Raw genomic sequence first — 144,179 nt, 5'->3', positions numbered from 1 at the left:
CCTATATAAGAGAGTTTCAGATTAGTAAAATCCGAACCTAGAGAACCCAACAGACCTTTCCAGAATCCTTCAAAGTCTGAACTTTTCTCCCCTTCCTAAAGAGCTGTGGCATCTCCACTGCCAATCCCAAATGTACACCACTGATACCTTCACATAAGAGGGATCTTACTCCTTATTAAGGAGCTTACTTAGCTAAGTAAGCCCCTCAGCTACTGAGATTTGCACCAGTGAAGACCAGAATATTGACTCTGGCTGATGACTTTCTGGATCCCAGATCACAGTTTGTGACTCACAACACACAGTTTGCGACCCCTGGTACTCTGCACTGACTTGAGCTCTCTTTGCAAATTCAAATACCATGTATTCCAAATAGGTCAAAAACATGAACAATCATGCCATCTCAGGAAGGAAAAGTTATATGCACTGTGTTTGCCAGATGCAAATGGAACCATTATTCTTGATCACAGCCACTGCCTCGTGAGTTAGGTCCAGCCTAGAATGTAGCAGGATACAAAGGCAGCCCTAGTTCTGTGGCTGAGAAAAGTTTTACCAGTTCTTCTCACTCATTTGAACATTTGGTTTCATGTAACTAAATGTGCCAACAGAAAAAAAAAATAGTCCTTTGTTGGATTGACAGTTAAGCCCTGACTTAAAACCATAACCTCAAGTATGTTCAAAGCTGAAAATCCAATCTGTCTGACATTTTGTCCTTTAACACATGCTGTCATAATCTCAAATTAAAGGCTGCCCTTATATTGTACCAAGCTAAATCACACACATTTTGGCAACTTTGGCACGTAAAGGAAGCACAGTGCTACATAAAAATGGTGTCAGACTAAATTTTCAGCCTTCTTTGTTGGTGTTTTGGACTTTTCTCAGACCTTCAAGGTTACATACATTTCATGGTCTAATTTCTGTTATTCCCTAAGGCACTGGTGCATATTTACACACTAACAATAATAATTCCTTTGAAACATAATAATTTATAATAGGCATATTATGATCCTTTCAGATTTATTGTGATCTAATCACTAGGCACGTATTTAGGAAATATAAAATCCCTTCAAGACTTTTACCTTGAGACAGGCTAAGAATGCACAATGCGCAAACACACACACATTCCTAACAGTTCCCAGTTTAGTAAGACGAGCTGTTCTCCAAAGCCACATATACAAAAAAGTTAACTGAACATTAGCCACCTTTCAAATCTTAATTGCACAGCTTGCTTAAAAGAGAAGAGTCTGCAGAAATGTTTTTGTAAAACAAACACATGTTCAATCTGCAGACAGAAAGAAATGGAAAAAGTCGACTTTGGCTGGACTGTCCCTTTGATATGATTTTATGATTAGAGATTTAAGTCATAATCTAAATACAACTAAAATAAAGGTGTTTTCTCTCCATTGATGGCCAAGCTTCAGGAGTTTTACCTCAAATAAAAAAGACTGCCTTATCACCTTATCATGTATCAAACCCACTTTTCAGTAGTTTGACTGTTTTTACTATGAGTTCAGTGAACTCTCAAGCAGCCCCAACCCCTGTCCAGTGGAGCTGTATCAGCAGAACAAAGTCCTGGCACACCATACCATTTTTGCACACAAGAGACTTTCTATAGTAGTGCTGGTCCAACCTGAATGTTCCCTGTTCCTGCTAAGTGATAAATGATGATAAATAAGTAACTACAGTAGGGCAAGTAGGTAATGAGAGTTGGAAAATCTGGTGAAATTACAATATGCAGTGTGATACGGATGATGGCTTTATTCAGTCATTTCATATCAGGGATACAAACCTGATTCTTCAGTGGATGAACTTGAGCTGTGACTAGTGTGAGGCAGAGATGCTTTGTGACTGCAACAAGTGTGCTTATTACTGCTAATAAAATATGTGCTCCCAACATTTCCTTAGTGAAAGAATCTCTTCCACCAACATCTTATAATTAAGCAATACTCATATTGTGTCACTACTTTTTTTTTAAATTCCACTTGCAAATATCTGCCAGAATGTCTGGCAGACACGTTATTTTTTGAACATAAATTCCTAATTGTAATGACTACAAGCTAAAGCATGAAAGCATGAACACTTAAGATTATGATGCCCGCAGATAAGTAAAATAAATCCAAGTATTTGCAATTTTAAAACGAGTTCAGTAAGCTCTTCCTTATCATCTTAACTCAAATAATTCTTTAAAGCTATTCTTTGAAAACATATCTAGGCAGTCGATTATTTTTGTTTGATACTCACCAGAAAAAAAAATCAAAACAATCTGACAGGCTACGAAGTAGGCATTTCTTACGAAACCAGACAATACTTTTGCTGGTATTCCCCTTATGTAGTGAAGGCTAAACCAGAGGGATGGGCAAAGGTGGTTCTTTAACCAAAAAACATACCCAGTGTTTTGATTTTCCAGGTGTTTATACTTTTTTTCCTCTTTAATCCATACTCTCTAGCACAAAAGAAAAAAATGAAGTAAATTCCTTCTTGAAAGCATCCCACCAGTCTCACCATCCAATACTTCCTCATGAATTGCGCTGACCTTGGTGGGTTCATCCCTGACGTGCCATACTCAGCAAGGAGAATTAAGCATCTTGGAGAGGGACTTGATAGGTTTTGGTGCTATTCAAAATTCTCTGGTGCTTTTTAGGGCTATACTAAGTGTTGGAGGGTCAGAGGGCTGTGAAGAAAACGGGAAGAAGCAAAGGCAGAAAACAAGCCACTGGATTAGGTGGAGGGGAAATTGGAGATAGAAGGGCTGCTGTACAACTCTCAGCCATGGCTCCAACTCCAGTTACCTAGATTTCAGATGTAGACATGGTCATGGGTACTTCAGCTGTGCGTGTCCATTTTGAGCTATTTCTTAGTGTTTAAATAAATAAACTGTGTGTCAGGTGAAGGCTCTTTCTATAGTGGTATCAGGTGGTCAGCCTAAAGCAAAAAACTTTACTCCTCTTACAATGAGGAGTGAGATTTTTTTCCTTACTGTATAGTTTTGGGTGGAGTTTTTTTTTCCAGTGGGCAGTAACAGGGACCTCAATAAACTCTAGTCAAAGTCCCTGGTAACTTAGATGGACTTTGCGTAAAACCTTCAGATAGTTATAGACAAAACAGGGGGCTTTTAGCTGTGGTTTGAACTTCCATTATAGATAGGTACTTCCAGGTTAAACACATACACAAATGTCCTCTCCTCCTCCTTCTTCTGTGCAGCCCTGTGGGATAGGGCATAGCCTAACCTTACTCCAGTTTCTCTGTTTTCAACTGCTGAGGGACAGTGAACAGATCAGGAAGCCTGGTGTTCCAAATCTGAAATTCCAAGTGCATTACTTGTTCAAATTAAGCTATGTGATACTGTTTTAGTTCATTGATTTGACAACTGTGACATTTAAAACAATGTTTCTGATACAGAAACTGCTGAAAAAGCAAATGAAAAGTGTCCCAAAAGCAAACCATTGTGGAAAGTAAGCACAGCTGGACCCTAACTCTTTAATAAATTGGAATTAATATTCCCAGAACAAATGTTTAGTATTTAGCTGTGTTTTTAAATTGCAAGACTTCTGAACTTGCATGACACCTGGAAAACATACCATCCTTACTTTCTCCACAAACTGAGTATTTCAGGAAATTTTCTTGTCTGTACAAAAGAAAAGCCTCTAAGTTCAAGCATGATTATCCCTAATTTTTAGGCATAAAGTTTAAAGCTACAACACGCTGAACTTTGAAATAATTTAAGCATCTGTTGGTACAAATATTTGTTTTTCTGAGATGTTCAAAACTACCAAAGCTGCTTAAAACACCCCAAAAGTATATGGATGTGTCACTTGGGGACATAATTTAGTGGTGAACATGGTAGTGCTGGGTCAACAATTTGACACTGATCTTAGAGGTCTTTTCCAACCTTAGCAATTCCACAATTGTGTGAAAGTGTGTTTAAAAGTATTTTTATCATCTTGTACCTCTACCGTTTGCCTTTCCATCTCCTGTCTTCTCTTGTCCCATTGTCTCCACTGCCAGCCTTTTTTTCCCTTACTTTCCTCCAAATGTCAGACTAAAAATATTTCCCTTCTGCTTTCCACACCTAGGTCTCAGCATGCTGCCCACACCTTTGCCTTGATTCCCAAGACCATTAAAAATGCAGTCAGTGAGGGATATTGCTGCATCACTTGATCCTGTAAGCAGCAATGCTCTAGTGTACCTGTAAGATGCAAAGGCACTGTAAAAATAGAGAGGGGAAAAAAAAGTAGTGTTCTCATTCCTCCCAAATGAAGTAAGAGGTTGTCATGGAAGCTCAGTTTCTACACTCTCTCCCTACCCAATTTGTTGGCCAGTCTGTTCTTCCTTCCTCACTCATCCGTGAGGAGTTGAAAAGGGCAGAACCGAAAGCAGCACGAAATGGGAGTGAGACTTGTAAAGACAATGAAACAAAATGAATAGACATAAGTAAAATAATCCTAAAACAATGGCAGCTCTCTTTATTGTAAAAACCGAGATGATAAAATGGATAGTAAAACTTTTAATCGCCTCTTTACCGCAGTGCAAGACTGCTGCTGTCAGAGTCCTGCAGTCAAGCTGTGGCCAGACTGAGCAGGTTTTTTAGAGTTTCATTCTTCATCTGCAGATTTCTGGAATGAAAGGATTGTTCATAAGAGAGGAAGTTAAAATTTAAATTGCCCAATTTCTTCCTTAGGCTGGCATAGATCAAAAGTATCAATTGAGTTAGGCTGGTTGGGAAGAGATTAAAATCTGGTCTGCAGTCTTTAAAAGAAAATGCATTTCTATTTTACATTATTAGAAAATTAATTTTTGTTGCCTCTATAAGACAACCAGAAGAAAGGAAGGGAAAATAAAATGTTCAATGAACTGTACTATGTCCCATGGACTCTTTTTGGAGTACCAATCAGTCATCAGTCCTAAAATAAGATCCTCCAAGGCTGCAAAAGACTTCAGCTTTGCAGGAATCCCGATCTTGTAGCCAAAAGCCCAGGGTCGTAACAATGACCAGGAAAAAAAGACAGACTTCCACCACAAATCTGTCAAACTTGAAACATTTCCATGAAGCATTTCAAGTTAAACTAATCATGCCTTTTTGAGTCTGGTCCTGGCTCTACTCAGGGGGCCTGTTGTGCCAGAAGGTTTCTGTAAGAGAATAGGAAAGCCTGAATCAAAACCATCCAATTTTAGATAAAGATGATCTGCGAAGTCCTGTCAGAGTCTGGCCTGAGGGGTGTTCCACCTCTTCATTTACCATATATAATTTTTCCTCTACATTTATTTCAAAACCACAATCTTCTCTTTTAGTCTTGGACTAATTTCGTGAACTGAAGGCTGTCTGCCACTCCTGATGACTGACTGATGAAGTCTGCTTCTATTTCTAAAATAAAGCCAAGAGTAGACTACAGCATGCCTGAGCCAGGCTGGGATGAGAGGGATGCTTGAATGAGAGGGATGGTTGCAGTAGAGAAAGGACAAGTCAGACATTTAGGCTCTGTGTTTCTTCTTGGGCTGGTGATTTAGGACAGACCACTCTGCACTTTACTAATAAAAGAGGAACAAAATTACCACTCTCCCTGCTGCTTTATGGCACAGGAAGGGGAAAGAGAAGAATGTATTTGTTTGGAGTGTCCATCCACCCTATAGATCCTGGAATCCACATCCCATGTTATGCCCTGGCCCTGCTGCTACATCCCACGAGTAGCACTCCTGGGAGAACAGGGGGCTCCTGACTGCTGCTGTGTGTCAGACACAGTTGTGACAGAGTTGGAAGGAAAACTAAGATGGATTTGAAACTTCTCCTCCTGGCACAGGAGGGAAAAAGATTAAAACAAATGGGCAGCAGTATGGCTAATGGTGCTGGTACAATCACTGGCAATAGCAGCTGTAATAGAGTCAGCCTTGGAGCAAGCTGCAGAGTGGTGATGTTACTTTATTCTTTGTAATGATCCTTGTTAACTAATATTTGTCTGCTGAATGCCCACAGGTCTTTGTCAAGGATCAGGCCCCCACTATGGCTGGCCCTGAATGCAACCTAATAAAAAGCTGCCAGCCTCCAGAGCTTGAAATTGAAGCACAAGTCAAAAGACAATAAGTGAATTCTGCAAAGAAACAGGTGGACCCCAGGGTAACAATGAGACAAATGTGTGATGACATGGCCTGAAAGTGGCCAAACAGTTACGTGCAAGAGAATGAGAAATGCTGCTATTTCTGTTAATTTGAAGAGTCTCTCGGACAGTCTATCTAAGTTAAAGTTGCCAGGTCTTTTGATGCTTTTTCAGAGTTGAAGTCCGCCTCCTGGTAAGCAGCTGTCAGGAAGGCAGGGAAGAGGTAGACTCTCTCTCAAGGTGACATGAAGTGAATATGGGAGCAGCAATGTTGATACCTAAGGCTAATTCTCTGCACATAGTCCATTTGAACTGCATCTTCCAGCAGCCAAACCGGACTTCCCAGGCAGCTAATAAAAGGGATTTGTCTTCTGTACAAACTGGCTGCTGCCAAATGGCCACTGCAGAGTGAGCAGCCGGTCCTTCCCCAGGCTCGCACTCTTCAGAAAATAATGATGGCTTTGCTGTCTCTGCTGACCAGCTCTGTACTGAAGTGGGAAAGGTTCCATACATGTAATAGGAGCTCAGAGACCATGGTAATGAGTATGGTGTAAAAAATGATAGATAGGTGGATGGACAGATACCACTTTATCATTTTTCTGAGCCATCCAATTTCCCCAGGCACAGAGTACACCCCGGAGATTTGGGTTTAAGGCAGAGAAAGCTTTACACGATGGATTGAGTGTTGTGTAAATATGTAAATAAAGAATAGCTCTTTAATTTTTTATGAGGAGTGCATTTTAAAGCCCTGCTTTGGTCTTCTTACTTGGGCAAAATTGCCACCTAACAAAATGGCAGTCATACCTGAACAAACATAACTGTGTTCTGCACATAAAACACCTGTATTAAAAATTAACTAATGAAAAAATATTTGGATAATATTAAGAAAAGCAAAACCTTGTGCATCAGACAAAAGCTTCCTGGGGTATGAAGTGCATTTGGCTATCAAGAAGCTCTGTGTAGGCCACATGCTGCTTACTGACATGCTTGAATCCTAAATAAACAGACTTTACACAGGGAAGCTAACAAGGTTCAGGGGCAAGTGGAGTGTCACAGCCACCCTACTGCCATGTGTGATACGTCTGGAGGCAGTCTGTGCACAGCAGTGTGTACTGGTGGCACCGCACAGGACTGAGCTGTTCAGCAGCAAGAATGGCACCTGAGCGCCCAGAAGATGCCAGACCCTCAAAATGCCTCCTGCAGGACTGTCAAGAAAGCCTGCTGTGGGATTTAAGCACAGAAACTCCCAACCTGGGAGCTGGCAGAGGGAAGTGGAGGGCTAATCAGTGCCTTCTGGCACTGTCTGAGCTGGGTGTAGGGTGCTGGGTCCCAGGCAGGTACATCTGCACCCAGTGTCTCAAACAGACAGCCTGTGCCTCAGCACACCAGCTCAGGGACCTCTGATGTGACCCCAGTTTTTGTGGTTTCCTCTGTCCCCACACAAACCTTCTGTCGGCGCTGCAGAAAGAAGACCTGCACGGCTCAGTTCCCAACTGCACAGAGGAACTGGCATGCTCTTGCCTGCCTGCATTCCGCTATCCTGGTCTGCCCTTACACACTGAAACCAGGGAGGGAGAGGAAGGGAGCAAAACCCCAGAGCAATGCATTGCAAATGATTTACATGGAGAATGGCTAAAGCAAAGCAATATGTGCATCTGGGAACAATCCTGAGCTGGTAGGAGCACAGACAACTCAGTCCACTCATACTTGCTATATTCCCCCTCCAGGATCTCCATCAAGATGTGAAAGGTTTCAGCAATTGATCATCATCATTCAAAGGGGAAAAATAAAATCAGAGCTCTGGTTCTGCTTGCATGTAGGAAAAAAATCTTAGAACTGTTTTCTTGCAAGAAGTCCAAATGTAAACATCATCCACGAGAAGAGATTCTCTGCCATTAAAACCATCCTTGCTTTGTTCATACCACCAAAGACACAGTGTTCTGCCTAACTAAAGGTCACAAAACAGCAGACATTTGAATGCTTCCATCAATGCTTCTAGCAATCCAGGAGATTTCACATGAAGCCTGTAATCCATCCAGTAAACATATCTACATACATACATATATACAGATATTTATATACACACACGTACACACAGTGAAGGAGGAAATACTCCCTTCAATAGCATGACCTTGTTGTTTTGTACCACTGTTTAAGAAAGGGATTATTAATGATGCCAGCAGAAGTGCAGCAGTGTTTGTTAAGGCAGCAAAAACACCCATTCCTCCTTTTTTCAGCCGAACTGAAACCCTCACATACATCCACACTCTTGCAGTGTTTAGGTGTAAATAACACCCGGTGTGTACAAAGCTCCCCCTTTCATATTCATTACTGTCATAGCTTTGAAAGGAAAAAAGCAGAGGTCATTTATTAGAGGTTACTTTTCATGCAAAACACCCTGTGGTTGCTGTCATTCAGAACTACTTAGTCTACGCCCTCAGTCATCTATTAGCAGGGCTTCAGGTCATAACCTTTAGTGGCATTTGGAATCCCAGAACCTCTGATTAGTGCAGGATTTACATATCCTTCAGTAAAAAATGCTCAGCTATAGAAATGCATGAAGTGTTGTAAATTTGTTTGGCCTTTTGTCTGGAATACATATGAACTCTGCATTCAAAGTAGGGTGCATTAAACTATATTTGTTTATCGTGTTATAGCTCCTCTGTTAATGTGGCGTCCGTTAACCCATTAAAGACAAACTGTCCTTTCAAAATGGGCTCGTAATTGAGCACAAAGAGGAGGTGGACGCCAGTGCAATTAATAGATTCGTATCACACAAGCCAACTGTTGGTGCTTCTTTAGGCCTGTTCTCTTTTTCTCAGAGAAGTAGCCATGCCTGTACGAAGTTTGATTTAATGGTCTCTGCTGGGATCCGTATCATGAAATTTTACTGGAAGGTGTGTAAATACTACTGAGTTGCTGCCTTGGCAGATGGTAGCAAGGTGTAACCAATCACACATTTTTGAGTTTCAGTAGCATAGGAACATCATTCATTTGCAATATAGGATCAATACATGTTGGGGGTTTTTGTTGCTAAAATTTAGAAAGAAAGCCAAATTGCACTGTTCTTCTAAGAGAAATGTCATTAACAAGCATTAGCATGACTAATTGGCTGATTTATCTCAGCAGAGAGGGTTTGTCAAACAATACTAAGACATTTTTCCAGATATTTGAATACTTGGGGTGCTTTTCCACATTCTCACGTATTTCAAGGAAAACATTTTTAAAGGGTATAACATTCATGGCACATGGCTGGAATCAGTCATTTGTGCATTTGAGTGGACCTCAGCTGAACTTAGCTCTCTAAGTCATACACAGTGAGAGACCATCTATGTTTTATTCAGGTCAGTTGACTTTTTTGCCTGGATGTGAATTCTAATAGTGATAACCAAAGTGGTACCCTGTGCAGTGAGGGCTTCTCTATACCATCACAGAGATTCACCAGGATATTCTAACCTTTGAGTCAAATGAAATTCCAGCCAGAAGATCATTTAGCTTGCAGTCTTCCTCCTGAGAAAGTTAATTTGGATGTCAGTGAGTGCTGGTAAGAGCACAGCAACCAGAATACTTGACAGGAATATTTTACACATATACATTATGATTTTGTGTGGTTGTATGTCCCCTCTAAGTAAAGATGGAGATATTTTCACCCTAAGTTTACCAAAATAAAAATTTATAAATATTATTAATACCTCCTTACACCTAATGAATATATGACCATGCATACAGGCTGGACATCTCTGGCTCCCAGTTCCTTTCAATTTACAATCCAAATGAGAGGTGACACAAGTCAGTCTCAAAATTCTTTGTTGAAAGAGCAACCTCAGCTGTTTCTCTGCCAAATCCATCCTTATTTCTGCATGTGTTGGAGTTTCATACACTCAGACTGAGAGGAACTCCTCGATGTCCTGCAAATATCAATGAGAGACACAGTCTGAAGGGATGCTTCCTGCATGGATGGAGCTTTGGCAGAGTGATCCATGGTCAGCAAAGAGAACATCACCTCTGCATGTCCTATTCCATGTCAATATCCAAATGATTGTCCAGTTCTTTGACTTGCCTGTAACAAGTTGAGAATGTTGGAACTGCCTGGCACCTGAGTATAAAACCTACCTTTTGATGTCACAGCTGTGCATTGCTTCATTCAGAGGCTGCATTTCTGGAGAAGTGAGGTCAGGTATTAAAATGTATCTCCTGGTTTAAATTAAACTCAGTGATAAGGAGCAGAGAGACTCCACATTTCGGTGATTTGCTGCAGTGGCTTGGAACCAACCCACCCCCCGGGGGAGCAGAAAGACAATCTCACCTTTGAATTGGCAGCAATGGGGAAAAGACAGTGGACCTGTGAGCTGCATCTCAGGTGATAGCAACTTGACATTTTCAATTCAGGAAAGTATTTCAAGGCATACAGGCTGAAATTAAAAGCACATATCTAGACACAGCCCAAAAAGAAAACCTGGCCCTTTTTCTCTTTTTTACCACACACAAGCAATAACTTTTCAATTATAAGAGACGTCAGAAGGTCTATCTGTGACAGGAAGAATGCTAAAATATTACCTAGAAAACATCATTTTCCTGGAGCATCCGGTTCTGGCATGGGCATCTTCACTGATCAGGCTTCGTAAGCCCTCAAGATTACCAAATTCTTCAGGGTGGAATCATGTGTGCCCACCTTATTTTACCTTTCATATTTCCAAGCAGAAACAGAGGAAAGACAGAGAGCAATTTTCCCTTCTGCAGGATCAGAAAAGAGAATGACACAGAGTCAACAATCATGTGAGCTGAGGAGCAAAGCTGAGGACATTTCCTATGGGACTGTGAGGTGGAGAATGCTCAACCCAGATCACACTGAAAATAACATCAAGGGTCCAACCATGTCTTCCATTCATTTTTTGAAAGCCTGAAATGCTACAGACTCCCCAGCATTGTACTCAGAAGTTGTAGGAGGCAGGACACTGCCAGATGAACACAACATCTGATACACCTGATCCACTCAGAGAGAGCCTGAAATACACAGGAAAATCTCTCTGCCACTCTTATCTAGATGTGCCACTGCCCCAGTGTACATTAATACCTGAAGTAAACAAGACATTAAAAAGTTCACTGGTAGGTGCCAAGGTTGTTCTACAGGGACACACATGAGAGATGGTTTTCTGAGCTTTCATGGCATGTCAGAAAAAACTCATCAGTCAGCCTCCGATGACAAAAGAAGCTTCATGCATGGGACAGTGCTCACCACCCACAGAATAAGAGCCCTGGGGGACATATCAAGGGTAAGGAAGGATTAATAATGGGAAACAATGAAAAGTAATAGAGAATGGAAAGTAAGAAGCAATAAAAGACTCGGAGAAATGGGATCAAAGCAGTAAAATAAATTTGAAAGTAAACTTTCTCACATGGCCAGTTGAAAAGGACAGATGGCACATGGACACCCCTTAACTTATTACAGCTGCTTGTCAGCAGAGGCAAGAAGGCAAGCCTGCAGATAGCTCTGAGCCTGATGACTTCTGCCTGCCTGTGGCATGCACATTTATTCAAAGTTAAAATGGTTAAAGTAGCACTCTAAAACAGAGATTTTTCAGGCAATATGAAGAAAGAAAACTGGAAATTTCTGTTCCACAGTGATAGAAAAGGTGACTCGCTCCAGCAATTTGTAAGAGAATTTGCCTTTTTATACTATTTAAGCAGTTAATCTTCATCAAAGCTTTTACACTAAATGTTTAACAGCAACAGGACTCCAGCCCACCTTTAGTTAAGATGAAACACAAATGTTTTGCTAAAATGTGATCCAAGGAAACCATCTGTTTACATAGAAGTCAGGGAATGTTTTGTGGCCACCTTCAGTGAGAGAAGACTGAATTCCATGTTGTATGGTTACAAACTCTATTTTTAAAAATGAGTTTAATTTAGAAATAATCCCATTAACATAAATACTCTTTTTCCTCAAATAAATTTTCTATCCTTTGTTTTCCTCAAAACGTAGTTATATGAAGATACAATATTCAGGAAAATATTTGAAGTACTGCCAATGTCTAAACTGAAGATGATAAATAAATTCAAGCATTGATCTGTCCCTGCTACTGCACAGGAGGAGCTGCTGTTGAGGTCAGCACTGAGAAGAGCTGTCAGCAGATCCCTGCCATGTCCCATCAGTTACTCGTGCTCTTTTGATGTACCAGACACCCACTGTGGTTTAGTTAAATTAGATGGGTTTAGCTTCTGTTGGACCTTGAATGTGAATCACATATTCTTGACTAAATAAGGACATAAAATTAAATACAATTTTGATCAACTCTCTATGGCAAGTAAAAGTTTTTATATACAGATGTATATACAGAAGTTTGTATATACAGATGCTTAAATCTCCATACATGCATACAATTTTTAGGGGATTATTCTGATTGTCTGCCTTACAGCTGCAGCATATTTGCTGTGTTTAAAAACACTGCGACCTTCCCCTGCATAGGAGACTGTGACTGCAAGAGAAGACACATCCATATGTTCTCCCCTCTGCTTCTCCCTCCTCGGCTTCCATGCTCCCCCACATCCCGACACTTGCTCAGACAAGAAGGTCTGACAATTTTCCCACTTCACAGGTTAACTCATTTCATTACTCCACCATTCTTTAAAATTCTCCACCCCTGCCCATGTTTGCAGTTCCTGTGCACTGCAGCACCTCCAAATAAAACTCTCTTCTGTCTTAGGGGCTTGTGCACTGACCTTATCAACTTCCCTTGGAACGATAGCCATAAACAGCACTTTAAACACCAGATTTATTTTAAAATGGAGTGATCAGGAGAGCACAGCACAACCAGAGCTCAGGGAACATGTTTTTGTCTCTCTGGCTCTCCCACTGACTGGCTATTAAGACTTCAGGCAGGTTACTGAGTTTCTCTATGCTTAATTTCAGTGCTCAGACATGTTTCTCTGTAAACTTCATGGTCTCAGCGGCAAAGCCTGTCTTTTACTCCAGATTTGTTAGATGACTGGCACAGTAAGGCCTTGTTAGTAGCTGGGGTCTGTAGCTATTATGGCAGTACCAAAAATGCTGTTAACATTTCACAATCAAATACTGCACTGCAAATGTATTTAGCACCTGACAGTCAAATAATGTAATAGGTCCCTGCCACATAGTCAAGGTTAGATTTCACTTAAAACAATAACACTAAAGAAGTCATCTGAGTGTGGAGACTGCAGCAGACTTGAGATACAGCCTCTGTGACATTTCCCTGGCTTACACAAGCATTTTCTGCCTTCCATCTGAGCTGCCAAGGCCTGATTTTTTTGCCCTCATAAGTAGGGGGGTGGTGGGCTTAGGGTCACAGTGGCCACAGGGCTTTTTATCAGTCCAGCACATGGGCAGTGTGGGTACTTCTCCCTGAAAGAGATGTTGCATAGAAATATCCTTACTCAGCAGCTGACTGAGACTTAAGCTGCTCAGCAGAACAGGCTGTAGCCAAGGTGAACAAATGGAAAGGTGGGGGGAGGAAATCACCATTTCCTAAACGAGCCTGCAACACCCTGTGCCCAGTGTGTTGGTTTGAAAACAAACCAGTAGGAGATCATAAGTTAAGATTGAAATTAAAAATAAGTGAAATAATACAAGGAAAAGTATTGACAAAGTCAGATACAACTTAACACTCTGTTAGGGTGGTAGTAGCAGTTTAACTGAAGTAGTTTAGTTGAAGTGGTGATTTTGTGAAGGTTTAGTTTTTAGCTGAAGATTTAGTAGTAGCTCTGGTCCTCTGGGAACCCAGTAGACAGGGCTAGCTCAGGCAGTTTTAAGGCTAGGTTATATTTACGTGGGAACACCTGGCTCCTCCCTCCTGGGCAGAGTATTTTACAATGGGATGAGATAAGTTTATGAGTTACACGGTGGGTTTTTGATGGCTCATTGCCTTTCATGCGGGGTGGGTCGTTAGTAAGTGATAATAGCTAACGGATGGTTCATTGCTTGTTATCTGGAGTGGGTGATAGCAGCTAATGGCTCACAGTTGGTGGTAATAGAATATTTAACTATATTAATATTGCAACCTAGGATATTATTTACTTTTTATTCTATTATCATTTACACAGTTTTTATTTAAGATAAGGTTTTTTTGTGGTATACAACAGGTTTTTTTATTTGCTTTTATTATTTATTAAGTATAACTAGGTTTTTGGGTAAAAACCACTTTACGGATGGGTTTGTTTTTGTTTGAGGTGGGATTAATTTAAACAGTTTTTTTTAAGAAATTTTTTACGTGTATTACAGGGACTTTATTTCTATTTACTGTGTGCAAAGGTTTGGATTTGGTAGGACTGGCTCGATTGATAGAATTTTTTGTGTTAATTATCTAGGTGGCTTTTGCTAAGTTTAGTTTTTAATTTTTGAAGGTTTTTTTGTTAAGTGTTTTTAAAGTTGTTTTAAGTAGTTTGTTGCACTGTTCAACTTTCCCGGCAGCTGGTGCATGATAGGGGATGTGGTATATTTATTTAATTCTGTGTTTTTTAGCTCAGGTGCTTATGAGGTTATTTTTGAAATGGGTTTTATTGTTAGACTTAATTTTTTTAGGGGTATTATGTTTTTACAGGACTTGCTTTTTTAGATTTAAGATGGTGTTTTGGGCAGTAGCATGAGGCACAGGGTAGGTTTTTAACTATTTCGTGGTTGTTTTTATTATGGTTAACACGTAGCGCTTTTTTTGGCGGGTTTGGGGAAGTGTGATGTAGTTAACTTGCTATACTTTTTTATATTTGTATTTTGACTATCGTTTATTATATTACAGAGGCTTTACTCGCTTGGCTTGTTTGATTGTAGCATAAGTTTTACAGTTGTGGATGATTTGTGAGATGTTTTTTATGGTTAAGTCTACCCCTCGGTCACGAGCTTACTTGTATGTCGCATTTTTTTCTTGATGACTAGAGGCATCATGGGCTCAACGAGCTAGAAATAATTTTCTTTTGTGCTGTTAGTTTAGATTTACTTGTGACACTTCCACCTTGGTAGTTCGGTTTACTTGCTCGTTGTTACGATGTTTTTCATTAGCTCGACTTTTAGGTATATGTGTATTTACGTGTTGAACTTTTACGGTTAGCTTTTTTGCTTGGGCGGCGATGTCTTGTTAAATCTTAGCGGCTTAGATGGGTTTTCTTCTGCGCTGCTAGTTAGCTTTTTTTTAGCGATTTAACTATTTTTACAGTGCATTGGCTACTATTCAGGAGTCGGTGTAGAGATAGAGTTTTGGTTATTTTTTTCGTTTAGCAATATTTAAAGCTAGCTGGATGGCTTTAAGCTTTGTAATTTGACTCGATCTACCTTGTTTCTCGGTAGCTTGTACAGCTTGTCGTGTGGGGCTTTATATTGCAGCTTTTCATTTTTGATTTGCGCTTACAATTTGGCAGGATTTATCGGTGAAGAGGGCATAGCGTTTTTTACTTTCTGGCAGCTCGTTATACGGGGGTGCTTCCTCGGTACGTGCTACTTGCTCTTTTGCTTTTTTTGAAGATAATTTAAAAGTCTTATTTTTAGGCTAGTTTGTTATGATTTTTAGAATTTTAGGGCGATTTGGGTTTTTAATACGGGCGCGCTGTGTGATGAGGGCAATTTATTTGTTTTACGTAGCATTAGTGGCATGGTGGGTAGAGGGAACTCTTCTCTTGAACATCTACTCCAGTACTGGCAGTCGGGGTGCAAGGAGAAGTTGTGTTTTTGTGCTGATCACTTCTGAGGCGGTTTGGACTCTTTTGTAAGCTGTTAAGATTTTTTTCTTGGTGGGAGTGTAGTTGACTTTAGACTTTTTGTAATTTCGACTCTAGAATCTCAGTGGTTGGCTTTGGGTTTCGCTAGGCACTTTTTGCTAAAGGTTTTAGGACAGACTATGGCTCCCGGCTGCAGAGTAAAGCACATTTTTTACTTTTGGTTTTGTTTTGACTGGGTTAAGGGTTATCGCATGAGCGATCTTCTGTTTGATTTGGGTGAAGGCTTGCTGTTGTTTAGGGTTTTAGTGGAAATTGTTCTTCTTGCGGGTTATGAGGTAGAGAGGACTTACGATCTGGCTGTACTTAGGGATGTGTATTTTCTAAAAGCTTATGGCACTTAGGAAGGCTTGTGTTTTTTTTTTGTTGGTTGGTGGAGACATCGCGATGATTTTATTGATGATTTTAGAAGGAATTTGACGCCGTTTGTTTTGCCACTTTACTCTTAGGAATTGGATTTCTTGGGTAGGTTTTTTGACTTTACTTTTTTTGATGGTAAAACTGGCTTTCAGGAGAATTTTGATGATTTTTTCTTTTTTTTTAAATATTTCTGTTGCTGTGTTTTTTCACATAATGATGTTATTAATATACTGTAGATGTTTTGGAGCTTCACCTTTTTCCAGTGCAGCCTGGATTAGTTTATGGTAGATGGTGGGATTGTGCTTCTACTTCTGGGGTAGTTGGTTTTACGTGTACTGTACACCTCTCTAGGTGAAAGCAAACTGAGGCTTGCACTCTGCTGCTAGAGGAATGGAGAAAAAGGTATTGGCAATATCAATGGTTGTATACTACTTTGCTGCTTTGGATTTTAGCTTATACTGAAGTTTTAACATGTTTGGTACAGCAGCACTCAGTGGTGGTGTGACTTTATTTAGGCTACGGTAATCTACCGTCAGTTTTTATTTTTTACTGGACTTACGTACTGGTTATATAGGGCTGTTAAAGGGTGAGTGAGCTTTGCTGATCACTCCTTGGCTCTTTAGATCTCGAATTATTTTATGGATGGGGGCTACAGAGTTTCTGTTAGTGCGGTATTGCTGGTGATGTACTGTTGCTGTAGCAATTGGTATTTGCTGTTCTTTAATTTTTAGTAGTTTTACAGTAGACGGGTTATCTGAGAGACCGGGCAGGGTATTTAGTTGTTTTATGTCTTTCGTCTTTATGGCTGCTATCTCAAAAGCTCAGCGATGTTTTTTTGGGTTTTTGAAATATCTACTCTTGAGATAATCTATGCTGAGGATGTATGGGGCGTCTGGACCAGTCACAATGGGGTGTTTCTGTTACTTATTTTTAGTTAAACTCACTTTAGCTTTTAGTACAGTCAGCTGCTGGGATTTTTTTGTCACCTCAGAAATGGAAATGGATTCGGTCTTCACATACTTGGATGGCATCAGGGTGCATTGAGCGCTGGTGTTAACTAAAGTTGTGTATCTTTGTGGGTTAGACGTGCTAGGTTATTGGATCTACACAGTCTAATAGATTTGATTATCTCTTTTTTTTACTTGGCTAGAGGCAGGGCTCTTCTAATTTTGTTTTTGGTGTACGATGTTTTTTTTTTGTAAATGTGTTTTTGAGGTCTCTTTAAGAGGATTAGTTATATTATTACTTTCATTTTGTTTGGAGTTTTGTCTACAAGAGATTGGGGTAGTGTTGTATTTAGATGAGCTTTCTGAAGTGGATGTTTTTTTTTTTAATTCACGTACCCGGGCTGCTAAGGTGGAGGTGGGTTTTTTATCTTACTTTTTCATGTCTTTTTTATGCTCTTGAAGGAAAAACTAGAGGTTACGTCGTGGAGTTTGTTTTCTTTTTTTGACTGGAGTACGTCTACTCCTGATGGCAGAGATTTGGGTTGGTTTTGGTGTGGCATGGAAAAATCTTTTTGTGAGCTCTTTTTTTAGTTTCTGATGGCTCTTTTTAATCAATTTCTGGATTTGCTCAGCTAGGTTTGTTTTTACTGATGAGACTTGGGTGCGTAGTGGGGCGGTGACAGTGTTTTCATAAATTTTTAGTTTGTTTGTTAACACGCTCACTTGGTCTTTGCCTTTTCTCTACTGCAATGTTGCTAGGTAACGAGAGTATATTTTTGGTTTGAGCCGCGCGAATCTTAGTTACATTTGTGAAGTGCACTGGACATTATTTGGGTTTTTGGGGAATTTCTTGTTGTCTGAGAAAATGATTTTTAGCACGGCCAATTCCCTCAGGCATCGGATACTTTGTTTTATTGTGTTTTATTTTTTTTGGTGCATCTGGAGGTTTTTTTTGCACAGGTATTTGTCCCGTACACTCAGCAGCAATCGCCGCTAGAGGCTGAGAGTTTTTTGGGTTTTCCCAATCTCTTGGTCAATGACCACATCCTGAGACAGGGATCTCAGTTGTTTGGCTTCACTTTTGTCTAGAATAGTGTTATTAGCTGCGGCGTCTTAGATACGGAGCAGTTAGGTTAAGATGGACTTATTTGCTTGCTGGGTGAATTTTCTCTGTAGGTCACGCAGCTCCCCCAGGGATAGAGAGCGAGTGATGATCTCTGGTTCTGTTTTTTTTGCTTGGTGAGATGGTCCTGCCGCATCCTCATCAGTTGCTGTGTGGACTGATTTGCTCTTGGATTTCTTCTTTTGGACGGGGGCAACCGCTACTGGTTTTGGTTGTTTTGATTTGGTAATGGTCTGTGTTGAGATGTTGACTGTTTTTTTGGTTCTTTTCTTTTTGCTTGCTGATTTGTTTTGTTTTTTTTCTTTAAGAAGACAAAGTATTTTTTTGTTTTTTAGCATGAGGTACACTGTGCTGGTCGCAGAGAAGAAAGAAAACAGAACTAACAGGAAGATTATGCTATCCTTAGCATCCAGAAAGAATTCAATGTTGTTAAAGATGGTTGTGTTTGGCTTGAAATGCTGGAAGAAACTACTCTCTCTTCTTAGCTCTAGAGGGTGGGTGCGATTGCTGAGGAGGTTTTAGACGAAGCAGCTCAGGTTAGGCCAGGCAGACAAAGTTGAGTATATATTTTGAATGGTATTCATTGCTTTACAGGTTACTATGCAATAGGCATAATAAAGTAATACAGCAATTCTCATGTCATTTCCTGGTCGCAACAGGAGTAATGTAACGGGTAGATAGTTTTTTATTTGAGGGAAAATATAAAGGGTAAGATATATTACTTACATAGACAGGCTGAGTATCATGGTGATATGATTTTTTTGAGTTTTTTTAGGTCGAGCCCCACGTTGGGCGCCAAAAATGTGTTGGTTTGAAAACAAACCAGTAGGAGATCATAAGTCAAGATTGAAATTAAAAATAAGTGAAATAATACAAGGAAAAGTACTGACAAAGTCAGATACAACCTAACACTCTGTTAGGGTGGTAGTAGCAGTTTAACTGAAGTAGTCCAGTTGAAGCGGTGATTTTGTGAAGGTTTAGTTTTCAGCTGAAGATCTAGTAGTAGCTCTGGTCCTCTGGGAACCCAGTAGACAGGGCTAGCTCAGGCAGTTCTAAGGCCAGGTTATATCTACGTGGGAACACCTGGCTCCTCCCTCCTGGGCAGAGTATTTTACAATGGGATGAGATAAGTCCATGAGTTACACGGTGGGTTCCTGATGGCTCATTGCCTTTCATGCGGGGTGGGTCGTTAGTAAGTGATAATAGCTAACGGATGGTTCATTGCCTGTCATCCGGAGTGGGTGATAGCAGCTAATGGCCCACAGCTGGTGGTAATAGAATACTTAACTACATCAATATTGCAACCTAGGACACCCAGCCAGGACTCTGCTGTCCCCTCTTGCACAGAGGAGATGGCAGTAGCTATGCAAACATCTACTGACCTCACTGAAACACGTGACAGAGATAAAGTAGGCGACAAACACCAAAGGCATTATTTCCTAGACAGCCATATTTATAATTTGTAGGCATGCACACACTTTGTAGAGCAAAACTGGGACCTAAACAATTTGTGTGCATTGATTTTTGTACTAGACTCAAGCTGTTCAGTTCACCTTTGACATCTCTTAGCAGAATTTTTTCTAAACTACCATGTGACATGAAGTGAAAAATCCCTGTTGAGCTGTCTCTATCACAAGTGTCTTCACCTCACTGAACTTCGCCAGTAAAGCATCCAGGAAACACAATGATGCCACATTTAGTCATTGTCTTATTTTCCAGCTGTTGGTAATGGACACACTGTGCCTTAGCCTGTAATGATAAAACTGAAACCACACTCTCTGTGCATTATAAGCCTCTGCTCTTTTGAATTGGTGACATCTATGCAAAAATAGATCTCTTTTGGCTACAAGTGGAAAAATGCACCAATAAGACACTTAACTGAAACATATTTTATCTCAAAAAGGTGAGAAGGATTATTTGTAACAAATTTCATAAACAGATTGGTGTGTTTTTATGATTTTTAAATAATAGAGATTTGTAAAGAAAAACAAACAGTTCTATATCGGTTTTGTCTTCCTGTATCACTGGGGAAAATACTTTGAAATGTTTCCATTGTATGTGCTGCTCAGTGAAATATCTTCTAAAGTGGTCAGGTTGAGGATTTTTTTGGAGAGGAGAGGTGTGAACCCAGCAAATCCAGCCAGAGCAATGTGTTTATATACTGTGTGTGAGCAAACCAGTGCTGCTGGGACTGAGATTGCCTGGTGAAGACCAAGGAAAAGGCTGTAGCCTGGAGTAGGGAGGATCCTCAGTTCCTGGGAGTCTCCTGCATTGCCATAAATGACCATCTGAAGGCTTTTTCAGAAATACAGACAGCCGAGGTAGTGGGTGGCATTTTAAAATCAGGCTGTGGCACAGTCCCAGCTTGAGAGACTCCAGCAATGCTGGGCTGGTAAGAGAAGCCCCTGGGTTATTGGGTCACATGTGTGACTGCACTAAATTATAGCAGAAATGAACTCTCACTCACAGTGGGCCAAGATTTGAGGGACCTCAGAAGATATAACAAAGTGGCCAGTGCTGTGCAGCTCACTGGCCCAGGCTGTGTCAAATGGCCTTCGAGCTGGAATTCCCCTGCCAGCCAGAGCCTTTTTCAAGGTGCATTACCCTCCAGAATTAACCCCCCTAAACACTGTCCTGTATTTGTCCCTCCTTGTTCTACTACCCAAAAGTGCAAGTGCAATGCATGCAAAGAAAAACTTCCAGCTTCTATTGAAAAGCTAACAGTGATAATATACAGGAATTAGCCCTTTTGTTTTTCCATTATTCTATGCATCACAGTGGGGATGACCAGGAAGTGGGGAGGAGGGGAGAGGGAGACAGGAGAGAATAGAGGAGAGAGAAGAGGGAAGAGGAGGAGAGAAGAGGTGAGAAAAGAAAAGAGCACCAGCTGTTTCCAAAACTCCCAGCTGATCTGTCTGGAAGATGTTTCACACCTGGGAGGGAAACAGCTCGTGTGTGAGTGGCAGTAGTTACTTAATCCTTACACCCATGGAGAACTGGAGGAGAGTGTAGAAGCTGAGGCAGTTCTGCTTGTTCGGGTTGCAAGCCCCTGTTTTGGCAGCCCAGCACCATTTCCTTCTTACCTTGTCCCTCTCTCCACTCTCTCACCTCCAATTTAAACTGGAAACCAGTCAAATGTTTTCCTTAGGACTGCAAGTCTAATTCTTCGTAAGTTTGAGTTGTTGGTTTTATGGCTTCTTTTTTTTTTCAAATGAAAATGCCTGGTTATATGTAACATATGGATTTTATAAAGGTGGCTATGTATTAAAGGTAAAACAGAAAAAGAAAGAATGAAGTTTATTATTTTACACAGTGGAGTGGACACCTCATATGGCTAATTCTTGAGTTAGATGAGTTTTCCAAGAAAATGTTTAGTCTTTCATTGAACAACTATTTTAAATACTTTGCCACCAAGAAGCAAGGCAGTGTAAGTTTTATGAACATATTTTTTTTTTCCTTTCACAGAAACATTTGCTTGACTGATCCCTTATAGTTCCAGAAACAAATACTAGTACATTTGCTTAAAATAACAAAACCACACACAATACTTAACTCATTAGGATGATTTAGCAGCGGTTCAGTATTTCTTTTGGCTGAGTGCTCTGGAAGAAATCCCATGTACACAGTCTTGTATTTTACACTAATACTTTTACTTCAGGTTATACAGTAATCTCTGTCAGGCACAGTGCCCCAAGTACAGTATTAAAAGCTATCTGCTGGTGGAATGTCTCTGTCAAAAGGGCATGTGCAAAATAGATTCTAAAAATTAAACTTGTTTAATACATTACACTTCATGGGTGTTAGAGTGGAGAATTAACTGAGATAGTAAACCCATACTCCCCACCACTTAAAAGATAAACACAGTCACTAAGCAAGGGATATATCAGTAACTATAACGAAAATACTTTTATTCAGTTCTAGAAAAACTGTCTCAAACTGTCCTCTTTCCTTTTCATGCCTGACACATGTAGAAATTAAACCTGTTAAGTTGTAAATTTAATTAAAAGAAACCTCATAAAATATATTAATACAATCTCTAGGAGTACTCCTCTGTACCAAACTTTTATTGGCTTCCCTTTTTATGTGCCAGAATAATCCTTTGTGAAATTTCTCCTTAAATATATTTAATTTATATCTTTCTGGCTGGTGACACTCACACTTAACATCCCTGCAGTAAGGAGGCAGCTGGCTGTATCCTACACATTGTGTTTCGAGTGTGTGGCACAAGCTTTTCCAGCTGAAACTTGCCAAATGCTGTCTTGTGACCCCACACTCAAATGCCTGCTGCTCGTGACCATTTAGGTACCAAAAAAGTTACTTTGAGGAAGGGTGACAGAATCCTGACCTAAAGAAGACCATGTATTTACAGGTCCCATTCTGCCATCCTTCCGCAGGTTTCTAATGTTTCTAGTTTCCTACTGGCTTAATTAGAGCTGCAGGGGAGCTTCTAATTTTTCTGGTCACACTTTATTATCTTCCGATTACTAACCATTAGTCTTCATCTTTCTCAAGGGCTTGGTTTTTTGAATTTTTTTTTTAAATTTTTTTTGTGGGAGTGCTTTGGGGCTTCTTCACTTTTTAAAAAAAAAATTTCAAATGGCCAGGAATGAGATATATATTGAAAATCAATTTCCTTTTGTCAAAGTAATTGCTAGCTGGGGATGATAATTTCTTTGTTCAGAGCAGATACAGAACTATTGTCTTGGCCTCCTAAATTGGTACTCCATACCCCATGCTGTCTGCAAGCATAAGTGTGGAGCCATGCACAGTGGATGCTGAATATCCGATAGAATGGTGGTGTCCCTGCCTAACAAAAACTAACTCCTTCTCCTTTTTTTTCTTTTTTTAATGGAAGAGAAATAATGAGACAACCGCACAGCATTTTAGTCCACATTTCTCTATTTCCTTCTCATAAAAGGTCTCAAAGAAATGCAAAGCACCATTGAAGAGTTCAAAGACATACCTCAGAATGTGACTGCACATTCAAGGCACACTGACATATTCAAGACTGGATAGCTCTATTGGAGGGGAAAAAAAAAATAAAAGAGAGAAAGAAAGAGAGAGAGAGAAAAGAAAGAAAAAGGCTCAGCATACAAAACACAATACACAATATCTACTTCTACTGTGTGAAACTCACTGCATTCATTTTGCTCACTGAGCAAACTAGGTCCCAGAGTATAACACACACAATAAATTGAGCCTTTTTTTTCCATAGGAGCTGATTTCAAGAGAAGCTAAAAATTACCCAGTGTAAATGATGCAGAGGCTGATGCAGCTGAATTTATAAATTGGGTTGAAAAGTTTGACATGCTGAATTAGATTATACTATATAATGCCTCACTAAGTAATTGATATGTACATTACGTGCAAAGAAAGCCCCGCTAACTCATGTGTAACTTACTTTTTTTTTTTTTTTTTTTGCGTTATTGTGTAACTTGGCCATTGGCTCACTGTCAGTTGAACAAATTTTCAAAAGGAGATTCAGTCCCTTATGAGCTGAATAAAAATTTTGTTACATCCTGGGATTCTAAAAATAGAATACAGGATAAAGATACCTTTTTTTAATAAGTAGAAAATACATAGGAATGCTTAAGAGCATTTAAAGACTCTTTTGTATCCTTATTTCCTATTTTAGGGAAGTTTTCCTTACATTTGTTCGAGAAATAAGAGTCCAGATGAAAGATGTGCAATACCAGCACCGACTGGAGAGGTCATCAGCAATTTAAGGGAATGGGGAATATACCTTTTCCTCAGCTAAAAGCAAACAATGTAACACAGATTTCTGCCTTCTGGGAGTACACTAGAAATTTTTTTTTAAATCATACCAGAGAGAAATTTCAGTTTTGTACTGGCTGTTCAGTATATTTACAGTCTTCTACAGATGATCTGCTTTTATTTCGAGAGGATGAGAGCATTTCCCTCTGCAATTACTAGCATATCTGCTCTGATCCAATGCTGATTGCAGCACAGGGCCTTAAATCTCTGTAATCTGTCTGAAATGTTATTAAATATTAGATTTCACTGTGATTTGTTTTCTTATCACTTTACTTGTAACTTTACTGCCATTCACCGCCAAGAGACCTTGAACTGGAGGCTACAGCTTTAATCTCAATTTGTTATATTAAAATGCAAAATTAAAGAAGAGTGAAAAAAGTTGAATATTACCAAGGAATGTAATTGATAACATTGTGTCAGTTTTGAGTTTTAATATTATAAACTGAATTTTATTATACTCTACCCTAATAGTGACATATTTAACATTTTAAGACTGGATATAATAATTTTATGGGACAAAATGGATATTGTTAGAAGGTTATACAGTGGTACTTTATCAAATCCTTGTATATTAAATACCAAAACACTATGATAAAATAATAGTAAGTCTCACTTCTCCTTGGAGAAGAAAATCTGTCTTTAATGTCTCAGCTCCAGTTCAAGACCTCCTGGAGGTCTTTGGTCAGGAAGCAGTGGTGCAGCAGGTACCACCAAAGCTCTCTGCACAGGGTTATGGACAGGCAGCATTTACAGAGTTCTGGCACTTTTCATTTGAAAGTGCAAAGCAGGGATGTTTTACATCCTGACAAATTCTGCTTTGCTTCCAGGAAATTCCAGTTTGGTAAGTGCCCAAAGGACATACACCAAAGGGAACAGGCATGAGCACGCTTTCAAACAGTACAGGAGCAGCCAGGAATGGATGAATTTGGTTTTCCTCCCCTGTTTAACCACTTCCCAAAACAGAGGTTCTCGCTTCTATATCACCAACCAGACTCAATCTTCCATACATCCAAGGCCCTCTGATGCACTTCTGGCATGCTGCTAGTTTTGATGCTTGTTCATTTGCATCACATTTTCCTTCCAATCTTCTCCTTCCCTGACCTCCATCTACCTCCCTCTCAGCCCTCCCTTAAGTGTGGAGAACTTGGGATATAAAGAAATAACAAACATGTAGAAATCTAAATCTGTGTGTCAAGTGAGCTACCTTGTCAGAGTATGGCAGGATGTCACCCTTTGTGACATCAGTACACATCTGTCATGGTACAGAAAGGCAACTTTCTGGACTGGGAAAAGAGAATAATTCCCTCTTGCCAGGAATCTGAAATTCAGACAGTGTCCAAATCCAAAATAAAACTAAAAAAAAAAAAAAAAAAAAGAAATTTTGGTAGTAATATTGGATCTTAGGACTGCAGTATGGCAGCAACAAATGGCAGCAACTCTGAAGATGAGATATAATCATATGTGAGGGTAAAGAGATGCAAAGAGAAAGGATAGCACAAGATTTGCAGCCATGGAAGTCTCCAGATCAGGATACTAACCCAGCAGTTTGATTGTACTTTGCCGGTCTGAATCATCCAAGCAATGTTCCTCCTTAACAGTCTATCCTTAAAGTGCATGTAATAAAATGAGGCCACTGAGACTCATACACGGCTGGCTCTCTCCACTGATTTTAATTCACTAACTAGAAATGCTGCACAAGGTCAGCCTATGTGGAAAAATCTGTATCAGCAGAGGCTCACATTGACCCTTCTTTCAGAAGAAAATTATAGGATTTCAGATTGGGTTTTTGTATAGATTGGGAAAAGTGTCCACAAAAAAGAATGGTGACTGGGATTTTGTACAGACACATTTAAAGGCTTTGAAGAGCTGTGCCATGTTTTTGTTAGTTATATAGGGCTCTCTATCATCCACAAAGATCATGGATTCACAAAAATCAAAACAATTCAAAATTGTCAAATGAAAAGTGTCAAATAAATGAGGTTTTGGGGAGTTTTCAAGTCCATTCTGGCTGGGAAGGAAGGAAGGAAGGAAGGAAGGAAGGAAGGAAGGAAGGAAGGAAGGAAGGAAGGAAGGAAGGAAGGAAGGAAGGAAGGAAGGAAGGAAGGAAGGAAGGAAGGAAGGAAGGAAGGAAGGAAGGAAGGCTTATACTTCAGATATCACTAAATATGAAAAGACAATCTAGCTACATTTGATGTCATGAATGGGTTAATGTTAGAGGTGGCTGCTCTAGAAAGTTCTGTCCAACAAGCTCATGTGTCCCTGATGTGGAGCCCTAAGCATGACACTTTATTGCTTATATTTGTCACCTCTCACTGGTGAGATTTAAGGACATAATTCTTTTCCTAATTCATCCCCACAAAATACAGGTCAACAAAGATCTTGTTAGCTGCTGTGTCTTCCAGGTTTGCTTTCAGATTCACATCACAGATGAATATCCTAACACTTGAACTGTCTTTGTCCCTCTCTTTCTTTGTGTGCATTTACACACAAAGTGGAACATTCTTCATTTTAGTCTGTCAGAGATATATTTTATTTTCAGTTGTACTTTTAAATTCTAGAGTATCACAGGATTGGAATATATTAAGAGAAAAATAGGGATGCCTATCTATAGCAAGAGAAAGCCTACTAAAAACCTTTAAAATTTTAAGGACAACCTTTACCCAAAACAGAATCCAACTAGATTCTCCCTCCATCCATGGAAAGTCCTGGAAAGAAAGGTCATAATCATCTTCCTCTTGGAAGAGGATCACAAAATAATTTCTGAGATGTTAGTTTCAAACAGACATCAATCACTGTGCCTGCAACATTATCCCAGGGCTCAGTACAGAAGCTAAACATTTATTTAAACATGCCAGCTGTGTTCAAAGTGAAAGAGAATTCCCCTAAAATACTTTCAAAACAAAAATTAACATCAATTAAAAAAAAAAAATTTTAAAAAAATTACTCTTCTTGACACATCATTTCTGGGATTTGGCTCACTGCTCTATCAGGATAAATAAATTTAAAAAAAAAAGAAAAAAAAACAAAACAAAAAAACCCACAAAATACAAAAAACCCAACAACAATTCAAAATCAATCTTCTAGAAAAATTCTGTTTACATTCAACCTGGAGACAAAAGCCAAAACACCCAAGAGGTCCATCCCAGAGCTGTAGAACCCTAGCAATAATTAAAGGGAACATTTTTGTATTATGGCACAATATAGTCATGGTGTTTGGACTTGTCAAAACAAACAAACCATATTCAGGGAAATCTGAGGTACAAAAGAGCTAAACAAATTATGGGGTAGAGGCAAACGTGGCCACACCATCAGCATTCAAGGCCTGAAGAAAAGAGTGGAAACTTTCAGGGTCTGAATGCAGGAGTGGAAAAGCTAATTGAGCACAAATGAAAGGATCTATTACGGCTGAAAGAATAAGTGAGAGTACAGGCAGGACAATACTCTCATTTATGATTCAAATATCCATGGATAGTGCAGTACAGCTTTAAATACAATTTACAGCCTTGATTACAAATGACTATGTGCATCAACTTGGAAGCAATGCAAAGACTGTGAGCGAGAGAAAGAGCCTGCCTTGTCAGGAAGGAAGGAGAAGGGATAAGTGACGGCAGAGCTGGGCTGGACACTCAGAAGCAATTGGAATGTGCAGAATTATGAAATAGGGCTTTTAAAAACCTGAAGATGAACTGATTAGTGGGCAAGAAGGCTCACATTTAAAATAACCGAATTGCCCAGTGATAAGATTATAAAGGGAGATTTATGCTAGATAATCACAGTGAGATCAGGGGCAAGGGAGTATCATTCTGTCCCTCTGTCTTCCAAAAGCAAAATATAAATATATGAATGTGGTAAAAATAATAAGTACTGGAAATGAAGAGCAAGGACAGGCTCTTATTTTTATGGAAAGCAGCAGCAGCTTTTTTTCTTAGCCTGCATGAGACCCAAAACTGACCTGAAACCACCCAAGTTGTGAATCACTTTCTACCCAGAAACTGTCTGTATCCTCAGTGCCTTGAAAAAGAAAAAGAAAAGAAAAAGAAAAAGAAAAGAAAAAGAAAAAGAAAAAGAAAAAGAAAAAGAAAAAGAAAAAGAAAAAGAAAAAGAGAAAAAAAAAAAGCTATGTTATGTTTTATGAACCAAACACTACTTCTGATAAATTTCCAAGAGTTGGAAGATTCTAAAAATCTTATGAAAAGCCTAAAATTATTTGGGCTGTGTAGCAACAAAATTAGCACTGGATGGACACTGACACCAAAGACAAGACAGTGTACCCTGGGTTCCACAGGCTGTATGTTCTCATGTTTTCTGTTCCACATCCATTCCGAGCTCCAGAGGCCATTGGGTACCACAGCACCTAAACACAGTCAGGCAAATGCCATCAACCCTCCACAAGTGCCACTTTCCAATTCTCCCAGAGCCTGTCTGAAACCTGAAGCTCACTAGAAAGTGACTGTTGGGAGCTACACCTCAGTGACAAGAAGACAAGCACAAGCAGAAGCTAACAGCTGGATGAAGGTGTGGCACCTTCACACCTGCAGGAGGACATCAGGACCTGAGAACTCGGTCCTGCCATGCTTTTTACAGCCATTGGCTGAACGATAGGGGTGTGATTTGTCTATGTCTCTCTAGGTGGCCCTAGATGTTGTTTTTTCCAAGCAGAAATTGGTTACTCAAAGTGATCTGTGCATCCAGGACTGTCAGTGTTAATCACAGACAGTGCACCATGTGCTCAGGAGTGAAACTCAAGCTTAAAATGTCTCCATGCCTTGTGCAATATTCAGCAGTCCCTTGACTAAATAAAATTAAGCAGTGGCTAAATAAAATTAAGGAGAACTGGACATATATCCCTGCGTCCTCCCAAGCCACTCCCACTAAACACTTGTCAGAATCAGTTTTCAAAATGTGCAAGTAGTGAGAATGACCAAATGTCAGGAATGACCCCTCCTCTCATAACCAAAACCTGCAATCTCTGTAATTATGTGCATGGGAGACTGGAACTGTGTAATGAGGAGGAAGAAAATGAGAGGCTTCTGATGGCTGATTCAAGACAATGGAGCCCTCATCTCTGAGCCCAAAGAGCAACCACACAAAGGACAAACCCAAAGTCTCTTCTGTTTCCCTCATCATAACCATTCATTGCAGAGCACAATAATGCTGGGGCAAGTGTGTGTATTTTTACTTCTTTTGTGAGGGCTCAGCTGGCACCTTTCTTAAGCAAGGCAGTTAGCATGAGTAGCCCAGCATAGCACCCTTTCTCCACAGTTATTCATTTTTTAAGGACACTGTTTTTGAAATGAAAAGAGAATGAAACTACATGGCATGAAATCCTAGTCTCAGATTGGGAGTGGAAGAAAATAATGGCCACACACTGCTATACAATTAAGTCTGACTTGGAAAGAAATTATACTGATGTTTTTCTAAGCAATGCCAGGTGGTTTATTCACCAAATAATGAGACACTAAATGGATCTAAAGATTATTGGCAACTGGTAAATGCTTACCTTGGACTCCCTATTCCTCTCTTCAAGAAATGGTTTGCTTTTCCCAAGAGTTTTCTTAAGTAGCTCCTCAGCTGTGATTAAAAGCAAACAGTGGTCTGAAGGTTGGTTAACTTACACTTGTTTTAATGATTCAGCTCAGGGAACTGCAAGTGCACCTCAGATGTCTCATTGATTTAGTAAACAGCTTCAGCCATCAGAAGACCTTGTCTTCAAAGTCCATCATTCCCTTCCAAAAACAGAAAAACCCCAAATTGTTGTAGTTAACTTTTCTCTATTTGATCATTGCCCCAAAATCCTATTAGAATAAAATAATTAAATCTCAGCTTCATTATTAGCAAGAGCAACAAAAACATGGAATTTTTTCCCTACACTGCAGGAGGAGGGAAGACAAGCTCTGGGAACAGGAGGTGGCTGGGTTTGGGCAGCAGCACAGTGAGGACTGGTGGTGTCTGCAGCCCAGCTTGGAGGACCAAAGGAGCCAGGCTGCCTCCAGAGCTGAGCAAAAAAGGGAGAGACAATCTCAACAGGCTTATGCAGCCTCTGGGCTTGGCTTTGGCTGTGGAGCAAATCTGTGGACAAAGAAGGACTGGAGTGGACCTGGCTCCAACACTTGCCCAAGTAAAAGCTAGTGGGGCAGTCAAGGCCCTCAAAGCCAATACAGCATTAACTCCCAGGGTCATCCTGTGCCCCTGGGGTGAGAGAAGAACAGCTGAATCATCCCACTGATCACTGGGAAACACAGTGTTTCCACAACAGCTCTGTCCCGTGACACATCCCCCACCCCGTGCTGCTCCATCTTGGAGAACTGGAGTGCTCCAGCTCCAAACAAAACTGACCTGGGGACAGAACCCCTCCTGTACAGGGGCAAAGCTATTTAAAGAACCCTGGGGCTGCTAAGGTTAGGCTTTGGTCAGGGCTGCTCACCTTTTCCTCCTGCTGCACTGGCAGGGGTGGACACAGCCTGGGGGGCTGGGGTGGACACCAAGGTCAGCAGAAGCACCAGCAGGTGACAGCGCTGGGATGTCACCCAGGAAAAAGGCTTTAAAGGAACAAGCCATTTCAGAACTATCAGCTGACAGCAAATAGAGCAGCCGATGGATTTTGCTTCCCTTTCTTTTTGTCAGTTTAGGGAGAGAAGGACATTATAAAAATATTAATAATGGAAAAAAATTGCTGTGAATAATTCTTCACTTATGGTTTCTCCTCCAAATATTTAGAATGAGTATTGCTTTGACCATCTTTGTCCGAAGATCGCTGCCATTTCAAAAGATGACTGTTCACAGCCAGAGATTCAAAATTTCGTTTATGTGAATACAAATTGATATTTATGAAAAATCCTACATCTGAAGTACATCTGCTAAAGAGCCATTTTCTAGAATATTCCACAAAACTCTAAACATACTGAACATTGCAAGGCTTCCCAAGAAGAACTAATTACAATGCCCAAATTAATATTTGAAGAAAATCTGGAAGCAAGCAATGGCTCTGTTCTCATTTAAATATGTGACTACTCTCTTCATAATGTGCAAAGCATTATAACCATTTATATATGTTCCAAGTGATATATTACTGAGTTGAACCTAGTTTCCCCTTCTTTTGTTCTGGGTTCATAACCTTGCTGTATTATCTTCCATAACTCTATAGCTTGCTAATGCATAATTCAAGCCTCTCTTATTGACAAAAGGCGGCAGAAATAAAGAATATTTCAATGCCACTTTCCCACGTAGATAGTATTGCTTTCACTTCAGCCGGTATCATTTCCATACTAAAGCCAAACCTTTTAAAGTACATTAAGTATCATTTTCACTGCTTATTCGCAATTGATTCACTGGGACAACTACATCTGTTTACCTCCATCTTCTGAGACTACTTTATTGCAAGTTTTTTGTTGGGTTTTGTTGGGGTTTTTTTTTTTAAGTGGTTTTGTTGCCAAAAGAAGAAACTTCAGTTAAAACATTATGCACTAATGTATGACATCAGCTTGAAACTAATCTCTTGATTTAACTAGAGCTTGGCTTTGGGGCTAGTGTCAGTTTTCCCAGATGCAAGTATGGAGCAGAACCATTTTGCCATCATCCTGCAAACCCTGTTCTAACCCCTTTTCCCTGCGTAAAGTCACTGCAAACAGGCAAGTATCATGTTCAGTCATGATCAGTGATTCATCTCTGATTGGAGATGAAATCTGTCCTCACAGTCATCTATGTAAAAATTCCACTGATGTTAATGCAGTTCCTTTAAATACACGCAGGTGGAAAGGAGAAGGTAGCTCACCCATTTTCTGTATCTATTGGTGACAGATACAGAAAAGTCCAAAGGCTTTCACTCTCCTCTGAGAAACACTGCCTCCTTCCAATGGTACAAAAGTGACACAAACCCACAGAAACAGCCAAGTATCAACCTTTCCTCACCATAAATTCTCATGCTCAATCATTTCCTCAGTGGGTTAAGACTGTCAAGTTCTTGCACCTCCACAGACCCAATGTCCTCCCATTAGAGAATTCTTTGGAAGCCTAAAAACAACACATCTTTCTTTACTGACATCCTTCAGGCAGTCCCTGCTGTGTGTGGCTCAGCATGCTGTGCTGTGCAAGGAGCAGTGCAAGGCAAGGCTTCTCTGCAGCCTTCCTACACACAAGAGCATTTATCTGAGCTGTAAAACCCTTCTCTCATCTAGCTTGCCCTGGTAGGCAGCCTGGGCTCAGTCTGCAGCCAGACTGCCCACACTTGGCACCTGCCTTGGCAGGCAAGGTCCACCACCCAGACACCACCATTTGTTCTGCATCTTGGCTGCAGTAAGAACAGAGGTTCAGGCAGATCAGCCGAATTCAGGAGTGCCAGGGCCCTTCCCCACCATCAGGTAACACCTTTAGAGCATGGTGTGTGTGCCCTGTGCTCTGCACCTCGCTTCCCCATGGAGCAACTCGTTTGCCTCACAGGCAGCTGGAAGGCACTCAAGCAGGTAAGTGCCGTGGTCAGAGCAGGAATTTGCCCCCAAGGCCAGTGCAGCATCACTTCTGCACAGCAGCTTTAGCATCAGGAAATGTCTCTTACCATACAGTGCCCAGCACAGACTGACACCTACCTAAGAGGCTCTTCATATAACAAAATAAACTGTAATCTTACAAAACATTCTGCCAAAAGGGGCATGAAAAATTATCAGAGGAGGCCCTACAAGGCACCTGGACTCCCTGTAATCATATTCACCACACCACCCTCAGTAATAACACCTCTGGTGCTTCCCTCTGTGCCACTTCAGCCACCCACCTGTTTCTTGCAAGTTCAACTTCCGGAAGCATTGTAATTCTGGCTACAATCAAAATGATTTCTCTAAACTTAGGAGCTTGTTTATTTTTTTCTAAAAACTCTCAAGACTCGTTTTCTACAAAACACAGCTGGAGAAGCAAAATTCAGGTGGGTTTAATGGGGTCTCCTGCTGTGCCTCATTTTAAAGTCACTGTTTATTCAACAGAATCAATGCAACGGAGAATTAACTCAAATTACCAAATACTTTATTGTCATGGTCTCAAAAAGTAGCAGTTTAGGAGAGTAACACTGCTGCCACTTGGACTTCTACTTGCCTCACCTTAAAAGCCATGGAATTTCTCATATTCCATGAGAAATTCCATGCTGTCAGATGAGACAAAATGAAAATAACTTCCATAACTTTGCAGCGGACTCCATATATTTCTAACCCTGAAAACACCAGAACTTTCAGGGGCAGTGTAGGAAATGGAGTAGCCCATAAACAGAATGCTGTGAAGTAAATAATCAGCCTCACCAGCAGCAAGTGAAAGGCCCATGTCATTTTTGACACTTGTTCACTGCCTGTCCTTCCCCCTCTCCTCAGCAGTGGAAGTGCCAAATTGCTTTGCCAAACATCCCATGCAACACTGAGCAAAGAACCAGCTCTATAAAATCACACAACAGATTATCTTGTGCTACCATCAATAGTGACTTCCCTGGAATTTCACTTGGGTCTGCCTGGATTTAGCTCTAGCACTTGCACACAACCCAGCTCAGGAAGTTCCTGCAGCTCTCATTCCACCAGAGATGGCCCCTAGCCAAATGCAAAGAAGGCCTTAATTGCAGAGGATGGACACAGAGTTGCAGTGAAGCTTTCCAGCAGTCACTGCCCAGACTCTCAGTTGCTCATCGCACACAGGGTCCCCCAGAGGGACCTGAACATCTCCCTGGCTAAAGGAGCACAGGGCTTCCAGATCCTGGGCTGCTCCCACTGCATGGTTGGTGCAAAACAGAAAGTCCCAGAACACACCTGTGCCAAGACACCCTCCTCAGTGGTAGGGCTGAGACCACCTCCAATTCCCTTCACGCCTTGGTGCTGGTGGAGCCAGCTCTTGGGATGTGAAAGAGCAGAGCTTCCCCATTTGTGGCTGTGAGCTGGGAGGTGAACAGGTCAGGGAAGGAAGCCCAAGGGAGAGCCATGTGTGTGTGTCACTGCTGGGGAAACAGTGAGTGCAGATCCCCCTTCAGCACCCTGTGCCAGCCCAGGGCCAGTGGCAGCAGGCAGCCTTGCCCTCAAAGCACAGAGAGGGTGACCAACCTGAGACTGACCACCTGAGCAAACTTCCATGTAATTCCCCTTTCTAGTTAGCAAATTTCCAAAAATCTTTGAAAAGAGTCCCTAGAACCTACCAGTAGACCTACAGTTCCTAGAGATAAAAAATGTGCTTCATGTCGCATCTGCACTAAGCTTCCTCCTGACAGCCCTCTAACAATGTAGTCCAAGGACACTCTCTAACATGGACTCTCTACTCTTAACAATATTTAAAAAGAAAAAAAATCTGGGGAAAGCCAATCCTTCCAATACCCACAGCAAGCTTTTACACGTTATCAGGAGCATGGCCACACAACTGGTTGGCCATTTGGACAGGACAAGCAGGTAGGATACCCCCTGCAGATGGGACAGGACTAGGCAAGGTCCTGACATGGACTTCTTGCCAACAGGAAACTCCTCCCAGCTGCCTGTCCCCACCATTGCTCTGGAGATGTCACCTCCTTTGTGGTGCAAGCAACCACCCACATCTGTTTTCTCTGGAGGAAAGGAACACACGAGGAAGAAAAATCTGGGAAAGCAGTAGCCAGCAAACTGATTATCATTTGTCCATGGTCTTCTGTGGGAGAGGGGACTGTAGTGACCTCCCATTGGTGGCTCCCATGAGGAAGAACAGATCCAGTGTCTCTCATGAAAACTCATGGTAAAAGCAAGAAAAGGTTTGGGTTTTGACCTACCTTCACCAAGGGAAGTCCCTCACAGAAGAACCATGTTTATTGGAGCACTGCTCCAGCACTCTGTGTCAAGTTGTAGGTCTCAGAAACCACGACTGGCTCGTGAATTGTCCCAGGCAAAGCACAACACTGCCCTGTCCCAGGAAAATAAGCTGAATTCTTGGAGTAAGATGGAGGGTCAGTGTCCCTTTTATTTTATGTCATAACAATGAATATGTAGAAGATAAATAAATCATTTTTCTCTGCTTAGAAAAACCTTCTGAGGTTCCAGTGGTACTTGGGGTTGATGATGATGAAAGATGACATGCACAGATTTTCACTTACAGAAAGGGAACATGGGTAACTCACATTTTCTAAACTCTTGACAAGTAACTCACCTGATGACACAGGAACAAACAAATCAAGCCATCTGGACCAATCTCACATGAACAGAAATTGGAGATACAACAGATTTCATGGAGGAAAGAGCCAAGTGTCTGAAGCCATTTTAATATCGGACATTTTTTCTTAACAGCTTTAAGCATCTCCAGCTCTTTTATCTAACACACTACAAGGCATCTTAAAACACTCTGTATTAGAGAATGCTATCTGAATGTACCCTCTAGCATCCTCAAAGGATTGCTCCATTTCAGCATCTGCTTAAAACACTAAGCCTTCTTGCCTGCCTTTTTTTCTCCCCTCCTGCTTGGGGCTAATCAGTCTGCTTGTTTCTCTAAAAGAGCAATATGCTTCTCAAAACGCCTTAGGTATTGGAGAGACCCTTTAGTCCACCCTCAACTACTCATAATTATAGTTCTACCTCTGTTTCACTCATCAGTCAGAAAAGTGAAGATCAAATAAGGCATTTCCTTATTTTCTGTCAGAACATCATTCAGCCTAAGAACATTTTTGCAGAATAAAATGATTCACTGAGATTAAATTATGTGCTTATTTTCAGAAGTTACCAATCCATCTTCCCAGAAGCTGCCTGCACATTCCTCCTCCCTTTAATTTGAACAGAGGCCCTCTGCAATAGGCACACACCTCTTCTGGTTAGGTTTCAGTTTCTGCTCCACCTCCATATCCTTTTGATCTCTCTAACGGTTGACTTTGCCCTTTTTGGCAACTTTTCTACTCAATGGCAATTCTCCTCTGAAACTCTTGCTCCACATCTGGCCTCTCCTTGGTCCTGTTCTCAGCTTCAGCCTTCCTCAGATACCGTTTTCCATCTACTTCAATTTCCCAGAGTCAAAACCTAGCCCCTTACTTATCTTTCATGTGCTTTCTTCCTCTGTCTTATGGTCCTGTGAGCAACCTCCACCTCAGTACTCCAACCCACAGAGCTGGGCCACATTAATGCTGTTGATGCTGCTACCTAAGGCACAAACAAAACAAACCCCTGGTCTCTGCCTGCTTCCTACTCCAAACATACCCTTTTCTCTCTCACTAGCAAAAGCATCCCTTACTTTGACCAGTAACTGGTGGTCAGTTTGGATATACTTGCTTATACCCAACACAAATGAATTAATTTTCTACTTCCATGTAGGATCTACTCTTTGACTACCAGACTGAAACCAAAGGGATTTTTTTCTGGCATTTTGGGGTGGTTATGGTTTTCTTCCTCCCCAAAAGCAATATCAGTAAACCCAAAGAAAAAAAAAACAAAACAAAAAAAAAGCAGAAGTATCTGTAACAGCTACTGCCTACCTGGAGATAGCTAATGATAGCATCATATGGTTACAGTCCCTCTCAAAAATGCCAGCATTCCCACAGCCCCATGGAAAGCTCCTAACAGGGGAATATGTCTGTGCTTTCAATTATCTTCAACTGCTTTACACCACTTGCTGCTCTAGAAACAATAATTTCATATTAAAAAATAAAAACAAAAATGGAAGTTTTTGTATGTACCAACATACTCCATTTCAAAATGGTGGGACCAGGCTGGTGTCCCTTACCTGTGAGCTCTCACTGAATCACTTGTGCTTTGTCTCTGAACATCGGAGTCCCCTGAAGCACGGAGTTCTCAAACACAGCAAAAGAGAGAGAGCAACGAGTGAAGAAGACTCTGCAATTCTTTGCTGCAAGAGAATGCTTTGCACTCCTGGCTTAAAAATACTGGCTTGCATGGAGGCCAGGAAATTTGACTTGTCATAAAATGGAACCCTTCCCACTTTTAGTTCAACACATTTTATGACGTAAGAACCTAATAAAGAAGTTACTTCTTGCTCTGTTCCAGGTCTTCTTGCAACAGATTGGTTTTCCAAGGAGAAACCCCCACCTGTGTCAATGAATTCCAGCACTCCTGGTGGAGCTGCTGAGATATACTTGAGGCAGCCCAGCACGGGAATACGGCAAGGAAGAACAAAACCAAATGCAGGCCTGGTCAGAAACGCTATGGGCATGAAAAGGAGTGAACAAGGGGCATGCACTCCCACTAGAATAACCAGATTTTGTAAGAAGGCTCCAAACATCATCATGCATGCTCTCATGCCTCCAGTAGGAAAAACAAAGACACTGCACAGCTCCCCAAAGCATGAGAACACAGCAACACATTTACAGAGATTACCATGAAATGTGCAGGATATCAGTGCCTGGAAATCCCCCCAGTGAGAGATTTGTATTCTACTCTTAATAGCAAAACACTTTTTGCACCTACCAGCAGATGGTGTTTTCTAAAGGATAAAACCCAGTTGTTATCATTAAAGCTAACTCTTCAATAGGATGGAGGCAGCAATTTATGCAAAGATTTTTCACTAAGGACTTTTAAGTGGTTTTAAAATACAAACCTAAAAACTGTCTTGACTTTCCAATTGGCTTAACTTTTTGTAGAATGCACCCATTTATACACAGCATTTCTGACAGAAGGAATTTCAAGAATGCAGCATAATGGCAATGTAGTAGCTGATCAGCTCTGTGGAAAAAGTTTCTCCAAGTTTGACTTCTGGTCAATGTGCAACATTCAGGATACAAAAATATTCTGCCGAAGATGGTCTGTCTTTCACTTCAGCTATAATAAAAGAGATCTCCTGCACTTTAGCTGTAATAAACCACACAAAAACCAGAGAGAGAGGGAGAGAAAGAGAGAGAGATGGCAGATACACCGAGAACCTGCAGCGTAGATAATCAAACCCTTTATTGTCTAAGTTACATTAGACTTGCAGCAACATAAAAACCTGTTAAGAAGAAGAAACAGTAGATTGATAGAGGTAGTAGAAAGTCCCTGTAACAGTCATAAAAGGGCTTTACAGGAGTGTGTCATGCCAAAAAAACTTATCACGTTGCTTGAAAGAGCTGATCAAAGCCCATTTGACTAAATAAATAAGAACACAACTCATTTTAAATACTATGTTCTAACTAAAATAACAAATCAATACAATACAATGATAAAGAAAAAAACAGAAATCGTGGGATTCACTTCCAAAAACAGATGGTCCTTAAGGTTGGTTTTCTCCCACCCACTCTTATTTCTTGTTTAATTAAGTGAAAATCTCACTTCTGTGCTATACACAGCATATAATTATTTAAACTGATTTCCCCTACTGTTGTTCTTCATGAAGCTAAATTATGATTGTAAACTTTGCTGATTAGTACCCTGGTAATGGCAGTGACAGCACTAGTTTCTCTGTCAAGGATTCGGGAAGAAAATTCCAGAAAGATTTTGGCTCTAAATATTAACTCCGATTTTCTAGTTCAGCTTGCCAAAAAAAATACAATTTTAAAAAAAGAGAGAAATTACAAATGTACATTACACTTTTGTACCATTTTGGGTATAAAAGAGATTTTAATAACTAAACCACAAACAAATAGGTTAATCAACTAGCTTTTGTGCATTCCTGAACTGTCACCATTACTTTCTCTCATGGAAAATATGACTCAGAAAAGCAACAAAACAAAAGCAAAAAAAAAGAAATCAACCAAAAAAAAAAAGGAAGAAAAAAAACCAAAAAAACAAAGAGAAAGCTAGTGCAAACCCAAAATGATAATCATTAAGCAACACAGCAAAATATTTAAACTTTTTTTCTCTTTTTTTTTTTTTGGTGTACAAAGGAATGTGTCTATGCGACCTCCCCCAAAATAACTTCACAGAACAGTTAATTACAGTCACTTTTAAGTACTTGCACAGACATTCCTAACTACACCGAGACTTACAGAGAATTCTGGTTTACATCTCGTGTAATAGCATAAGGAAAATCTAGTTTAAAAAAAATATGTAAGAATGTTAATTTGCATTGTTGCAAGTGTTGCAAAGTAACAAAACCTGTCAAGTAATTTAAAACGAGTAACAAGTAGTATCCAGACCAAAGTACTGACTAAATCTTTTTAAAAAAAGCAACCCCCGCCCACTGAAACTGTTAGAACAGAAAGATCACGTTTTAAGGTTTTTTTCTGCCTTTTTTTTTTTTAACAAATCTTTTGACAGAAGCCCATTTCTACAAAAACAGCACTATTCCATTACTGTATTAAGTAAACTGTGGTCTCACCTGTATTAAAGGTTAGCATCATTTCTGTACATGTAAAATTATTGCTTTTTTGAAAAATATATTTAGCATGCTAGTTGTTTTTTTAACTCCATTTCCTGCCTTTACAAAATGTTACAATTAAAAAAAAAACTAGTAAAGCTTTAGCAAAAATTTTCACAGAACATTTTCTTTCAAGGCAGCAGTAACTTTTGATAATGCATAAAATTATATGTGCAAAATCTGAAACTCTCAGAAATATTACCATCACACATAGTGTCACAGCAATAAGAAAAGAAAATATTTATATCTGTGGAATACATTTTTAATTGCTTACACTGCATGGTTTAACAACCTGTTATGTGCCACAACCCCACCTTGAAAACTTGCAGTTAAAAGAGTTACTGTAGAAGAGGTATATAAAGCTTTTTTTTTTCTTTTTTTCCTAACACCACCAGTGATCACCAAGTACAAGACATGACACATTTATATGAACATTAACCTGCCACCACAAAAGAAGTTACTCGTCTTTCCAGAATGTCAGTGGGCCCAAGGAGGAGCTGCAGCTGGTCTGCTGAACCAAACACAGGAGCAGAGAGCACCTTATGGCCTCAGGGCTGCCTGAATTCGTTCAGTGACACCTTTTCTCTTCTAAACAGACAGATCAGCGGTGTTAGACAGCTGAATGTTTTATTATTTCCTTTTTTTTTTTTTCCATTTAATGAAGACTTCCTTTGTGACCAGGTTGAAGAAAGTAGCCCTGTTACAAAAAAAAAGGTCCTGAGAGTAAAACACAGAAGCCTGTTTTTTTTCTTAGTGTTCAACTAGCTTTTCTTTTCCAAAGCAGAATAGAAGCTTTTCTCTGGAAGTGTTTCAATTTCCATATTCACATACTATTAATGGTGCGCAGTCAAGAGCAAGAGCACTAGAAATGCAAGTGGTCCCCAAACTGTAATGAAACAAACCATTGCAGAATGACGGTCTTTCTCTTTAGTCCCTTTAATCCTTCATCAAGCATTGCTTTCTCAGCACCGAATGCCACCTCTTCCCTGCACCCCCCATTCTTCCTCTCTCTGTTGTTGTTTTTTTTTTAATTTGCTTTTCAGCATGACAAGCAGTGGCAGTTTCATTAATTAATACTTCTCCAGCCCTCGAATCCACCGCTGTTTTTCAAATGTATCAAATAGTCATTGTGAGCATCAGGGAGGTTTTTGTTACAGTGCTTAACTTCTTCATGCTGTCCAAATCACATAAAGTTTAATTTTTCCAGTGTCTCAAACTTCTCTTGATTAATATAGATGCCTTGTGCCGCCACAGCGCTTGCCAACTCCACTGTTTATTATAAAGGAAATAAGGAACCATGGGACTGATTAGTACGTCAATTTATATATATCTCGGGTAGCATCTTCATTTATTTTAGGATGATTAACAGCGCGGAGGCACCCCCCTCCTGGCAGAGCGCTGCTTCCAGCCTCGCGCAGCAGCTCCGGGTGCGGCGATGGCTGGCAGGGGGATGCTCTGGAGCGCGGGGGCTGCCGGGGCTCCTCCAGCCCGGGACCTAGGTTCCCTTCCGGAGATGCAGCGTGTGGGTGACCTCTGCGCCGCCGTGGTCTCTCCCCTGCAAGAAGGACAAGAAGGGCAAAAGCTCATTCTCGCCCCTGCTCCCAGGCAGGACCCTCCAGCGAGCTCTGCCGGCATTCGTTACCCTTTATTAGCATCATGAACATTCATCTGCACCCACCACGGCAGAACACTTTGCGGGGGTTTTTAAAGCATCTCCACCAAGAGCAAAGCGTGTCAGGCCCATATAAGGTCCCTGATGAACTACACCAAAAAGTAACAGGATCTGGTGGAGCAGTTCAGAGAAGGCTGAGAACAAGGAGGGAAAGAAGAGGCCTCCAAAAAGTGGAATTTTGCGCTAGCCAAAACTAGATCAGTGCTTTTAAAAGGCTGAAGTTTGAGGTCACAGAGGCAGCTAAATGAAGAAAAACTGAATTCTTGTGCAGGTCTGTCAAATGCTAAGGCGGCTTTCTTTCCCCCCCGTCATCTTCCTTTTATTTTCTTAGCCAATTTTCATGAATAATTACCATGTTGAAAAAAAATAGCAGGGATATTCTAAAATCAAGTGAAATTAAAGATAACATCATGAATAAGTGGGAGCCTGCAGCTCCCAAGAAAAGCTTTAAAATGACATTTAGAACATCACTGTCGGAACAATGCAGTTTACAATCCTGATCCTAAAACAACATGGCAAGATTAATCTTACATAAATGCATTATCCTTAAGCTAAAGTCTTGATGAAGTGAAACAGACCATTTTAAATTAATGCAACATAAAATACAGCACCCATGTAAAATCCAAGCAAGTTTCAAGCTGTGCCTATGGCAGCCCTCGAAATAGCTAAAGAAAGACCAGCTCTGGTTGACATAATGTATTAAGTGCATCTCTTTTGTTAATAGATTTAGAAAATTCCTAATTAAACCTGGCCCGAGATTCATGACATTTACCAGTCAAAGTTTGGTTTTAAGTCGGAAAGATTTGCAACAAAATTAAAGAAAAAAAAAGCTGCTGTACAGACTGCAGTATATTTGAAATGTAGGAAACAGTAACTGAATGAGAGATGTGATAAAACTTCCTTAGTTGGATGCTGAATTTCCCGCAGTAAACTAAGAAAGATGCTTTACATTTTTGCGCGGCTGCATCATGCCTGAGAGACACAGCCACAATTCCAGGAGGAGGCATTCATCATCGGAACGCCTCGTATCGAACCAGCTCCACATACACAGGGGAGCATGGCAGAGCTTCCTGGGGCTGGAGAGGAGGGAGGGAACGGAGGGGAGGGGATGGCAGGCACCTTGCCCCACTTTCCCTGGGCAGGAGCTGAAAGAAGGGGTGTAATTAGGGATGCTCTTTTGGGATGGATAGCCTGCGAGGTGGTGAAGCTGTGCCCTGTGTGTCATGAACCATAAAGCACACGGGGTATGGAAAAAAGACAATCCATCCTCCCCACACCTCAAGGACAGCGCAGAGGGGCTGGAGGTGGTGGGTGGCTGGGCCTCTCAGGCACAGCTGTGCTCCCAGTTTAACCAAGGAACAGCACCAGAGCTTCACGTGTGCCAGCACCCACCCAGGGCCTCACCCCCTGTACTCACACCATCCCAAAGCACAGTCAGATTCTGAACCAGCTGACACAGAGTTGGAATTAATTCTTCCTGAAATAAAACGCTTTCCCTTTTAAAAAGTAGGCTTTCTTCACTTTCAGTGGAAACCAGCAGATCTTTACGTGAAACTTACAGCTTCCATGCCAAAAGCTGTAGGTTTCACATAGCAACTCATAGCATAGCAACTTCCAGGTTTTCCCCAGCTAACAGGAAAGCCCAGTTTGTGTGCATGTGAATATACTGGAGACAGATTAGTGCATGACATTGAAGCAGCAGATAGCACTCCAGTTTGCTGGCAAGGGGCAAGTGTTGGGACAAGAACTACAGCTCCTAATCCTGTCTCTAATGCTCATAAAGTAACAGACATACAGTACATGCATATTACTCAGATGCCAGTACAGCAGCCTCCATGGTTCCTTGATTGTTTGCATTATAATCTCCATATGTATGAACGAGACAAATTAGGTTGCCATTTATTTGTTCATTATCTATTATTTTGATTAATGGAATTCTTGTTCTCAGAATAACTATTTAAAAATAACATTTGCAATAATGAGGACTGAACTATTAATCATGATCTTTAGAAGAAACTCTGCAAGGAACTGGGGCAAGGCATTTCATATGAACAAATGGCATAAATAGGACTTCTAACAGACAGTATTAAAATTTTGAATGCAAGAAAACGCGAACCAGCTAAACTAAGAAACCAATAGTTTAAGTAACTTTTTAGTCTGGGTTAGGTTTTTTTGCCTCCTCCCCTTCTCTGTAAAGTTGCTTTAGGACAAGCAGAGCTATGTTGCTGGACTATAAAAACATTACAGGTAACAGATGTCCCCAGCATTTCCCCCTAGCTGCTTTCCAACATACACATATAGACATATATATAGCGTTTTCTTAATGGTTCTTTCCAATTGGTCTATCCCCCAAGTTCTGGCTGTTCACATTTATGCTATTTCAAGTATTGACTACTGCAAGGAATATTTTAAAATACTTATAGTTGAGAAAATTAAGATTTATGGACCCCTTAATGAAGGTGCTTTACCCTTGTCACACAGTAGGTAGAGGACCTACTGCACAGTCCTCTTTTCAGTGTATGAAGCTCAAGAACTGTGGTGTCCAGAGCTGTTTCACAAAAAAGGACTATCAGTGCCTTCTGGCATGGGGAAAGCTTCAGCCAGAGATATTCATGATACCAACAGTTTAGTTTTTTTCCCTGTGCTGTAGCTTCTGTTTGATTTTCTGTGAACAAATGGATGTGTATCTGGGGAAGAAAAAGGTTTGGAGCTTTGGGGTAGTTTCCTTGTTTCACTCACACAGAAGATGGACAACTTGGGTGTCTCTGGCTTCAGCACTGCAAATATCCTTCATGTATATATACACACTCTCAGAGAGAGCTCTCCCTCATTGCTAACCAGTCAATTATGCCTTTTGAACACCTGATTTCTTGTCCCTTAAAATTTCTAGAGCATATTGATTGACACTGACAGAGCATAAACTACAGCCCTAAAGTGGGCCAAGTTTTTATCCGGCTTTAAAAACGCAGAAGGAGAAGTCGAACACACGGCGTACGTGTTAGAAACTGCTACTGCTGCTGTCACCACTGTGAGAAAGCAGGCTCCAGACTGACTCCTGCACCACTGGGAATTGGGCTTCTGGCTGCAGCACTGCAGCATCAGGCAGTGTCTCTGAAATGACCCCTCGCTTTAGGAGAGCCTTGCTGTGAGATACTCGCGGCGGCTCTGAGACACACGTGCTTGCAGGGCCCCTTGTGAAGGGGAGCCAGCTTTTGTCTTGCCATGTATATGCAATTGGAGTGTGCTCCCCGAATTCATGCCTACTAAATCGTGTCTCTGGATGTTGCATAGCGTATTCCAAGCTAAGATACATATTCATTGTGGATAAGCACGCTTAATTATGTATATACAGGGATATTTAGCATTTATGAAAGTATTCAGAATATTCAATATGTTTAATATGGCAGCTTTTCAAGAGAATCTACATGACTTAGCACAGATTGTATTGACTTGGGGTATGCAATGAGCATTTTTTGTCCTTTAGATAAAGAAGAGTAGGAAATATTCCAAAGTTCATGGGAAATTCATTTTATGTAAAAATGTCATTTTGGGGGTTTTTTTAAAGCATTCAGGTAGAAATAAGGAACCAGGGTAAATAATGTTATGAGTGAACATCTTATTTCCTACATTTTATTTATATTTCACTGGTGCTGATAACAAAGCATGAAATACAGCCCAGTGCTAATAGTAGCAAAACTGAGTTTGATCTTTTTTACACACTCCTATAGGTGACCTCCTTTTCAGTGATGCTGAACACCTGCACCTCCTGTTGGTGGTTCACTCCCCTAAAATAGGGCTCTTATTTAGACACCTAAATATAGATTTAGCTAGTTCATTTTTGAAAAAGCCTGGTTGTAGACCCTATTTTTAACATGCAAAATTAGAAGTATCCTGTGCTAAAACTGCTATACACTGTAGCACTGTTGTAAGCCACCATGCTGGGGGATTTGAAAAGCCCTACCTAACATTGTTTCATAAAGGAAACCTTTAGAGATGATCTTCTGGCTGACTAGAGAAGGCAACGGGGGAACCGTGAAATACTAATGTTAATATTTTTACTCTTTAGCAGACTACTCAGGGGAAGATATTTTACCTGTGAGGTGGAAACATTATGTAAAGTGAATCATTTCCACTTGACATCAAAAAAAACCCTCATTCCTTCTCAAACTACCGTACACGGTAACTATTGTTTCTTGCTTGGAGCATGTGCATGGCACTTCTGTAACTTGAACTGACTTTACACCATAAACTCTCATGAACAGATCTGTCCCCAATTAAGAAATGAAATGAAGACATGGAGTGACAACGTTTAAAGTGGGAAATGGTAATGTTAACGGAATGCTGCAGGCACCGTTCTCCGTGAGAGCTCATTTCTGCGCTTCTAAAGGCCCCTACAGCTGCATGTGGAAATGAGAGTATTCCCTCCGTAACGCCCAGGGACTGTGCAGGTGGAGTCTGCTGGGGGAGCACAATGCCTGCCCGCCACGAGAGCCAGCGAAACGGCAGACAACTGAATAACCCTACCCGACACAGACACTGACAAACTGAGACAAAGGCTGGTACTGAGGAGCAAACAAGACAAAGGGAACCATCTCCTGCAGAAGTGATCACACCGCATCTTCTGGGGAAGAAATACTGGCTGGCACGAGATGAAGCAATTCAAGAAGCTAACCCCTACTCAGTGTTCTGCTGGATTGAGAGATGCTGTAATTTAATCAAATGGTTTGAAGGCAGACTGGCAGATAGCTACCTTCACCATGGAAGAAGTTAGTCAATGAATTCTGGCATGACAGTAGCTCACAAAGACAAGACTATAAGTCAATTTATTGTGCAGTAATATAACCCAAAATGCAAAAGGAGTCCAGATGTGGTCTAAGCTGACACGTTTCTTTTTGGATATATATGGCCATTTCAGAATTTTTTGGAAATGTATTTCTAACTTTGACCTTACATTGTTTTCTAGAAGAAAGCCCAGATGCCTTCAGAATGTGATATCAACTACACATGAGAGAAAACCATGAGCAGGAAAAGATGAAGAGCATTTTAAAAGCTGCTTAGGTTTACTAAATCTACATTATTAAATTGATGAGAACCAAGGACTAGCTGAGTGAGTTGGCAGAGCTGCAGTGTTTCACTGTCACATTGACTGTGTCTGTGTCTCTGTCCTTCACTCTGATACTAAGATGCATCCTTGCACAATTTTATCAGATAATCATCACATGGGGGACACTACAGTGTAACTTTGCTGCTACTGTCCCAGAAAAGCAAAGCAAACGTTGCCCACAACAACAACAACCAAAGAGCTTTGTCATCTTGAAAATTCATCTTGAGAATTGCTGACCACTGCTCCTGTGACAAGGGTTCCCCACGCAGCCTTTGGGCTAGAAAAATTCAAGTACACAGAGAAGGTGCTAAGAGTCTCCATGAAGGATACAGCATTTAACTAGGCAATGTGGTGGTGCCCAGTAAGAATGTTTACTGAGCAAGTAGAAACCAATTCCTAAACTTCATAGCGTTGGGAGTAGCATGGCTGAAAACACCGCAATAGTTTAGTAAGAGACCAAGGACGAATAAGAGACTTAGGAAGACAGGTGCTGCTAGAGTGAAAATTAAACTAAAAATGAGGATGAAAGGAAAAGTGAGGGATGCTGGAGGCAGTTGCACAATGGAAGAGAAGTGCCCCTGAGAAGGTGTGCTCTGAAACCCACCCGCCAACCTGCAAATGGAATGGCAAGGTCCAGGGTATGACACTATTCTCCAAAGACATAAGATACATGAAACAAATTCAGTTTAATGATTTTCTATGTAACGGCTTTGTCATGTATAATTCAGACCTCTGAGAAGTGTTTGTTAAGACAGGAAACTGTATACTAGAAACAGGAAGGCGCACTAACAGAGTCCACAGAAATGAGTGGATGAGAGCTCTTCAAAGGCCAGATAGTAGATATCAGGGTACAAATACTCCTCAGAAAAATGTAGACTAAACATTAATTGTCTTGTTGCAGCAGAAAATGAGTTAATTGTAAAAACAAATTTCCAGGAATTCTTTATGTACTATCTCACTACTACATGTCAGTGTACATTACAGAGTTACCCATCCCACCCAGTCCCCAGTAAGTCAGTAACATGTTTATTTAAACACTAACTACCTGCTTTACAATTAACTGACTCTCTGTATGTCAGAATCTGATAAAATGCTTAAAAAATTTAAGAGCTAAAAATTAAGCAATACCATTATTATTTATACATGTTATAAAGCAGTCAGTGCTTTAGTGATGAGCATCAGTGTGCAATTTTTTCCCAGCTACCACATTAAAAACCAAACACCCAATTAATTGTAAAACATACTTGTTTTGGGGCATCTGCGGAGGTGGTGTGAACTTCAGTACCTCGGAGTCCATTAGACTCAAATACCACTGTGGGAACAAGGGGGCTTGTTAACAGATGAACATTCAAGCTTCGTTAGTGTGTGTACATTATTTGAGACCATTACAGATTAACCACGTTCAAAAAAAGACACCAGCTCCTAGCCTGTGGCCGGAAAATACCAATTTACCATAACACTTACTGTAAGAGAGTGTGCTAATGGCAGCCTAGGGCCACTGCCCTTTTTAATTCAGACTTCAGCGCTGAAGAAAGCAATCACTGACAACATTAATTATCAGTGTATGTGTAAAGGGACCCTCTTCTTGCATTACTTACCATTTGGCTTCTGTCATTTTGCATCAGACTGGCTTATGTATGCATCATTCACACTTTTGAGGAGAAACCTGCTACTCTCACTGTCTCATGCAATGCTCAGGAGGTCTCACAACACCGGTGGCTTCAGCCTCAACCACAGACCGTGTCAGGTAAAAAATGGCTGGCAGGGATTTCCCATTTTAGGGCTGACCAGTCTGAGGAAAAATCTCGTTTCCCACAAAAATGTTCCTGTCAACAGCAACGATGAGGCAAAACAAAGCCTTATGTTGTGCTGAAAGGGGTACTTTGATTTCAATTTGTGCTGGTGGCAACAGAATTCATTAGCATATTCATTTCTGAGTACCCTACTCTCTAATTAAAATAAAACATTTGCAAACAGACTTATCTTAAATGCATTGCAATTTTATGGAGTTCGGGCAGGGATCAGGTAAGCAATATTTGGAGAACAAGAGCAATAGTCGTAAAAATAAAAAACCTGTCTATTAGATTTAGGTACTGGAATTACTTAGGTTAACATGGTATGTAAAATGTAATTCCTGGCATTTTGTTAGCTGAATCTGAAAGCAGGCGAGTGGGAAAGAGATAAAACAAGAACGCGTGTGGAAAGGTACCTGCGTGGGACCTCTGGTGAGTCCTGAGGTGGCTGGGTTGGGTAAAGCATTTTCCACATTCTCTGCAGACACAGTCTCCTTGGCGTGTTTGTGTCCTGAGCATCCCTGTAGTCAGGAGAAAGGGAGGGAAGGAGGGAGGAGGGGTGGAGGGGGGAGAGGAGAGAGGAAAGTTGAGAAGAAAACATTATGCCAGAAGAAAACATCATTAGTATGTCTAATGTGTCATTATGTGAGGCTACCTTCAGGCCCTGGATGACAACTGTCAGCCTTCATCTAGGCACTGGCTGACAGGCCAGGCACACACAGGACTGCAAGAATGCATAAATTACATTGAATTAAAAAATGCTCCCCATGATGTGCCCGCACCAGGACTGGCATGTCAGGTGTGCGCTTTTCAGAGCAGCTGGATCCACTTCTCAGCCATCACCCAGCTTTGTCAAGCAGTACATCAGGCAAATCAAAGTGACTCCAGCGTGGCGGAGACAAGTCACATGGATAATAGGAAGTGAGTAGGACCAGAGCCCGACTGTCCCCCCCAGGCGGCAATACCTCAGAGACAAATGCAGAGCGAGCGGAGCCATCGCAGGCTGATCAAACCTTTCGCCCCTGCCTACCTGCCTGCCGGTGCTGCTTTGACCCCAGACCTCTGAGGCACAGACGAAAGACATCTGTGAATGAAAGTGTCATTCCGGACATTTTGAGCTGGTAGCAGCACAGCAGCCTTCCCCCAGCCCTGGGTAAACATGTTTTCTAGGCCATTAGCATTTGTGGAAAACCGCTCAAACCTCTCCTTTTTCTCCAAAGGTCAGTTTACAGCATCTGACTTAAAGGGCTGGTCTTTGTCTTTTTGCTGCTGATCAAAAAAGACACATTTGACTTTTATTGGGCTTTTTTATTATTAAAAAAAAATGTTTGAACATCATCTTTTCTATTTTGGTATAACACCCTCCTCGGAAGAAAAGAGTTGATGTTTCCATTGGCCACTGGAACACTTTGGCTTTTAAAGAAATTCTGAGAGGGATGTCAACAGATGTGAAGTTTCAGCTTTTTTTTCATACCCCCACCCTGGTTACAGAATTTAGAAAGAATAAAATTGTGTACAAAAAAGTGGCAACACAAAACTTCCACGCAACTGAAAAATCAACTGCAGGATGCCAGAGGATGCATGCAAAATATGGATGCTGCATCTGAAAATGAATGGAGAAGAAGACAGCTGCCGTCTACTCTGCTGGTAGGGCACCAAGCATCCTGGGATGGTTTTCACCAGACCATATAGTGCAAAGAAATGCCTTGCTGCCAAAAAAACTCCAAACAAATGCCCCACTCACAGATTGTTTTCTCCTTTTATAATAGCACCTCCTGCAGATGGCAGCACAGTCTGCATAATGCACCCGAACACTCTTGCTTGCAAAAATAAGTTTCTGGCAGTGAAATACAAAATCATTATTTGGGAGAAAATCCCAAGATCAGGTATATCCACACACACAGAGAAAAAACTAACCAACCAACCAAAAAAAACCACAAAAAACCCCCAAATACACAGAACCCCCCCCGCAAAAAAACCCAAAACCCACAAAAAAACCGCCACCAAGAAATAAACAAAAAACCCTAACAAAATAAAATTTTAAAAATCACATAAGTGTCCTAAGTATCAATGAGAAGCCTTAGTGAACTATAATGGGATGGATTTGCCTTGTAAGGCAGTCAAATTTAAAGCAGGATTTCTGAGCTGTTACAAGCATTTTTCCCTCACTGGCCAGAACTGAAGCTGCAAGCTTGAAAGGAAAGTTGATGGGAGTGTGTTGAGGAACCAGCTGTGGCCTTTGCAGGAGTGCCATGCTGATTTCTGGACAGGCAGGGACTGGCAGAGCTGCTTTGTGAAGCCCAGGAGAGCTGGGTTCCTCTGACACCTCTGGGAAGATGCTTATTCCCTCCATAACCTGCATCTCCTGTCAAAGGGGAATACACTTATCTCAGCAGCCATCACAAACCTGATCCAGCATCCTTCGTGGAAGCACTGCTCCCATCCCAGTTCATGCATGAGGGAAGGCTGAGGATGCTGTTATAAGCCCATGTATAAACACCCAGAGTGAGTGGGTGAAGACTTCCACCTAACACTTCCCTAGCATTCATTTCATGGGAGTTATTCAAAAAAAGCAGGTGGAAAAAATGGATTGCTTCCAAGTGTAATAGCCACTGTTGCATTTCCTACATTGCACCATAAGGCTTTTGATAGTTCAGAGCTTTGAGCCAAGGGCATGGCTGCTGCAAGGCAATACCCCTACAAGTCATCATGCAGGTTATTCTCTACAAGAATGAAAGAGGGTGGATGACTACAGGTGTTCACAAATTAAGGTAAATGAACATGACTGTGTGAATGGAAGTGCCTGTGAAATCCATGCTCAAAGCTGGTCTCAAAGGAGCCCCGGAGAAAGAGTGCATCTGCTGCCATAACCCACCCTTTCCTAATGTGTAAATGTCATGAATAAAACAAATAACCACTATTAAATATAACAATAAGATTCTCTCTACAAGCATTTGGGAAGATTGGGCAGTGTGGAACAAACCTAGCCTAAGCAGAGCAAGCTTTGTGTTTGCAGCTGTATCACAACAGTACAGACAACTCTCTTCCAAGGATACACTGGAACAAACACAAATGTAAAAGAAAGGATCCTAAAAATAAATGCAGCCACTCTAAAGGAAGTTTGAACACTGTACTACCACACACTAAAACAGTCTAGTGTGATCCAAGATGACATCATATACCAAAAAACCCCAAGTAAAGTCTATTGGGAATATTCAATTGAGGGGACAAAATGTAACAAACTATACTTAAGTGAGATTTTTGGCTGTCCTTTATGTCATGATTGCCACATTCACATTACGGTATTAAGGCTAAATTGGATGATGCATGCTGACTCAGAGGACTCAGCCTATCTAGAGCCATATGTTATTTCAGACAAAGTTCAATTACCCTGCTCTGTCTGCAGTTGGTAGGATCTTGTTCCTTTTGCCTGAAGCAGCTTTTTATTTGAGTGCTATGAAAAACAGCCATCATGCCAATTGGTTCGGGGAAACATCAACAACCTGAAAGTTGTATCTAAAATGAAGAAAAGCTACATTAAAAAAAAAGGTTTCAAATTCTGAAAACTTGATTGCTGTAAAACAGCTGGAATGAAAGAAGAGGTTTCAAAGCAGAGATAGGCACTAAATAACTTCCAGTTAAAGTGTCTCTAGAAATCACTGCCCAGCAAAAAACATTTCAGCAATAAAATCCCTCTTTTAAAATGCAGGTAAATAGAGACTTCTTCAGAAACCTTGTGCCTATTTTACTTTGTTTCAAAAGTCATCATGAATTTTCTGGTCCTTGCCTTCACTAAGTCATCTTCTATTTCCAAGCTTTTACTGTTTTTCTCTATTCCTCCTAACATGGCTGGGAGCTCACTGGATCAGTAAGATTTCTCTGAGCAGGTTTACACAATGTAATATTAAATAACATCAAGGAAGGCACCCAGGTGAAGGTACCCCAAGTTGGTGGTGGAACAATTAACTGGTACTTAGAGTAAGAAGTGGGCAGGGAGAAACTTTACACAACAATGCACTGGGAGGGCAAAAGCAAAGCTTGCTGAAAAAAAACAAAACAAGGAACACTGAAACTGTAGTTTTAGAAACTAAGCATGTCCTCCTCAGCCTCCTTAACAAAAATCACGAGCCTGATGTTGGTTACAATCATCAGTCAGCCCCTAAGCACCCGCAAAATTATCTGTTTAATAAGCAACAGTCAGCCCTACACAGCACCACCTTTAACATGACTGAGCAGAACTGACAACGGGGTGGCTGAAAGGTGCAACTCACTCATGCACTGTGAGACAGATTCTGCCTTCCCGTCTTCTCCAAAAGGCCCTTCCACCAAGACCTGACCTAGCACTCTGGGCTCCCTCCTTGCCTCAACTTGCACACACCTTCTGGGCACTAGACCACAGCTGTCCTTAAGACCACCAGCTTCCAAGTGTCCTGGATTTTGTACCGCTCACAAAAGCTCCATTTCACACACGCTTTTGACAAAACAGAACACATTATGTCAAGTGAGGACACCAGAACAACGCCCTGAAATGTGTGCTCTTTTTATCTAGAGTTGTTTTGCATTACTTCTACAAAAAGAAGAGGGGTGTAAAAAATGGGATGGTTTACAAATGGTAAGAGGTGAGACTATGGTTCCTGTTCTCCTCCCCTTACAGACACACTGATTACACACATCTCATGTGTAATCAATCAGTGTGATTTTCAGTTTCCACTGAGACAAACTAATTCTGGCAGATCATCAGAAGGGTATGGTTTCAAATGCAAATATGTAGGTGTATTTTTTTTTTACATGGCAGTTGAACTTTTTCAGTCCCTGAACTTTTAAAATGGCTATTTGCACAACTGATTTTTCTGCTTATGTGAATTAGTAGGCACATGTTCAGCTCTACTTCTTTTTAATTATAAGCATACAAACAGATCAACAGGCTCATTTGAAAAATACCTAGCAGCCTTTGATATGGACAAGGAAGATCTTAAGACTTTTGTCAAGAAACACAAAGGACACTGACAAGTGATTATCTCTCTGTGTTGTTGGAAGACTTGTTTGCAGACAAAATTGAACAAAACCTCCAAAATAACATCACAGATAAGCCCCAGAGGATGTTTATTTTGCCTGAAGCAAAAGGATGATGATGTGTGCCAGCACCAGCATATCAGGGGGATCTTCCTGTGACAGCACATCTGTGTAACTCTAGCCTGCTTGAAGCAAGAGGACAAAGGAACAGCAGTACTCCAGGTGGAACCAGATACATTTAACCTGCGACAGAAATGTCACACAGTGCACAAGGGGGGATGCTGCAATGTTAAGAGTGCAGTAAACAAACCTATTCAAGCCTATCCAGCAATGATGAAAACAGTGAACTTGTAATCCTAACAGTTAAAGGCAGAGAAGAAAAAAACTGGGAAGCAGTATGCCATGGCTCTGAACGATGTAGGAACAAGCAAGTTGTGTCCTCAGCTACGGAATTGCTTGTGAAAATCTTACCTGTGTGATCTAGGACAGGGCTGTTGGCACCACAGGTTTGGTACAGTGAAGCAAGGTCCTTTGGAATGTATGTTTTAAAGATATTTAAAAGGTCCAAATGTTTCTCATGCCCATCTGATCCCAGATCCTGTTTGCTGGAGTGTAAAGCTGGAAGAACTCCCATGGCACCAGGCTGAGGCTGCAGCACTGGACTCGCTCGTGCTACCGCTGTGCAGTTTGCCAATGTCCTCATGTCACTGCCAGCCTTCACGTGAGGCTCCCTCTGAGGCACGGGCGGCTCTTCGTGTTTCGGGTACTGCTCACTCTTACACAGGGGATGGTACTGCAGCGGGGGGGTATATTTGGCCTTCATGGAGTCAGATGCACAGTGCTTACCTGGAGAGGCAAAACCAGTACTTCCTTGGGGAACCACATACTTTTCCACTTGCTTACTGTTGGTGGGCTGTGTGCTAGGCCTGGATATGACTGTTTGAGTAGGTGTTACGCTTCTAGCATAGGTTCCCATTTGCATAAGTTTGGAATTTGCTTCGTATTTGCTTTTTTGTTGTGCTGCTATGCCGTACTGCTCCTGGGAGTGGTTTAACTTGGGCTGTCTGTACCCATCCAGACCCGACACACGGGAACCGCAGTGGCCGAGCGCATGGCTGTCCTTTGATGCATGCGTGCTCCCGGACTTTGCAGCCATCCCAACAGAAAGAGAGCTGGGTTTGGAACCTGGCAACGCACTTGGCACTTGAGTACGTGTAAATCTGGCAATGGGCAAAGGCTGGCATTCCTTACCACCGAGAACAGGAGGGGGGCCAGTGCGCCCACTCCTTGCCAGAAAGACCAGGTTGTTTTTAATACTCTTGAATCCGTTCTGTTGAACCCAAGGGGGTACCATCGAGTTACAGCTGATTTTGTGCAAAATTCTTTTGTGCATCCACAGGACTTCAGGGTAGTAGGTCTTGTGACTGCAGAAAGGACACGGGTAGACAATTAAAGCAGCCTGCAAGGATGTATTCAGGTATTTATTGCATGAATTATCCCTTGTTGATTTTTCACTCAAATCGAGTGGAGCTACCTGTAGAGCTTCAGCACCTTTTTCTATCAGAGTATGCTCCCGGTGCAAGTCTAGCAAATTTTCTCTAGCACGACTAGCCTGCACTTCAAGTGACGTTTTCAAGTCCATGACCATGTCTGAGGGTGTCCGGCCCACACCCGAAGCAAAGCTAGCAATGTGACTGGAGCAAGGAAGCCCTTGGCTGTGGTGAAATACTGGCATCTTTATGTCTGCAGAACCCTGGTATTTCGAAAAGGGTTCCTTGATGACACTCTCCAGTGCTGACACCAGGGCAGGAATCTCTGGTTTAGATTCCCTGGCCTCGTTTTCTCTGGCGTTGCGACCTCCCAGCTTTGGGAGTTCATCCAACTGAGATGTTATCATTGGGGTTTCCTCTTCAGGGAAGTTGCAGTGGTATGGCTTTTCATCTGAATGGGACAAACAAAAAAACATCTTGGTCATTTTACACAGAAAGGAGTCCAAAAGAAAAAGCAGAATTCAAAATTAAAATAAGATAGCAGAAGAAAAAGGAAACTTTGGTGTTACTATTGTAATGATGTGCTACAGATCAAATGTACTGTATGAGCAAGAAAATCTTGAAATAAGACATAACAGTTCAATTTACTTTTAAAGATGACTGCGGAGTCTGGATAAACTCTCCAATACTGCATGTTCATGACATTTTGAAGAAAAAACAATTCAATAACACACCCATGTTAAAATTCTGAGACTGTGAGAAAAATAAACAAATCTGCAACCATTTAATGCTTTAACAAAAGCAAAGATAATGGAGCCAGATAAAACTGACTTAGTTAAAGGTCTGTCAGTGCCTCCATTACAAGCCCCTATTTTCAAAGGGTTTATAACTCAGCAGTAAAAATTGGCTCTGCATGGGAACCAACCATATACGCAGGTAGAGAATACAAAATAAATTGCCCACTTAAGGAAGACTTTTGCAGTGGCCAAGTATAAAAGATGAGTTATAGAGGATGTAAATTTTGAATTTTCTGTCCTTTAGTTTAAAGCAGGTATTTTTCTTTTGGGTTTTGTTGCTTCGGGTTTTTTTTGTAACATATGTTTATGTCCAAGTCAAACTTCGGGAAAATTTTGTGACTGCTCAATCCATAGAAAGATAAGAATTCAACATTTCAACCATTTAGATTACAGAATTCAAAACATACTTTTGATTTCCTCATTTTCTTTTTCACTTCTCAGCTCTCCAGAGTATATTTATCCACCTAACATATGTCCTGGAAAGGGAACATACTGGGCAGTAATTAAAACTGTTAAGGGTGAAAGAGAAGAGTAGGATTTGTTTTGCTGGGAGCATGGCTACCTCTGCCTGCTCTCCCGAAGCAGACCTCTCAAGAGCTGCTGATGAAGCCAATGAATCCCTTTAAATCAGTTCACAAATCAATTCCACAGATATTTTCATCACAGCAGTAATGCTTACCGCACTGAACCCATTTAACATGTAACTGAATTGAATCATCTGACAAACTTTCAGTTTCAATTAACACGCAGTTAATGAGCCACTGCCAGGCAAGTGTAAGGAGCCCGTGCTCCATCTGAAACGTCACCAGTCCAAAGTGATCACCGCATCCGCAGGAGGGGTGAGAAGGGGAAAGGAGCGAACTGCTTTGGATCTGCATATCCTCTCACATCACCTCAGAAAAGGCAGCCCTTCAGAAAATCGAGCGCCGTTCGTTAGTGCAGGGCACTGCCACGGGCATTATTCTGCACGGTGCAATGGAAGAACCACGCTGCTGGCTGGAGCTGCTCTGCAAATAACGTCTACTTAGCCTCACCTTCAATTCAAGCAAAAAAATTCTTAAGCTTTTGTTTAATTCGAGGTAATTAGGTTAAAAATAGCCCATAGGTTTGCAGCCTTGCAGGGCTGAATGCTCACTCTGCTAAGATAATTTTCCTTCCAAAGTCTCCAAGGGGGTATATCGGGGGGCAAAAAAACCCCCCACAACCCAGAAACTTGTTTTTCCTGTGTTGCAGGGGAAAAGGTTTTGGGAAAGAACATGCCCAGCACTACTAGCCAATTTTACAGTTCGAAACAAAGACACTGCATGCAGCGGTGAAATCTGACACTGCACATCTGTGTTGTTTTCAAAGCCTATTTGTCAAAGCCCAAAATATCTGTGCTCTTAAATAAGATTTTTAAGGCCTCTCTTTATGATCACAAGGAGTGGCTGCTTTGATCATTGTAGTAAATAATAAAGCAAAGCAAAACCAAATTCTTTGGTTGCAGCAGTATTCAGTGGAGAGAAAACCGACCTGCTGGCTATGCTGGGCAGAGGAGGGAGGTGGGAGACCACTGCCAGCCCCATTCCAGAGACTTCAGAGCTGGAATTGCTCTTGATCCACCTGTGCAGCCCAGAAGAGGGGCATCAGCAGATACCTGCAACTCCCAGGTTGCTCTGTATACCTGGGTACTTTCTGACTTGGTCAAAATCTATGTACCAAGCTGTTTCAGCAGAGGACAAAGTCACACTGTGAGAGGTGAACATGTGAGATCTGGGTTTGGTCTTCAGGTCTGAACTGCTCAGTTTAGGTCTGTTCTTGGGGAGGGGAGGAGGAGAAAGCAGAGAGACAGCCCACAGTCCCTTGTGCCCCAGTAAAGCCTGGGACTGCAATTTTGAGGTGGCCACCCTATGTTCCAGTGCAGCCATCTAAGAAAAAGGGACTTTCCAGATGGAACATATAACATGGAGCAGGAAAACAATGAAGGCATTTCTGAGGTGTATCTAGGCCTGCAGTTGCCCCAGTGCTGTCAGTGCATTAGATGAAAATTTATAAGGCTATTACAAAACACAACCATAAGCTTCTAACATCTCTTTGTAGTGTGTTGCTAGATACAATTCCTCTGAGTCCTCACAAGAACAGTAATGAACATACCAGGAATAATTTTAAGGGTTAGATCAGGAGCCTCAATAGCAGTATTTGTGCTAATTGCTCATGCTGTACTTAAAAACAAACAAACAACAACAAAAAATGAACAAACAAACCCCAAAACAAATAAAAAAACCCCACGCCCCTAGCCCTCCTTCCCAAGATTTGGACTGAAACGATTTTCACTTGCAGGCCAGCTCAGACTTCTTCATCAGTTCAAAGTGTGCCCTATGCTCTTCCCTAGCCCCATCCTGCTCTCCAGCAGGGATCCAACACTACAGATCTCAACACCCAGACTGCCATGTGCCATCCTTCCCATCATGGCAGGTGCTCCAGGCTGGGCAGTGAGTAGGTAACAAAAGCCAGGTGGAAGAAGGGATGCAGGCAAGAGCAGGAGAAGGTGGTATGCATGCCCAAAAATATAGGTAAAGTATTTTAGAAAAATAGATTAAATTTATTTCTGCCTGCTCCCAGCCACTTGCCCCAGCTGAAAAGGGGTACTAATAATCCTTTTAAATCACTGGTATAAAATATTGTTCTAACCAGCGCAGTGCAGGCATTACTGTCACCAGAAACTTTTGAAATTTTATGACGGCCAGGTCAAAGCAAAAAGCCATGAATGAGATGCCTTCTGCTTGATCTCCAGGGACTATAACTCACACTCCTCATTGAAAGAGCTCTTGGCTAAGCATGCTCTCACGTTTTATCCTACAGTCTCCATCATCTCCTTACATTTTGTCTAAATTCCTTTGTTTTCTACCTCAACCAGCTATTTATCTGTTGTACTCTGGAGTGAAAAAGGTCCTTTTACCACAACCCCGAAATGTTACAGCTTCTCTGTGTCACAGATACCTGGATAACAGCTAAAGCAGAGGAATTTTCCAAGATGCCCAGCTAGGAGGTGGCTGCTGGTGCCATCTCATGACTTCAGTTTGGCTGCAGCTTCTCATATCAACAGCATCACAGGCCACGGAAAAGCAAAGCAGGAGAGTGCAAAACATTTAACTATATGAAAACCATGGTCTAGAAACAGAGGAACATTCAAGAATTTGAGCAGTTCCTCAGAAATACACCTAATGCCATCACCCAGTTACTCTCACACGCAGATAAAAGCAACTCCCCTTCTCCCCACACACATATATCCATCTTCTCTCTTTCTCCCCCTCACATGCATAAACTCCCCTTGTTTTATTCCCAGCACTGTTTCTCCACAAAACCAAATTTCAGAATGGGCTGCACAGCTGTTTTAATTCATGAGGCTTCCTATAAAGTAAACCAGGCTACAAGGCTGAGGACAATGAAACTGTGATTTCTATTCAGAAGAGCAGAACTGGCTAGAAATTGGCCCCTTTTCTGGCTAGTGTTACAGCACTAGGAGTCTAAGGAAAAGGAGCAGATGTGGTGTGTTTGATTTTCAGTAAACATTTGATAGTGATTTGCACTTTGAGATGAATACTGTGGCTTGATTTGAAAACCGACTGCAAATAAATCATGATAAAAGCAAAGGATAACATGGAAAGAAGGTGCAATATTGCAAAGACCTGTATTAGGTCCTATTTCACTTGGTATTTTCTTTAATGTTCCAGAAGAGATTCTAGACAGCATGCTAACTTAAATCTCCAGGAAATATCACATTTGGAGGAGCTGCAAAAATAATGGGGACAAGGAAATAATGCCCAGGGATTCAGAGAGAATAGAAATGCAGTCTGAAAATAATCAAATGAGATTCATTCTGGGGAAAAAAAGCAGGCTAAGACAAGTGAAGGGAAATGATCCCAAAAAATCCATGCAGTGGGAAGGCAAAATCTGGGAAGAAGCAATGTTGAAAATAACAGATGTTACAATAGATGGCAAGTTAAATATGAGTATACTAGATTAAGTTCTTCAGCTTAGCTTTCAGAAATAAAAGTACACATTATAAAAACAGAAATAAAACTACTCCTCTGAAGATGACACAATGATCTGCTGGTCACACTGGATTTTGAATATACAAAATATATGAAAAACATATATAAAAAATAGATCTATATAAATATATACACAGTATAATAATAGGCACAATGCAAAAGCCTACAGTAAGCATAATACAATGGGACCCGGCAGGGGAAAAAAGGCAAAAAGCAGTTTTGCAGCAGAAAATCAGGTCTTTTATCCTGTGAAAAGATGGTTCAACAAAAACAGTCCATGTCCCTAGAATATCTGTGCACATCTGCAAATATGGGTAAGTCAGAAGGAGTTCAGAGAACTGCCACAGAAAAGTAACCAGAAAATAAAGACAAAGGGTTCCCCCACATGGCTGAGGGAAGACAGAAGGGTGACAGGCCAACGTCTGCAGCCTCCCCAGGAGTGCAAGCTCCAGAAGAATTATGTCATCCTGAGCACTGGAGTCTATCAACAACAATCAGATACACTAGCATGCAGGAAAACTCATGATGAACAAAAAAAAAAAAAAAAGGAAAGCCAATATGTATTTGCAGCTTACAGAATAAATGTCAAGGGAAAAGGTGAAACACCACTTGGACTGTAAAACCTATATGAACAAAACATGGCCTATCAACACATAAAAATCCATCTTTTTCACAGGGAGGCAGAAAGCATGACTTACTCCTCCCCTTTGCTCTATCAGGACAGCAAAGCAAAACCCCACATAAGCCAGTATCCACACACTGTAACTGCTTTACAGACATATGCCAAAACTAGCCTTCCTTTCATATTAATTCCAGACGTGGTTCTTTTAGGAAAGGACTCTTAGAGCATTCAACAGTGAGCCAAAACACTCCTCAGCAGCAGTTTTATCCTCTGAGCATAGCTCAGGCTGCTCAAAGAGACCTGATACCTGTATTTCAGAGGAGGATTGGTCTTACCCAAGCCATGCCCCCTGATCTAGGTGCCTGTGGGTCAGTTTTATACTCCACATGCTGTCCACCACCTCCCCTTCTTTCTGCTCCAGTTGTGCCACTCAGCAGATCCCCAACGTGAGGGCAACGTGGGCATGAGGTGAGAGACAACTACAAACCCTCTTAGGTTTTCTTACAGCACAAGGCCACATGCCACAATGAGAGACTGGGAAGAAAAAATTATGCTGTTCTGATAAGAGATAGAGCTTATCTGCGAAGCTCCTCTTACTACATACGTTTTTAGATGTTTTCAGGGGCTCCTACACCAGCACCCCAATAATTCAGAGAAAGAGAATATCAAGGAAGATCAAGGACTAGACTGGGGCACTCAGTACCACAGGATGGGGTAAGTGAGCAGGCAAAAGGATGATACTGAAGGGTGGAAAGCACACAATCAAATAATATTCCTGCTTTCTCTCCGACTAATTTTAGAATTGACAGTGAGTGGTTTTGGCTGAGGTTTGAGGTTTTTAACAAGGCAGAAACCCAATACAGCTCTTGGTACTGGCTGATACAGATGGTTTAGCAGTCAGCCAGCACACCCTGTCCCACAGAGGTTTCCCTTCAACTACACGAGGGGAAAAGGAGAGTAATGCCATCCCAAACCACAACCCAGGAGCTCATGGAAAGTGAGTCCCAGGTGCCCCAAGAAGTCCTGTCTTCTTCTGGTCATGAGTGAGATGTTTCTGGTTTATATTACATTGCTTTTTCTCACTACTTTTGAACATTCTTTTTCTCTTATTTTTGTTGAGGCTTGTTGTTGGGGAGTTATTTACACTTCCATGCAATCAGCTATACATTTCTAGCAACACTGTACTTTCATCCTTAGCAAACAAACACAGGCCATGGGTTAATCGAACAGAAGTACCAGCCCTTTGGCCCAGTTTGCATTCAGTGTCTCCCTATTCTCCTTCACTACACCTAAATTTTAAGAGTTCCTAAAATTATTTCTCATTGACTTTTTAACCTCTTGGCTAATAATTTCAAGCCAACGATGCATGATGGGAACTGTCTACTTTTGACGAAGTATTTCTACGGGAAGGATGCTGACTACAAAAAAACATGATCTCACTAACAGAGAGGTAACAGCTGCTGTTTTGTATCCCTGTTTTGTGGGAGTGGGCCCAGGGGGGAAAAACTATTATCTGATGAAAAAAATTTAACATTTTTAGGCACCATCCTGATTTGGACCAGGACAGGGTTAATTTTTTGCAAGAGCTGGGAGGGGGCATGGCCAGGACCCTCATGTTATGTGATACCACCTCAGGTCATTGCTGGGTGGGGGAAATGGACACTCTCTCACTGCCTAGAAAAAGGGAGAAACCTGCAGACTGCAACAGTCCTGTATTTGTTTGTTGGGTTTTTTGCCATGTAAATAGTTTCTTTGTCTTATACCTCTTATTATTAATACTGTTGCCATTAGTGTTCAGTTTTTTATCTCATTTCTGTTTCCAGTAAATCGTTCATCCCAATCCGTGATCTTTGCCTTTTGTGCTTCCAATAGGAGAGGGAAGAGGAAGTTACCAATGGCAGCATGGTGTTAGGTGGAGTACCAAATTGGAGAATAACATTCCTAAACCACAACAGGCACTTTACAGTAACAAAATGTAGCACTTTTTTACATTATTTTCTTCCAAAACAATACTACTGCTGTTGCCACAATGATTATATGACTGTTTGGTGTCTTTAATTCAATTTTTTTATGACCATGTTATTTTTTAGCCAGTTTTCTTACTTTTTTCCCCCAGGCTTCCCTTTATTCCTGGAAAAACAATGTAATGTTTTATTCCAAAGTCCCATTTCCTTCATTTCCTTAAGTTTAGCCTCTGCAATTTCTAACTTTACCTGCAAGTTACTTTTCAACCTCGCTGTCAAATGCATTGTCCTTCTGTGTCTAGAGTGCAAAGAGCTGAAGTGCTCTGTTGCATTGTTCACTGCCTTTCCCCTCCAGAACTGGGGGACACTGCAGGGGACAAAAGTGGGACAGGCCAGCTGAGCCCACCACTTCTTATGCTTCCTGGTCTCCATTTGACTAATCTCTCCAGCATTGTCCAGTAGGACACCTGCTGCTTATGAAAACAAAACCCACAGAGCTCTTCAAATCCAGACAGCAAAAAACATGAACAGGCGACCATCAAACTTAATAAAGTTTGTTCAGTTCTGGACTGCACATGTTGAGGTTTCTGAATTATTTTAGACTATTAGTGTTATTATCGTCAGAGATACTGCATTAGTTTTGCATTTCAGAAAGAATCTGAAATGTCACCAAAATGAGTGGAAAAAAGCAAAAAAATTTTAGTTGATTGCATGTGAAACTTAACCTTTTAAGATGAGTGAAATCTGAGTCTAAGAACAGTAACAGTACAGCACACAAAAGACCCCTTTCTACAAGGTATTCCCTAGCTCAGTAAAATTACAAATTCCTCTGCACAGCAGAAATGCTTTAGAGTTATGTCACACTTCAAGATCACTTTTTTCCCCCCAAAACAAAAGGGAGGCTTGAAACTATCTGCACAGCTACAGATGCAAATGCCAGCAAGGTTATTGCAATTTCAAGCATAATCAAGAGAATAAGCACCAACAAAGTAACTCAGGAACTAGGCTGTAAAGGGTATCAGGTCCAAAATCTCTCAGAATGAAGTGCATATTGTTAGGTACTGGAAAAACAAGCCTTATAGTTCACAGGTAACTTTTTCTCTCCAGTTACTTGGCTACAAAGTTTTCTTGAGGAATATTTGGCTTTGTTGTTATCTAGGGCACTGATGCTACAAGCCTCCCCAAAGTCAACTGTTTGAAACAGCAGCTCCGTGTGCAAATTATTCCAATATCCTCTTGCACAGATTCTTTTCATCACCCTCAGCTTCACACCAGCGCACATCAAGTGCAAAAAGCTTTGTACAGACCCCCAAACACAAACCCACTTCTAGGACAGGTGCTTTGAGATCAGTCTCCCAGGTCTCAGCCCCTCCAGAGTCAATACAGACTTGGGGGTGACTGACAGATAGCATCCACAGCAGGGCATGTAATGAAGTGCAAATGTGTGTAAAATGGCTGGTGCTGGCAGCGTGCCACAGACATGGCACCTCCAGTGTTCATCACATTTCACTGTACCTCCTCAGTGGCATTTTTTGGTTACTCATTCTATTCGTGGTACATAGGAATTCTGGGCAGTAGCAGAGCTAGCCATGACTTACCATACCTTTCACCAGTGCATTTCTCACAGAGGTCCGTGAGAAATGCTGGTTTCTGCCCAGCAGCAGGCAAAAGCCCCACAAAATAACATGTACTTATCTGCAGGTGAAGCTGTAGCTCCTGTTACCACAGCATTTCCAAGTGCATTTTTCACCCCTCATGCATATTATATTTACCCAAGGGTAGTGAAGACTTCACTGGGGCTTTCACCATTTGAGAAGAAAGTTTGTCATTTATCTGGAGCTGAGGGCAGGTGACACTGGACTGACCAGTTCTACAAAGCAAGGCTGCAACTGATCCCCATGCTGATGTCACCTCCTGCTCACAAACCCAGGACAGCCCCTTCTGGGACTTGGGACCAGACCTCCCAGTCGTGGCCCACAGCCCCTCTTTGCCCTCTGAGCTTCAAGCGCATCCCGATGTCTTCCCATCTCACAGAGGGCTGCTCTAGTTAAGAGTCTGGATCCTCGAAAGTGGTGAGGGAATGGCAACTATTTACCTAAAAATTGTGGGGAAAATAAAGGGCCAGAGGAATACATACACAGAACCAATACAAACACATTTGCAGGGACTGCTTGCCAAAATGAAACTGTACAATTTTGGCATTGTCTTAAATGTTGCTGCTCGTAATATACTTAAAGAAAATTATGGAATATAAAACCCCTGGAATGCTCTGCAAAATTAGGAAGTGATTAGGCCAGATGATACCAATTTGACTCTTAACACAGCTTTGTCGTAATTTCAGAGTTAACAGCAATACAGTAGAACTGGTCCAAAACTCAGGCAGAGTACCTCCAGTATGCTCTGTAGCTGCTGCACATTTCTCCGTGTGTGGCCCTGCCTGTGAAGTTTGGTACAGGTAGATGGAGGAAAAAGAAAGAGTGTAAGACCATTAACACAGCAGGATACACAATTAAATTTGAGAGGGCTGGATTTGGGCAAGGGCTGTTGTGGTTTTTTGGGGTATTTGGTTCTTTTCTTTTAGTTTAAGTACAGGAAGAGAAGCACAATTGGCTATGATGCATCAAAAATGGAAATTTATTTAGAGGAGATGGAAAATTATGACTCAGATTTTTTCAGCAAGTGGCAGCTTGCCTGTACAATCCCTCCAAACATAGACCCAAAGAGCTGTAAATCTTCCTGAAGATTTTCCCTTTCATTCCAACAGTCAGATTTGCCACAATGTCTGCTTCACAGCATCTTCTTGACCACCACCTGTTCATCTTCCTTCAAGTGCATTAATGAGGAAGGCTTTGCAGGCCAGGACTGTGGACTGGCAGCCGTCCCACACAGCTTAACATTCCTCATCCAATATTTCATTTCTCCCGTCATTTGTTAAGCACGGGTAGCATATTGCCATAGATCATAAAGCCCTTTACTACAGCTACTCAGTCTAAAAACAGGGGGTACAGCTGTGCTGTCGGCCAGCATTCTGCAGAAATACCTCAGCTACAGCCAGCAAACCCAGCGTGTCAACAGAGGCAGCAGTCACAGAAATAAGGAGCTCTGCATGACCTAATTTACCTTGTTTCTCCTGCTGAAGGCCACGCTACCATAGCTGGTGATTCTGCTAACAGACCTAAAGTAGTCGAGAATCTCTGCTGTAGATGTCCATCACAGAAAATACAGAAACACATGACAGAAAGGGGAACTTAGATTGTAAGTATGACACAAATTTAAAGGTTCAGTAGTCATACAGTACTTGGACAGAAAATCTGCTTTCTTGGGCTTATTGTTTTTCTGGCTTTCAGTAGAAAAAGGAGTTTGAAAAAAGAATAGGGAAGAAAAATAGGATTGGAATAGGGAAAGAAGCAAACCCTATCAAAACCAAGATATAGGCTGGACAGACTGAACTATGATTCTACAACCCCCATAGGAAACTGGATGCCCTTGGTGAGGTGTGACATTGCTAGATCACAATTAACACCATTATGTTGTTCTTGCAGCACAACATGTGGCAGGAGGGATGAGGGATCAAAGCCCTGCAGAGTTTCGTCACGGTAGAAGAAGGCCCTATGCTACTGAAAGACCAAAAGTTGGCTTGAACAGCTCTGCTCTGGATGGACCAAAGGGAAGCAGGGCTCCAGAGAAGGATGTGACTGCAGGCACAAGGGCAGCCTTTGACCACTCGGCCAAGGCCACTGACTCGGAACCCACTGCAGCTGAACTGTACCAGAGGCACTGCACATGTGACACACAACCTGCAGCCCTGAGCCAAAAGCCTGAGAGAAGAGGCTGGAGGGGCACACAGAGCTCCCCTGTGCTGCCTCTGGCTCAGTACTGGCAGTGTTTGCCCCTATGGACTGCTCGGCACAGGGGCATTTGCAGCTTGGTTAACTGCTAGGTAAGGAGCCTTCCCTTTCCTTCCATCATGCTCCCTTGCAGCAACCAGAACAATGGAAAGCACTTCCAGGAAAGTAAACGGTCTTTCAGATCTGGCTTGAAACAACTCTGTGACAGCCTTATGCAGATCACTAAAGACATCAGCCATTTACTGGCAACTTCCATAATCCCCTTGAAGAGCTGATAGACAAAGCAGGCTGGAACCCACTGCCACCAGCACAGCAGCAGAAAGGGCAGCTGTCTGCAGGCAAAATGTGCTCTAAAAGGGATTTGGAGCTTTAGCATTTTTCTTGACACTATTCCTTTTATACCAAGAGGTAAATTTGAGAGCTCACGAGAATACCAAAGTTCTGGGTTCACTTATATTCTTACTTTTTAAACTCTTACTAATCTGAAAAATGAGTAAAGGGGATAAAAAACCTTTTAGGAAGTTATTTAAAAGATAAAATAAATAAATACCAGCATCGATTAAACTCTGGTGGAAGAGACAGAGGAAGTCTTCTGTTTGGGAAAGAAGTCAGATGAGACTCATCCCAGGGTGCATGACGTAACTCAGAAAGGTCAGGAGACAAGGGTCTCAAAGACATAATGAAAAAAGAAGAACCAGCTTTAAACATATTTTAATGAATCTTTCAAATAATAGAAACTTTGTTATGCTAAAGGAGGATGGGGAAGAGAAATCAAATCCATTTGAAAAATGGCAATAGAAACACATCACTTAAAATAAGCTTCATAGACAATGAAACTAATTCTGCACCTGTGAGCCATGATTATTTATATCACCCCCTCATTTTAATAACAGCTGTGTGAAAATGCTAAAACATTATTAAATCTGAAACTAACTACTGCATGTAAGCACATCAGAAGCTTCTCCACTTTCCAATTAGCACCAAGGCTTAAGCTTTAAAAGCAGCAGAAGCAAAAGAAATGCTGAAAAACACTGCCACAGGCTGGCTTAATCTGGAATTTCTCCTTTTCAGAAGGATTAAAAACAGAAAACAAAAAAACCAAATACACATATCCAGAAGAGGAGGGAAGTACTTCAGATTTATTTCCTTCCCCCAGCACTCATTTTATTGCATTCCTTATAAATGAGTAGGCAAGTACATTTAAGGGCAACTAAAAAACTTGGTTTGATAAAAAAGAACTTCTGCAGCATTTTGCAAACACCACTTGGGGTGAGAGGCTCTGTTAACCTCGCTGGCATCTCTCAACTCTATATTGAGAGCAAGCCCCACAAATGATCCCTGGACCTGCCATGGGAAGACTTTACAATGTTGGGCATCGGTTATTTATAAGGTGTCCTTAAACAGAAAGGTGTCTGATGCTTCAGTGCAGAGCTTGTCTGCTCAGACATGCAAACCCGGCAGGATGGAAGAGCATCTTGCTGGGAAGAAGGAACAAGCTGCACTGGGCTCCTAGGTGAGGGCTGTGGCTTGGGGTATTTTTGCAGGAAGCACTACTGACATCTCTCCTCCTGAGAAGTTTAAGTGTTAATTATTCCCCAATGTTCAGGACTTACAGAGCCCTGAATTTTTGGAAGCTCAGGAAGGCCATCTGCTTTCCCAGCAGTGCACAATAGGTCCGGTCAGAGCAACTCTACTGGGGAGGGATGAGGGGAACTAAGGTAACCAAACCACCCCCACCCCACTGCCCCAGCCGTGTATCAATTGCACAGTCTGCTTTTATGCACATAACACTCCATAGGAGGGAAAAAAGAAGACCGAGTCACTAATAAAGAAAGAGTTCCTCAGATCTCCTATATCACTTCCTTATCATTTATCCACACCCTTCTGCTAGAAATGGCAAGAGATCACGCATCCCAACCACAGCTGGCTCCTTAAGACTGCATCCAGACAGAAATAAAACTTGTCTAAAGAAGAATGGGCTTAAGCAATTAATCTGGTTAATTCAGATTCTGAAATAGTAAAAAAATCATACGTAGAAATAGGTGGTTGCCCAGATATTTGCAAAGAGCGTGTGTGTGTTTTCACAGTATCACAACATACAGAAGTACCTAGTACCACAACTACTCTGGCAAAGATACAGATTAGGCCAAGGTCAAGAAAATAAAATTTTTTGAAAACCCTTCTCAGAGTCATTTTAAATCTATTCACTAAGAGGCATTTAATCTGCAACTGAATCCACCCACACACCTGGTGACACACAAGGTCCAGGTGGTAACAAGTCCTTATGCGCAGATATTGATCACATCGAGCCAGTATCAGCTTTAGTTCCTTAATCAGAAGAAACACGGAGCTTCCAAAGGGACTTTAAGCTATTGTGAGGGAGGTTCCATAGCTAAGGGAGCTACCCATCCCCAGGGCTTCAGTCATGCCCTCTCAGCACTACGGAGCCACACTTCACTTTCACACCTTCACTTGTGCACAGGTAATGCGCTCAGTTAAAATCCCAGTTTAGGGACTTACTGCCATGTGCAGCACGCTCGGCCTCCCCCTGCCACCACCACCCCCTCCGCAGCTCCCCAGAGAGCCCAGGGACCTCCATTTGGACAGGACATCGCCTGCGAGAAAGCGCTGGTATTTTCACTGTCACTAAGGGCGCAGTTACTTTCCCTGCATGGCGGTGGCAGCCCCTGGCTCGGCAGCAAGCTGGCATCGGGCAGCTGCGGGTTGCTGAGCCGGAGAGCAGGCTGGGCGAGAAGAAGAGGAGGAGGAGGAGGAGGAGGAGGAGGAGGAGGAGGAAGGGAGAGGAGGTGGCGGCCGCTCCGGCCATAGCCGCCAGGTGGCGCCGCCGCCCAGCGGATGGAGCTGCTGGCCACCGCCACGGGCTGAGCCGCGACTGTGTCCGGATGCTGCCCGAGCCTCCTGCTCCAAAACCCTGCCCACGGCGCGGCAAACACAGGCAAACACACAACAAACACGAGCAAAAAGAGAACAAAAATCCCCTCCCAAGAGGGAGATGACAGTGCCCCTCCTGCTGCCGCTCAGGCTGTAAGCATCGCTGACCCTGCACAGGCAGGAACCTCCCCTCCAGGGGTATGTGCCCCTCCTGTCACCATCAGCACCTGGGGCCTCAGCTCAGTCCCCTGCACCAGGCAACAAGCTGGGGGAAAAACCCAATAAAATACTTAAAACAAAAGTCATAAAAAAACAGAAAATAACAAAATAACAAAACAGAAGAGGCTGACCCCACAGAAGCATCCTCAGGTGACAGCAGGGGACACAGCTCACAGCAGAGGCAGCCTTCAGAAGGATCTGTCCTTGCTCCACCATCCACTCGGGCAGCCCCGTCCCTGTACTGAATGTGAGCTCATTACACGGATCATGCAGCCACTGCCATTCGTGTGAGCATCCACCACCACACTTCCAAAGGACAGAGACAGAACCACTTTGCAGTGCTCAAAGAGCTGTGGGACCAGCAAGGGGCAGACAGCATCCCACAGCTCTTCCCATTACACACTGAAAGCTGTGAATTTGGGAAACCTGGTCCCCACTCTGAGTTCACCATCCCTCCTGCCATTCAAAACCAAACTCATACATGTCATTCCACTTCTGTGTAATGGGGACACAAGCCATTTGGGAACCAAGCACAGGGCTCCTATCAGAGCTGTGAGGCAAAGAGAAGCTCCATCAAGTGACAAATGCTCCCTGCAGTACTTAAGGTGTGCTGATGTGTTTGATGATGACAGCCAACTCACCCTTGGTCAAAGTGTTTGCCACCATCAACAAAACAAAGCTGTGTTGAGTCCAGTAACTTGGGGTGTAATTACAGAAAGACCAAAGGTTTTCTGTATAATGAACTTTATTATATAATTTTTCTTTTTTTAACCAAAATTCCCTTGAATTAAAGAGTCCATAACAGGTTAACATATGTTACTTTAACAAGGAAGCACCATGTTTGCAGATGGTAGAAAGACATCCTATTTAGGGGAAACAAAACCTCCAGAGATGTTTTGACTTTTGTTCACTGCCCCTACTATGTAGAAAATCCCCACCAAAACAGGCCAAAGTTTGGGTGGTCAGCGGCAGGATGAGGTAATGCCAACCTCTATCTTTCTTTACAGACTGTCTTTCTTGATGCATGGTAATCAGTTAGCCCACATGCTCCTCTCCACAGGAAAAGATCACTTGAACTTCCCTAGCACAGCCACTGGGGAAAATACAGAAACACGGGAGAAGAAAATACAAAGACCTCACAAATGCAAAAACCTCTGCCTGCCAAGTGCTAATTGATAGAACATTCTTGCCAATTAAAAAAGTGCTCTACTAGTGGGAGAAGCTTCAGTTAGAGCTAACACAGAAGTAAACTAATAAGCAGTAACTTGCACAAGAAAACCGTGCAAGGTATCTGTGGAGATGGTAGCTGACATTTGCAACCAGGTAAGTTTTAAACATCTCCAGACTACTGATTTGTGGTCACAGGAAGGCAAACTAAGATGTTGCAACAGCACAATATTAAACTGGAAATATTTGGAGAGGGCATGTGAATAAAAAACTTCAAATTTTGTCAAATGTAGTGAGGAAGAAAAAAAAAAGTACAGTATTATGTTCTGAATTCAATTTAAGACAAGGACCAGAAGAAGGATCAATGGAGCCAACACTATTCTCAAAAAAAACCCAAAAAACCCCACAACAATTATTTAGGGAAAGGAATCCCAATACAAAGGCCTAGTTTTTTTTAAGCAATGGAAGATTTTGGGTACTCCTATTTTATAGCATTAAAACATACTTCATATGCTTTCACTCACAAGGCACAGCTTCCAGAAGACAAGCTCATTCCATCGTGTTCTGCAGAATGTGGAAACTCTACCTACCACTGGGCACCCAAATGCACTTGGTTCTTTGGCATCTGTTTTCACTTCCAGCCTATCAAGAAATTAGAGCAGACCACTGACTATTCCCTGATGCCTCACTTTTCTGTCTGACTATCTGGGAATGGAAAGCAATGGCAGCAAAGTCAGAACACGCAGTTTAAGGATGTTTTAGGAAAGTTTTATAAAAAATGGCACTTCCAAAGTAAATTCTCAAAAAAAATTGTCTTGGTTTAAAGATTTAGGCTTAATTCACATAATTCCTTCATTATTTCAGAATGAAAGTTCCCTGAAAAATATAAGAGCATAAATGAGCACTGAGTTAACCAGGGACTTTCCAAGGCTCTGTCATAATTTTGTATACTTGTTGATGAAATACTGGCTTTCCCAAGCTCACTGCTGACAATTCCCCCTTCCCCTTGTCTTTTTTTTTTTCTTTTAAAAGAACCTTCAAAGTTTTATTTTGTCTGTAATTAAGAAATTCTACACTATGAGGTACCTCCTTTCATCTTTTTTGGGCTGTGCAAGAAGGCTTCCCGTGAGAAGGGAATCCTTAGCACGGTTTCTAGATAATCCTGGTCTGTGTTTAGGGTCACAGGTGTGAATGCCACCCTTTTTAGCAGCATGCAGAGTTCAGCAGCAAGCACTTTCCACCAATTTCGAAGCTGAGTCAACCCTTCAACCTCCTTGACTAGAGGACTTTACCCCAACACTTTTTTCCTTTGCCCTTCCTGTCTGAATCTTCCCATCTTTCTGTATTTTTTTAGCCTGTGGAAAAACTCATTACATAGGTGTAATGCCTTTTACCTTTATCAAAACGATAAAGATGCATTCCGGACCTCTTTTCCCCACACCCTTCCAGTATCTTCTAAACACATCCTTCTTACTAGTCATCAGTACTCTTTCTCTGTCCTTTTGTCTTGCTCCATTCTCTGCTTCACAAGAAAAAAAAAATGTATCTCAGAGGGTGGATGGTTTTGTCGTTAAAGACAACCAAAGACATTCCAAACTACAGTTTTGGGGTTTACTACATACTTTAGTCCCATAAACAACCATGAGAAAGTTGTTCAGTCCCTCTGAGATTAAAGTTCTCTATCCTCTGGAGGAGGAGCACTGTTAATCAGAAGTGAGAGTGTCTCTTAGCTCCAACTAACAGATTTGTCCTTTCCCTGACTCAGCTCTCCACATAAAAGTCTCTGTGTCAATTTCAGTTGTGGTTCCCTGATCACCTGCCCTGGCCAGGACAGAGAATTAATAAAGCTGGTACACTTCCAGTTTTGAAGTTGTAACACACTGAAAACAGCCTTGCTGCTTGTAACTCCTCACTATATCTACTGCTCATCCATTTACTACAATTGAGCATTTACATCCGAGTTTGTAAACTCTTATTCCTTCTTTTGACTCTAGTTAACTAGTTGCAGTGAAGCTCAGAGTAATTATATGAGGCAAAAAAAGTCCCAGTCATTATGAAAAAAAGGTAAATTTAAAATAAACAAACAGCCCTTTACATTCTCCTTGCCTTTCTCCTTGCCCAAACATCTCTGAACCCCACTCTTTAGTTCTTCTCAGTTTTCTTTATACCTTCAGTGCATTATATTTGTACTTAGGCAAGCTGAAAAACTTCCTTTAGGCAGTAACTCTTGCCCAAGAAATTCATGCTCCTTCAACTTAAACATAAAATTCAGACTTCAATTATACTACTGTGAGTTTCATACAGCTGAATATTACTGGTACTTGCAGTGTGCTAAATGTTTTCTTGCTGCTTAGTGTTGGACTTCAAAGTGAAGTACAGTTTTACCCTGGAAAGCCTCTCAACAAGATAAAACTTAAAACTTTTAAAACCATGGAGTACTTAGATATTGTGGCAAAATACAATCCTCGTTTTCAAATAAATCAAAAGTGCAAGTACCACAGCAGCTTTTCTAAAAATCTTTTTATTTGGTTTACCTAAACAAATGTTACTGCAGTGTCACACTCCTGTATTTACAATGATAAGTGCCTTCAAAATGGAGCTGAATTTTTTATGCATACCTTATTTTGGTTCAAAATTGATCCACTGCTACTGGTAACAAATTTAAACTGTAATGTTAAGAACATAATCCCATATTTTTAATCGAAATTGTTTCTATGTAACCTAATTATCCAGGTTACTATCTGAGTCGTCTTGTTACTAGGCTGAAAAAAAACCCAGAAAAACAAAGCAATACTTTGTCTAACATTACTGAATCACAAGAAATGAATTATTTTTTGTGGAAAGCAGTGGGTTTAGTATTCTAGTATCACACTGCTGCAAACAGTACTTTCAAAATAAGCGTATTTCCATCTCAGACTCATTTTAAGAAGCTTCTGTGAAATTTTTCTAACCTTCATTTTAAAGTTAAGTATGATAAATTTAATGTATCAGAATAAGCTCAGTAAAGTTGCCTCCAAATTCTAGGCTGACAGGTTCTATAATCCAAGTTGAAAGGCACCAGGAGGGATAGTGAGGAGTTTCTCTATCCCTGTGCCAGTCTTCTCAAACTCAAATCCTTGCCAGTTTAGTCTTCTCCATTCCACAGACTCTCTCTGTCAGAGATGGCTGCAGCCTCAAAATGGACAACCACCACTGAGCAAGTCTCACTTTTTCTGAAACTCTGTCTGAGGAGGTTTTCCATTCCCCCAAAGCTGGGAACAGACACAAGAGCCACTTTTACCATGTTTGTCTTGTTGCATGTGGGTGCCATCCTACCTCTTCTAACCAAGCTCCTTCCTGCATGTAAGAGGATCTAAGAAATCCCTCACTTGATGTGGCCTGTCCTCTAAGACATGAAGACTTGGGGTGATAGTGGGTCAAATACAGTCTAAAGATAGATCAGCCTGCTCTAACAGCTTAATAGCTCGTTACAGGCAGCTGTAGCACTTAATGAGGCAAAAAACAACAACAGCTTCTTCGAGGCTCTGCTCCCAGCTGCTGGGAGTGGCATTTGCCAGTTGGGCCAAAAAACTAAAAACAACAAAACAAACAAACAACAAACAGAAAGAAAGACGGGAAGAGAAAATCATCATTTTACTACTCGTCACTAAATTAATCTCAGAGCTAATGACAATATCTGCATATCCCAGACACAAAGCCCATGTCTGTCAGGTGATGCTGGCCAGAGATAGCTTAAATCAAGTCTGCCTACTCACTCACTGAACTGGTATCAATACAGGCTACCCAGCAAACTGCTGGAAATGGATACCACCTCCACCACATTTGATCATCAGTTTAAAGGGAAAACAGGAAAGCTGTTGGACTGGCAGCTCTTTCCTTTTCCCTTGCTGAACTCCAACACCACACTACCAGCCTGGCAGACAGTTACAGGTCTTCACCCATTCTCAACCTACGTGTTCCATCAAGCACTGCCAAGGAAGAGCCCTGACACTACACTGCAGCCTGGGGATACATGGTTTGGAAGAACGCAGTAGCTCGACCTTCTTAATTAGTTAATTCCCCAGAAGAAGTTCATTCCACGAGCATCTGCTCTTCCAGGGAATGTCAAGCTTTGCTGGAAGAAGCAAAACCAGTAACAAATCCACAGCATTCACAGGACTGACCTTTCTAAATAAGACTTGCATGGCAGTTACTTTAAGGGACTTTTTCTTTAAGCAACCTTGTCATAACTCATTAGCTTGGGACCACAGAGGAGAACCACCTACATCACTGCTACATTGGTACTCTTGATACATGCCATTTTCAGATTTGAAAAATCTGCAGGTTTGTATTTTGCAATGAAGTAGTAGTAAAGGAGAGGCTACTGCAGGCATATCTAAAAAAAAAGAAAAATGCTAATACTGTTGGATCATTGCACACATCGGCTTCAAACTTCTTTCCATTTTAAAAAGTATGATGGTATTTTGGACCGATAGGAAATTACAAAAATTTCTTCAGTGTTTCCCTGTGAACAAAACGAGTCAGGAATAGAAATGTATGAGCCACTGCCCCAAGTGCTCCAACAGTACTTTGAGGCGCATCAGACTGTGCTGAGCAGCGAAGCATCCCTGAAGCACTATAACTTCGGTTAGAACTTGCAATTCAGAAATCTCCCAGTGACCCCATTATCAGCGTAGCATAGAGAAAACAGGGCTGGTCTTGGTATATGAAGGCAATGACTATTCAGGGAGCTTTAATCAGAAGGAATTTAACTGAACAAACAGCCGTGGCTCCCAGAGAAAGGCTGAGTACTTTTAAAAATTGAAAGTAGCTGAGCGTATGCTCTAGAACAATAAGATAGAATTATTACACTAAAACCCTTTAATTAATGCATGCGACAGAAGCTGTGATTTTTAAACCCTAATCTCCCTGTCATTTCAGTTTTTAAGAAATAGTAAGAAGCACCCATCTGCTCAAGCTGCCATGCGAGGCCCAAAGTTCTGTTCTCACACCAGTTTTGTGCCGGATGTCTCAATAAATTTACTGCTTATTTACATCAGCCAAAATGGAGAAGAAAGCTGCTGATCTCCTAAGTTTGCCCTCCTGCTAAAACAGACAAAATATATTTTGCTGCTACACACAGCATTCTTCCCCCTAAAAGCAGGGGCTTTTTTCCCCCTCCCCCCAAAAAAGAAAACCCATAGGGCATTTCTAAAACCCTGACAGATGTTTAATTACAGAGGCACTAGCAGGCATTATTTTGAGAAGCTCAAACACAGAACGACTGTATCTGACGACCAAATGGCTAAAGTGTCTGCCGTACCCCTAGCAAAGCAAAAACTCTGCTAATCCACATTTTGCTAATTCAAACACCTAATAATTTTTTTTGCTAATAATTCATATGCAAGCAAAAAGCTGCCGGTAGCGCAATACATCTAAATAACCATTTAATAGGAGGAATCTGTGGTGTGATCTCATGTTACCAGGGGTGTATTAGGAAATACAGCAAACAGCAGTCAGGGCTATGTTGTGAAATATCAAACCCAACTCTTACTCTCAACATCTAGGAACAAAGTACCTTTTGTAATGCAGGTTTCTCCCCCATTCTGCATTTATTAATTCATTAACTTCATTCATTTAAATAGGTTCTTTAGTCACTGATGTAAATGAACAGGGAACTACAGTACGCCTGTGGGCTGCATGGCAGGAAGAGAATAGAGATAGCACTGCCTTCTCCACTGTTATTTCCAGCTGTTTCTTACAAATTTCTCACTGATTCCCTAGAAGTCCTCACACCAGGTTCTAATTAAAAAACTTTGTTTTATTCAGACAGAAAATCCTAGTCAGACCCATTAAAAAATAAACAAAATCCACAGATCCAGTCACCCGGACCTTTGACTAAAATTTCTTGGCTATGCCTCAGAATGGAGTGGAACCTGCACCTTCTTTGCTGAGTCAAATTCAGTAGTGAATAATCTTCATCCTTTATCCACCCTCAGAGCCGAGCGAGGCGTACGCGCCTTGCTGTGCTGTAGAATTGTGCACTGAGCACGCAGCAACATGAAATATTGTCTTAACAGATTTAAGCATGCCTGAAAGCACATTGTTCTGACAGCGCCTGGGTCTCCGTCATCACTCTCGTAACTATCAATGATTCTGGTTAATTTTACAATCACAAGAGGTACAAGCCTCCATCTGGTTAGTCTACATATTGCTGCAGAGTTGGAATCACACTGATCAACAAAATATGTTGGCTAGTAATGCTCTGTTAAGGTGGACTGAGGAGTGGAGAGCAGTCCTACTTTCAGCTACAGTGAAGACCCATGGCAAATACAAGGGAGGAGAGCGTGAGGATTGGCGTTCCCTGGGGAAAGGTGCCTGACACTCTAGGGCTGCTGGGGGTGGCCAGGCAGACAGATCAGGATTCAAGTGTGCCAGCAGGTCTGTTTGGTAACCTAACACACCAGGTACAGTCTCCTGAACGCCTGCAATGCATAAAGCAACAGCCTGCCACAGCTCTTTCCCTGGATTGAAGCTGAAGGGAAGAGATATCCTGGTTTAATGCCTGTGACTGAAGCGACCTTGTGAGCATATGTGGCAGAGTTTCCAAACACTTCTTGTTCCCTGCCTGCGCAAACCCCAAGTATAACAGCACCCTCGCCCACAAGGGAATTGTGGTGTAGCTGCTACTACAGTGCAAGTCAAAGCCATCCCTGTCACCCCTCACCAAGAAAACCTGGCTCACAAGTCTTAGGGGGTGTCAATGCATGGATCCTCACGCCAAGAGTACGGTTACATCCGTGCCAGCAGCCAAAACCAGACACCCACGGGACCATCACCATGGATGGAGATACTGTGGCAAGGCTGCTGTTTGTGTTGTTACAGCTCTTCCTCTAACTCCTCCCTCTACACAAAAACCAGCTGGAAGTGCCACTTGGCTGGCACTGTTGCATCGGCACCAGGGGTCGCTTCCACACACCTACCGGGGTCAGGGGGTAACACTGCTCTAAGCCTAACACTCAAATCCAGACAACTCTGCTGGCAATACTTGCAATGCAGAGTGCATCTAGGTCTCCTGTGAAACAGGTATTTCTACCTTATCTTCCAATTTTGGGCTACTTTTGGATGTTGTCACAAACTAGGACTCCTCTCCATCCCCTTCTGTCTTCCAGCACAGGGGCCAGTGTTGATTTCTCCCAAGTCTGACTCAATTTTATTCTTACATTCTATGAGCTCCTGGTAAGCAGCATATTTAAATGCAGAACAAAGTTTTTGCAGATCTTTACCTACAGCTTTTCTCAAACAAATTTGCAAAAACACAAATTACTGTGCTTACAGGCAATGTACTCCATAAGCAAAAGAAATTAAAAATTCAAGAGCCTCTTCTCATTTTGGACTTCAGAAAACACTTCTCCAATAAGGCCCTGAGTAAGCTGATTTAAAGTCTCTTAAAACTTCAGCTTATTCTGTAATGCTAAATTTGCATCCAAGATTCTTCACAGCACAGTATGTGTAATGTAGGATTATACAATGGAACTCCCTTATGCAGCAGTTAAGAAGCGAAACACCTCAACCCTTGTATTGTTTCAACCATCTTTTTGCATTAATCTACCAGGCAAACAGAAGCAGTTCATGAACAAAGGGCAAGCAACACTTTTTCGTCTGGGTTTTTTTTGAGAACTCCCCTTCCCATAGCTTTTACTCACTTCTACTCACCATCAGGCACAGAATCTCCCAACCACATTTTACGTCATTCACCTAATACTATTTTAAACATGTCTAAGATGCCTGTTGTGATCCCACTGAAATCCCCGATGATACAACTACTAACCTCAAAAGAAGGAGAACTACTCCGAAGAACAAAAATTGATAAAACCCAGTGGATTCAGAGCCTCTCCTAGCTCTGGACGGCTGGAGTTTTTAAAAACCCAGTGGCTCCATAGCTGGGCTTCAGCTTAAGGAATGAATAACAGGTTAGAGAACTCGGCAACAGGAATTAATAAAAATGACCAAGGGTCATCTGTAGTCCATCAATCACTATATCGTTTACAGTTCATATTACAGTAGAAAGGTATGAATGTTGTCAGTGTTATACATTGGCTACTCAGATCTATCATGAATAATTGATAGAGGTCATCCATTTGAGTCCCAGCCTATTAGTCAAAACTCTAAACCTGCTGTTCACCAACAGCACAGCACTGCAGATAAAGGATAGAGGGGCACTACAGGGAACTACTTTCAATGATGCAAGCAGTTATAAGGAAATGCAGATGATTTGAAAACAAAAGCTGAATATTTCCGAGACCTAAAAACAAAAGCTGAATATTTCCAAGACCTAAGACACTACTCTTGGTGAATCAGCAAAACAACATTTCATGTATACCTATTTTGTATAATTTCTTGTCAAGAATAAAATCCGTAAGGCAAATCTGAACTTGAGGTTTCAGTCTTAAATTTCTTAAAAGCTTGAGAGCTTTGAGGGTGTTGGAGCTGAAGGCTGGGAAGTACATTTGCCTCACACTCCCTTAGATATTTTGCACTGAGCATCTACTATGTCTCATCCTGATGAAGTGACTTTGAACTAAAATCAAAGAATAAAAAATCTTTGTGTTATGGACCAAAGTTTTGATGTTGCTTTTAAAATGAGTAAATAAGAAACCAGGAATAGCTATATTTATTAATACACTGGGCGTTTGAGGAACTACGACTCGCAACATGACCTACACCACATTAACCCTGACACAGACATTACCCAAGTAACTTACTCCATGATAGTATTACTTCTAATGGTAGCAAATGGCAGCACACCTCTGAAATCTGGAGCAAGGCTAATACACCAAATAAGAATCTACTAACGACAGTCCTACTAACTAGTGCCTTATTTATTTACTTACAAATCAGCATGACTGAACTGAAGTATCACCATCCTGAATCTCACAGTCCATACTGCAGGGTGCAGAACAGATCATAATTTAGATTTAAGGTCAAGCTCATTGAGCTGCCTTTGTTTGGTTTAGAAGGGCAGAATAATCCTTTTAAAATGACAACTGAGACATGGAATAGGACTGTCTACAAACAGCAGCCCAACTTTTTAATCTGTACAACATGGGTTCAGCAGTGGCATTTGAAACAGTCATGATATAGTTACATCCTGACAAACAACACCTGAAATGCCTTCCTTATCTTTGCAAATCCCAGGAATCAACAAAAAATATAACATTTTTTTCCAATAAATATAAGAGGCAGATAGCCAAAATAGAGTTTTCTCTGCAAATTTAGGAATATCAGAGCCTACTTTTAATTCCCTTTGCTGAAATACAAGGCTCTGTCTAGACACCAGCCTTAAGGCACTCTCTTTGCATATGAGGCAGGTCAGGGTATACTAGAAGCATAAGGATTGTCAAAAAACCTGTTTGGGCTTTGGCAAAGTACATATTCTGTAGACAGCACAGTTCTTAGGCTTCTGTCTGGCAGAAGCAAAAAAAAAATGCTACCATATTTTTGACAAACCCAAACTTTCCTTGCCAAAAGCCATCCTCTCTCCAGCTCAGCCTGTTAGGAAACGAGCCTGAAGAAGGCTTTGTGCAAATATCCACCTTTTCTTACCCACAGACAAATTTTGTTTATTTTGACTGAGTTTTGGAGCCTGCATACTTTGGACTTGCAGATTACAAGATCAGTAATACTGGTTTTGTACTCGACTTCTTGCAACCTACCACTCATCTTTTCCACCAACTCAGTGGAGCTGCATTTTGACCAGAAACTAATTAACATCCTGCCTGAACACACCAGTAGAGCCTCTTCTCCCATGCTTCCTGCAAATAGCAAAACCCAATCCCACTCCCATCTTCCCTTTAAAATACTTTTCTCACACAAGCTCTTGCACAACAGCTTGTGTGTAGTGGTCAGGCTGTAGACACCTTGCACATGGTACAGTCAGTGGTTGCTTTTGATGCGTCAGACTGTCAGCTGTTCCACTCCCCAGGCTTATGGATACAGACTTCCAGGCAAGTGGTTGAATTTGGTTTGAAACACCAGTTTGGAGACAGGGCAGTTGAAGAGACTGAATGCTTCCCACTAAGAAATCTACAGCTGAATTGGCTGAGCCACTGGTATGGTGGCAGGAGAGGTGAAAACAAGACAAAGAGGCTAACAGATTTGATAGCAAACAAGTAATTTATCACTAAATTAACTCGGTTGCTTCCACAGAATTCCTCAGCTAGTTAAAAGCCTCGTGCAATACTTGACATAGACAGGCAAATATGAACAGCAGCATTTAGCAAATCAGTTATGAAGATTAGCTTTGCCTTACAACAGCTGAACAAAATACAAGATATTAAGCTCAAACAAACTTCATAATGTAGGAAAATAACTAATTGCACTTTAAAGAAAGCCTAGTAAAATTACTACACCATCAGAAGGGAGTAATTTATTAATTATGTGATGATCATGTATTTTGTTCTTTTTAGCTAGGCCTGGAGCTGAAATATGAGCCTTATATGGAAAGAGGCTTTGATGACAGTCATTTATTTGGGAAAGCTTTTCCAGCCTTTTTGTTTCACACAAATGATTTGAATGTTTAAAGTATTGAAACAGTTTCATATCTAGGTATTAATAAAGAGATGCTGTCTTTTTAATCCTTCATGTTTTTATTAAGCTTTTAATGAAAATGCAGCTGCTAGCTTATAAGCAATTCAAAAATAATATATATACAAGCAGGCAGCCATTTTCACAGTCTGGCAAGTAACAGATTTCCATAAATAACAAAGAATACAGGGTCATGATATCAGCTGTTCAGAAATTTTAAAAAGTCAGATTGCTTCTATTTTTGCAGTAACTATTTGCTGGATTATTTTTATTTATGGCTTGAAACTGAATCTAGAAATGTTTTCCCTGAACTTTAAATGCTATGCTCCTGGACTGACTGGCTTTCTCTCTGCTGTTTTCTCACTTGACTTCCATCTATCTGTGCCCAGTCTGAGGGCAGTGGATGGCACTGGCCCACAGGCTGGGCCTGCAAAGGTCTGTGAACATCTGAATATGCTCCTCATGCATTCGTATTCCAGACTCCACAGACATTGGGTTATTTGTTCACACAGGTGGTCAGCTGCCCTGTTACCTGGCTCTTCAGATGCTGCATTAATTGCACTGTACATCAGCTTTAGGTAATTAGACACAGCTGTATGTTTGAAAATGGTAACGCACAGTGGGAAATCCTTCTGGAAGATTTTGGTCATTAGCACTTTCACAGTTCTCAGATATACCATTATCTACTCCTTAATTCTCTATTTTGATCCCTGTTAAAAGTTTTGTTTTACTTTTCCCTTAGGGACTTTGCCAAGCTTTCCACTTGAAAATGATTCTGTGACATGGTCACTCTGCCTCTTTGTAACAGAAAAAAAAATCACAAATATAATTCTGTGAAAATGGAAGCAGTGTCCTTAAAAAATCCAAGGAAAAAGAAAAAAAAAAAAAACAAACCAGCAGTATTTTTGACCAATAGAGCTGACTGACAAGATGGGGTTGCTATTTTTTTTTCTTTTAACTGACATATAAATAATGTATTTCACATACTTCTTCCTCCACAGAAAAGCTGACTATTTTTTTAGAAAGACACAGGAAGCTCCACTTCTGGGAAAAACACCGTAAAAATGACAAACACTAGAATTGTCTTAGATCTGCTCAATTAATTTCCTTCCACAAACAAAGGTTTCAAGCCATGTTAGCTTAGGACTTGTTTTTGATGGTCTCATTACCTCCTGATTCAAGTAACTAAAAAAAAAAAAAGATCTATGTAAGAGTTATTCACCAAAATTATGAGATTGAAAATATAAACAAGGTGGGTCTCAGATCCCTTGAAGAGATGGCTTGATTCATTTTTTTGTATTGGGGGGGTGCAAATAAAGAGGGAAGAGACTACACTGGTGATTGTGAAAGCATGAAAACTCAATGCGCATGAAGGCATACACAGGAATAAATACAGCAAAAATAAATACAGCAGAATAAAATTAAACGGGTTCATCCAATCTGACTGCATTTCTGGCATCTCAGAACCAGTGTACAGTATTACTTTAAGACAATGATCAAGCAATTTCTTCTTTGGTTTCAGGAGTCCAGAGAGAAGAAAGAGAAGAATCTGTGAGAAGAGCACTGATAACATGATAACCCCATAAATTAGAGAAGTGTATATAGCGTTAATTCTGATTCATGAGAGAAGATTTCTTTTCTTCCTTTTTTTTCCCTAACTGCCACTAACTGTATTTCTGGTGTTCTGCTTCAAGAGAGCACCAAGCTACTAGGGGATTTCCTAAGTGGGATTACCCCTGTTTCTTCAGTTCCTGCTGGCTGCTTACAGTTGCACCTGTGACAACTTAACCGAGTTGGCTGTCAACGACCTGCAACCAAACATGAGATTTAAGCTCTCTCAGAAGCAAAGCACATGGATGAAATGCAACCTCAGGGTGGGATTTCTTCGTTTGGCTGAAATCAGTGAGGACTTCTAAGTCCTAAGAAAGAACAGAAAATCTAAGCTTGCCTAAAAACTTCCACTTTTTTGTCAAGAGTCTTGTTTTTCCATTCAGCTTTTGCTGAGGTACAGTCACAATGCAGAATATAATTAACTCTTGACTAAGAGAGGAATGGGAAAACAGTTTCCCTTCCCTTCTCAGGAAAAGCCTTTTGGGGTGGGAGGGTGGGCGTCAAAACAGAACAGTGCCACAGCTTAAAGTAAAGAGAGGCACAATTAGGCCTTCATACAACATCTGTATCACATTTACACATGCGCTCACTTCCAGGGAAGCGACAGACATCAAAACTAATGCAGAACATCCCAACTCTCCAAATGCAGGAAGAATGCTGCAGCTTTCCCAGCTGTGAGCTTGGGACTGTAAAACAAGAGAGCAGCAAAGGAGCCTATTTTTTATTGCTTTTACTATTGGTTTTGGCCAGTTAGTGTCACAAAGTTCTTAAACAGAGATATCCTACTGCACTATGAGAATTACATACACCAGGACTACCGGAAAACAATAGCTGCAGAAAAAACCTCATCATCCTCTGGATGATATGCACAGTAATTGGTTCCAGGGTCAACACTGTGATGCTACAACAAAGGACTATAGCTTAAGGGTAAAGAATAAACAGCAGCAGTTAATGAAGTTCTGTTAATATATAAATGCCCCCCAAAATGAAAGAAAGGCAGAAAATAAAATATTCTGTATAAACAAAACTGATTATGAATCCAACATGCAACCTTAGTTCTCAACAAGCTGTTAATTTCATCAAAGAAAAGAAACAGAGCAAGTACTTTCAAATCGCTGTAGCAAGAAACCGACACATTAAGATTTTGAAGCTAGTTTGACAAATACTGTGCTTGCCATGGGTGCCAATCTATTTGTGTGAAAAATACCAGCAAAGAAAGGTGTCTGGGTGTCTGAAATTACAGTATTATTCACCAAATATCATTATTAGTGTATAGGCAACTTTGTTCAAAACACCATGTGTGATTGCTCCACTGAATCTAAACATCTGGGGCAAGTTATCCATCTGGCTTTAGTGCCTTTAAAATGACATGCTACATTTAAGCTAAGAGGTCCAGTCACACCAGTTTTAAATAATCATGTTTTCATAGTCCAGCACTTTATAATTTTGAATCTTCCTATTCAATAGCACTTTTGATAAAAATATATTTAATCCTTTTCCCCACACACAAGGAAAGTGAAACAGATATAGAGTTACAAATGTTTTCTTTTAAAGTATTTCTCCAAACATAACAATTATCTCCTGACACTGAAGCACTCAGATGAAAAGGTATAAAGGAACATCATCTTCCTTGGGACTTGCCAGGTGAAAACTAAGACATGCAACATATCAAAATGGAATCCCTCATTTGTATGTTTCCTCATCACTTCTCTTTCCCTTTTCCATTTCTATTGCTCCCAGGACCTGAAAGAAACTTTTACCTGTTTTTCTTTCACCTGCTCTGCTGCTGTGCACATCTTTGGGCGCTGGGACTACTCATGCAGGGCTGTGGCAGGGGCACTGTGTGACCCCCTTCCCCAAATCCCTAATGTGAACAGGATGACACCGAGCTACAGCACTTTCTCTCCATGGTCACCCATTTCCTTCCTTTAAACAATGCTCTGTTCCCAGGTGCCAGCTGTGCCCATATAGGATGAGTTCCTGCAGCGTGCCAACCTCCCTGGCATGTGCTGCTCCAGGCCTTGGCTGTCCTCATGGACCTTCTCCCATCAGTAAGCCAATACTATGACACCATTCATACAAACACAGCACGCTTTTACCTCCAGCTTACTTCCTTGTGCTATTGATTCAGCTTTTTTCCAAGGCTGCTCCTAAAGGCTCCCCTCTCCTACATAAACCACCTACGGCTTGCAGCTGACAAAAGCCTGAAATCCACACCCTTGAAGACAAAGTCTTCTGTCACTTCTTTCAGCTCACGAACACATGATGGTTGCAAAAAGGTGGATCAAAGGGAAATACCCCCAGCAAGGTCCCACCCATAGCCAGCTCTCAGCAGCACCAGCCTGAGTGCCCAGTTTGCCCACAGCAACACTGAGATACATCACAAAAAGGCATTTTGACTCACTCCTAATTCAGACCCTCAGCAGAAGAAATACAGATTGGTTATCTTAGAGCATATATGCTGTGAGATACTCTTGATACCATGCATCAGATCAAACGTGCATGTCAGAAAGCAAATTCACAGATAGGGCAGCTACTGCACAAGACCACATTTCTGACTTGTGCTTTTGCAGTGCTCCCACTCCCCACTACAACAGGGATCTCTGGAGGGCTGTCAGCAGCAGAGATCTGCTTGGAACTGTCAGTGAGCTTCCAGAATAAATTGTTTACATCATTTGGGTGCACCTCTAATAGTAACACATCAGCCCTTTACCATTTAAATCAATTTATCTATACTTGTTGCATAAACTCACACACTTTCTGAATTTTTGTCTTTCCTTTCTCAAACCTTTTTCTGCTTGATGGACTTTTTAATTACATTATGGATTTGGCTCTTTCCAGCCTTCCTTTCCTCCCTAGGTATTGTGTTTCTTCCCTTTTGGCTTCCAGAGGCCTCAAAGAAAGTTGCAAAACTGGAATTTGAGTAAATACTTTATGAAGAGTACTTTCCATGATGCCTCGGTTGAGTGAAGTCATTATTTCAACTTACTGAATATATTCTATGTTTTTGGGTTTTTTTTTTTAAACTAAAATCTTGCTCTAATATAATTGACCAAGAAAGGTCAGGATAGCAGGAAATCTTACTAGACACATAAAAACTTCATTATTAATTAGTAGCATTTTATTTCCATTATAAGCCTTAGTATCAGCATGCTGATAACACCAAAGATAAAAAAATCCTAATAACTTAACTTGCAAAATGAAATTATTATGTTTGAATTATAACTAATATGTCATGTCTATGTGTATTAAACTAATAAAAGAACAACACTCCCTACTTTCACACAAATAACAGCATTGAGGCTTCCTTGTCGAATATATTTAGCATTACAGCAGCAAGTAAGTGATCCTCACTTATGTGCACCCATTTTGTTGTCCCAGAACAATCCAAGTAAAGATTAATTTTTTCCTGTTACAACTTTACTTGTCATTCTGTGTTTGGCTATTTTTTAAGGCTTCTCCAGGCTTCAACAGTACTTAAGGTTAAGACATTTCTGGGAAATTCTTGTGCATGTGGATACAGACACGTGCAAGGACAAGAAACTTCTGCAAAGTATTATAAGGGGTTTAGGATTAATATGTTCCATGTGCAGTGTAAGCTGTACTTCCTGAATTCTCTTTTAAGGGAAGAGACAGATCTGTTTGCTCCATTATCTAGTAAAAAAAGGCTTTACTACCTACAGAATAAAGGGTAAATCACAGAAAACTGAACATACCTTTGGTTCAGCAGTGCTACACGCCTACCAAAACATGCAAAAGGCAACAAGGAAATGCAGCATCAGCTCCACTACCTTGGGGTACAGCAGGCATAGGAAGAGATGAAGTCTTTAATATCCCATTATCATCCCAAGTCATTGCATTCAGTCTTTCACCATCATGACACTGGTGAGAGACCTCTACTGTCGGAACGCCCAGAAAATGTTTCACAGGAGGGGAGAGGTGAGAGAGAGAAAAAAAAAAGGGGGGGGGGGGGAAAAAGAAGAAGGAAAAAAAAAAAAAAAGCCCTTTAGACCTGAGGTTCACATTTCCCAAAGAACCCATATATTTCCCTTGTGGTTATTTCCCTTTTTTCCCCCCACCAAATATTTAGGTTTTGCTGACAACAGCTTGCCTCAAATGCTATTTAAGCAGTAAGACATCACAAGACATATGCTATACTAAGATAACACACACCTCTGAAGAGCTGTTAGGTGTAGCTGATGCCTTCAGCTGCCTGATAAATTTGTTATCTCAAAGAAACACAGGGTTTGGAAGTGCCTTGTATTAAAAACTAACCCCAAATTAAATCTTTAAATAAATAAATAAGTAAAATCTGTGATTTTGCATCCTTAAAAAAAAAAAAAAAAGGATATTTGACTTGGGAGTAAATCCCAACTTCTGGCTCACAGACAAAACTACACTTTTTAGCTTTATAGCTATGGTATGACAAAACCAATCATTTTAATGGCTATTTAATTTTCTGTTATTTGAAGTAACAGAGATAATGAAGTAATAACTGAAGTCTGAGATTACCAACCTGGAAAACAAAGTTCTGAAAGCCCATGGGCCCTGTACAAGGATGAGTATCTCATGCTCTAAATCCATGTTAAGTAAGCACCCGTATCAAAGTTACAATAATCATCAATTGAGACAGTACTTTTGTCTTTCACATGGACACTTTCTCAATAGAGATTCTGCACTTTGAAAGGATGAAGAGCTGGATTTTTGCCCTCAGCACCGCTAAAGCGTAACTGAATCCATCAACACAGTATCCACAAAAGACAATTCTGAGACTTGCTCCTCCCCTAGTCTTATCCCCTGTAAAGTTTGCATGCTATGGTACATTTCAGGATATGCAATTTACACTGGCATTGATTACAGAAAAGAAAGATTTCTCTATTCTTCTCTAATCTCAGGCCATTAGGTGCCAAGTGGTTCAACAAAGCAGTTAACAATGATTCCAATCTGACTGCTTGTATGCTTAAAATCAAGCCAGCAGTTATAACTATTGCTGTATCAGGGCCAAAGTATTCTGCAATTTTCCAGTCCAAACCCATGCTGTCTATAAACAAGAAAAACAAATTTACCATGAAACTAAGTTCCCTACACGTTTACAAATCCATTCAGGGCATTGAAAATAATGTCTAGCTGTCAGTCAAAAAATATGGGACAGTAGCAATCGTACCAAGTACGAGGATCCAAAAGTCTCATTCAAGGCCTAAGGTACTGAAAATTATAATTTAAAAAAATTGATATTTTCCTCCACATTTTCAATAAAATTCATTATATGCTTTTCATCTCCCTAAAAAATATAGGCTTGCTAACAATAAATCTTGTAGGCAATCAAAAGAAAACTGAGAATAAGTTAAGTTATCGATGCTCCATTGTAAAGGGTTCCCTTAACTGCAGCTAAGTTGCTCCTGACTTTTAGTGGTGTGACTGGTACCAGAGTCAGGCCCATTCACAGTAAAGCAATGCAGTGCCTGAATGAGACCACTGGGTTAAAAAGTAATAAAATGAAGTCAAGTGAGACCTAGTAAAACTTGTATTTGTAAAACGCACCTGCAGAAAACAAATTATCTACCAATGCTAGGCCTACCCACACATTACTTTTACACCCTGTGCAGCCCTGGGACTCCCCCAAATTTCAGCTCCTGCAGAATTTATCCTACCCCATCCACTGAGAGTGCCTACTGCCAAACCTAATGCATTAAAAAGGAAAATCTGACTCTAGGTGTAATCGAGGTGTGATTGAGGGCAAACTGTGAACCATAATGTTAAGAACAGCAAAAAGATTTAATATTAAAGACATTTGTACAAGCCCCTTGTTTGCAGTCATTTACAGACCAGTAGAATCTAATGACTAAACAGTCATGGAGCTACCAGAATATTTGGGAATCAGATTAAAAACACTACCATTTCAATTTTCATTGCCTGAAGCTTGTTTTACTAGCTGGGGGGAAGGGAGCCCTCATTCACTGATCAGAAACTGCTTGAAAATAAAAGCACTACATAATGTGATCTCAGGACTATAAATGTCACAAAGCAGTATTTCACATGCTATAGTTTGATGTAACAGAAACATCTAGCACAAAGAATTACCAGAAATGCTAAACTGACTTTTACAAGGCAGCAAGGCCAGGGTAGGTGTCAAGAAGTGAGGGGTTTGTTAAAACTGAGGTTCTGTGCAGCTGGATTTTCAAGTGCACATCCCTATATGCAGACATTCACAATATTTACTGAAGAAGAGCCAAAAGCCTACTATGAACACTGGAATCCCCATGCTACTGACTTAAACATAAAGGGGTATTTTTGAATGCACAAACTGAAACCAAGATGGCCAACAGCTTTCCACACCCTTGGAAATATTTTTTTTAAATGTTAGTGTACGGTAAGTTTGGAATGGAGACTGACAACTCAGGAAGGACTAAACACAGACATAAGCAATCCTCTGAAGCAGCTCTTGGGACAACAGTTTCAAAAGCTCTGGAAGTAGTAGTATGAAGAAATAATCTTGGGCATCTTATACAAGCTTCAGGGCAAAGGTTATCCTACTATCACCTACCTTTAAGAAACCACTCTCACTTCCTTGCTTCCTAACACATAAAATAAAGGCTGGGTAAAACTGTCTATCTCTTAGCATCTAGTACAATTTTTCTTCCAAGCTGAGCTGTGTTTTGGTTGCTCATATCACAGAACTACAGCTACAATAAAATGCCTAAACAATATTTCTATCTGACTGTGTCTCTGGTTATTGCATATGGTAACCTGCAAAAAAGGAACACTAACAATTAAAGCTAAACACAGTAGAAATATCTTTGACATGCACAGAGTTCTTCTGTACTTGAACGACATCCCCACTGAAATGCTTACAAGGAATAAAAGCAGTGCTACAGCTGGTCTAGTAACTTCAAAATGCTACATAAATTGTCTCCGAGCAACAATAAAGGCAATCTCTGTCATGCGAAGTCATTAATCTACTGAAGTATCCCAAGCTCAGCAAGCAATCCTTAGTTCTGACTTGAGCTCACTGTGTGTTATCTGTTCCCCATCATCATGCCTCATTTCAAGAGGAACTTGAATTGCTGTTTAACACTCTTGCTGGCCACCCACATTACATGAGACTGAGTAAAACAGGCCTTGGTAATGCAGAGCAAAGTGTGGTAATCAGGAACACAGTGGAATTTACCTAATATTCCTACAGGGCAATTGTTGCATGTTCCTTAGTGGGCATGATGACAGGTTAATGGATAGCATCAATGGGTATAGACTGCTTTATGTCAAAGTATTGCTGCCCTCTTACAGTCAAACACTTTTTGCATGAGCTTCTTGAAGCACATGCTCCCATCACCAGCCTAAAATACAGAAGGGGCAAGCAATTTCACGTGTGTGAAGTGCACCTGCCAAAGGAGGTTTTGCCATGGGATGTTCCATGGCTTTTCTTTCTTCCTCTCCTCTCAACACACACTGGATTGATTCTGGCTGCCAGAATTTTTCTTGCTATCCATTGTCTTGGACAATCAGCATAATTTCTATTTTGGTCCGTTGCCTCAGTATTCCCTCCCATTCAGATCAACCCACAGTTAAAGAGAAATAAAAGCAAAAACTACTGCTGATGGCAGCACCACAGGAATATATATACTCACATAGGAAGTATCATCTGCAATCCTGAAGAGAGTACAAGAGTCCAAAGGGGAAGAAAAAGGTAACAAAGGGCTGTTGCCGAGATACACACAGGCCTGTGCTGGTCAAAAATGATGGTTCAACCTGCAGTGCTTTGCAGAGAAACCTCCAATCATGAGAAAGTACCACACTACATGTGGCTTTGCTAACATGCAAAAGGATTGCACTATGTGCATTATAGCAAGGCAGATATGAAAGAGAAATTTCTAAATAGTATTATCAGATGTGTACAAACTAGATTAACTGATCTAGTCCAAATTTGCTTTAAGGCACAGTTGAACTCTGCTAAGTCCAAACCAACATCTAATGGATCTTACTACTAGCACAAGGTCTCTGCCTCTGCCCACCTTTCCCTATGATTTGAATCATCAATTTGCTGTATTTCAAAGTCCCAGAGCTTCACTGATCTCACTGGAGTTAAGAATCAAAACAATTAGTTTGAGTTGTAAAGTTGAGAGGGTTTTATATTCCAACAACCACCCCTCAGCAATGCCCAGACTAACTGGTGAATGTGTAATCACAGCATAACACTCTTATCTTCACAGCTCTGAGACACTGTTCCTTCATGAAACTACCTTATTTCTTGGAAGCCTGGAGCAATAGTTACCAATTGTCCAGTACTGAAACATTCTCCAGTTTGTTATATGCTCCTTCAGCAAACTAAATATGCTAAATAACTTAAACATACTTAAGACTGTACATATAGAACAAGATATCATTCAGCATAAAATGCCCCAAGAGCACTGCCTTTAGCAGCATGATACTGTGGGATTTACAGTAAGTAAGAGTCTGGCATGAGAAGCATCTGAAGTGTAATTATTCAAGATATGTAGTAAAAATGTTTGATTTTTAAATAGTGGAGAGACCTCCCCTTGCACACAGAGAAACATTTTTTCCTATAAGAACAATGAAGTCCTGGTACTGCATACTGGCAGCTGTTCCATACATTCATGCTAGCAACAGAAAACATCTATTTGGATTATCTTTCTCTGTTCTCTGGAATTGCTGTACATTTTTATTTTTATAATTTCATTTGCTTAGCTGCTTTATTCTTACTGTTGCTTTCCTCACCAAAATTACAGCCTTAATGCTTTACTGAAATATTAAAGCAACTCTTAACAACTTTTATTTTTTAATTATTTTACATCAAAAGACTTCTAAAATTATGCACTTTTCATTAAAGTTTCAGCTCTTTGATTTGTTACAATTAATATCTGGGCAAAACAAAGTCCAAATTTATGCTTCAAAAATCTCTCCTACTGTTCTTCCACAGAACTTGCTAATGTCCTTATGTTTCTATTCAAGCATTCCAGTTTACATACAGGATTTTCTTATAACAGGCCTGGGATAAATGGTATGTGCTACATCCCCAAGTCTGTATTACCTGTAAGCAATTTATAGGCAGCTGTCCCTTCTTCAGTTTACTAAAAAAGATACATCCTCTCCTTTTCCTGTTGTCCTCCCTTGACATGCTGCTTTCCTCTCCTTTATTCCTATATAACACTCATTTTCTCCTTTATTTTCTTCTCTTTTTTCTTTTCTTTTCCTTTTCCTCTCCTAGATAACTTTTAACATTTACTTCCACCCCAATCTGACACTTACATGCAAGAAGAAGTACCACTTTTATGGCACCCTCACTGACTGAGCTATCTGGCTATCTCAGGTCTGTGCTTTTACTACATTTGCCAATAACCAAAAGGTATTGAAGTTCTTTTCATTTCTTTTCTTCAGCTTCCCACCTGCCAAAAGCAATCACAGTCTCAAAAATTATTCTTCTTTCTTCATTTAGGCTTGACATATAGCCTAATGTAACAAACATAAACACCTTCACTGCTAAACACACCATGGCTAAGAAGCAGCTTATGCTTTAAAAATATTAACCACCAAATTAGTTAGATATATCTAAGACTACATTTTAGGTGAGAAGCTTAGAGATTATAAAAATAGCGTTTTCCGTTCACTTTTACCAACACACATATAATCCCTCTCTACTCTCTCAGTCATACCTCTGGGGTTCTTTTCACGGAAAAATGAAAATCAAAAAAAAACCCAACTAAAAACCTTAAGTTGGGGAAGAGCAGATCAACAACCTACAGATGGTTCACACAGCTTTGGATGCAAGTCGGTAAACATTCAGGTACAGTTCTGCTAGTGGTTTGAATGATAAATAAAAATGAAGAATCGTCTGGGGCATGAATACCTCCAAAATATTCAAAATCTGCTCTCAACAAAGCAAATGCGCTCTGGGCCACCTCTTCCCATATGGCTGTCACACAAAGCACAAATACTTCATGCATGACCTTTGCATGGCAGATACCACACAGTACACTATGTGTAACTCTAAAAAACTCATTTTTGCCACCTTCCTTCCAACCAGATGAAGAATACTTTGCAGTCAGCTAACTTACCCCCCTGGCACCTGATAAACTGGGTTTGCAACACTACACCCCAGTGCCTGAGAAATCATGATGTTACTCAACAAAGGCAGCAGGAGGGGCAAATCACAGATGTGTTCAGAACAAAGGAGTGCTTACCCTGGAGGCTCTCAACCCCAGTTCTTGGTCTTCTCTCAGGGAACCCTGTCAGTACTTCCCAGCTCCTGCCACCCTCGGTCCCAACACCTGCTGGCCCTAAGTGACCACAGAGGTGCACTGCCAGCTTCACTGCTGCAAGACACTGCATCAACAGCACTCCTCAATTATTAAGAATTAAATGCTCAAAGAAATACTTTCAGCTGAGTCAAGGACACAATATTCAATACTTGGCAGCCTCAAGGCCTTTTTCTGACACAGGGTAACACAGTAGTGCGTCAAAGCAGGAAAGAAAGAGTAAAGATATGAAAGTAAAAAGAAGAAAAACCAAGAGATATTGTATAACCTTATGCGTAGCATGAGATTTTCTTGATTACGGCCTGGGTAAAAATAATGCTGTTGAAATAATTTCAGGAGCAGGAACCAAGAGCCCTGCTTGCCTGCCTCCACTGGGGAGGAAGCCTGTCCATGGGGCTGGAGATCTATTTTTGATGGAAAAACTTCACCTGGAAGAGTAACTAAAAAAAGCTACAGCAAAGGATAGCAAACTACAGCAATTCTAGGACAAAATGTGCTTCAAGGCCGTACCAGAACACCTGATTTTTGCAGGCATATACATGAGGGCAGAATCTGGCCTATATTCCATACACTTTAAGTTACTGTTCATAGGAAAGGAAAAAAAGCCTCTTGAGTTACAGAAGCAACCTCAGAAGAGTAAAATTAGTTCTACACCTTGCTGGACAGAAGGATCCTAGTTCCTTAGAACACAATATAAGGGCAGTGCCAATAAACCTGCTTACCAAAAAGAGACAATTAAGAAACTTTAGACCTGAACATTGACCTATGAAAACTCCTTTCAAAAAATAACAGAACAAATAAGCAAAAAAATTCTAAACTTTCTTTTAAAATCGAAAAAGTCCCTGTCAGTTGTAAAAAATGTTCCCTTCATAGAGACAGTGATTTGAGTTAAATAACCTCTATTAATAGGCACCATTTCTCTTACATTAAAACGTTTCTTATTGGCCAATTAAATACTTGATTAGCTCTTCATCTATGATGTTAGCAAATACAAAATGCCGAAGCCACCCTCCTGGCCCACTATTGCATTTTCCAAAATGTGCCTTTATTCAGGCCCATCAGTTTGCTTCTGCTTTACAGTTAAAGAAAACAAGGACCAATCTGGTACCCAAAGATGCAAGTTTCCAGTTGCTGGCATCAGTTAAGCCAACAACTTTAATGCCTGGGAGAGGAAACTGCTGTGTGCCTCTCAACTGTCCCCTTTTCCTGCAGAAAGGGCTCAAAGCTTGAGTTGAGGCAAGAAGCGGAACAGGCAAAGATATGAGACAACTCCTCTTAGAAATAAAAGGCTTAATATGGAGAGCATGTAAGAACAGATTTCCTATTTGAACATCATGTGAAAAGGTATTGTGGTGTTTTCAGCCCATCTCGAGAGAGATGGTTTACCATCACAGCAGTTTTGATAAGGGCACTGTACATTACACTGGTAATGTAAATGGCAGCCCCATCTAACTCTAGACAAAGCTACAATTTTATCACTGCACCTTGTGGCAGCTGTACCAAAGTGTTTCAGGTGGGAGCTGATGAAATTTCACATAAAGCAGGCATGCTCCTCTAAAGAAATTTATGTGTTAAAGAATCCAACAGCAGATGGGAAAGCCGAATTCTGAGTCTTTTAAATGGGCAAGTAATCATGCTGCAAATATTAAAGGATCTGCAATAATCTAGGCTGTCACTAGACTTTTTGGAGTTGGTTTTTACGGAAAGGCAAAAAACCATTTAAAAAAAGTGCTGTTCTTGGATTAATTTTAATATATCCCACATTATTGCAAGAATTTATGAAAAACATGTAACAATACACAATTCTGGAAAATGTTGCTTTGTTGCTGTGGGGTCTGAAGCCAGGAGAAAAGGCAACAGTATATAATATCCTGAAAGAGCAAGGTAATTGAATAAACCCACCCTCTTCCACAATGGTGCAGAGATTACCTCATCCACGATGGTCTTGAAAATGAGTTTAACTCTATAGATAACTATGTTCTTCACAACAAAAGGAATGAAAATGAGAGGAAAGTGTTTTTGTTCACCAAACAGAAAACAAACAAAAACCAGCAGAAGGGCTAGTAAGGAAAGAATGGTTAATCTCACATTTCTAAAAGGGTATTATAAACAAAGCATGGTGAACAACAAAAATAAAGGATTAAAAAAAAAAGAGATACAAAAGTGCTTAATGGTGTTCTTTTAAATATTTACTTTGCTGCTATTTGGAGAATAATTTGTTTCATTTAGTAGCATTGGGCTCAAAGGACCGCTTTAATCCAGAGAGATTAATTATAGCCTTTGGAGTTATAAACACAATTTGGGAAGTGAAGCGGAGAAGAGAAGAGAGACTCCTCTCATGCTGGCGATTAACAAGTTTATGTGCTTTGGGGCTACACTATGCAGGCTACACCTGTATACTGCAGGCAGAACACTGCACAGGACACCCATGAATCTTGGAAAAATAGCTCCCGAGATATCCAGGGAAGACACTACCCTACCCTACAGCGTTGCTATAGGCAACTAAAATACTTCTCAGGTGTCCTTCACCGAAACACAACTTCACTGGCACATTACAAAAACATCATCTTGCTTTTATTACCTACACCAGAAATGAGTTTCCACACTGAGACCAGCAGCAGGCATGATACCTTTAAACCTCTCACATGCTTTCACATATCTCTCTCTGGTCATCACTGTGTCCCAGAGCAGCAGACCCAGGGGCCAGCAACAATTACCAGCTCAAGACTGGGAGTGACCTTACCTAGCAAGGGGTTGGCTGCACCCTCCTCCGAGCTTTCCTCAGCCCCCTCCTCTCCCAAGCCAGAGGTGGCCGAGTCCTCTGGGGCGGATGCGGAGCCAGGGGTGCTGGGGCCACTGACGGAGCCCGAGTCCCCTTCCTCACTGCTGGAGCCGTAGCGGTCCGGCTGGGCGGCTGTCCCGCCCTCGCTGCAGCTCCTGCGCTCCTTGCGGTGCACCCGCGAGTGCAGCACCATTTGGTGGTAGGTGCGGAAGATCTTGCCGCACTCAAAGCACTCAGTGGACTTGTTCTGGGTGGCCCTGCGGCTCTGCCTCGAGGCAGGGCGATAGTCCAGATCCCCTGGGGCAAGCAGGCAGCTCTCCCCCGCTGGGACACTGCCGGTTTTCTCCAGGCGCCCACCAGTGCAGCTCTTCTTCTTGGGGTTGCTGGGTGAGTCCTGGTCTCGTTTGCGCTTCTCCTGGTTGACAAGGATATACTCCCTCTTATCCTTGTCGTAAGTCACATCTGCATCTGCCAGGGCCTCGTCCCATCCCACATACTTCACATACTCTGAGGGCTCTACTACTTTTCCTTTGGTGGCCAGCTGCCAAGCTTGGTAGCTACTGACTGGATCCAGCTCAGCTACTCTTTTCCCAGGCTGTCCTCTCGTAACTCTATCCAGCCCTACAGATGGCCGTAGATTGAGACACTGCAAGAAAAACTGCTTGGTTACCGAGGAGCTCAGGCTCCCATCAGTCAAGCCCTCAGCATTATCCCCGGTGCTGCCTGGCTGCACCCGGTAGTGAACAGCATTATGCACTTTGAGACTTTCCATATTTGTAAACAGATTTCCACACTTGGTGCAAACTTCATACAGAGATAGGCCTGTCACAATTGTCTCCTCTTGAATAACGTCATTGATAGTGGCTATGAGCTCCAAATAATTTTTTGGTTTGTTTTTGCTCCCGGACCTGGGGCCATGCGATTTCATGTGGTTTTTGAGAAACCAGGGCTCTTTGAATCTCCTGCCGCAAATATGGCACCCATGATCAAATGAGCCCCTGTGCTTTTTCATGTGAGCTTTCAGGAACCAGGTTTGACTAAAGGTCTGACCGCAGACTTCGCACGGGAACTCGCCCGCATTCAGCTCGCTCTTGCAGTTCTCAGTGTAGGCCTCCCCATTGGGGACCTGAGCTGTTATATGGTCTTTCTCTATGTGGTTTAACAGTGTCTCCTCCCTCAGGGTCATGTAACTGCACAACCTGCACTTGAATGGTTTGTGGACCTGGTGCAGGTGCTGTTCCAAGTCCTTCTTTCTTTCGAATTTGTTTTTGCAGAAGGTGCACTGGTAAGAGGTCAGCTTGCCATCCTCCTCAGCTGGTGCCGTCTCTGTGACCTCCTTCTTGCTGCTTCTCAACAAGATCTTGCTGCTATCAACCTGAGCAGTACCATTCAAGATCTTGTTGCAGGCAGACGTACTTTTAGTGGGGCTGGTGCACCCGCCAAGGCCCTCTGAAACACCCATCTCCCCCAGCTGCGCCTCTCCCATCTCCACCTCGTGCCCCTGACTTAAAGTGCCTGTCCTGTGACTGCGGATGTGAATCTTCAGGTTGCCCTTCTGAGAAGCTCTGTGATCGCAGTAAGGGCATTTGTAGGGCTTCTCACCCGTGTGCTTCCTCATGTGCTGCGACAGGGAGCTCTGAAAAGGGAAACTTTTACCACAGATGCAACAGCTGTGGCACATGGTCTTGTCAGCATCCATGTCGTTCTTGCTTAGCTTGCCAGGGCTGGAGGATCTCCGTAACTCCATTTCTGCCTCTCTGCTACGATCCATCTGTACTACTGCAACAACAGGTAAGCGCGGCAGGAGGACAAAAGCATGTCCGGCAGCAGAGGAGGGCTGGACCGTGTTTTCAATCATACGGTTCTGCAGAGAGGTGTTTTATTGCTCCATTCTCAGGGTAACGTTTCTCCTTTCAGCTGCTCCACAGAGTCCAAAGCACCGATTTACTTCTGTGTGCTCTGCAAGCAGATGGCATAGATCACCTGAAACAAGAACAAAATCACACAAATGTACAGATTCTTCAACATATTCAAGCCTATTCATGTTTTGAATTCAACAGCTTCCATCACTCACTCCACATTCAGAAGCTCACCACATGACAATCTATTGCACCAAAAGGCAGTAGTTTCTCTTTTTGTTGATATTCTAGACTTCAAAGACAAGCATAATTACTAAATAAGTAAAATCCATAAAAGCACAAATACTCATCTCCATACACTGACATCAGTGTCTTGAATGAGGTGCAAACTTTAAAAATATTTTTTGTTTTCAAACCAGGCAGAAGTGGCTAAAAATAACACCTTAAATGAGGAAAACATTTCTTGTGGGGGTTATTACACTTTGAATCTGTGGCTTTACCATCATGTGTAATTTCATGTAAAATACTTACTTGCCAAAGATAAAAGGCTTTCCTAGAGACTTTAGCAAGTATCATATTCCTGCTGGCAACTGCATTACTTTGTGTCTCAGACAGCTCTGCTGTGCTTGAAGTGGCAGGCAGAGAACAGGCGCAAAGGCTGAGGACACTCAGTACTTTGATTACAGAGCAAACAAGAATGCAGAGCCTGACAAAGCACTCATGAAAACTAAAAGTTATTTCCTGCTGGACAATGAACTAAAAGACCCCTCCAAGTATAAATGTTAGTCTCAAACTAACAAAGCAAAGTGATAATGTGTGTATCAAGTTACCTTAAATGTGGGTGATTTATGTCAGCATGACACACAGGAAACGACAGAACCACCCACCTCAATGAAACAGAAATTTAGCCATAAACAAACAAACAAAATAAGAAAAAACTCTGATTGACAAAACAGATTAAAAAAGTTTAAATTTTTTTGTATCTTTTCATGATTAAATGCAAGGGTCAATATCTTAGATTGAACACAACAGCAACTCCCCATCTTGTATACAACAAAAAACAATGATCAAAATCCACATAGGTTGTTTCTTTTCCAATTACTACACTGTAAAACAAAATCTTCCCCCCCTCCTATTCTCATTAAGGACTACAAACACCACATGACGAAGATCAAAGAACTCAGCATTCTCTAATGAAGGGAACAGATCTATTGCCACATTAAGAAAACATCAGCTTCTTAAAATGTAGCTAAAAATATGCAGAGCACTAACAAGACCATATATTCCCACATCCATCATTTGACATCTATGACTCAACAAAGAGCTACAGATCTACAGCTGCAAATTTTGAGATTTCTCACTGTATTCACCTCTGAGTCTCTTCAATACATAAAAAAACAATCTAACCACACCACCAGCAAGAGCTTAACAAAAAGCAATGTAAGACTGTCACAATGCCCATCTCAGTTACAGGCTCCAGAACAACTTCATTACATTTCATTTAATCTAGCCCTCTTATTTGCTACAAGACATTAATTTCTTCGTTTGGTTTTCTGCATATCTAGTATCCATTTAGCATGTTAGGAGTTAACAAACAGCATCAACCCAAACTACCTTTTCCTCAGACAGATGACAGTAACAGTGAAGTGATGAGTTACAAAAGCAATTTCATTTCTTGAATGAAGCATTTTTTTATTATTGCTAAAAAAAAAAAAAAAAGAAAACACAAATCCGTAAGTTCATATGAGCAGAAAGTTTAAAAACTACAGGATCTAAATTAATCTTTGAAATTAGCCATTTAAAACCAGATTGACGGACAGCCTCAGAAAAAACTTTCTAAGTAAAGGAGGTAAGTCATTGAAGTTGTGGCTGCATCAGAAGGTACAAACAGCCAAACACCAAACAGCAAATACAAGCACAGTTTATACTGCCTACCAATGGACAAAACAACTTAGGAGTAACATCTTATTTATCTGACCCACAATCTAAATCTGCCAAGTAACAACCTATATTGTCTTATAATCAAAGATTCAACCTTAAAGCCATTAAATCACAGAAAGAAACAGCAGGTTTTTGTTCAATACACTATGTTAAATGCAAGCAACAGCTTCTTCTGAAATGTTCCATACCATTTCAGAAAAAAAAAAAAAATAGAAAGCTGTGGGATCAAATTTTTTCCAGGTATTTTATACAATGTTTTCTACATTCTTCATTTTTTTACAGCTTACACCAGTGAGAATACTACTTATACTGGCAGGCTGATCTTTAGACTAACAACTTTTTTTTTTTATTTTTAAATGTAGGGCCCATTTTAACTCAACTTTCTGCAGTGTTTCCTGTCTGAAAGTTCAAAAGAGCTTTAAGAGCCAAGCTTAGACAAGAATGCTGTATGCAGCAGTCCAAGCACATGTAGATCCAAAGCTTCAGAGTCCCTTTGTTTACTTGGCCTCAGATTCCCTGGGCTTAGTCTTGACATATTTCACTTTAATTATTTATAACATTTTCATTAATGAAACTTAGTTATGAAAATGAGGCTATGAAGAAAGCATTACTTATAAGAAGGGTATTAGCTACTCACAGGAGATCCCCCTAGTCCTGTATTAAATTAGGCCTGAGGGGGAAAAACGTCAGAGTTTAAAAAACTACTGAATAATTTTATTAGTCTAAAATACTTAATGGAAGTGTTACAGTCTTCACGAAAATATTCTGAGAAATTCTTTTCATCTTTATTACTTTATCTTGGCCAATGCACTGCAATCTGTAACTTTAAAAGTTGAAATAAAATATTCCTAGACTTGACTTATTTGAATTCATATACATGTAAACCTCACAAAATTTCAAGTCTGATATTCCACAGATGAAATTCTAGGGGGATGAAGGGTATTCACCCAGTCTGAGCTTGCTTTATACATTGTGTGGAGATCAACCTTAGGCTTTGGTAAATAGACTGGCACAAAAAATATATAAACAGCTCATTTGTCCCTCCTCATTTCATTTGAGTGCTACTTAATAGTAATTGTTCTAGAGGGGTCGCTTTGCAGAACAGCAAAGCTGGTTGTTCATTGGAAAGTAGTAAATAAAATTACAACCTTGAATAAAGCTTCAATTTAGAAGAATGAACATGCAAAATAAGGAAAAAAACACCTGTAAAGAATCCTACCAATAGAAAATAACGTTCTGGCTTAATAATTTTTACCTCAGTATTAATTACTAAACATCAAGGATGGCACAATGGATGGAAGACAGCAACTGGTAAATCCAACTACACTGATTATTCTTTCATTAGGAGTAAAATTTTGTCATAGTTATTTTTGTTTCTTTCTGGCTGACTGTGATGATAAAAATAGTTGTATTTTGATACAATTCCAAATTTTCAAGTATTCTGAAATAATTCTCTTTCAGCACACATGGAATGTAGCCACCTCCAGCTACCTTCAGGCTCCTGGAAGTGTTTCACCTCTCAGTAATTTCAGGTGGTAACCAGCAGCTTTTCACTGCTTTGGTCCAAGCTCACCCTGCAGTTCCACAGCGCTGGCTCATCACACAGAATCCATAGCAGAGTCACACCCAGCCTGCAGACTCCTCCCAGACTGTCACAGCACAGAAATCCCCAGCAGCACAGAGGCAAACCATAAGAAAACACAGTTGAATGTAAACTGTAAATTAATACGTAGTCTTTAAAAATACTTTGTGTGTTTTAATGGCACTGCTGTCTGTGCTAAATGCCATCCAGCTACTTGGGGGAGGCGTGATACTCTGAGGGGCATAGAAACAAACTAGATTCAGTTTGTTTTCTTGAACTAGGAATCAGTAGTTCACATAAGAAGCAGCTGGCCAGTATCCACGAAGCATTTGCAGCTCCTCTAAAACACACCTACCATCACTGTTTACACACAAGTTTGGTATACAAAACAAGACGGAAGAGAAACATGAACAAAGACCCAAAAACAGGAGGGGTGGTGTGCCGAGCAATGCCTTTTCACAGCCAAATATTTTAGTTATAAGGTTTGTTCTTGCACCATTGCCTCACTGAGATTCCTTGCCTTAACCCACATGGGAACAAACACAGACAAACGTTTTTTATTCCCCTGGTGCCCCCGCAGGGAATATAAGTTTTCTTACATGTTTAAAGCAAGTACTTGTCAGAATCTACTCTATTTCGAACATCTAGGCATCAAAACTTCTCTGGTTTTTAAAACTAACTTGCACAGAGTCCTTGGCTTGAGAGAAAGTATATTTGACCAAAGTGACTTGCTCTCACCATGGAGCCCCAGCATCTTTTCCAGCGTGAGCCATGGCTTCCCCAGGGAGGCTGTGGTAGCCTGTCCCTGCAGGCAGCTCATCCTCACAACTTCTGCATGACCCCCACTTGGTCTTGAAATGAAGCACGCAGAAAAGCGCAAGGAAGGAACACTTCATGTTACACAGGAGCACTCTGAAATACCTACTACACCTCTCTCCATGCCACCTTCATATTCTGGAAGAGGACCAAGTATTGAGGACTGCCCACACGGAAAGACAGAGCGTCCCAAGGACCTTTGGTGCATCTTGGAAAACAATTAATAAAAAGAGAAATTGAATATTAAAAACACAGGAGAATTGGAGGGGGGCAAATAAATTAAGAAAAAAAAGAATTTAAAAAATATCACACTGGAATAGTAATTGCCAATTCATTCCTTACATATAAATATGCTGTCCAGTGCAGACAGAGAAAAACAAAATTATTCTTTTTTCAACATACAGCAAGCAAACTACTCTTTTCTTTAAAATTTCTCTTCAATTAAACATTATTTTAAAAATCATATTGCATGGTCTATAGTGGCAAGAAGGGAAAATTCTTCAGTAAGTAATAAAAAAGAAAATACAATTTGGAGAGCTACATAGAACTATTCAAATCGCACAGTGTATCTTTTAAAACAAACTGCTTTCAGTCTTGGCATATTTCAAGTCCCACCTGAAAGATAAATGCACTGGAGAAATAATTGCTCTTCTAATCTCCAAGAGGTTTGAATATACACTGCAATCACTCCACCTTCCTCTGCCAAGAGCAACAATGACTTAAAAAGAAAAGAAAACCAATGGGAAGCATATCTTGTGGAAAAATATCTTACTGAAATTCCTTGTACATGATGAAATGATAGGACATAGCATGTAAATATCTCGGCGAATTTGAGGAAGTTGTGTATTTCAAGAACAGCAACCTGGAGAGAGGAACTCTGCTGATTTGAGAAGGCTCAGGTTGCCTCAGAGCCAAACAGGCTTCGCCATTCAGAGCAAAGAGGCCACGAGAGAGAAGTGCAGGAAGAGAAGGGACAAAAGACAGAACATTTTACAGCTGCCCTACCAGCCTTCAAGCTCACTGAACCACAGAGACCTTTCTCCCCCTCCGTGTCTTCTCCCCAGGATACAGACTGTCCTCCACACACACCAGCCTCACTCTACCTGCATGCCCTCCTCCTCACTTTGTCAGTGGCTTCTTCTGAACAGCCACATCCCATGGGGGTCACCAGTCCATCACCCTGACTGAAGGCTCAGTCCTGCCATCCTTATTTACACACCACTCCTACTCCTACCCAAATGCCTCTTACAGACCTTATCACCAGACTATGGACCGTAGACTACACCAGAGCACAGAAGAACGAGCTTATCTTTAACAGGAAGCCTGTACCTGAATTTGCAGGAAATTCTGGCATTCTGCAACCTATAAAGGTAAAGGCAGCATAGTTCTGAATTGATTTTTTGAGAGTAACCCAAACTAACCCAGTAAAGATCTATTAAAAAATCCCAGGCCACTTGAAGAACACTGGCAAATTTTCCAAATTTATTCAGTTTTTAAAAGTGGCAATCTTGACAACAGACCTCCTGAAGTCTGTTTAAGCCTGCCAAAACTGACACAGGACTGAAAGAAAAATAAAAAGCTTCTAGAAAAACAAACAAGAAATTTCTATTAATCTATTTCTGCTCAGGCTTTTAAAATCCTTGGGCAGCATTTTGCAATACTTTTTTGTTTAATTATTTCCAACCAGCCTTCCCCTGCAGCTGGTGAAGCTCTTCCCATTTGCAAAGTTTGCTGTCTGAACCCTGAGATATTATTTTGAGCTTCTCCAAATACATCATGTGTTTTTGTGTCTTTCTCCCTCCATGAGCTAATGACATTTTGCAGCAGGCTCCGAGCGGCAGCCAGGAAAGCAGCGTCAGGCCTTTCCCAACTGATGCCGCACCCTTAGCAGGGGAAAGAATACATAAAACAAAGGTAGAATCACTAATGCTGAAAAAGCTTGGAAGGATAAATTTGCAACGAGGTGATGGCTCTCCAAACAAAGTCAGCAAAACCTCTGTAACCCAGATTTTTTTGTGGGTCTTCAGGAATCAGATCAGGAGCAAGGCAGGGTGGGGGAAGAGTTTCTTTGCACACTGCTATGGGACATGTTGAGAAACACAGAGCTGTCACCCACTCAGTACATATTTTGTGTTTTAGTGTACTGTGCGTGTTTGTCTTCTGAGAGACAAAGAAATGTACTTTACTAGTTACACTGTAGTATTCTAAGCAATGAATTGAAATGTATCATTAACATCCAGGACAAGCTTTATCTTGCTACCAAAACAAAGGGACTATTCTTTGAACAAATTGAGGGGGAAAATCCCATAATGACAATGAAGAGTTCCTCTCCCTAAAAACTGTGCTGCACAAGAGTAACAATTACGGGCTTATATTCTACAGACTGAGGTTGCGAATGGCTGCATGAAGCGATGCATTCACTATTGGGAGAGTAAGTACCATTGATGACAAGGCCTTGGGGCTTCTGCTTTTCACAGACCAATCAATAATCCATTATGAACAAACTACATTTCCCCCTAATATGAAGAAATGAATAAAAGGGAACCAGTAACACTAGTACTTTCATGGAAAAAAACCCAACAATGCAGAAATCACAAAATGCCATCACAAGACAAAACTATTGGTGATGTCTAACACTGACAGAACTAACCACAATAATCCTTTATTTTACAGCAGTTGCTGAAGACCATTACATTGTATTAAAAAATAAAAAGACAAAACAAACCCAACCCCCCCCCCCAAAAAAAAAGAAAAACCACCACAACAAAAAAAAATCACACTTATTTTAAAGGCAAGATTTTTTCAAGGCTACTTATTCTGACTGCAGGACAAAACAAAAAGTAACATCAATCTTTCAAGGCAAGAAGGAGAAAATGAACTAACTTCATCCAAACATCTACCAGCTCGGTTCAAACTATTTTCTAATGCCATGTAAATAAGAACTTCTAATTAGAAATAACTGTCCAAATGTGACTGGTCAACCATAACAAGACTTTATTGCAGCAGCTGCGTTACCATCCAGACATGAGGCCCTGAAACTGTTGTTCTCCCATTCTCATTGTCAGATGCTACAATACAATCAAGAGAGGATCCATTTAAATAGCATAACCGTAGCAAACCTCAGCATCCTCAGTCCAGTTTCTACCCAGACCTCTCAGCACAGCACCAAAAGGCAGAAGAGAAAAGCTCTCCTGAAAAATTACAGAAAAAGAACTTAAAAAAAAAAAAAATTACTGATTTTTTGGATGGGTAACAGTAAATTCAACCCAAAGGAAACACTGAGACTGATATTACTAATGCATAAGGCAGTCTATGTCCTTTTTCTGAAATGTAAAGACTAGTAGTTAAAGTTGACCTCGCAGGGTGGGGGGCTAGCGGGAATGAATGCACAATGTGATTATTGATCAGCCCTAGAAAAGCCAAGAACTGCACCAGTGCAGATGTGATTTCTCTTTTCCTAGGGTCATTAATGATATATATTGGCAAGTCAAAAGCTTTTATTTTGACATGCTGTGACAGTATCGTTAATTCTGAAAATAAGCACCAACTTAGGTTCAAAAAAAAAAGGAAAAGAAAATAACCACTTAAAAAACCCCAACAACAACAACAACAAATACCCCTCCATTTTACTTCAGTGTAACAGTAATGTTTTCCTATTTGGCCACACCCACCAAGGCAGTTACTTTAGTGGTTTATTATTCCTGAAGCCTAAGATTTAAAAGTTGAAGAAATATTTTCAGTTTTGATAGTTTCAAACCAAAAAGTAAGTCAGTTATAAGCAAAGTCACCTCAATACTGTGTATTACCTCCTTATTAAAATCGATGGCATTGATGCTGTCTATTCATGCATGTCTATGGCGATGCATATATATATGGGCAGCACAGTATTTTCCCAGTATCCAATAGTGCTTTTATATTTAATGATCTTGTTAGGGTTTCCACTGCAGGCCAATTTACACAGAGTTGTAACATGGCCATTTTAAATCTTCAGTGTGGGGGCTGATTTCAAACTGTATGGGCAGTGTATTTTTCTGTCAATATGCTCTGTTACAAGCTCACTGTATCTTAAAATAGTAAAAAAAAAATTAAAAGTATCTACTTTTATTTACGGTGTCATGACAAGGAAATACTTAGTTTTTTGCAATTTTTACATTATCTTTATAGAAGAACAGGGACTGGATCATCAGCCAGCAGAAAATGCAGGAGTGCAGTACCTCGGAGACACAGAGAGATACCCACCCCTTCTCTTGCTGCCTCTTTCCTCTGCCCCATCAATGCAAGCTACACACAAACCACATCCTCAGCTGCCATAAGTGCACACAGTGCCATGAAATCAATTTGTATCAATTCAGAAGCTGTACCACTAACTAAAACTGGAATGCCTTTGTGCTGTGTACACGATGACTTGAATGCAAGAAAAACAGGAGCATAATTAAAAGTAAACATTTTGAATTGTTGATTTCCTACCCCAGCAAAAGTTACATGAAGCAACCTTGCCCTAAGTGCCCAAATTCCACTCTGTCATGACTAACAATTAGACCAGTGAGGAACAAACTTCAGTGCTTTAGTACATTCATACAGCACTGTAACAACTTGCCCATAGCAGACCTCAAATGCAAAAAGCTATATGTTTAATACCAAACAAGCTTACTAGCTACAGCTATGGGTTCACCAGGTCAGTGGAAGGTAAATATTATTTCTTTGGGCCATCGCTGCAAGATAAGCTGTGTGAAGAATTAAGAAATTCATGGTAATAAATTAATTTTGATTATACCTAATACATCCTACTGGTCAAATTATTACAGTAAAATCATTACCTTATAAACAGAAGTGCTGCCAAGCATTAACCTGTTAATAGACTTAGAATTACAGCACTGTGCTTTGATTAACTATTAACGTCCTACTGTAACAAAAATTACTTCTGAAGTAACACCATCAAGTTGTTTGCTTACTTCTTCCCCCTCCATAGTATTATAAAGGAATTGTAAAGCAGTGAAACAAAGGCAAAAAGAATGCATTGAAAAAGACAAAAAAAACAAAACTGGGGAGAGTGGGGAAGGAGTGGGCCAGCAAGCGCAGAGGGGAAAGGGAGAGGAACTGTGCCCCGAAATACAAGGAGGAATAATCATATGCAATAAACCATAAACGCATTCTGTTAAACATTTCCTTCTGAGATAGCACTGCTTAGCGCTGACAAGCAACACAAAACACACAGCTGCAAAACCTCATTTGCAGATGTTGGGCTACTTTTTTTTTTGTGTGTGTGTGTAGAGAGATACATATATGTATGTGTGTATATACAAAGTATTTCACTGTAAGCTCTTGTAAAGCACAAAACAGTATGGACAAGCTCTATTTTAGGAAGCTTTCTTAAACATTTAAGAACTTAAGCAGGTAATTCATTAAGACTTTCAGTCACAGTTTTTCCATTCTCTGCAGCATTTCTGAATGTCAAGCATGCAGACTATGCCCAGGCCCAAGCAAAAACACTGCACTTCGGAGATGCCACCCCAGCCAAGCTGAAGCTGCTCTACAGCAGCCAAGACTCAGGACCTACTGCGCTGCTAAATCGCACACAGCTTTGGCTCCATGACACCACCAGCCCCAAAGTGGCAGAGGACAGTGCTGAAGGCCAATCTGTGGACAGCCAGTGCCTTAAAAATACCTTCATTTCACCTTCTTTACACTAAAGCACACAGTACCCCTGAAGATCAATCCATCCACAAGTGTAATTTGTGATGATGAGCTTATCTTATAAGTAGCAATAAGACAGCTGACTGCAAGCAGTTTAAAAGAAGGATCAAAAGTTCCTAAGTTCACCAGCAGTTTTAGAGATATGTCCGCTGTTGCTTCATTACTCCAACAGTTCATTTTAGAGTTTTCTGCAGTTATCATAATTAAAAGCCATTTCATTACATATGTGATAAATCCAACTTTGAAATATACTGAATCTTGCATTGGCCCATCCCTGTCAGCCTAGAAAAGCAAACAGGCATAGCCAGTACAATAAAAGTGGCACAACCATAAAGCATTAGTTGATTTGTACATTGAAGTAACTACTTTTCTCCTCTTTTCATTAATTTACTTTTTTAAACACAAAGAGAAGAAAGCAATAGTCTTGTATGTCAAATGAATAGAAAGCACAAGATGACTTTTTCTGGATTTCAAATTTCTAGTTAGGAAAAAAGAAACTAAACCCAAAATCAAATCCCTCAGCTGTCTGTTGGTCTGGCTTATTTTGGTAAGAAGTGCTGAACTATCTCTAGAACATCACTGCAATGTATCACCTAAAAGAGACAAACATTCAATCCACTCCTTATAAATACAATTTCAAAGCACATTGTACCAACCCTGTCAACTATGCTCTCATAACAGCACAATGTAAACCATGTTTCAGAATTTGGCAGGTCAGAACATTGTGGAATCACAACATGAACCCCGATATCTGTGTTCAGAACTACTCTGTACATGTACTTCTCCTCTTCTTGCCATTTAATCAAAGACTTGGAATCTTTGGGCCAGTCCGTCACCTATAGCATATAAGTCACTTTCCCAGAACTCCAGAGATAGACAGAAATTTACCCAAGTGCAGAAAATTATTCTGTGTTATATCCTCTGTAAAAAAAGAAGGGCCTGGATAGACATCAATCTCCAAAACCATTCCTGAGCTCATTGCTGGTCTTGGGTACAGGAAGGTAGAGCGTTAAGAACAGAAAAAAAGTAAAGGAACAAATCCCACCCCTACTTAGATACTCTTGTAACAGCTTTAACACTCAAATGCTGAGCAACTACTTCAGAGCAAACCAAAACCTCTGAAGTTATCACTCATAAGACAGCAAGCCTGCAAGGAAGAAAGGTCTGTTGCACAGGATGTTGCTGGTTAATTTATTTTTCCATACACTACAACTACAACTTGCAAGACAAATCTATCAACTGGTAAGAAATAACATGAATTACGTACACCAAGAACACCAATCTGTTTACATCACAAATTATTAGTTAGACTTTATTATTGCTTTCAAAGAAATGAGTGTATGTACCACACACACACACCAACACTCTCTCCTCTCACCACTGCTCACAACAGAGACCTCAACACGCCACCATCACTCTACGTGTCGCTGCACCTTCCACTGCAGCCCACGTCCCTGTCCATCCCACCTGCACCCACATCGCTTCTGTGGCACTCATCTCCTTACTGCTACTCTCCGACCTGGCTGCACCCCACCTCCGTCACCACCATGCCTCCTAGCCCCAGCTATCCACGCACACTGCCTGCCTGTCAGATTCCTTCTGCATCACCTGAGGCCAGCAGCCAGGCTCACACTCCCTTCCCAGCCACTGAGATCCCACAGATGGAGTTTAAAGGCCACATCTTTTCCCCACTCTTCCCTGTCTGTCTGCCTGCCTGCCCTCTGGCCCTTTCTCAGTCGTCCCCAACACTTCTGCCTCTTCCAGGAGCATTTTCACTTCCTTCTCTCTCCCAAACCTGTCTGGGCCCTTCATGACTAATTCTTCCATTTGAGCTCTCCCTCATTAGTATGGCTTCAGTCCCTGCTCGCTGGCTTCTTTGCCAGGACATCCTAACACACACACACAGGCGCCTCCTCCTTGCCCCTTCTGTTCTCTTCCCAAGGAGATGCCCACTCTCCAGGCTTTTATATCCTCAGTTACAACAGAACCATCTCCAGCCACCAAGCCTGTAATCTGTCCCCCTCTGTCTATTCAGTAAATGCTGCTTTCCCAAAAATCAAAGGATGCCAACACCCATGCCAAATGGCTCATGTGTGAGGTTCAAGCACCATTCTTCTTCTTCAAGGACCTGTACAGTTCCACCCTACTCTCTTTTGTGTGGGCAGTGACTCACCCTTCCTAGTACATCTTTTGTATCGGTTTCCCAGTTATGATGTTGTGCTCTGACACTGCATTTAGAACTGGTTTTTCATTACATTTTCATTCATTCTTAAAAGCATATTTCTCACAAATGACCCAAAATTATTTTCCAAAATTAAATCCATCACTCAGTTTTGTATAGTTTTTTTCCCCTAACGCATAATATGTGTACTACATACTGCTCTGATCTAATTGGTATGTATATTCCTCAAGGCAGGAACTTGAGATCTTTTATATGTGCTCTTTTATGTACTTTTATACAGTGCCAAATGTTCCAACTTCAAATAATTTAGAAGAGCAAATTATCATTATAAAGTCAAGATTCACCTTTTCAAAGAGTCAAAGTCCCTCTTTACATCTGAGGTACAGACAGGAGTTGAGAAATAGCTTCTTTCCCATGAGCTCCGAAAGTAAACTAATCCCCTCTTCGGCCTACCCAGAGTTCACCTCTTAAGTTAACCAAAAGGACCATCAAATAAATGGTAAAGCTAAGCTAGTAAAGAAGCTAACAAGGCATAAATCACATGTCACTAACCTCTAACCTGCCTGCCTTTCTGAAACATGCATTTCCAGACCATGCTACGCATTTACATTTAATAACAAACAAGAAGCATAATGACAAATAGAATTCAAGTGCTGCACTTCTCTCTCCATTTCTTCACAAGCAGCTGGAAAAAAGTAGGCTATGCAGAACATCAAATTAAAGGGTAAGATCCTTAGAGGTGATGCTCACTTCAGTGACGTATTCTTCTTAGAGGAGTCAGTCTCTTTCTACACCTGGGACTATAAGGATGATTTGAAAGCTTTCCAAACTCACTTTCCTCCAGCATGAGCACGCTGCTTTCTATCACACATTTTACCATTCTGCAAATAGAAATATACTCCTTTACCCCTCGGGGCAATGCTGAAGCAAGTAGATTTTCCACCAGAGAAGCACAACATAACTGTGACTCTTTAACTCCAAGAGCAGAATTTGAGCCACACTGCTAAATCCTTAAACCTGTTACACAACAAATAAGCATGGATTACAGCGTGGCTGGTTCATTATGGGATGTTTTGTGATGCTATTCCTAACACACAAATGCCATTTGTCTTGGCCACATACACAAAGACCATTCTCCTATTTTAGGTTATCCATCTTTACCATCGCTTTCACTTCTCTGCATCTCACCCATTTATTACTCATTTACTCCCTATTTAATACATTTCTACACCATAGACAGTGTCAAATAATCATGATATAACAACATAGTATTATGCTTGCTCTATATATAAACAACTGGTGCACTACCATTACCTGACACTTCTTACTACCAAAACAAACCATTTATAACTATTTATAACTATATATTACCTTTAGTACTCCATGGCTACTCCACTTGCAGCACTAAACAAAAAGCATACAAATAAAAAGAAGCAATCTGCGCCAGGGAGGTTTATATTTCAGTAGAAATAGAAAGCATAAGTTGTAGAAAATGCCTGGCTAAAAGCACATTTTTAGGCAGGTGTAATCTAATTTTGGCAGGTTTACAACAGTCAGCTACATTTGCTGATACTTCAGAGGATTTCAGATTTTATTTTTTTTAAACACGTTTAGATAAGCACACCTGTATTCACTTCCTTAAGTAATGGGTATGTTTATCAAAGCTACTGTTTATAATCTGAAGAGATGACTTTCTCACAAGAAAAGGCTTGCCATATATATAAGAAAAAAATAGCCTCAATTCAACCAACAGTAAAAAACACAATCCTGAAAGAAAAACACACACGTTATTACTACCGTGTATGGGGTTAAAAGTACACCACCTTATCTACAATCATGTGTTTTCTAAACATAAGGAAACTTCTTCCTTAAACCCCTGTATCAGGTTTGTATTCAGGCAAGACAATTCCTTTCAATATGACAGCTCTGAAAATACAGGTTTACAACTAAAAGTACTTTTCCTCATTCTGTCACACTTCTCTTTTGACAGGCTTTCAAGTATCTCCTGAACTTGATTAATTCAAGTGTGATTCATTCCATTAACATAGAAAATCAAGGTGTTAATTAAATACAACATCCAAAACCAGGTATGGATAAAACTTGCACAGAAAGCACAATAAAAATGGTTATTATAGTACTGCCAACTCAGAACACTAAACCTCACGGGTCAAGCACTCAAATATCATGGTACATCTATTGACTTAGGTGAAGTTTTTGACCATAACTTGGCTGTGGATTTTCTTATTTGTCTTTTGAGCCTTTACAGTACACTCAGTCATATCTCAAGCTTCCTCCAACAACCACTAAGTCAAGGAACTTCCTGTTTTCAGAGGCTTACATCTTCTGTTTTGGAACCACTGAACTGCAGAAAAAGGGGCTTTGGGAAATAATCCCTACCTTCTCCATTGACAAAATTTTAAGTGGGAACACTGTAACTGAAGCAAACAGGTGCGGTATTCCTTTGCTCTGCTGCTTCACTCATAAAATACTCCTCAAAAGGCTACAACAGCTTATCTATAAGCATCTAATGCAGGGGCCAGAACAATCTCTCCACATAAGCATTCGGTGGATGGATGGTCAAATGTACAGAGCATGCACTACTCCATGGGATTTATAGGTAATCAAAAACTTAGGCAAAAGAAAGATGTTCTGCCAGAATGCTTCTAGTATAACCCTGAACATAAGTAGAATAGATGGTGACAACACCATTGTAAGACAGGACAGCTCTGAAGGAGGTGACAAACTCCACTATGTCTCACTAGGCTTGTCATTTTAAAAGCTCTGTCTTGGGTACAGCTAAAGGCAGTTGCAGCATCTGCTAACACCGAAACCAGTAAGAGGTTGTTTCAACCCAAATTATTAGATATCCCATAAAGGAGAATTCAACAGATTAACCCTCTGAAATACAGCAGTAATGCTGGAAAATAAGGTCCAGAACAGCCTCTATTTCACCACTTATTCTCTAGCATATTATCAACTTGGAACTTGTGAAGACAACATTCCTCCATATGTTTCAGACAACAAATCAAAGGTATAGAGGATGGTCTCACACTGTTAACTACATGCTTCCTCAAGCTGCCTTCTAGACGACTGGAACAACAGAGGCCAGTCCAGCCTCTGAAGTGGTGTTTGGCCACCAAGGGCCCCATAATAGATCAACATAGTACCTCTTGCACGAAGCAACTCTCTTTGGGAACCCCACTATGGCAGCTGGACACAGCTCATTTAATCAACAAGTTTCTCTCATCTTGGGGCTTGCAGAAAGACTGCCAGCTTACAAAAGGTTTAGACCCACTCAAGGCTTTGGTTATGAGCTGTTGGTCAAATTCTAACCCAAGTCAGACCTGTGTCCCTTCCAACTTACTGCGATGACTTTAGCATCCACTGCACACTTACACCCATCCAAGAAAGGTGACACCAGCCCTTCAGTTTTTAAGTGAAAGGCTGACATTTATCTTCCTTATACATTTGGACTTATTTCCTTTTGCACCAGAATTCTTTTCAAACCCTGCCTGAGCCTATGAGGTGCATATCAGCTGGAAACCAAAGCACTCAAAATTTTAAGAAAGTTCCCAATTTGCCTAGCACCTCATCACTATCTGACCAATTCACATGAAGCTCAATATTTGCAAAACTCCTGAAAGAAAAGCCCATCCAGGCTAAGAAACCAAAAAGACTCAGATATGACCTCTAGCGTAGTCACTGAACTGCGAACTGGTCAAACTGGGAGAGTACACCAAGAGGCTTCTCATGCTCCTTCCCCAAGCAGCTGCCACCAAGCACAGTCAGAGGAAAGATACAGGATGGAGCACATGAATCTTGAGCCTGACCCAGTTCATACCCTCTTATGTTCCCATTACTATTAGTAACAAATCCAAAGCCATCTGCTGCTGTACAAGAAAAGGGCGAAGGCCTCCCTGCATTCAGATCTTACAGCCCAGCCACCTCCAGTCGAAGGGTGGGGAGCTGCTTTTATGTGGCCGCAGAATTTCAGGGCAAGGCTTATCTTTCACGGCAAGTTGCAAAACAGCTGGCACTGCAGCCAGCCAGAGCACAGCCACCATCTGTGGCACAGCGGCAGGAACACGCCTTGGCAAGGTAAAGAGGAGTCCCTTCCCTATCTTTTTATGAACATATGCGAGAGGTCAACAGTCTCCAAAAGAGCTGACAACACAACTTTCAAACTGGGAAGGCAAAGAGTGCCGATTCCTTGGAACAAAATAAAAAGTTCTAAAAACACATGCATCTCCCACTCTGCTACCTGCTCTGTTTGCGTGTCACTACTTCCCACCACACAGGCTGTCAGGAACACAGATACCTCCCTTACTACAAACCAGACACTGCCACAGCGGCCTACAAGAGCCTTCAGAGACATCGTCCTTGTGCCTGCATCAAATGGAGTGACCAACTCACGCCAATTATCTTGCAGCCAAAGGGAAGGAACAAAAAGCAAGTTAATAAACTTCGGTAACTAATGACAGGGATTTTTTAAATCTTAAACAATGACGTAAAAAAGATGTCAGTAAGATCTAAAGGGCATTCAGTACACAGATTTTTCTGAGTCAATGGTATGCTACTATGAAGAGAGGACATTATCAGTGTATTTGCACACACACCAAACTTCACAACTTTCACTGTAAAACCAATAGTTTCTCTGTTTGAAACAGCGAAGCTCATCTGTAGAAGTTCTGTGGCTAACAAGCATTTGATTTCACTTTCCAGCAACAATACAGCCATCGTATTACAAATACCATCAAATGAAATTTTAATTATTTTCTACGAGTCACTTGGTAGCTGTTAATGAAGGCAAACTGTTAGAGAAATCCTGCCAAAAGAAAGTAATGACCAGATGTGTACCAGTGCACCAAGGCCTAACTTAACTGAGTAACAACTTTAAATCATTAAAAAGAGCTGGACTCAACCATTATCAGCCTTCATCCCAACAGTTATTTTAAAGTATTTTCCCTAATCCAGAATCTATATAAGCCCTTGAAAAAGTAGTTTAGAAATCATGACATATATGTTAATATTTAAGTGAGAGAAAGAACAATAATTTTACAGACTTCCACATTAAAATCTCTAACAGTTTTCAGTAACTTCTATTAACCTCTCTTTACAGCTTTTCCAGAGTTCATAATGCTTCCTGCAGCCTAAAATAAAACAAACTGCAGAGATGTCAGAAAGTTATAGATGCACACTTTAATTACCCTACATTAATAATGTTTGTCATCTACATTAACATTGTAAATGAAAACAACACATGCAGATCCAGAGATGTGCTTGCAATAGTTTGTACCCTTGGCCACCACGCCTGTGCGGCAGCAGCTAATTACGGGGGTGAGCAATGCCAATATGGAGCTCGTGCTTGCATTGCAAAAAAGAGCAATTCATAGCCCAGCTTAGTTTTTAACTGCACAGCGTGGGGCTTGAAGAAAAGACCCACATTTTGTACTGATATTATTAGAGTGGTATTTTTCACAAAACTGAGGAGAACTGTGTTTCCATAGACATCAAATAACCAAAAAGCACAACTGAACGAACACCTTGTATCACATTACATTTCTTTATAAGGGATCTGCAATCCAAAAACACTTAAACTACTCCGATAACCCCCTGACACGAACATACAAAACTCCAAGGCATAAAAACACAACACACCTTTACCAAGGTGCAAAAATATCAAATTTAAAAGCTATTTCATCTGTAAATGCATCCTTATTAGAAGAATGCTTATTGCTTCACTGGTTCGTATTCCCAAGTCTCTGCCCTATTGAGCAAGTAAGTAAAAGAACATCTATGCATTTTATAATTAAGTTATCTCCACATTATTGTTCTTGTTCTGCACTGATGAAAGCAGTAAAGGAAGAAATGCAGCTGCTGAGCACCCAAGGCACTCCTCATTTAAAGTACCTTACAGAACAAAGGCTGAAGTCAAAAGTTGGTCGCATTCATTCAGCACAATATAATCTTTCCAGGAAGAGTCTCCACAATGATCAAAAACCAGTCATAAAATGTGCACAAAATCACAGTTCTTCACCCATCCATTCCAGCATTCTTAGGTAGATTTCCTGCTAGTGTTACAATTATTTTTATCTATAATTATTTGAATCAATTCTATAAAGAAACACAACTGCAACTGAAAAACTACTTGTAAGGTTTTAATTATTCTCTTACTGTCTTTCCTTTAAGTTTGTTCTAACATTTTTCCAGCTGGCCAAGAAAAGCAAACATGTGTCAAGGTCAGAGAGAAATAGTTGGTTCTTGCTTCATCTGAATTCCAGCTCTGGGCAACAAAAAAAAATCCAACAATTTAAACAGGAAACTGGCTTTATAGTTCTAATAGTTCATCTTTTCCATGAATGGAGAAGCAACATGCAGCAAGTCTGTCTGCTTCTGCTTGTTTCATCACCAAGGGAAAGAAAAAAAATTTTAAAAAGCCTAAGATTTGGTCTTGCTGAAGCAGATCTGCAAGCAGCGGCTGGTTTAATAAAGCTAATCTTCAGTGAAGCACATGATATGTAAATTGCAGACCACAGCAGTGTGTTGCTTTCCTGATACTACAACGCTGGTTTCCAATATGAACTGGAGCCTCTTGTACAAAAATTCTGAGGATAATCAAGTGCAAGTGCTGCCAGGTCACCATTCACTGTCATACAATGTAGTGTAGTTTCAGTGACATTGCAAGCACTCTGTGGCTTTACTATAGCTGACTTAGAGCTAAACTGCTGTAATGGGGGTTTTTTTGAAAAATCAATTTTTATCGTAATAAATCTCCTTTTTTGACAGATACTGTTCATATTTGGTATCAAAATAACAGAGCATGCACAATCATGAGGATATTTCCTTAAAATCTGAGCCACTATAGCAGTGATTCAGATGAAAAAAAAAAAAACTTCTTCTAAAACCAGAGCCATCCTTCATCTTAAGAAAAGCAGTGAGAGATGAGACCAGTACCCCAACTTCAGAAGGCACAAAGTGATTTAGAAGTTGGCAAGAGCATCCTTCTTTGAAAATGTGTCTTCTTGACCTCATGCTTTGAGTAGCCCTCTTATGGCAGAAGTCATATGTCATAACCTCTCCATTAGTTAGCCTCAGCTGTAATGTTTTACTCTGATAATATCTTGGTATAGTGAGTTCTGGAGGTCAAATGTCTTTGAGAGGTCAGCTCATTCTGGCACCCAGCCACATGAAGACATTTCTTTTCACTCAAGCCTCGCTCCAGCTCCACAGACTGTGAACAGGCAATACTGGGTTTGAATAGAAGTTCAATGTAGAATATTGGTGAAATAACCTGAGCCTAAAGCAATCTTTCATCAATGACTACATTTAATCTGAAACAGATGTTTAGCCAGTTTTACCATACAGTAGTACATTTTAGATACTTTCACGTGCACAGACACACAATACAGGCAGACAATGAGAGAGGCATAAACTGAAATTTTCAAAGTAGCTGAAGAGTCCAAGAAATGGTGTTATGGAGGTTCCTTTGAAAACTTCAGCTATGCTTTTTGTAAGTCTCCTCATTGGTTTTTTAATGCAAGAGTTAATCAGATAATTTAGTAATAAGTACTCAAGAATGCATAGCTAGACAGGGAAAAAAAAAGTCTCTCGCACATAGGAGGATGTGGGGAAAGACAGAAGGAGGTTACAGTGTGTGTTTTTGAGGGAAGTACTTTTTGGTCTACCCTTTAGTGCATGGGAGTTCAGTATGCTTTAACTGCTGCTTTGAAAATGCCCTAATTTGCCTGCAGAGCAATCTAAAAGATGTCTGAAACCATTAAACTTTCAGGTATTGCCCAGAACAACTACATAAAAGGACACATAGTGAAACGTACTTAGAATTTAATAAGAAGAAGTATTTTGTATTATCTGAGGAAATCTAGAATGTCCTGAGCTTCACAGCATGTCCATATTGAATGGAACTATTTCAGGATGTATTTAAAACTGCTCATTCATGAATACACTTTCCTAAAGCATGTAGTCTTAGCATTTCCATGTTTTGTTGTACATTGTTTGAACAAAATTATCTGTTGCACATTATTCACAGTGTCCTAAAGTGGCCTTCATTTGAGAAAGCCTCATCTGTCCTCTCAATCCACATAAAACTGTTAAATTGCTCCAAATGGTAAAGTCATCATTTTGTAATTATAACTCTAAATTAAGGCTTTTGTGCTGTTAATTCTCCAGGAAAACTTGCACCTATGTTTTACAATGAAAGGAAAAATATCAAAATACACCCTGCTAACTGTTTATGAATGAATCCATTGTATCACTGATGAAACATGCATGAAGCCAAAATCCGTTCTGTTTCCACATAGGTTTTTTTCCTTTTACATGAACAGAAGTTGACCTAAAATGATTTTCCTTTCTCAAACCAAAGGCAGAGAGTGAGCTGTGTTGTAAATACATGCTTTTCAGACATTTTAAAATTAAAGTTATTAAGAATGGAGCAAAAAGAAACTTAAGCCATTAACTGAAACTTTACACAAGCCCCAGTTCTGCGAAGATTTACGCAACTGAGTAACTTCACACACATAAATGATCTGCTTAAGTCCAGTGGGGCTATTCTTATTTTCAAAACCACTCATACCTATTAAGTGTGAGTAGAATCATGACATGGCAGATTTAACAAAATATTAAATCAGAGATTTCACTACGAAACTTGAAAATTTCTTCCAAAAAGACAGTACTTAAAATACATGACCAAATTCTACTCATCTGCTCTAAATAAAAATACCTGCAACATTCAGAATTATTTAAAATTAAACCTGAAATGTCCCAAATTATTTGCAAATATTTTTCAAACACTTAATTGGCTCTGGAGATACTAACTAGGTTACTAATTTAGGTAAACAATTTTCATGTCTTGGGTATCTCTACAAACCAGCATGTTTAAGTGCTTAACAAGGAAAGCTTGCTTTTCAAAGTGCTTATTATTGCATTTCCGTTGACTGCAATGGGATTTCCAAGTACTCAGCTCTTCTGAGTAAGGGAATACTTAATACCAGGACACAGGAGTGCAAATTAAGAAATCTGTAATTAGGTCATCCAGATTTTACAGTTTTTACCTGAACAACTAATTTGCGCACTGTACTACAGATGACAAACTATCACACACACAAAAACAAGAAAAAAACCAAACAAAAACAATCCCCTAGAAATTATGACACAGTAAAATACAAAGCACACACCCTTGCAATGAGAGGATGCCAATAAAAGACTGGAGCTTTGATCTTCTTTTCAACAGTCACTCATACAGTGGTAGAAATATCCTTAACCCTCCAAAATATATTCAGCCAAGACTACAAGATGCCAGTGCTTTCTCAACAAGCATTAAATAGAGGATGACTTCACCTGAGAAGTCCTTTAATCCTTCCCGTATTACTCTGTTGTCTAAGCACATAGCAAAAACCTTCCTGCTGTACCTCTCCCTGGATCTGCAGAGAGCACTCTCTACAACTCAGCTGCAATAAACTGCAGTTCATTTTTCAAGTGTGGAATCAATATGGTTAAGTGGGAATCCGGGTGGGTTTTCCTCCCCTTGTATGAATGCTTGTAACCATTATTGAATAATTTTTCATCTGCTATCTTGCATAACATCGGCATTCACTCTTTCAACTTTTGCCTTTGTTTCTGCTGCATCTTCACTTTCAGAACCTGCTTCCAGACTCATTTTGAAGGCATTTAGTCATAGCAGGGTGGTAAAATCATTTCCTTGGGATGCTCACTTTGTGCTATGTTAAACAAACAAAAAAAGCACCCCAAACATATTAAAAAAAGAAAAAAGTCACTTCCTGATACTTTCATTGATTTTTTTCCTCCTAAACTTTAGGGCGTTGGTGACTCAGCTCCCAAATGAAACTGATGCTGGAAAGCTGTCAGGAAACTATTTATATCTGGCAAGTTATTAAGTGTTGCAAATGTTTATATTGTAATTTAGCGTAATTATCTGTTACCAATACTTCAACCAACTCAATCACTGATTTCCTAACATTACACACCCATAACCGAAAGACAGATCAATACACATTTGATAATCACCAAACATAAACTGCCCTTCTACAGTATTGATCAGCGGCTTTTTCTACACGTGCAGTAGTTCGAGGGAGTAACAGGCACTTGGCAGTATCAACACTGCGTTGACAGAAAGAGAAACTGGCTGGCACTCGTGCAGCATCGTGTCAGTAGATACCACGTCCATCAAACACTGACAGTTTGGCAGATCAGACGCTCTCTGCCATAATGTCATAATGACTTCAATTTACTTCTCCGCAGCACCCAAGGGCTGCGATTTCATGAGCTATCCAAGTCTCTTCTCTTCAAGAACAAGACTCTCTTGCTTTTACATCCTTGACAGCTTCATATATTTCCTTAAAGCTTCCTAGTAGGCATAACCAGAACAGTAAGAAATACAAAGCTGTTAACTGGTTTCCTCATAATTTATATGAATAACTAAAGTTTTATTTAGCAACTAAAATTTAACGTTCAAAATTCAAACAGCAGCAAGTTTCAAGTACAGAAAAACAAACTGACGCAGACGAAAGAAACCCACTAGGGTAGCGATTTTTGCAAGCCCAAGGTCAATGGGGCTGTCTCCTGAAGACTGAGATGCCAGTGTTCAATAACCAGGAATGTGCTTCCATGCACCAAGAGGAGGCAACAACAGCTTTAGTCAAGGATAGGCAGCAGCACAGAGATGAAGCCTGGTGCTCACTCCTGTCCACCATGGATGGAAGAATGCCCAGGCAGCAGTGTGTTCAGGCACCACTGGGAGAAAAGACACATCACTGCATGTCACCAAGACACAATCAGCAACCAGGAGATACTCAGGTATTTCTTCACAGTTATTCAGATGCTGCAACAGGGGCAATGATTGTGTCAGTCAACAGTTGAACTGAAACTGCTGCTTGAGTTTTGGCAGAAAAACACTACAGCTTCCTTAATCTGCACCAGCATTTTTAATTAAACAGGTACTGTCATTTTCCTTTTGACTTCTCAACTCCGCCAGGTCTTCTCTGCTGCCCAAGAAAATGACTTAAATACTTTACAAGGTCTTGAATAGCACAATTTGAACCTTTTGCTTTAAAACTTAACGAATGGAACAAAAAAAAGTGCCTCAAACCTAGTCTTTTGTAAGAACAGAGAGACTTAGAATTGAGAAATCAAACATGGGTTTCTGCGTGCGATTTCTGCTTGCCACAGGAAACATTTTGTTCTTGTAAAGCACAGGCAGCTAAACCTACACTTCTGGTAAGTGTAGGTAGAAAAACCTACCCACCTGAAAGCAAAGACAGGGGCGAGGAGGCAGGCTTTCCACCAGAGGACTTCAAAGCACTCCCCAACTCAAACAAAAACGTCTCAATGACTCCATGGAGGTGAGCCAACACCTCCAGGCTATATCCCTGCTCTCATACCTCCACCTCTTCCAGCCCTACCCCTCCGCCAGGACTCTGCCCTCCACTCCATGGCCCCCACGACAAAGAGAGACACCATGCCACAAGGAACAGGAGCTCTTTCTGATGAGATTTGGCTGCTTAAGAAGTCTGGCCTATTGGGGTTGAAAGAAGAGACCCACACAGCATAAGGCAGAACTACCACATTGTTGAATCAACATAAAGCAACAGCTTTGTTGCAATTTGCACCACTGCGATGATAACATTCTATGCACTGGGGAAGAAATAGCTTAATCTCACCTTCAAATTTTATTAAAAAAAAAAAACAAAAAAAACCAGCCCAACTTTTCTTTCACAGTAACAAAAGCAGTCCTAAAGGAAAGTTTATATAAGTTACCCATCTTACACCACAAGTGGTTGTTACGAAAATACAGAGTAATTACATTTTAAATCCCCTGCTTTAAGAGACAGATCTCATAAATCTGAAGTAGGATGCAAACTCTTTTTGTTATGCTGTGAAACCACCCTTGATTATTAAATCTGTAAGATCAGGTACTGTATGACCTAGCTGAAACATGCAGACGCCTGCTACACTGCAGGATGCCTCACCTATCAGTAACCACAGGAAGAGCAACTAAGCACAGGACAATCAAATCTGACTGCACCCTGGTGACTGCATCCAGTTGGTCTTACCACACTTTAGCATACTTGCCAATTGCTACATCCCAACCAAATCCCTTCCTCCTCAACCTGGCAAAGTTACATAGGACATCTAGTGTGTTAATGTTCTCAGCAGACCTGGTTTTGGCATACATCAGTGTCACAACCACAAAAAAAAAAAAAAAAAAAAAAAAAAGCACGTGGATTAAATCCAAAAAGAAACCCAAAAAACCACACCTCTCGGTATCAACTCAGCCACTCCATACCAAACCTTTCCTCTGAAGGAAGGAATACAGCAGGCTGAGGAATCCACTTAAGCCAGTATCTCATGTTAAGGTCACCTCTCCACAAAGAGTCCCAATGAAAGGCCATCTCTGTCCCTAAATGCATATACTGATATGCTTAAAACAATAAAAAAACCCAAACAAACAGAACACAAAATAAAACAATAAGTTAAAATACCATTTTGGTTTACCCAAAACCTTTTATACTTGCAATACCATGTCCTTGATCTGGAGCATTCTAAACCCAATGTTTCATATTAAAACTGATCACCTCATCCCAGATATATCCAACGCTGATATACATTATTGTAAAATTTATGCAGTTTTAATGAGGAAGAGTTAAGGTTTGGTTTTTTCAAAGAAAACTAAGTAATTCTCACTGCCTTTTTTGCTTTGCAATCTTTCAACTACACACGAGAGAAGAGTTGTCTTTGCAGTGACACCTGCAGTGACTCCCTCTAAGCACATTTGCAAGCAGGCAGTGTCAAAACATGCTTCCTAAAGTGATGCCTGAGAGAAGTTTTTGGCCAGAAGACATCCATATAGGAGTTGCAACATGAAAACTTGAGGAGGGCAGCAGATACGTGCCACCCTGCTCAACCGCCCCAGCTGTCACAACGGGGCATGTGGAGCAACCGGGCAACAAAATCTCACCTATGCTATGTCAGCACTGCATTTATTAAGCTGTTTTTCATTTATGCAAGTTGGTATTTTAGCTTTCCTAAACCTTCCTTCACATTCTCCTCACTGCTTAGAGAAAAATCCACAGGAACAACCATTCCTGCCTGCTCCTTCTGTTCCTGACTTTGCACCTGCAGCTCTGCCATCCTTCAGGTACCTGGGCAGAAGTATCAGCTAAGGCCTGAGCCCTCGACCTGCAGCAGGGCTATCCTGCATGCTGGTATTGCATCATATGCCCAACGAGGCTTTTTAATCATCCTGATGATGACAGCTTCCCTTAGGGTAACTTCAATGAGCTGCCTCAGTTCCCTCTGACTGAGCATAAATCACAGTTGACTTGGGAAGAGTACCAAGTGCCTTAACATCTTGAAAAACACAGCCAGTGGGGAGCTGTAAGGATGCAGACATTTTATAGATCTGAAAACTACATCTGAGCATCAAATGCTAAATCTAGTGCTCGGGGGAACTGCGGATCTCTGACACTTCTGGGAGGACACAGAATGTGTAAACTTCTGGATGGATTACACACATTATACTGATACATAAATACAGCAGTTTCATGCAGTAGACAAACTGTTTCTCCCACCATTTAACATAAACTACTTGCTTTTACACCCTAGTTGGGAACATTTCAAAAGAAGTACTGATAGCAAAGCAATTATTTGAGCTTCAAAATTAGGCAATATTGAATCATTAATTGTCTCTGAAACCAAACCCCAAATTGTACAGATTGACCACCATGATCAAATCTTTGCAGTCAGTTCAACAGACTTCCAAGTGGCCACCAGCATCTGCTTATAAGGATCAGCCTGCCAGACCTAGGAGGACTGTTAAATTACATGCTTTGTACTCATGGCAAGCATGTTTATTAAATAAATAAAGATCCATTTTATTACTGGCAGCATGGCAGCCCCATGCAAAAACTTCAAAACCTCTTTTCATGTCGAGCTCACTCTAACTTAATAAAAAAATATCAAATCAACAGCATATTTTAATGTTTAACCAAACAGCTACATTTGTCCCTGGTTAAACTGCCACACTGGAAAAGAACCAGAAATTAATTTGGTTGAATGAATTTGGCTTTTAACCTAGACAATAAAATTTACTAGTATGAAAGCTTAAATCCCAAATGGCAACGTAAGGATGCCTTAGGGTATCCTCTGCTTCTTGCCAACACCACCTATCCACCTTTAAAGCTTTGAAACAAATCTCTGGCTTTTGTTTCCCCATGTACAGGAATATACTATGCTTATACTAAAAAAAAAAATCAACACTGACTTGCAAGGGTTAATAACATGATGCTTGCTAATGTATAACCTCAAAACTATAGAGGACTACAAATAACCTAATTCTGCAAAATTGGAAATAGGAGAAGGGAAAAAAAATTGAATCTGCTCTTTACCAAGATAAAAGCAGCAGAAATACTGAATGACTACAGGATTCTGAAGTCACTCTATGAAATTGCATTGTTACCTTTGGCATTAAGTTCATCATTCACTCACTACTATTCTAGCAAGCATCTTTTTTAACAATACTTAGCTAGGTGTCTTCTGTCATACTTGAGGAACTACAGAAAACAATCTGTGTTTCTAAAGCCATCATCATGACAGCATTGCCTGCATTTTCCCATTACCCAGCAAGGCATGAACTATTTTCTATTAACAATTGACCTGCTGTTTAAACAAATATATTCAGAGCATGCAGGTCTATGTCCTGTCTAAACAGAGAACCAAACTGGCCCAGGCTACACTCCTGAACTCTCCATGTCAGTGGGTGGAGATGGCAAAGAGTTGAGAATCCAGCCCACAATGTCACGAAGAAGGCAAGGGGACAGAAGCACATCACACTGCACTGTCATAAACACAAAGTGTTCCACATCATTATGTGCAGCCAAGGAGACACTTGTACCTACAAGGCTGCAGGTAGCCTGTTTGCCTGACTTTAAACAGCACCAACAATAGACATGAAAACAGCAATCTCTTATTTTTCAAATCCTGGTCTGGTAACACCAACACCCTTTTTTTTCTTTTTATTTACTTATTTATTTATTTGTGTGTGTGTGTGTATGTGCCCATGCCCAGGCAATGCCAAGCTTAGGGTAACTGAGTCATATTATCACCTTATGGGGCCAGGCTGGGCCACCATTGCTAACACTGGCAAACTCCTACTCATGAGAAAGTGCCTCTCAAGTCAGCAAGACTCCTCAGATGAGTAAGAAGTGCTCACTGATGTTAGTGAAGATTACCCAGCAAGGGCTTTGAAGCTGCTGTTTTGTAGGGAGGGGTGTGTGTGTGCACATGCACAGGAGCAGACATGACTCCCTAAAAGTCATGAATTCATCATCAACCTACAAGGCAGTATGGCTTACAGAGAAAAGCAGTCAGAAAGTGAGATAAATGACCCTATGCCATGACCTCAAGGTAGGAATAACCTGGGCGTGGGCGGTACCTACCGATACCAGGATTTACATGACTCAGGGAGTACCGGGCTGAAGTATTGCAGAGGCACAAAATAGATGCCATGAGCACATCTCCTTCTGCCAGCCCGGTTCCCTGTCATCCTGCTACCCTTTCTATGCCACAGTGCCCACCTAATGCCAAGCTCTAGTCTAACGTATGCTGATGTAAATTTAAACTACCAAAATGCAAATGTAAGTGAGCAAGGTTTAGTCTCTGGTGTCAAGTTGATGCAATGTCCTAAAGTGATGGAATTTGTATCATTTTCTAACCACTGTCTAGAAGAAATTACAATGTCATTTATGCATCCACAGGATGTGGCAGTACTTCACTTCCAGCTGCACTTCTCAGAAAATACATAAAAGTAAGCTTTGTATCTGTGCATATTTACTATTCCACACAGCCCTTACTAATAGGCTGAATTACCAAAACCAGAAAGTTACTACTGCTGTTTGCAAACTGAAAGTATCTTTGCAGTGAAAGAGGATTCCATACACAGTACTTTTCCACAGGGAAGAAAGCTGTACTCACATGAGCATACCCATCCTATCCAGCATGCTAACCTTTTCCTTCTTGATCACTCATCTCTCTCATGACTTTTCACTACTGCCCCTCTGTAATGAACACAAAGAGAAAGGGCTAATGTAATGAACCATGCTAATATTTTCCAGGTAGCTCACAGGTTAATTTCTGGAATGACCCAGGGATGCTGGCATTGACCACATTTCTATGCACCCATAGAGTGCTGCAGAACCAGAGCCTCACAGTGTTGTTCTCCTGCAAGCCTGGGGCAGGACCAATTAATGCACAGAAATCAGCTGAGCTTGGAGGAGAGCAGAGGACATTTCCACAGCATCACCACACAGGCAGCCTTCAGTACCAGGAAGACTGTGGCCAAATTTTTGCCTCATACCGTGCATACACATTCAAATGCCAGATGAGAATCAAATGCCAAAGTTGGCTTCCTCCACTGTAGTAAAATGCACAGTAAATTCAATCCTAATAACTTATTATTGTGAAGAGGACTGTGATAATTAACAGACATTTATTAACATTTAATTTGACAGCAGATATGCTTTGGAGAACTTTAATGACCCATTAATGGATCCATACAACCACATGTACTCAAAGAAGATACAATCAAGTCCTGGGACTCATTCTTACTGTGTGTTTGTACACATCCCAGAACAGCAGCAACAGATCATCATTGCTACTGGGTGCCACTGTATGACAACAGCTTATAATTATACTCTCCTGATAAATCATAATCTTCTGTAAGCCTAAACCGCTGACTTTGTGTCAGATAAAAACAGATGCCTGCTGTGTTCCCACGCACCTTTACTTGACCATCATATTGTGGTTTGATGTAAAGGATGGTTGTTGGCAAAAGGAACTGATCAGAACTACACAAGCCTGGAAGGAGGGAACTGTTGCAAATCCTCATTTTATCTCCTTTATAATGCTAAAAACATGAAGCTACTACTTCTTTTTAAGAGAGCAGAAACATTATACCCAGCACATTCTTTGCACAAGTAATCAGCGTTAAGGCTGCAGCAGTAAAAGTCATGCCTAGAAAATGTGCTTTCAGGACAGATTCATGACAGTATTCACAGAAAAGACAGGGGGTGAACAACAGACTTCCCAAGTGCTTTTTTTTTCATGGCTGTTTTTGCTGATATGCATCTTTTACAAACCCAGCTAGTCCTAACAAATTCTATTCATTAACAGCAATTTCTTTGTTTCCTTTTTTAAGGAAGTTTGCTACCAGTGCTAAAAATTAATCACTTAGGTGGCTGTTAGCATCGTGCCTTATATCCTCCCAACCCTTCTGTGCCAACACCCTGGTTTCTCAGCATAGTGTCGTCCTTCTCACGGGCCCCTTGCAACACCTGGATCGCTCCTGTTTTTATCCTGAATGCAAACCTGCTCCACTTCATATTCCTCCTCCAAAAACTCTCATGCTCAGCATGCCATATCCACCCACTCATCCCAAGTCTCTGCCACCTTCAAGTTTTGAGTGCTGACACCAGTTCAAGTTCAGAAGTGCACAGTGGCCAGGAAAAGAGGACTGCAGAGCAAAGTACACCTGGGGGTCAAGAGACAGGAAAGGAGTCTACAATAAATGGCCATTTGTGCAGTTGAACCAAGTCTTAAATCCCTTCAAGTAACTACACAGAAGAAAAATTCAGTTACCTCACGCACATCCAAACACATGCTTGGTCAAACTCCTCCTTCAGTTTAACACCTCCTCTCCATAACCACCACCACTCTTATTTTTCCCAGGACCCCTGGTGATGAAGCAGGACTGCACATGCTAGGCACCAGACAAAACACTGGGTATCTCCCATATCCTTCTCCTACGCAGTTCTGCACACTCCCCATCTTGTTCTGGTGCTGCATCGTGACAGCAGAGACTACCCAGCAGGCCAGTGCCACAGGAAATAAAACAAAGCTCAGTCAGACCCCATTAACACATCCCAGACAGCAACATCCAGCAACACTGTACAGGGACACGATGACTGGGGAAGCTCCAGCCACCACCCCGGCCTCACCACTCATGAAGAGAAGCGTCACCAAAGGGCAGTGATTCTTTCACTGCCTTAATGCAGATAACTACAGATTCCTGACATGGTGATTTCTGATGAAATAAAGATACCCACCTACAGAAACTCAGTATCCCTAGGTACAGGGGAAAGTGGTTTTCCACCTTCAACAGCCTTCCTGGACACCCACAACTCCTCCAAACACACATTTTTTCCTCCTTATTTCTATATGATCATGTTGCAGTCTTTTTTCCTTCAAGGCTGTGTTCAGCTCATCATGCCTTGTTTTCTTCTCCTCCAGCTTTTGCTGTGCCTGCTTCTTGCACCAGCTCTTCACCACTTCTGAGTGAAGAGATCGACACTGATGCCAGATGTGAAACAGCTGAGAGATCTTTGCAAGTGAACCAGCTCATATTGGGATACCTCCGCTATCCCAAACACAAGGTGTAATTACTTTACTTGTGGGTGGAATTACACAAGGAGTAATTCTGGTTATCTGATCTTCAATAAACTTCACTGGGCTGCCGTAAGATTCCACAGGAATTGAGTTATGCTAGTCAAAATCCACTAGACCCTAACAGCATGGGAGGAAAGGAGGAAGGACTGTGTGAAGAGCATTTGTTTATTCGTCCACAAAATTATTTAACTACATTCACATAATGCTGTACCTACATAGATATTTTCTTTTTAAAATAAGAGAAAATTCAAGTTCAAAACTTCATTTCATATATTAGAATGAGAAAGTGAGATTTTAGCCCTTCAAACACTGTTATCTTCTTCAAAGTGTGAAATACAATGAATAAAGCAGAATAATCCGGGTTTGTAAGAAAACAAAAATCTGTCTCATGTCTAGCATCTTCTTAGCTGTCAGACTCTCAACTCTGATCATCTTGTCCTTTTCCTTACATGTTGAAAAGAGTTTAGCTTAAGAGAGAATGTTCTTCTTCCATAGGAATCATAGATAGAGAGACAGTATCAAGCAACAGGGTTTTTTTCCTGTGCAGAGGAAGTACCAACTTGGAGAGTAGCATTCCCAATCCCACTGAGCCAGCAAGACAGCTTTAGGCTCCCTACACACTCCAGAGTAACCTACTCTGGTCTGCAAACTGAACTGCAAGAGAGAAGACTTGAACCAATCTTCAGACAAACTTCTTGATCCCATCACTACCCTGGCCTGCTCATCCTTCATCAAGTCCATTATGCTCTCTCTCCCATCCTCCAGGAGCACAAAACTCACAGAAGAGCCATGTTAAGCAGGTAACCATCTGTCTTCCTCTCCAGTCTGGTGATACAAGTCTGGATGCTTGGATAACAGTCTCAGAACCTGAAGTAAGCTTGGACAAGCTTTCTGCGAGGGCAGAAGAAGACCTAGTCTTTAGAAGGGTAAGGAATTAGCTCAATCTCTTACATCTCCAGGATCCCATTTCCTTCCCTTTCACTGACCTGGCAGACCAGCCAGTCCCCAAAAGATTTCTCTTTAGCTTGTATCTTCCACTCCTTTAACAAACCAGGTCAGCATTTCTCTTCTTAAACTTCATGTTCTCCCCCTAAGTTTCCATCAAGAGCCAAGGACACAAAAAACAATTATGGGTCTCTCCACCAATCTTGGACAGTGCTTCATATCTAGCTAAAAAGTTGCAGAAATGTTCACCTGCTATTTCATTACATTTCACTTGGCCAGTATTGAAAAGCCCAATAAATGTCACAAGGTTATCTCAAGCTGTACACCAAGACAAAGCAGCGAAGACTGTGAAAGTTACAGCATCTCCTGAGCTAGACAGCAGAAGAGTAATATCTAAAGGGCTCCATCATGGCTGTCATCTTTTCATGAAGACTCAGAGGGGATGCCCTGGTTTGCAAGTCTACCCCTAGCTCAGAGACCAAAGTGTGACCTGCAATATACAGGTGGCAGTTAAAGGATTTTGTTATGCAGAGCTACACACAGTTTGTTTGCAGGTTAGAACAGGACACACAAAAACCATCAGGCTGTTGCAGAGACTGCACATCATACACACTGTTGTGAGTGAAAAATGCCCTAGGTTCTGCACTGAAACAGGATACACAACAGCAGGCATTCAAAATTTTCTTAGTGGCCTGAATGAATTTCACAGATTACTGTTTTGTACCATTTTTCAGACTTTCAACAAGCCAAACCACCCCTTTAAAATAGCCAGGCTCTTTAGACATCTACTTCAGAATATAAAAATCTGAGGGGAAAGGCTGCCCACAACCTAGAAGCCATTTTTGAGCTCCAGATACCCTCCTTCTAACTGCATGAAACTTTGAAGTGAAATATTAGCAATACTCGCCTTTTGCACTGCTTACTTTTGTGATGGCAACTTATAATCCCTAATCAACCTAGAAAATAAATGACCGATAAACCAATCTGCTTGTAACCCCATTAACAGATTCTGGCTTCAGTATCAACAGGGTAATTTGCTGAGACTATTTTTAATCCCAACTGCTAAACCATTAATCCCACAATTTCCACATAGTATTTCCACCACCCCCCAAAAATTTACTCAAGGTTACAAACGATTTTGCAACTCATTAAAAAGCAGATAAATAAATAACATTTGCAAATATACACCTCCTGGCACTGGAGAACCGACAGACTCCGATTACTCAGTTGATCCCGTTAAAGCCATTACTTTCTAATTGGAAAGAGTCATTCAGAAGCAAAGCTGTGTGTCTGGCATGTCACTTGACACCTGCTATGTACCGCTCATGATAAGATGAACTCTCCAATATGCTTGCCACAACGAAAAGAAGTGGGTTATTTCATCATACCACTGATAGTCACAGCTCTCTACTAAAATCTGTTCAAATTTATTGGGACCTAGGTTATCAACATAAATTGTCATGTTTTCTCAAAGTGGCATTAAAATATTCTCCAACTATCATTACTAATGTCAATATAAATTATGCATTGAAGATCACAGGATTCATTACTGAGGTAAAATTTATCTGGAGGGAAAGAAAAAAAAAGAGACAAACAGAGCAAATCTAATTAAAGTAAGTATTTATAGATTTCATACAGCTTTTCTCTTTAGTGATGAAAACACTTCTTTAAAAAAGGTCTTCAAATAAGCATTCAGAGCCATCAAACACGGTACCAAGAAAGAATTGTGTTAATCAGCTAAAGGTACAGTTACACACAGGATGTTGCAAAGGGACTGATGTGATAATACACGAGGTTGGTAGTTTATCCAAGGCTGCATCAATGTGCTAGCACAACAATCTGGAAGACAGACCCTTGGTTTCACGTAAGCAGCTACTCACAGGAGGAAAAGCTGTATTTAGTGTTGGAAGGGTGGTGTTTAATGCTTCTTTCAACTTCTATAAATTACAACATCAGCCATTCCTAATTGGTATACATTAGTATTCAAAGATCACGTTGAAATTAGAAGCTTAGCAGTTTTTCGGTACACTTACAGACACTTCACACAAACACATCAATAACCTTGTTGAAATATTTTAGAGTCCCAAGGTTAAAAGAAATTACTTTAAGAGACAGATGGTGAGCAACTGGTACCTCAGTGAGGAGTGCTACTGACTTCTGAAAGTTCTCACGCGACGCACCGTATGGGCTAACTCCTATTTATTGCACACTTTGGGACTTTGCAGTAGAGCCCATTCTCGTGAAACCCTGAAGACGCGCACAGCTAGGATGGCACGGAGGAAAGAACGCCTAAAAATACAACTCCCAGGGAAATCCAAGTCCATGGGGAAAATAAGATCTCTTATTTCCCTAATTGCATAGTTTAAGCCAATCCTTAAGCTGCCTGATTCATGGTTTTATCATACTTGTGGCTGGCAATGCTGGTACCAGCTCACCAATACAGGTGCCTCACAGTCTACCGCAAAGGAAGCCAGAATGCATCCATTAAAATAGACAACTAAGCAACCTCTGTGTAAAGACTGCAGGACGAGCGGGGGGGTTGGGGTGGGGGGGAGAGCAAGACTTTGCAAGCACATACTCAACCATCAAAGGAGCAGCTCTAGTTTCAGCCAGCAGAGACTGTAACACCTCGCCCCGCAATCCTTTACAACACACCGTGTCACTGGCTATTGTTCATAACTCTTCCCGCAAATCATTTCAACATTCAGAGAACGACTATTTCTTAAGGAAATTATTTCAGAAGGGGAAAATATTGCTTACTCATGAACCTGGTATCATTGTAACAATGAGGCAAAACAGCTACAGACAATTACATTGCACAATCTTAAATGCATCTTTTATTGTACTAGATTTCAGAAAAAGAACATTCTGAAACACTGAAATAAATCAGAGAATAAATGTGACTTGTTGTCAGCTCATACAATATGGGTTAAATGCTACCATATGGCGAGTGCACACACGTTACCCTTTCAAAAACAAAGAACATGGCTAATTTCATTCCCAAATCTATTTTTAAATAAGTAAACGTGATCATTTCAAAATTAGGCTACAATTGTGACTAGAACACCTCAATTTCCACCAGCTTCTCTCCCTCTTTCTTTACTGAAAACTAACACCACTTCACTGTTCACCATCTTTTTAAAAAAGACAAGGAAATATTACTATTCAGTCAGCTTTATCCCCGTAATAAGCCAACACAAGCATTTCTATGCAATGTAAAAATAGTGACAAGCCAACTCACCGTTCTTCCTTTATTATACCTGCCGGAAAAGCAAAGCTTGCATGCGTGTGTGTCTGTGTGTGTGTGTGTGTGCAGTGCATTAAAACTCACTGACATATGATCCGGTTTTCAGCAAACACTCACAACAGGACCTGCCCGACAGACAGAGCTCTCGATTTCTCTGCACCCCCAGCATGTACTGAGACATATAGTTTTGGTACACTCCCAGCCAAAAAGGAACAACAGGAAAAAAAAAAAAAAGGACCAAAGGAAACACATATGAAATACACACAGGGTAGCTGAAGCAGATGCTGTTTGTTTGAAAATTGTCTGCTAGCCTCTGTGCTGGATATTTGTTTTTATCATTATACTATAAGTGAAACATGTCAGGAGTCTAAAAATAGCTACAAAGTGTAATTACATATGCCTTGCAGTTTTTACTGGTCAATTTTACTTTGAAAAGAAGATGAAAAGCTAGATCATTTTAGAAACCAGCCTTAAAGATTTGGGGAGCCACAAAATTCTGCTGCTTTGCAATTTGAAGTACACTGCTGGGAAGCATTTCCTTTGGGACATAAATATGACAGCCCCAACATAGAGAAGCAAGCTCCCAACACCACACAGTGAGATGGCAAGAAAGAAAATGAGGAAGAATAGACAAAGCAAAAAGTAATTTCTTAGAGATTCTAAGAGTGCCCTGATTACGGATGTAATACTATAAGCTTTAATTAGGAGCTAAGTGCTGTGTGCTAAATTCATCCCCACATCCAGTGCTGTAAATTCAGAGCCAGCCTACTAAAGTTACCTTGGGTTTACCATGACTATACAACAGCAATGCCAGGCCTATAGCTTCTGCAACAGCCTGTAATGAAATGTGGATTTTGTTGTACAGGCGTAAAGCTATGCAATATCCTGGTGACACAAATTAAGTTCTTTTCCATTAGCAATCGCTTAAATGAAAGGTTAGCAAAAATTAATTTTAAGTAGTCCTCATAAGGTAAGCAGTCCTGAATCCACAGAAAAGAGCCTCTGTTCTTCCGTGAAATAAAACGTCATGGAGAAAAAGTTTAGACCAGAGTCTTCAGCAGCCCCTGTCCCAGTGTCCCTGCAATGGACACTATGTGCAATGTTAGCTCACAACTTGGGAGCGGTAAACAAACAACTTATCTTACAGCAGACATGTGCTACTGCTGTAAGACCTGCTAGAATTTATTAGGCAATAAATAGCTTGGTAGCAACTTATGAGATGCAAGTTTTGTCCATCCGCGCACTAATTTAATCTTGGAAATGCATTTAATGCCCTCAGTCCGTTTGCACAAGCGCTGTTGCTGTAATACAGTTTCAGGAATGCAAGGAGAAACTGCTAACATGAAGTGTGTAACAACACTGATGGGCCTCTGCAGATAACCAACATGTAAACGACATCAAAAAGTGAACAACCAGCATTGAGTAATCATCACACCAAAAAAAAGAGCTCACTGGCTTCAAACGGCAAAGCAGGTTCAGCAGATCAAGAGACCAAACATTTGCTGACTAACAGTTAGGTAATGAAAGTAAACATTTGTAATGAAGTCATCATCCTAATGAAAGCCGTGGCAGTGTTAACTACCTGGACCATAATCCACTAGCAAGTTTTAATGCGGGCTCACTAACATAATATTTACTAGAATTGCTCCGGCTGGAAAAGGAAGGGAAGTTTCATTTACTTTTAACATAGAAGTGACAATCAAGAAATACTGCTATTTGTTAAGTCATTCTAACTCCCAAGTACTGTAGAGTTTCTGTGCAGTTACAGTGGGAAACTGAAAAACAGAATTTTGCCTTCAGTGTCTGAGTCAGAACAGCTTTATCTTAGCACTGAATTGTATAAATATTTGCAGCATGTAAGATGTCTGCTTTGAAAAAGCAATGTTGCTCCAAGTTTCAAATATTTATATTGCAGATATCTAATCAAATAAATGTGACTTCTTTCCTGTTTTGTTGCCATGCTGTGATCAGGTATCTGGATTAAGTTTATCACTAGAGAAAAAGAAATGACCACAGTAAGCTTTAGTTGATTAACTGCCAGTATAATTAAGGATTTCAGATTTGCATATAGAAACTGTAATTCCACCCAGAATCACCCTCATGCAACTCCCAGTAGTCAATGGGAGTGGAAAGTATGCTTATTAGGGGGCAGCAGTAGATTCATAAGCAACAAGTCAAATTATAGGATGATTGTACGTGCCCTTACCCAACTGAGGAACATCACACAGTTGTGAAAAACAGTATTAAGTTAATTCTCCTTTCTGTGCAGAAATCAAATGCCCATTCAGGCTTAAAAAGTATGCATATACAAATTCATACTTGTGTCTCAAAAACTTTAACAGGCACATTTTCTTGTGAAATTGGCAAGCTTGGACAAGTTGCTTCCTGCAAAATGCAATCACTTTGCATTTCAGCTTTCTATTTTGATGACTTTAGAAACAGTATAGTCAAACCCAAATTTCTAGTTTAAGTACACATATACAGACTTCACCATTGGTCTCAATGAAAGCTTATGCACTGGATCATTTTGCATACTGCACGTAATCCCAGAGAAGTCCTGAAGTTCTTGGCATGCATTGAAGTCTTCACAGAAGTTAGGCCTTTCAAAGCTGACAGGTTTTGGATCACACTAAATATAGATGTCCTTCCTTATATGGGACCTCAGCATAAAACTCATCAGATGTTAATCACAGAGAACTATAGATAGATAACTATAGATAACTATAGTTATAGGTAACTATAGACAGATAATACTTATCAGTAACTATAGACAGATAATACTTATTGGTAACTGTAACTATATATACATACAAAACTATATAAGATAATAGTTATAGGTAACTAAAGATAAATGTTGAAGTCACCTGCACACAAAAACCTTATCAAAATAATCTAAATAAACAGACTGCCCAAAGTTCTCAAGAGTTGGTGACTACACCATTTCTGTGAGAATACTCTTCCAGGATGCCCCCTCTGGTGTAAGCACCCACAGCAGGGTGCATTTTAAAGTTCACTCATTTTTCAGTCAACTGAAGCCAATAGCCCAGCTTCTGAAGGTAATCTGTAAAGTGTTAAGACACAGACATCCTCCTTTGCTGAAACGAGGATCAATTAAACAGCAAGAGATTCAGAACAGTGGCACAATCGTTTTCAACCCCTTCAATGAATGCTTCTGTACTGATAATTGCTATTATTAAATCTTGGTGACAGCATGATACTATGACCAATTATAAAATCATATGATGAACCTAATTTTTAAAGCAAATACATTAGTCATTGCCACAGGAAAACTTTAATCTACAAAATGTTGCTCCATTCCAGGCAGATAGTTATTGAGGTCACTTGCAAGTAACAGTAGGTAGATTTCACCCTAGTGATGTAAACTCTTTTCTATAATGCACAGAGAAATAATCATTCATATTCATGTAGGGACTGTATACAGTCGTTGACGCATAGTTTGCCTGGTACAGGAGTTCAGAAGGTGTGCTAACCTTAGATAGGTGCCATGCTAACAAAAACCACTCCTCTCTTTCAATGTTTTACATCACTCCTTAGGACAATGTTATTCTCACTGTTTTTTTCCCTCTCCTTTCTGTAAGCATTGTCTTTGCATATTAAACTAACAGTTTAGAGAAGGGTTATAATGCCCTATTGTTCACACAGACTCCACGGTACTTATCACTAACTAGGTGTCACTTCAACACCACTCAGTTTCATAGGTACTAAAGCCTTGAAAACAAACCCCAGGCAAGAATTTCTAGAGACAGCTAAAAACCAGCTTCACCAGGAGTTAGTGAAGGTGTTCTTGTGCCAGTAAGACAGAGCCCCACACAAATGACTTCACTGCACAGTGCTCATTCAAGATGGCTATGGCAGCTACTCTTGTGAAACTAAAGATGTCTCCTGGAATATCCACACCATGATACTAATTACACCACAGGTGCTCCTATGCAGCTTCAGCTTCCAGTTTCAACAGGGAGAAAGCTCCAAAAACCACAGCGGCCCACCGTGGTGGGACAAAATTGGAGTGCACGGAGTAGCAGGTGACCAGGCTGATAATTGTCAGTTTGCTGTGACAGAGGTGAAGGACATGTTGGCAGAGGAACAAAGCATCAACTCACTAACAGACAACTCATCCCAGCCAACTGCCATGGACAAAACTACCAGAGCAAAACTACTCAAAATACTGAGATTAAACTTTTACTCCCATCACCACCACCCCTCCCCGGCACAGCTCCCCACCAAAACAGCCAACACCTCTTTCAATGCAGTTATTTTCAGCCCACTGGCAGCAGCCAGCCTGGGGGGCAAGCACATGGGGGCCTCACTAGAGAAGCCCAACATGTACTACCACCCACACCCGCCCGTGGGACACAGCCACAAACACGGGGGTGTGAACACACACATGCACCTGCTTCAGTGAAGCATGCCCCCAACACCACAGCCATGTGAGCCTCGCTCTGCCGTGCACACACATACCCAGCAGGACCTACAGGCACGCACATCTGGCTCCCACGCAGCAATGCAACACATCCCATCCCTGCCCTGCATCTGTGCACACACACTCCTATCCACCTGCCACAACACCCCTCCTGGCCCTGCGTGACAGATAATATTGTCTAAATACACCTGCCCTGCATGCAGCACCCAGCTCCCCAGCATGTCCATGTACACACTCCCCACGGCCCCAGCCACATATCCCTCGTGGGGCAGAGGGGGGCAGCTGAAGGTCACTGCCCTCCCGCAGGGTCAGCATCCTCCTGCTTGGTCCAGGACACACAGGGCCTTAAAACACTGCTGGAAAGCAATGGTCAAAAATCGGGACACGCAGCACATCTCACAAAATAAAACTCTAGGCTATCATCCCACCCACACACCACGGCCCGGGGATGGAAACACAAGCGAAATCTGACGGAAGATTTTGAAAAAGACTCCCCCACCCAAATCCAAATCAACCCATGTTATACCATTCAGCTTCTGCTTAAAATGACAGGCTTTTTTTTTTTTTTGGGGGGGGTGGGGTGGTGGCGGGGAGAAGCTAACGAAATACACGGTTGCCAAGTCGAGTTAATGAAAAACCCTTTGGCTGTTAACTCATTTAGTGCAGCAAGCATGAAATAAAGTCCGTGGCATGAGGCCAAAGCGCAGCGGCCCTTTGCCGGGCGGGCTGCTGGGACCTCTCCCCGGCCGCTGAGGAGCCGGCCCTGGGCACGGCGGCCAGCCACCGGGTTTGGGGACAGAATCTCCAGCTACCGGAGGATCCGCCTCAAAATAATAACAAGATTAAAATAAATCCCACAAAAATCAAAACGCCGATGGCCCCGCCAGGCCCGAGGAGCTTTTTCATAAAGGCACTTCAGTACCTACTTCCCAAAAAAAGCCGGACCCCGGCGCTGCAGGGGGAACGGCGAGGGGACACCAGTAACGAGGCCGGGCCGGGGCGCGCTCAGGGCAGGGCAGGGCAGGGCAGGGCGGGGCTGGAGGAAGGCTGGGGCAAGGCGGCGGCACGGCGGCTCCCCGTCCCACCTCGCCGCACCCCGGCACCCCGGGGCCGAGCGGGGCGGGGCGGGGCCGGGCCGGGCGGTGGCGGGGCGGGCCTGCGGGCTGGGGCCGCCCCGGCGGGGCGGGGATGCCGGCGGGCGGGGGCTCGGCTCGGCGTCCGTCCGGCCCCGTTCCCCAGCCCCCCCGCTCCGCGGCACCCCCCGCGTCCCTCCCCAACGAGGAAACTTCTCCGCTCGCCGGGAGAGTTCGGCTCCCGAGCCGGGGAGACGCTGGGTGGGAGCGGGGGGGCGGCGGGGAGCGCCCGGCGGTGGGGAGCGAGGGGAGGAGGAAGAGGAGGAGGAGGAGGAGGAGGAGGCGGCGAGATAGTTGCACCTCTCCCCAAAAAGGGACTTTGACCTCGCACCGCTCTCCGGCAGACCGCGAATTACATATTTTTGTTACAGGTCGGATCCTAACGCACGTCGACACAGCGTCTAATTTATGAACTCATCAGCCTAATTTCATTATTTAATCATGCGCCCAGCAATCGTGTTTCCTTAAGAAAGGACTGACCTATTTTTGGCTGGAGATAAACGATCATGTTAACAGATGTTAATCTTGTAATCTGTTTTTCCTGTAAGCACTTCGCATACCCGCGTTTCAGACATTAAAAAAAATTTTAAAAATCTTGCCCAAACGACTTGACGTCACGATTCATTTCTTATTTAAAAAAATAAATCTCGCAGCGGTTTCAAAGACATTAAATCTTTTTCACTTTATAAATGCTGATTTGTTCTGCCTCAACTCCCACAGGCTTTTATTTGCATTACAAATTCCACAGGTTACACCAGTCGCCTTTTCAGAAAATGTACACCAACAATAAGGCAGCAAATAGGAATGGGGGGGGAGGGGAACCCTGCATCTGGATTAAATAAAGAACAGAATTAATGTTTCGAAAATAGTCCGACCAAAATGATATTTGCACGTCCACTGCCCGAGCGCCTCCGTATCTATAGAGGTAATGTAAAGGATAAGCTGTGGGCACACACAATGCGCATTCCCCAGAAGATCCCTGTCTGCTGCTGGGAGCTTATTAACGCTCCTAATAAATGGTGCTGACTCCAAACCGACACTTTTCGGCTTAAAACACAGGGTTTGTCTCCAGCAGTTAATTGCAGAGGTTAGCTGGTTTGAGGGGAAAAACAACGGCCGGCTGTCATGCTCCACACGCCTCCCCACACGTACTGCCAGTTTTAGCACCCCACCTTCTTCCCTCATAGCAAACTTTACCCATCCAAACTTTCCTCAACTTGCCCAAGTGCTTAATTCGCATTAGGATCGCGACTCGGCGCTATGCTAATGATCACCGAAGATAGTAATGGGGGGAGGGAGGGAGGGACGAGGAGGAGGAAAGCTTTTATAGCACAAAATGTCTGGAACTGCATTATTTCTATTCTTCTTCTCTCTCCCTCCCTTCTCTATCTCTCTCCCTTTCCTTCCCTCCTCTCGACCCCCCCTCCTTTTTTTTTTTAACATGTACATTAAAATCCCTGCCTCCCTCCCCCACCCGCATCAAACGGGCTATTTTTCCTCTTCTGGAAATAATCGCTACGGAGACATTGTCCTCCGAGTCCTCCTCGCTGTCTATATGTGAATAATTGTTTTCTCTGCCCGCCCACCCCCAACTTCCTTTGATAAACTGTGTACTTCTCTAACGGGGATCACGCAGCGACCGACTCGCCACGGAACAGAGAGCGACTCGCAAACAAGGGGGACACACACGGACACAGCCCCACATCGGGCATTTCACGCACACGCCGGATCAATATTAGCGGGGGGGAAGAAGGGGGGAACAACCCACTGTTAATAATTGAAGTGGCTACTCGGGGCTAGACGACCCATCACCCACCTTCTTCAGCAGAAGCTTTTTACTTTAAAGTGCGGCAATTTGTTCTTTGTCTCTTAATGGATTAATATCGCAGTCCGCCCCCCCTCAACGCCCCTGACGGAGCGTACAAAGCCAAAAGGCTCCCGAAGCCCGCAGGGCTCCCCCACCCCCCGGCACCACCACTGCAGTAAACCCGACCTCCTCCTCGCGGAACAGCGCAAAGTTACCATTTTGGAGCCGCTCCGATGACCGGGGGGGACAGTCCCCCTACCCGGGGGGAGGCGCGAAGTTGGGATTTTTCTCGCCCCCAGGGGCACAGCCCGAGGACCCCCCGCCCCCCGGGCTATCCCCCCCGCCCCGCCGCCCCTCACCTCCTGCGCGGCCGGCGGCGCAGCGTTCGGGGAAGGGCGCGCCGAGCCGCCCTGAAGGTGAAACCACGCGCCGCATGCGAGCGGCGCCGCGCTGCACATGATCCGCCGAGCGGCTCCACTGGCGCGGGCGGGGGCGGCCCCGCCGGCCCCCGCCGCGCCCCGCGCCCGCGCACCGCCCCCGCCGCGCCCGCCGCGCCCCGCCCGCCCCGCCGCCGCGCGTCCCCCGGCGGCAGCGCTGGTGTGGCCGGTGCGGAGCCCGCACGCCACGCCGGGGACCATTGTGTGCGCGGGGCAAAGTTGGGGCGCGGGTGCCGCCGCCCCCGGGCGCTGCGGGAGCGCGGAGGGAGGAAGGCGGGCGCCGCGTTGTGCGGGCGCGGAGTGGCGCTTCTGCCCACCGCCGCCCCGGTTCCCACGTACCTCCTCCGCTGCGAAAGGTACGGGCTGGAGTTGCCCCAGATGCATTTCTATAAGAAACTTTATTTTGTCTTTTTTTTTTCCTCTTTTTTTTTGGGTGGGGGCGAATTCCACTGGTAAAATATTTATGGATCTATTGAAATGCGCAGAAACAACAACATTAAAGTCCTCAATCAAGATCAAAGAGGAATACTGTTCAACAGCCACGCTGGGGAAGTTGAAAGACCTCCGAACAAATCAATCTGCCATATGGCTTTAGAAAGAAAAAAAAATAAAAAACAAGCAACAAAAAAGCCCCCCCCGTCCGCTCCCCACCCCCCCACACCCCCGCCTCCTTCTTATGGATGAAAAGTTCAATTCTTGTTTTCCTGCCTGTTTGCGAAGCTCGGTCTATCACGCCAAATCTGTGTGTGCCACAGGCGAGGGGAGTGTGTTTAGTCTATGGCTGGGAAGCCTAATTTAACGCTCGGTACTAGACATCAAGGGTGTGGATGGAGCTTTTTTTTTTTCTTTCTTTCTTTGTCTCGTAATGTGCGATGACGTACAATTGACACGGAGCACTTTTGACGGAGGGACGGTGTTATCTCGACGCCCCGGGCCGGCAGAGCCCCATCGCCCTCGGGCACCCTGGCTCCGGGTAACCCGGCTCCGGGCTCCCCGCCGGCATCGCCCCCCGCCCCGGGTCCGGTCCTTTCTGGGCGCACCGGCACCGCACCGCCCTCCCTCCGTCTTGCACTTGGGACGCGAACTGCTCCGGCAACGAGAAAACAAAATTGGGGCTGGGGGGAGGCTTTGAATCCTGCCCTTTCCAGTGCTTATTACAAGAAACCTCGGAATAAAGGGAAGGGGTGGGGGGCAGCGAGAGAGAGGGGAAAGTTGGTAATGAAGGATACACGAATCATAAAATGTAAGCTATGTGTGATTAATGATCTGCACTAATTTGTATAGCAGGCGTGTTAAAGGTCATTGACAATTGTTGCTGCTTTCAGCATGAATGCCTGAGTGGGATGTATTTGGGACAATCAAATTTAATTCTAATTCACAGGAAAAAAAAATAACCAGACGTGCATAGCAGCTGCTCAAAATACAGAGAGGACGCGCTTTAAAAAATGCATATTGCCTGTTCTTCAAAGGCAGCTTTCTTACATTAATGTGGTGTCTTTAAGTGCCTCAATAGTAAATAACGTATCTGGAATGTCTGGATTTTGTCCCTTATGCATCAGCATCTTTTCTGCACACTTTTTCAATCGCAGGCCAAATTGGGTTCCCAGTTACTCCAGAAGTGCAGCTTTTTGTGGGAATTCCGAGTTCCCTGGTGCCAGATTTACCTGTGAGTGGATCAGAGCAGATGTCACCTCTCTGAGCCTGAAGAATTCATGCCAGGCACATGCCTATAACGCAAGTGTGTAGATTCTCTAATCACAGTTTATATAGTGCTTCAGCATTTTTTTACACAAAGAGTAAGAAATCCATTATAAATCAGCATTCCTGGGCAGTATTTAGAACTACAGTATTAAGCTAACAATTTCCATATGGCGAAAATTGACAAGTCAGAGCAATGAAAGGTGCATGAGACTTCTCAACTCCTCTACCTAAAAATGTGATTTTTATGACCTACTCCTTTTCTCTTAGAGTCTGCACAGATTCTTTTCCTTAGACAGTAAGACATGAGAATACACAACACAGTGCTTGCTCTATTACTTGACAGAGTAATGCTTAAAATGCTTAATATTTTCCATATTTGCTTCCATAGGGCCCAGGCTTACACTCCTTGTTCCCATAAGAAAACAGGAGGCTGGAGGGGTGAAAGAACTGGAGAACCCATCTCAAGCTTAGTAAGTGAGGGGATTCCACTTTAATGGAAAGGCAATTAAAAATTCAGAAGATGCAGAGACCTTAAAAACAATCAAGCGGTATATTAATTTCACGGAAAGTCACCAGCGGAATTCCTCTGTCCATGTAATTTTAAATAGGAGATTTTCTCACATGTCTTCTGCTAAGTCCAGCACTTCTGGGGTTTTAAAAGCAAAACTGAAACAGTATAAGAGTTTATAGACTTAAAAGATATGCAGGATGCATTTCCGTAATATCATCAATGTCATTAGAAATTTCAGGTAGAGATGATGTTCTTAATTTTAATTCATTAGTAATGTACTACTTCCATGGGTGATTAATCTGTTTGCAGACAGTTTACTCATTTTATCTTTGCCAGAAGTCTTCCAGGAGATGTCCTCCAGTTTCAAATTCTTTAAATTACAGTATTTTGTATGAGAATGTCAGCGATATTAATGGCTCAATACATGTTTTGCTATTTATAGACTTGCGTGTATAATAATTCTCACTAATGAAATACTTGGAGCAGGAGAACATTTATTTACTTTTGCTATGGTCTAATAAATTATTTGTTCAGCGTTTGGGACCAGGCTTTCTCAAGTTAGGGAAAATGGCAGTTTGATGAAATTCTGTGCGATGACTTGTCTGCATAACTTAGCCGTAGGAGTGATTGGTGGAAGTTTAGATAAGAAAAGGTTCCTGAGAAACACTATGGTAGAGTAGTGAGGAAAAAAGGCCATCTCTGTAGAAGCCAGGCTGAAAGCATAAATAAATACTTCAAGACAGGCAAACAAGTCAAGTTTGTATTACATTTCATATGTGTGTGTGTGTGTGTGTGTGTGTGTGTGTACATGTCATACACACAGATCCAGTCAGTGAAATGTAATCTAGTGGAGTCAGTCTTTTCCTGTGTACTTGCTCAGAATTACTCTGGTTTTGTGCCGAGTAATATTTTTTGTCATTACAAATCTATTTGAAATTCTGTTTAAGTCTGTGACAGACATTTTGCTTTCAAACTGTGCTTGGTCATAAAAAAAGAGCACACAAACTGATGACAAATAATCTTGTATTATGCTTAATTCTAAACCAGACTTTTTCTTCGTTTATCTGGAGATACATGTGCAGAAGTTACCAACTGGAAGGCACAGGCAGCTCTAATACCCTTCTACATCTGCAGATCACCACAAAGAAACAATCCCAGAAATGCTTTTTAACTAGAAACTTGTATTTCTGACTCCAGTTGAAATGGGCCACTCTAACACTGGTGTGCTTCCAGGGTTTCTGTGGGTGGCACAAATTTCACTGAAACAAAATGGTTTCAATTAATAACAAACGTATACTCTTGGATTAAATGGATTGCCTTCTCATGTGCACCACAGCAATCTTCCTCTCCTCTGTAATGATGCCTCAGTAGCTGTGCAGTGTCAGGCTGCTTACAGGGTTTGTACTATGAAAACACACCCCAACCCATCAAAGTTTAGCACACCAGCATACTCCATGTCTGCATGGATTGAGGTCAAGCTCTTGCACCCTGTTAATTTAGTCAGGCATAAATCTAGCAAACAGATTTGAAAATATTTTTCCATTTGGAGAGGTGCACATATTTCATGATCTGACGTGTCTATTAATGTGTAACAGCAATAAGTGACTTGGTCATATATGTTGACAAATTGTATAAGGTGTCAGGATGTGATCATAACCTCTTTACTTTTTACTCTTACAAGTTGTCCCCTTGCTATCAATGTAATTGCATCAATGATAAAAGATGACTGGTATTTGTTTCCATCATCTCATTTATGGCATGTAATGAGCTTTTCCTTGTGGCAGAAATAATCTGGAGACCTTTCTTAAAGAACCAACATTTTTAACTTTAATGTCTTTCATATTTGCCCCTACCGCCAGCACAGTTGCTAGGATATAGCCTGATTTTGATTTTTTGTGCTTTGATCCTCTCAAACCCACATTTTTTTACATTGAATTATCCACTATTGCTTTTACAATGACACTGAGGAAGAGAGCAGAAGAAGTTAATATTGCAAATAAGTACAGCCTCAGCATACACGGTTATTTTAGGTTCATGCTAAATGTACCAACTTTTCCAGCCCTGGCAGTCAGATTTTCTCACCCATATGTAATTTTATAAACTACATCACGGCTTCACAGCAGGTAGGGAGCCCACAAACCTGTTCTTAATTTCAGCTTAACTGAAAGAATCTCAGCAGCAGCTGGTTTCAGAATAGTTGATACAGACTTCCACAGATGTGGCCCATAATAGGTTCAGAAATAAAAAAGAACTAGGACACAAAGTAGAATTAATTTCAAGGAAGACAAA

General features: G+C 41.3%; 1 protein-coding gene across 2 annotated transcripts; it reads right to left on the bottom strand.

Moving 5' to 3' along the window:
- Window positions 1–37,864: 37,864 nt before the first annotated feature.
- ZNF516 (zinc finger protein 516) lies at window positions 37,865–139,752 on the bottom strand. 2 transcript variants are annotated; one of them, XM_085052419.1, is made up of 6 exons: window positions 139,601–139,752; window positions 95,082–97,103; window positions 53,329–54,798; window positions 48,261–48,365; window positions 47,296–47,363; window positions 40,622–40,830 (listed from the first exon to the last, which is right to left on the bottom strand). In XM_085052419.1, the coding sequence occupies exons 2-6, from the start codon at window positions 96,976–96,978 to the stop codon at window positions 40,771–40,773; spliced, it is 3,600 nt and encodes a 1,199-aa protein (XP_084908545.1). In that variant the 5' UTR covers window positions 96,979–97,103; window positions 139,601–139,752; the 3' UTR covers window positions 40,622–40,770. The 2 variants fall into 2 exon arrangements, with proteins under 2 accessions (XP_084908544.1, XP_084908545.1); XM_085052418.1 differs by lacking the exon at window positions 47,296–47,363 and having other exon boundaries at window positions 37,865–40,830.
- Window positions 139,753–144,179: the final 4,427 nt, after the last annotated feature.

Source organism: Lichenostomus cassidix, chromosome 2 (assembly GCF_008360975.1).
Source record: "Lichenostomus cassidix isolate B80296 chromosome 2, HeHo_3.0, whole genome shotgun sequence".
Lineage (NCBI taxonomy): Eukaryota > Metazoa > Chordata > Aves > Passeriformes > Meliphagidae > Lichenostomus > Lichenostomus cassidix.
Note: the sequence above shows the minus strand (reverse complement) of the source record. Positions and strands in the feature narration are given on the sequence as shown.

Excerpts from the sequence above, each read along its gene's own strand:
- ZNF516 (XM_085052418.1), bottom strand. The coding sequence starts at position 96,978 with ATGATTGAAAACACGGTCCAGCCCTCCTCTGCTGCCGGACATGCTTTT. Across the intron at positions 54,799-95,081 it reads TGCAGCCAACCCCTTGCTAG|ATGAAAAGCCATACCACTGC; the intron begins GTAAGGTCACTC and ends TGTCCCATTCAG. Across the intron at positions 48,366-53,328 it reads CCCTGTCCTAGATCACACAG|GGATGCTCAGGACACAAACA; the intron begins GTAAGATTTTCA and ends TCCTGACTACAG.